This window comes from Trachurus japonicus, chromosome 2 (assembly GCF_045865225.1).
Source record: "Trachurus japonicus isolate A0001 chromosome 2, Traja_1.0".
Taxonomy (NCBI): Eukaryota; Metazoa; Chordata; class Actinopteri; order Carangiformes; family Carangidae; genus Trachurus; species Trachurus japonicus.
In genome coordinates, this window is record NC_140908.1 from 6,948,596 (window position 1) to 7,092,774 (window position 144,179).

Consider the following 144,179-nt stretch of genomic DNA (forward strand, 5'->3'; position numbering starts at 1 on the left):
GAGTGTAAGTGCAGTGTGAGAGTTATTTACTGACTGATTTGATGATTGATGATTACATTCAGAAGTTTTGGGAGTACTGGGCAGGAGCACTGCCTTGTAAATTAATGTTTATATAGAGATTGTGTTGCTGAAGAAGATACATATTAAAAAAGGCCCTGGTCAAAATCCTGCTGTGTCATGCAGAGTGATATAGCAAATCTAATCGCAGTTGGAAGCAATTATTCAAACTCACCATGTCAACTGTTCTGTGAAAATGAACTGGAAGACTTCTAACCTTGAGTATAACACAGTCCATCTCACCGTGAGCTGCAATTCCACCTCGAAATTATACTATCATAACTGAACTCTTTTACCTCCAAATACAATGTGACTCACCCAGCTGGAACCCCACTGCACTTTTTTCCCTGTTTTTTACCCCCTGCATAGTTTTAATCCTGCATGATGGTATTTCAAAACTGTACTGGACACATACTTTGCACATCTGTTGGCACATGCATACATACGTAAACGGTAAACTTAAGTGGATGCAGCATTACTATTCAAGGTGTTGCCAGAGTATTTACGCCCCTTCCTCTGGTGTGCAGTTTCAAAATTACTAAGCCAAATGGATATTTGACTCAAACAACACCCTTAGGATGTTTATTCTGCACTGCACAACACATTCAGCTTCAAATCAACCTGGAGTAATAGCAGGGTTTAAAAAAAACAAAAAAAGGTGATTTGCACTTACAAGCTCCGCCGTTAACATGCCTGATTTGGGTTTGTGATATAAAGGTGCTCTGATTGTGGGATGATTTGGTTAAAGGATGGTTGGAAAGGGATCTGCGTGGTTACATAAATCCACACCTTGGGCGATGTCTTATGTTGGCGCTGGAGAAGGGGGTGGGTGGAGGAAGCAAGAGCTTTGCAAGCTGTTGCACACAGGGACAGGGAAAAGATCCCAGGCATCTTGTTTGCATTGTCTTTCGTGGCCATTGTTTGTGAATGTCAGGCTGCAGCTTCCAGCTCTCAGTGTGCTTGGAGAGGGTTGAAGCTTAGTGCTGTGACACACACATCTGGGCGTGCACGCATGCACACACAACACACACTTGCTCACACGCACACGTAGTTTCAGCTTCTCTAAAGTGTTGCAGAGGGTTGAAGGGTAGCTTACAGCTTTTCCCTAAAGCCGCAGTCTGTAAAAGCTCCATTATAGTGTGTGTATCGCTCTCTGCTGGCCAATTGGGTGAACTGCATTCACACAGCTGACCCATATTGTTCTCTCTTATCTTTGCATACTGATTTTTTTTCTGTCAGTTGATACAATTTTCATCAGTTGTTTTTGAACCATCATGTGTATGTAGCTATACTTTTCTGCCTCATGCTTTTAGAGACCTCATGGTGTGAGAAACAGAACAGGCCTAATACAATTAGTAGGATGTTTAAGTTAGGTGGCATTAGAAGTATTAAAGGTTGATTTAAATGTAAAAAGAATGAGTTGCCTGATCATAAAATGAAAAACACATTGAGGAGAAAGAGTTTGTGCAGGAGAGGAAGATGGAGTGATAGTAGAAATCATTGATTCAGAACAGGTATCTATGTAGAGCTAATCCTGGATCAGCTGGCCTGCTGTGCACTGGAATCACAGATTCTCTACGGGTCAGTCAAGTAGTTCCAGGGGTCCTATGCCAAATGAGGTGTTTAAGGGATCAATAAGAAGTGTCAGGGATTTGTGAATTTCAGGGTCAGTTGTTTTCTTTAAAAGAAAATTGTTGGCATTTATGAACAAGGTTCAGATTTAGAAGTTGAACACAATATAATAAAAGCCCATACTGTTGGCACAGACCACACAAGCACAGTGTGACTCTGTGCTAGTAAAACTACAAGGACCAGTGAGTTTTGAGCTTATCCCTGTCACCCCTCATCTACTTCAGGCCCACCACGGTTCAATACGTACTGTGTGTAGAGAGGTATGTAATTGAATGTTACCTATACCTTTCACAGGTTCAGTTCAGAGCCAGACTGAAACTCAATCAAATACCAGGCACAAAAACAGCCTCCTCAGGTCTAAAGGCATCCATCAGTGTGAAGTAAGCAGCATCATATCAGCTGGGATTTCCTGGTTTTAGCTTTGATAACAGGCAGCATGAAATGTGAAGAGATGAAAATATATTTCCTCTTCAGAATCTTATTATAATCATTGCTCATGTAAGACACTGAAGTTTAAAACATGGACGTTTTACCTGACTGCTCTAAGGTCGCTGGCATTGTTTGTGACTGATCTGTCAATTTCGGAAAGATGTTTTTCAGACCCATTTTCTGAAGGGATTCCTGCCAGCATGCCTTGGCATTTATGCAGCAATAAAAACATTTGTTTATCACCCTCTATTTGTTGCAGGATCAGGCCTTTCTTTCTGATTTGTAATGGGTACATGAGCCATGAAAGCCCCGGATTTCTCCTCAAAGTGTATTCAAGAGAATGAGGAGTGGTGTTTAATACAATGTGTGACCTCAGGGACAACCGCACTGGGGAATTACACATTGTCATTCACTTCCCTTGCTCACCTTGCATTTGAGGTACATTTATTTAAGTCCAGTCAATTATAAGGCGAGTACTTGCAAGAGGACATATTTCACTATCAAATCAATAACTGTTACAACAAAAATGACCTCCATTTTCCACTTCCATACCAATTTGGATAAAAATATATATATATATTGTCATTATTGCACAAATGTTTGAATCAGTGGAATGACCTCTACACTCTGTGCATGGGGATATTGGAAGCTCTCCCCGGGAGCAGTTGTTGATGCAGTAGCTGTCACTGTTTGAAATCCTAATTTGCTATAAATCAGTGAACAAGCTTATCGCCAACTGAGAAAATTGCAACAACCTTTTATTTTTATGTCTTGGACATTATTTATTTTTTCTATCTTCCAACAACCATAAATGACTGCGCTGTGATGGCACGGAGAACCTGAAAGTATGAGATGGATTTGAGCCTTTGCTGTGATATGCAAATATCCATACATTGAAGTGATTTTCCTATGTGGTGCAGTGTGTGTGTGTGTGTGTGTGTGTGTGTGTGTGTGTGTGGGAGAGAGAGAGAGATAGAGAGAGAGAGTATTAAAGATTTCTCCAGACTTAATGGGACTGCATCATTAAGATTTAACTTATTGCCCAAAGCTAATATAACTGGGGGGAGGGTGGAAAGGAGCGTAAAGTGAAGAAGTACACTTAAGAATGAGGTTGGCTACTTTTCTTTTAACTAATGGAGTATACAGCTCAGTGATTCTCTGAAGAGCAAGAAAAACATTAGCACCACAGACAAATATCGTCGGTTATTTAAGCAATATCACATCAAGTGAGGTAATGCTTTTAAACAACAGAGCTTCATGCACTGTATTAGTCTGCATATTCTTTGACCCAAAGAGTTTAAAAACTGGAATGGTACTGCACACTATGTACATGTAACCTCAGTCCAGCTACTTTGTATATGGATGTATCTGTAAGAATCCACTGGCATGTGTGGTTGTGATGGGTTAACAGCTTGATCAGACAGTACCTTGCTCCTTCATTTTTTGCTCTCCAGATGATCTCTGGTAACTTTTTTGCATGCAAATAGACCAGACTCATAAATCACATTTCACATCATATAGTCTCTCTGTTTTGCATGACTACTCACTGCCATGATCTCCCTCACCTTAAGTCCTGCATCAGAGAGTTTCTGTGTATATAAGATTCGCAGAGCACCCGTAGAGTGGATTGATACTTGTAGTTAAAAGTCCCAGTGCTGTATATCAGCACTTGCAGTATGGACTGCCATGTCATCCAATCAAATTACTTGGTTGGAACTAAGTGTTGTATAAATGTCATCATATCTCTGTGAACACTAGCACTACCATTAGTGAGCTCATTTTGATGCTATTCAGTATTTCACCAAGTGTCTCAATACAAACAGCAGCCATTGTTTGTTTTTTGTGAATTTTAATAGTACATGTAATTGCTCTATTGTGTATATTTATCAGCCAGGCAGACACACTTGTTATTAGGAGGCAGACGTGACAAGAGTTTACTCTGACAGCCATGTAAACACTCACAGCCTCACAGTGGTATTGCTTCAGCTAGAAATCCAGGCCCCCTGGCAGCTACTCAACAGTCCAGCTATCTCCCAGAGTCCCTGCTCAGCATCATTCAGGAGAAGCCTCCTCAAGATGTCCCAGAAGTTGTTGGTTCAGAGTTAAAACCCCACTGCATAATGCAAACTGGTAAATGTGAGCAAGAAACTGTGTGTGTCAGCAGAGGGGAACTGAAGTGGTCTAGTCTTAATGGAGAACACAAACCACCTGCCTAACCCGGATGTCAACACAATTAGTGCCAAAAGTCCCTGGAAGAAGTTCATCAACTGTTGCCATTTGGAATTGAGCAGAGTCATTGGTGATGGATTTGGAGGAGGGCTGTTTTTGGTGGTGCTGTTAGATAAATAGCTGTCTTTGGAATTACGTATGTGTGAGTCAGTAAGATGAACTAGACAACGTATCCCCTTGGATCTGCAAACTCACACACAAACATACATGGCACACAAGGACACACACACATCAGGCAAAGCAAAATCAAAGTCTTGCTCAGCCCGGATATGAACATGATTCAAGGAGTCACCTGGGAGTGTCATTTCTAAGTATCTCCAGTGGGACTCGCCTCAGGTAATCCATAAGCAATTATTCTGGGGAGACAACAGACAGGCCTGTCATATCCATTCTCCTCTGTGCAAATGCACTCGGGCAAGAACAAACGCTTCCATGAGCATGCACGCAATACACACACACACCCATACACATGCACACTTGCACCCATTTGCACATCTATATACAAATATGCTACTTCCTCTCACCTTTCCTCCCTCCTCTCTCTCCTTCACACACAAGTACAGCTAATCTCACACAAGTTCACCGAATTCTCGTCTTCCCTTTTCTCACATTCTCATCCTAACCTTCTCTCCGTCACGGACACTCACAGAGGAATTGAATTACAGTCCTAATGAGGTCTTGTCCATTGGCCACTTTGTTTCCTTCATGAACCTAAAGGGGGATTTAGGACACAAGGCTGAATCTATTTTTCAGCAGGATTACTGCTAAGTGCTAAAATTACAATGGATCCCTGATGAGACTTGGACAAGATGCTTATTGAGTTGCATTATGGGATATCTGGGATCTATTGCTATGGAGTGAGACAAGTTAATTTAAACTCGTATTCTAACTTAAGTTTATGTATTTCCAACTGATATTAATCAGCATTATTTTGATTTTGTCAAAATAGGGTGAGATTTAGAAATGCAAATGGTACCAGGTCTGTCACTGTCTCGAAAAGTCAAGCTCAATTGAAATTGAACCAGTTTGTAATTTATTTAAACTCATTAGAAGGTAATCCATACAAGGTTAATTAGACTGTGGGTTTTAAGAGCGAACTCTGCCCTAACAAGGTAAACAAAAATGTTCTGATATGATAATGAATATTAATTTTCACCATTTGAATGTGTAATTTATCCCCACAGTCAAACAGAAAAAGAAGTGACAACTTTCGGTGCATGGCACTGGTAGACTGTTGCAAAGTTCAGGGGTTCAGGAATCAGGAATATTTTATGTCAATCCATGGATTAATTTTATTAACTAATCTTCGGTCAACCTGTTTAGTTCTGTATTATCTTTAGCTGAAGGCTCTGAGGACAACCTGTTGCACAGTTTTGCTGAAATGCTGATGTCAGCTCATTGACTCAAGCTTGTGCTGCATGCTAAAGCTCTCCTTTACTTTCTTGTTTTGCCACTTAAGTTTATCAAGATGTCCCAAGAAGCTGTGTACACCTGCTGCATGTTTAATTGAGCAACACAGTGGACCAGCAGAGCCCCCGCTCTAAGTGATCAGATATTCTAATTTGAGCCCTTTGTGCATTTCAGCCTCTGAACCAAACCTTTTATTCTAATGAGTGATTTTACAATAAGGAAATGGTGAAATGGTGAGGTTTGCATTAACTGTTTGTTAACTGAAACATAACCTTCACTTTTAAAACTCAATTTGTTTTTAACAAGTTGTGCTTTCCTTACAAAAATAAAACGCAACACTCCCTTGAATTTTAAGAACAGAGATGAATTACACCCGAGTCCTTATACAACCTGAGTTGAACGCTACTCCACCGGCATTCCTTTAGAGAAATGTCTGACTCTTAGTTTGGACTTAGTCAAGGGAAAAATGAGCAGAAGTGGCTCAAACGTTTAGCTAACACCCTGTCCGTGTCTGCTACCCTTTAATTCATGCCTTTATCGTTTCTCGTCGCTTGGTTGCTCCCCTCTCTTGTCTCCCTTATATATTTTTTTTCCAATTACTTGAGTGCACAAAGGCCCTCACCCTTTTGGAGTGCAATAAATTATCGTCTCTTAATTAGGCAGCGAGGCGGTAAAAGCGTGTCTGTCCAAGTTTGTTTCAACCTGACTGAAGATTTTATGATTGAGAGGTGCAAACTAATTGGATTCTTGACTGGCTGTCTGGATAAAATTGCAAGACTATCAAAGAGGGATTGAGTGAGTGATTGAGAAGGTAGAAGAGAATGCAAGTTGTGAGTCAGGTGGAACAAGAGAAACCCAGGAAAAGGAGAAGTGCTGAACCAGATGAGTTGTCACAAAAGAAAGAGGATGAATGAGAGTGGGAAGCAAGAAAGACAGTCAGAAAGTCAGTCACTATAATTTCTTACACTCAAAATCAGGTTCACACAGATTATATCTCTCTTATTTTTACAGATACATTTTGTAGTTTTGAGGACTCGGAGTGCAACTTTCTACTTCTGAGCAAAAGTTTTCAAAAACCCTATCCTTAGTATAATCATTGTTCCTTCCTTTAGCCTTAACTGTGCCCCGGGCTTAGTCAGATCAATGGACTAAATTGTTCATCACAAAAGCCTTTGGTGCCCTGTGTGACACCACCTATTAGAATTCAGGACTGATGAGAATATATAAAAAGTCTCTGATTAAATCCAAATGCAATAAATAAGAATGCAAAACATTTGTTTTGGCAAATACAGGTATCTTTGGAGCATTGTTATGGGGGGAGCAAAACCAAAGTGCAAGACTGACAAGATGCTTTCAGGGGATGGTTAGCTTGGCATTGACACTAAGGCCACAGTGAGTAGGGATTAAGACACAGAGTTAGTGCTGTTGCTTTTAACTCATTAGCTTCATGCTTAAAATTGAGAATAGGAATTGCATTCATTGGTACCCAGACCTAGTGGTGCTGAAGAAGACAATGGGATATACCAAATCCCCCAACAACTGGTCTGCTATTAGCACATACTGTAAAAAGACTAATTGCAGGCTAAAGTGGACCAACCTCTTTTTAGCTTTCTAACCTCAACATCTTGAGAGTGAAGCCAGGCAATGAGCACCGGGCCTTCTTGGAGGATTTTCCCGAGGTCAGCAGTGGGTATGCCTAGCCAGACAGCCCCTGCGGCTCCTCCACCTCCTCACAGGTTGGGCCCAGCTAGGAGCCAGAAACCTCACAGCATCCTCCCAGACATACTTAAGCCAAGCGAAGAGAATCATTCTAGACCCCAACCAAACCCTGAGGCACCAGTGCTAGCGCCAACAACCTGGCCTTCACGGACATCAGCCAAGTTCCTGCTGGCAGCCAACTCCACAGCTCCGGTGGTTTTCAAGAAGCTTGACCAGAAGGTGGAACAGTTTGGCAGCAGCGTACCAAAGGAGATGGTTGACTTCTCAGCAGTAAATCTCTGTGAATAGGGGCTGATATGGTCTTGTGTCAGCCATTCAGCAGTCAGAGAGACAATCAGAGCCCAACGGAGAGGTCTGCAGCTCTCCACACCCCTTTCCATCTCATTGCTAATGATTGATCTGAAACCTGTTAGCCACAATAGCTAATAGCTTTACCATAATAATGGTAATTTTACCGTCATGGTGGCAAGTATTTTTGTCACAGTGGATGTGAGTCTTCCGAAATAACAACTATTCAGTATGTAATGTTACTACTGTTACTACTACAATGGTCAAATGATCCCTTAAGGATAAACGGCACTACTCTTACTGTTGACAGTGGACATGAGGATGAGTGTGCTTACTCCTGGTTGAAGGACAGCTCACTCTTCAGATACTCACTTACAGTACATGTAGCTATAATAATGAAATGAACATGTGAGTTTGTCCACTGTAATTATGTCATCTATGACTCAAGCATATGTTTTCAGTTTGCACGTTGACATTTTTTCCCTATACTACATTTCCAAAGATCTCCAAGTTTCATACATTTTCATGTAAAATAGAAAACACTGTAGAGCTGTCATATTCTGTACAGTTTACTGTGGATTAGAGGCAGGTGTTTTGTCTACAGCCTTGTGCCATGCACAAGCAAAACCACAGGTGGTTATTAAGATTGAAACAGTCAGTTTAATTTCAGGAGGAGAAAAGGGCTGCTCTGTTTCTGTATCACTTGGAGTGTTTCTGACACTTTGACAATAAACCTATACAGGGTTCCTTCTGGCTAGACCTTATTTTTGCATATAGTCAGCACTGAGGTTAACACAGACACACTAACACACTTAGCCTGGCAAATGAAACCCGTTTATGAATAAGGAAAAAGACTGACAAGCTCTTGATTGCATATTGATCTCTTCAAAGCACTCGTGGCACATTATGTCTGCAGCCAAGTCTTACGACTTATTCTAGCACATTTTTCCTGCCTGTGCCTTAACATAGACTGAATTATGGTCTCTAAAAGTGCAGACACGTCTCCCAAATACCTTCCCAAAATGAAGACGTGAAAGACTTACTGACACTTGTGTTCAAGAACTACCTGTGTTTGTTCATGGAATGTATCGCATAATTGTACTAAATTTATATATATTTATATAAAAAAAAACGATAATGATATGTCTCTATGTTATTCCTGTTATCTTGAATCCTAACAGTGACATCTGCTGGAAATTTAAAGGATTAATTTCCCTTCGCTAGAACACAGTCCCTTTAGAACAAGGCTTTTTTGCACAGCCATCCTCAAATATGCATACACAGTTATAAACAAGTAAATGTATTCTATTTAGCATAAAATGCATTTTCTAATCTTAAAATTACTAATTGTACATTATGTCCCATTTGTCTCTCAACAGAGGTTTGGATGGTGCATCAGAGTTTTGAGAGCATGTGTGGTATTTTCAGTGAAACAAATGATTTAGACCCAGTAACACAACAGTGAGACTCAGCTGTATTTCGTCTTTGTTGTTACTGTTCTGTATCAAATTCTGTCCTATTTTCACATCTACTCCTGGGGGAGTTTCTATTATTGCTCCTCTGCTTGTGTCTCAAAATACTGCCATTGCCTGTTTGCTTGATATGGCAAATTGTCACCAGCAAGTAGCCACTGAAACATGCCTGAGCTCTCTTGCCACACACAGAGACTCACAAACACACACATCAGAATGTTTCAGGCCTATAGAGTACAGTACATCCAGGGTTCCCCCAGGAGAGCAGAGTCTGTGTCTTTTGGAGTCTTGTCTCTCTGTGTGCTGTGGGTTGGCTGTAAAAAAAAAAATCCTCTGGGGACCTGAGAGCCTGAAGACTGTCCATACAAGTGCAGCTGCAGCGGTGTGAGCACAAGCAGCAACACACTGAACCAACTCTGGCTTGATGATCTGTACAAAAGTGGGGCAGTGTTTGCCTAAAGCACAGTGAAGTGGTCCTGTGAAGGGAGGTCAGTGGTTCAAATCCCAAGGCCTGTGGGGAAGAATTGAATGAATAACAGTTTCTGATTCTTGCTAAAATATTTTCAAGGTGCCCTTGAGGCAAACAAAAAGAAAAAGAGAATAGTCAGAGCTGTTTAAGCGGCTGGACCTTCACACCAGTCCCCCAGTGTGACTATGGTGGTACATCATCATATGTGTAGAAAAACAGCACACAAGCTCAGCAAATCCTTCCCTTGACAAAGGTTAATGAAATAGTTGGTCCTCAACCTTTGCGCTACATTTCAGCCGAGCAGCAAAATCCTGAAACACATAAAGTTACTGTATTGATTGTTTGAAATGTCACACAAAGTATTGTACTGTATGAGAACACAAGAGGTTTCAGTACGCACATTTAACTGCTCAACTTAGCTGAAATTGTATTAAGCAGAGAAAAAGGTTAAAGTTTATGGCCAGTAAATTTTATTTTTCAAAAATTAAATACAGACTTTTGGGAATCTCAAAGTGTAGCTGTAGTGCAGTAAAAGTGGTCAATTATTTCATATATTGTAGAGAACGGTTATCACTATGGGATATATTATGTGCATAACAGTCTCAGAGGCAGGGTTTGAGCAGATAATTGCTCTCTGTGGACAAACACAATTCAAGAAATGACACCGTTTATGCACAGAAGCACAGATGGTCCCACATTGTGACTCATGATTTTATACATTTAAGAGGCAGTTGTGTCATTGATGTAACACTTCACTAATTATATTCTGTCAGTAACTCAGGTTGTGTAGCTTTGTTTGGCACCATTGTGTTTAACGCCATTTAGATAGGAATGCAGGGAATCTAAACGTATATTTCCATCAGCATCTTGGTGTGTGCATAAGTGTGTGTACTTTGAATATGCTTTGACTGAGTCCCCACAGATTCCTCAAGCATATATACCATATCATCACTGCGTGGCATATTTTATAGACCAGCAGTTTTAGAAAGTAGCACTAATAACTGGTATTGATGCATTTGGCAATAACACAGAGAGGTCTGCCATAACCATGGTGGGTACACAGCCGTTATTTGCTCATCATGACCTGTAAATTGACTTTTTGCCCTTTTTATTGTTTGCTCAGTGGAGCGCTGGGGATGCTCACTTTTGCCTGCTCACGCCAGTGAACCGTGTGAGTGACAAACAGAAATCAGTAGCTGATGCTACAGTTGTTGAACCCTGGCGTCAAAGAACAATTACTCCTGGAAAACCAGGAAGAGCCCCTGGTGTCCGCAGGAAGTTCACATGATAAACTTAACAACTTCCTTTTCCACAAGGACCTGGAGTTGGAGACTAAACTTAGAGTTTGACATTAGCATCTGCTTGGATGAATCATCATGAGAAAAAAAGAAAAGAATAACACAGACACTATTGAGAGCTTTGATGCAAAGTTGTACAGCATCTGTTCCTCCAGTAGTTAAAGTTCCTGATAATGTGGTTATAAAAAGGATAATCATATTATTCTCCTCTTGTGTAGTCAAGATGAATTGGGTCTGCTTTGCTGAATAAATCTAGCTAAATCCAGCCATACAAATCCAAGGATAAAGATCAAGGCCATCTGGGCATGTATAACTAAATATCATGTAAAAATGTAGTTTAGTGCAGTGACTTCATCCCTACTAAGTCATGTGCTCTAATTGAACATTTGGAAATATTAGTTTTTGCAGCTTTAAATACTTGAGAGACTGACATGAATTAGGCTTTTTACCAGAGAAAGTTTGAAAATAACATAGTCATGCTTACAGCAATAAGTGCATTACCTTCCTGTAGGGCACCAGTAACTTTACACAGACCAAAATATCATGGTCTAAACTTATTGAATTTGGGACTGCTTTGGTTCCCCCCTTTGTTTGTGCGTCACCCAGAAAGAGCGAAATGGCTCCTGGCATTTCACCCGGTCCTACTTTATGAGCTCTTGACATTCTCACACTGCAATATTACTTGACTGGAGAAAGAAAGAAAAAAATCATACTTTAATGCGAAAAGGAACGTTTATTTTTGACCTTTTCATAGACATATCTCAGACGACAGTGATGCAAGCACTCATATCCTGTTTTCCATAAAAATGTCCACAGAGATAAAACATATAACACCATGGTAAATTTCAAATGGAAGCATTAAATTAAGCACTATATATCTGTATCCGATACAATAAAACATACAGTTAAAGTTATTGCAAAGGAAGCACAGAATATAAGAATAGATTGTTGTTTGTCTCCCATATTTTAAGTGTGCTGGATGTTGAAACAACGCAACATTGATGAATACAACCAAACCATTGCACTTGCACTGAGGAGATCCATTTTGTTACATACATTTGTCACTACGTACATGATCTAGAATTGAAAATATGCTGTAATGGTTTTGACCTATGAGCATTAGTGGTTATGGATCATTAACTTATTTTTGTCCTTTTTAAATCATTTGCTTCAGCCAAAGACTGATGTAAAGAGTGACTCACTGACATAGCCATTAGGCAGAAGAAAAAGGACATCCCCATATGTTAGTGGTGTGTTATCTTAACTCGAAACGAAAAGAGTAACTGACATTTCCAATCTGCTGCATGTGGATTTGATGAAATAAGACCTCAGTGTGAAAATGACATATAAAACGGAATATTTCTAGAAGATAAAATGGGAAGACAAGCTAATTAAGGGGTGTGTTGGCACACCAGAACAAATATCTCTTACTAAACAGTTTGTTTTAGAGAAATGTGACAAAAATTACACCCAATTGTGCTTTTTACCCCTCAGCTCCAATAATAACCTGGGGCTACAACTGTAGCACAACTCACATATTACATAACACATAAAATTGAAATGGCAGGACTTTTCTGGCAGCCCAAAAAAGGGAAATTAAAACAGTAAGTCAAACAAAACACAACACTTTGCCAATATGAATGCATGTTAATTGCACCAGAAATGAATGAAACTTTGAAGCTACAAACCCATGAATAAAGTATGAACAATGTGCAAAAACAAGGTCTACATTTAAAGGAATACTTTGCTTTTAATATTAGCATATTGCTATTTCCTCTATATGTCACTTTTTTAAAAAATAATTCAGCATTTATTACGAGTAAAGTTTTATGCAAAGACAAGTGAACAGACAGCAATGGCTACTTTGGTTCCTTTTTTAATGAAGGAGGGGAAGATAAGGGGGAATGCCTATGAATTTACAAAATGTACACCTGCTCTTTCAGTAACTGTGATTGATTAAAATTAGGGTTTTGTGTCTATGTACTCCTGTCAAGTGTGTGAATGTATGCAGTATGTAAAGGATTTTCAAAGTGCTAAATCTGATAAGATGGTGTTAAAAAAAATAGACAGATTTGTGGCTTGCTTCCTAGTTGCCATTGTACAAATATGCCCACCGTAGCCCAAAGTGCCATAAAATAGGAATTTCTGGTACAACAAGGTCCATTTGTCCTGGTTTCATCTGCGCTGACTTTCAACATCTCTTTTTAAGTCAAATACACCATGAACCAGCATCATACTTTCCATTATAAATCACAATAAACAATTAAAAATCACTTATGAGAAGCTTGACAACGTAACACCTCAGGAATGTATCCATTTACATTTGCACATTAAAGCTGCATGGGGTAACTTTGCACAAATAGTAGCAGGATATAAATATTGATTGTGAGAGTTGTGCCATTGGCTTACTCACAAAAAATAGTTGGTCTGTAGTGGTTTGTACCAATGAAAACCAATGGAAAAGAAGAAATAATCAAACACTGGTGGATTCAGCTTTTTAGACAAAGTGCTTGTTGGGAGACAGTGCAACTGGGTGTGCAAATGCTCACATAAGCAGAATTTAAATTTGGGCAAATGCAGCAGATCTTAGTCAATTTAAGAGGATAGGACACTTTTCCCGATGCAAGCATGAGAATTATCACAAATCTTGCCTAGTGCAGCTTTAAGATAATGAGGCCAGTATATGCTGATTTATTTGTGTCTGTAGCTTTCAGTTGTTGGGTTCCAGTCCCTCTAGATGGTCAGGGATGGGCAGACCAGTGAGGACCGTCAGACACTTATTCCACACGTTAAACACAGGACACACGGGCTGTATGAAGGAGACGTTAAACGTGTGCAGGTGCTGGGAGCCCACGGCATCGTAGAAGGTCAGGTATCCAGCGTCGTAGTCCAACAGGATCCCCACACGTCGCAGGTGGGGCGAGGGCTCGATGGCCAGCTCCTTGCTGTTGTGGCGAACTACCCAAGAGTTGTTGCAGCGGCAGAGCACCCAGGAGGCTGAGTTCTTGCCGATCCACTCGTGCTTGGGGGCTGATTTGTAGGCTATACCCACAGCGTACCTGAGGAGGAGCAGATCGTTATCCAAAATTGAAAACTTCACACTTTGACCCTTAAAGATAATCTCTATATCATGACTCACCATGTGCTCCCTCCAATCAGAGCCTCCCAGTAGTGACGCCCACTGTCAATATAGACATTTCCCACTACACCATAGCTACTCTGACTCGAGAAGCGATCTTGGCTGTGGCCTTTCTTAGATGTAGTTTCGTCCCGCTCCACCGTTAGGTTGTCATGGGACACTTTCAACTTCTTGTGAGCAGATTTTGGGTCAAGCTTGAATGGCTGGCCTGGGAGAGGAGAAGGAGAACAAAGGAAAATATATTCTATTCCTGACAGAACAGGTCATTTATTTTCAGTTCAATTAAATTTCATATGTCCCGACAGAAGTATTTCAAGCTCAGCAAGTTAAGCAAGTGACATAAGAAACCCAATAAACAACTTATTCTTGAATGTTTACTCATGAATTTCCCCTTAAAGGTCATTTCTATATGAAGTGCTCAGTTTCACTCGTCAGTGGCTTACTGTTGGTCTTCAAAGTTCCCGGTTCACTGCTTCTGCTTCCCGCTTGGTTAATGGCCTTGACAACAAAGATATACTTGGTGCCGCTCTGCAGACCATGCACCGTGTAGTGGTTCTGCTTGATGTTGGGAACAATCATCCAGCTCTCCAATGAGTTGCAGAGACCTGGGAGGAGAGGGAAAGAAGGATGAGATAAGGAGGAAGAAGTATGGCAGAGAGGTAAAGGTACAGTGCACTGTGTACCAGTTAATTTAAGGAGATGACGTGTACATATTAATAAGTGTGCATTGTAGCAGATGATATCATAGATACTGTCCTGTCTTTTTGAAAGAAGAAATCAGTTGTAAATCTGTTTAATTTCGACAGCAGGCATGTTCAGCACAAGACAACAACATCTGAGCAGGAGAAAAACAATTTAAAGTGTCCCACAGAGTGATATACAGCTGTGTGAAAGGACAGTGCACTAAAAGGCTGGTTGTGTGCAAGCCTGTGGCAGTGGGAACAGGTGAGAGGGTGTGAAAAGCCACAAGAGGAAAGCATTCACACCTCGTTGGCTTCAGAGCTGCACTGTGCTTCTCTTCGCTGTGTGTGTGTCTTTCGTGTGTGCTTTAGTCAGAGGCAATTCAGCACTGCTGCACCACATTTTCCTTCCATGTCATGGCTTTGTTCACCTGAGGAATGTGTGCATTAATTTACAGCCATAGTGCTGCTCCTTGTTGGCCACCCAGAAGTGAAAACCAGTAAAACAATCTCCCATAATGAGCACCTTCGATTCTCTGCCAAATGTTACACTACACTATAACACTGTCCCACCATTTTCATCAAGACCTGGACCTACTGTACCAAAAATGTCCATGTGAATCAATAGAAACACCTGAATTATATCCCCAACGTTACTAAGCCACAGAGTAACAGCACAACTCTGCAGCTAAAATGTGACCACTATATCAAGTGAAAGCTGGATAGTCAGTTAGTTAACATTTGCTGGACCGAAACAAAACATACAGTACATATAGATCTTTCCTTATCTGTTATCTCTAATTAAAAATGTCAATTGAATTGGTAATTACTTTGCAGTTAGCTCAATCCAAAGATAACCAAAAGCCTAAGAAGCATCAGCATTTTTTTGGTAATAGGTTTTCGGGGTGTATCTACAATATCCTCCTGAGACCCAGGAAAAATAAAGTTTTTTGATTTAGATTTTTTTTACATAAATTAAGTGTTGGGATGGTAAAGAACAAATTGCAAAGAAAAAAATCTGAAATTTTTATTTTATTTTAATTTTATAACCTGTGCACTGTAGTGTACAACAGGACTATATTGTTCTCAAACGTGTAATATTTTGATGCTTATAATGTACATGGAAAGACTAGAATTATCATGTAAAATACAGTAATATATTATAAAAACTAATGTCAATTATAGGGTTTTCATTCTTTTTCATCAACTACACTATTTATGTTTGTGATTTCATCATTCGAGATGGTATTTCATTGACCATTCAGACGTTTTAGAGCAAAAGACAAACAGGCTGCATCTTATGCTATTATGATTAATGCCTCAACAAAAGGCTTGTTGTCCATCCATGAACAGTTTTCATTGATTAATCATTATTTAGAGTCAAGACAAAGTCAAGGTACCTGTTTTCGGGAGTATATTTCCATGGGCATTCATTTTGCACTGATTTAAAACCTCAAAACCCTATGTTTTGGTTTTGGCCCATAGAAACCAATGGTGCACCACGTCAGCTCTGTGTCTTGATCTCCTTCATCTGGCTCTTCCTCATCTGAACTTTTACACTCTCCTACAGGGTCATCATCTTACCATGGACTCTTATCCTCTGATAAATCAATTTCTGAATCCCCCTCAACTATTTAAGAATATAAGAATTTACTCAGCCTCTGTCAATGAGCTGTTCCCAAAGAAATGTGACGGAAACACAAGTACAGAGTCCCGATGTCCACTACAGTGTACATTAGTAAAATTAGCTTTTTTTCATATGAAAAGTAAACAATTCAGTTCTGAAAATTGACTTCAGTGTTGCTGAGATGTTTATTTATAATAAACAATCAACATATAGGACTCAAAATACTTAAAATTGTAAATTTCATGCTCACTTGTACTCTTTCCCATAAAATCTGCTTGTTGCGATGTCGGCCATTTTTAAAAGAAATGCACAGAAAGTTTGGAAGGTCACACCCCCCCACACAAGATATCATTGGAAAGGGCCAGTTGTCCTCTGTAGTGAACAACAGGACTTAATAAGGTGACATGTTTAGTATGAGAGAAATGGGTTTGAATATGACGTGCACTACAGTGTACAAAAATGCATTGCCGGGTCTCAGGAGGATAAAAAGTTGTCTCTCTGCCTGTCTTCATCTGCTAAATATCTATTTTTTCTCCAACTCCAACAGTGATTGAATGATCAAATGGGACTGAGAAAAATCTTTTGCCATCAAAGTAACTACTGTTCATATTCCTGTTGGTACACTCCCCGACTTGAAGTAAATACATTCATTAAAATTAAACACCTTGCAACTTTATTTGATCAAGCCTGTATTTCCAAGTGTATCAAACTGAAATGGCAGATAGGAAAGTTAGTTAGTCACTATCATCTTGACACACATTTCCCCCAGGAAATCCAAACCAGAAGGCTGCACAGAACAATTACACACAGGAGTTAAGGATGTTATTTTTGTGCTGTTATTACATTAACTCTGCAGGACCGCTTCCCTTCTTGCATAGTGATTTGCTGAATTGGGCCTGGGGGGATTTTTCTGGCACGTGATTAGACGCCAACAGCAACACCCCTGACATTATTGGATGTGAAAACAGGAGGAGAGAAAAATCACACCATCTCGATGCACGGAGGAGGAAGAGATGTAAAAGTAACAGGGGAAATACAGTGTCACATTAGTTTAATAGGCCAAGCTGTCAGTCCAAAAAAAATGCTTTAAAGTGTAAAGGAATGAAGGCAGAGGCAGAGGTGTAACCTTTAGAGGTAAGAAAGAGAAGAAAGGGGGGATCTCTCAACAAAAGAACATGCAGTAGAGTAGGAAGGATAAAAGACTTTTTGTCATGAGGTATATCTATTTGAATCCATAAAAAGAATAGATGAAAGACAGAGAAAATGCAGTTTGATTGAAAGGAAGCAGCGGAGCTCTCTTCAGATGCCCTGACCCCATTTTCCTCCTTGTAGTTGTTGCTCACTTGAGTGCGCTCATGATTTTCTGGGTCTTGTGTGTGAGTGACTTAAGTGTGCGTGGATGTCAGCATATACAGATTGTCTGTTGCTGTTAAACAAGACATTGTGTCACTATGCATGTGTCTGGGGTGCTGATTCATTCTCGACTGTCATCTCTCCTGATCCAACATCTCACTCCTTCAGTGCCACTTAAACCTAAACGTCTTGCATGTGTCGACTCTGAAATATCTCTGTACATTCACTGATGTCTCGTCTGCAGAGGGCTCTGCGCACAGTGTGGATTTTTCGCTGCACAATTGTCAAATTTTACTCCCCTTTCATTCTTCACAAGCCACAGTCATTTGATGTGTGACAACATCTGAGAGTGATAGTAGCATAAAGGCTAGAGGGTTCACTTCAGGAGATTCCGCTTCCACTTCACTGCTATCTCAGCTTTTAGAAAGGCACTTCAACTTCCTGCTGCCTGAGGCGAGCTAGAGGCCACCAGTGAAGCAGCATGATTGTATGGAGCAGATCTGAGGCCTTTAGATAGTCTGTAAATGTCTTTTTAAAAGATGTACATCCACATAACAAATGTATTGATAGTGTTTACAGGCAGGATGTGGGACAGTAGTCGGCGCCATAGCTACTGTAACTTACTGGCAATGTTAGACTGTCCGGTGAAGATGGCGTACTGGAGCTCGTAGGACACCACTGTGAATTCATCATCAGATGTCCAGTGGACTGTGATGGTGTCGTACGAAGCCGTGCACAATTCTTCCCTAATGCATGGAGCACTTGGAGCTGTGTGTGAGAGAGAAAAAATAAGTCAGTATCATCCAACAGCAGAGGCTCTAATGTTATGTTCTGTTTGAGTATAATTGCAAATCACATTGGTGAAAATGATTGCATACTCAAACGTTGTCTGTTTCTATAACAAACAGTCGCCCCAAGTAATTTAGTATGCATTCATTGGGTTGCATTTATGAGTGTAAAAGCTTCATTACACAGAGGAGTGAAGATGTTCCTTCCAGTAGAGTGGTTGGTTGAGCATTTAAAATAATGAAATAATCAGATAAAAAGCAGCTCAGATTAAAGAGTAAAGGGAGAAGAGTAAATATCCTCTTCGCAGTAACAAATGTGAGTTACATAACCAGAGATCCTGATTTGGCTCTCTTACACTCATGTACTGATTTGGGTGAACACTTTATTGTGTTATACCTGCTTTTGTTCTATCGAATAATAAATTAAACACGTTTGTATTCAAGTCATAAAGCCGCTAGTAGAAAGGATAGACTGAGGTAAAGAAACAAAGATACAAAGGCACAGCTTAAATTGATTTTAAAGCCACTTCCCCTCTCTTTCTGTGTCACTCTCCCCTTTTCCCTAGCCTTCTGTCATGAGTGGATGCACATAGTGGAGTGATTCAGACTGATTCACTTAGTGAAAAGGCCCTTGAGCGAAGCCCTCATGCATCGCAGAGAATAAATTTGAGCCAGCCATTTTCACAGACCTTCAAATCCACTCCTCATGATGCCTTGTTTTTTTGTCCCCAGCGTGCTCATTTTTCATGGGGTGACATTTTGATGGGTCCTCACAAATGGGACATCAGAAATTAATGTTGAAAACTAATTTTGGAGTTAAAAGGCCAGGGGCCTGTTCCGTCAAACCTTCAAATGCAGTGCCTAAAGACAGAAACTTCAAAAGAAGTCAAAATTAGAAAAATCATAATTTGAAGCTGGAATAAAATTGTAATTACAGGACATTTTGGGGGGTTGTATGGTCAGCAAGGGCATGGATGAAAGGCCTAGAAATAACATCCAACAAAAAGAGACATTTGAGTTGTGAATTTCACCTTGAGGAAAGTCAACATCAAGTGATGAAGGTGCACATGCATTGGGATTCCTGCTGCCTTTAACTGCACACTAGTGCAGAAGTCTGTCTGAATATAATGAGCTTGATGGAAAACACAGATATGTACCAGTGAGATAATCCAGAGTCTCCAGCAGCTTCTTCTCTCTGGTGAAGTCCAGGGCGAAGGTGTCGAAGGTGTCTGTTAGGTTTATCTCCGGGATCAGCACTTGTGTTGATGCGGTTGCCATGGAAACCCTAGATCATTACCAATCAAAATTGGACATGTTTTTCAACCTCTTCTTATGTGATTTAGATAAACAACTGATAAAAATGAATTTGCTGTTTCAGATGTGGACACTTGTCATGCAATTCCCCATGTCAGTTGTGTTGTACGTCTTGATGAATGGAGAATACAAATGTACTGGTACTGTAGCATGAGTAATTCCAGCAGAAAAGTAATCAGCAGCATAAGTGTTTGGTATTATCTCTAAAAAACAACTGACAGTGATAAATGACTGCAACATAGTGAAATATGAATATCAAGCATTTGCACCAGATCAGATTAGCTGATGGGTTATCACAGATTCTTAACATAATTAGCAAACCGCTCAACAACTGCTAAATTTAAAAAAAAAAAAAAAAAAAAAAGAAAGAAAGAAAAGAAAATCTGCTTCAGTTCTGACTGGAATAAACCCCCTAATTAGTGAAGCGCTGCAGATCAGATTCTGATTGAAACATTGTTCTTGTTTGAAGGACTGAAGGATAATGGTCGTCTTTTGTATCATTCTTTGTTTCTCCTGAGGATGCACACATTGGACACTGGGTTTTGTTCTCAGTTGCCAAATAAATTTGTTAGACATCTTAAGCATGAGTAAGACTGGGCAAAATAAAAGATATCTTCTACTTGTCTTTGCTGTTGCGGAAGTCAAGGCCAAAAAGTTCTCACATTGTTTCGCAACATCTATGTGTGCAGCATTTAACCTCCCCCTCAACTTGGATATTATGTGACCAAGCTGAAGAACTCCCAGCATGTGTGTGGGCTGTCTCTGACCTCTCGTTGATGCTCTTGGCGGTCTGCAGGAAGCGAGCATGATCGGTTTCTTTCAGAGTCTGATCGGCCTGTGTGATGAGGGCCGAGGACCTCTCAATGCACTGCTTGCAGTTGGAGATCTGTTGGGCCAGCTTCCTAAGCCTTTGTGCCTGAGAAGAACGGCAAATGAAAAGAGAGGTTTTTGAGAACGGTGTTGTTGGGATAGATCAATTAATCAAATCAAGAGTGTGTGAAAATGTCTGTATCCATGTTAAGGTGCTCTCGGATCATTAGAGATGAGAACATAATGAGATCAGACAACAGGAAATCACCCAAAAACACAGGGTTTTATGGGTACAAGGAGATGGATGTTAACATTTCAAAACTACTCATACATGAAAAGGTCAGAACCAGAGTTGACGGATGCAGACAGTCATCAATTTCTTCATGTTTTCTTAACTGGATGAGCATCACAGCAGATAAATTGTAGCAAAGGGCATGAACATATCCATCATGCGTTGCTAAAGTTATACAGGAGCTGAAAGCTGATTTGTTTTGATCTTTGTACTTGTTTTTGGGTAAAGGGACTGGAAACTTGAAGGTTAACTTTGCCTCTGTTTCATTGACCAAATAAATCAGACTATGTGTGTGAGAGAGAAAGAGATAGGGACATCCAACTACATGAGCTAAGCTTCTGCCATGTCCCACTGCAGTTGTACCAGACCAGTGTCATTGATTCTATTGCATGCGAACCGGGGATTTCATTTCCCCTTGTTTGCCCCTCAGTTTCATTCCCTCTCCCTATGAGCAGAGATTTTACGAGACAGATTGAGGTCAGTGGCTGGATTGAGGTCAAAGGACATTTCATCAGCAGTTTGGCTTATAAGTAACCTGAAACACTGTAATTTCAGCCAAAAAAGCACAGAAATGTGCAAAGTCATCATGTTAAGAAATAAAGACATGAGGTAAACTAACAAGAGAAACTCCTAAGAGCTTTAATCATGATTAGCCCTCCTCTAAAAGGCAATTTGTAGAAATCTGTTGGCCTAACAATAAATATTTGTGGATGCATCTCTGTCTCCACTGTGATACAATCCTAAAAGCTGCATTACATGGTGAGAAAAAATCTCCCTCATGTGTTCCAAGTCTCATTAGACACAGCTTTAAAAAATCATCTGGGTTTAGAAAACAAGTAAATACGCCCGCCCATATGCTCTGGGATCTACTTTTGGCCAGTTGGACTGTTATCACCGTCTGCTTCGCATGTGTTGAAGGGCTTGTGTTTCAGGCAGCTGAACAGTCTGTTGTCTGTTCATGATGTAAGGATCAGATCAAGTGTCTGCAATCCAGTATTGCATTTTGACACAAAATGAGGTCTGGTAGTAGTGTGTTTGAATAGTGATGGTGTTAACAGCCAATCAAATGGAGCCCTTTGGATTATGAACGCCCGTCAAACTAATGAGAGAAATTGATTTGTACCACAGTGGCACGGTAGATTTCATCTACTGAAGGAATAGTGGCATTAACTGGCTTTTATATTTATGCATATGAGAGAGTAATATTAGATCTGCAGGCTATATTTGTCCCTTGGTGATCATTGTACCTGTGGAATGGTTCATTGATGGAAGGAAACATCATCCTAATGAGTTGCTGTAAATCAGTAGCTACAAAAGCATCAGTATATTGGCAAATAAGGCATCAATAAAAACAAGCAGATTATACTGTTTGCAGTGGAATAGCAAAATGACAAGTGGCTCCATTGGTAGTTTTGAAATTGGCAACAAATACAAGTTTATTCACTGTTTGCTACACTAAAAATGAGGTGAGAAAAGTGAGCAGATATGAAGTGTAAGATGGAAATACATAATTAAACAGCATACTAGGATAAATCCTATCTGCTGTCACACTCCACCGCCCTCTGACTGTTCACCTTACCTTCCCCTCCTTGATCTTGCTGCCGATGATCTGCCTCCTCTGCTGAATAATGTCAATCAGGAGATCACACTCCTCGATGAGCTTCCCCTCCTGGCGGGACGCGTTCACCTGAGAACCAATTTTCACAGTGTTTTATATAAACAAAGCAAGGTGGATCTGTAGTCGATATACTGTACAGTGCTGCCTGAAGTTTGTGAACTCTCCAAAATGGACTTCCAGAAGACCTCTGGTTTGTCCATGTGATCTCTGGATGCAGAGTACCCTGTATTTCTCAAACACTTGAGGAGAATGAGGCCTATTCAGCCATTCTGCCTCCTGAGAACTGAGTGACAAGTAAAATAAGCAGGAGGCCATTTAGTAATTAGAGGTAGACATGACACTCCAGACCAAGGAGCTGTGTCCAAAATCAGCCCCTATTTACAGTGTAGTGCACTTTATTCAGATACTGAGTGTAGTATATTATGTAGTGAATTTAGTAACAAGAAGTAGCCTTTCTTCCCTCATTTGTGGCCATTCTGAAGCAAGCTGGGGATGAGACACTTGATATTGAGTGACTGATACCAGGTAACTTGCAATCCAGGTTTTAATATACATATTTAAATCCCATTTAAAAACGTATGCTTTACCGTATATATAACATATCATGGAAACAAGGTACCTGCCAACAGTGTAATTAACATTTGTTATATTGTTTAGTTGAACTCTTGCAAGCATAATTGGCATTGTGGAGCTTCAAGCTCAGAGATTATAAAGTCAAGTGTTGTCATGACTTTCTATAAAAAATATATTTATGTGGCTGTGGGTTCAAAGATCCATTTGGCTGAAAACCCACTGATGGCAATTAAAGTGGAGAAATATGATTTAATTTAGTTGGAAGGTGTTTGGGAAAGTGCAGCTGATGCTGTAGATTACATCCAGGGTCTCTCTGCCATTAGGGTCTTTAGAAGAAAAATGGCAACCAGCTCCATTCTCTGAGGCATGTGATTCAGTTTGCTGTTGGAAGCGTTGCAGTCACAGCAGGCCATAAAAGTTGTCCAATTCTAAAGCTGGAGCTTTAACATTATGTGTGATTTCTCATTGTGGTCATTTCAGCACCTTGTAAAGTGTTTTGTTGCTGCAGCAAAGTGATAGCATGGGGAGCAATGAAAGGGAAGTATGTGTTGCCAAGCCAACAAGAGATTGCAGAGTTATTCATACACACACACACACACACACACACACACACACCCTCTTAAACGCACACACACACATATGCTGACAGGTGTTTTAGTAATGACATCATGGCGAGTTATTTGCCTTTACTCAACAGAGCCAAACAAAGCTGGACAGGACTTCCTCAATATCCTCAATGTCCCTTCATAAACAGCATTATGTGATTTGGGGTTGTTGTTGTTTTTTTCTGGGATCACGTTGCCAACAGAAACAATTTGCCACCTGGATTACATCTCAGAGCTTATGTGAGCCACGCTGAGCTGAACACCTTAGCTGTGCTGTGCAGGGGAGCTGCAGCGATGCAGCACATCTGTCTTTTCAACACTGCTAATTGGTTTCTTCGACATCACTGTGACAGCTGTGGGGAAGCTTAAGGTTTCAAACTGTTTACTCTGTGAAAAGCGTGTGTACTGTATGTTATCTCTTTAGTCTATGCACCAATTAGTAGAGTTATGCAGATCTAAAAACAGTGGGCTTTTGGGTGGAGGCTTCTTTGGAATCAAAAGAAGACACACACTTAAGTTCATCTGCTCTTTTGGTCTCCAGCTGATTTTACGTTTGAATGTGCTAATGAGTCAGGAATCTTTTCCCACAACTGATAAACAACAATTTAACTCAAATTTGTTCTGAAATTGTTTCTCCCTAGCGAAGATTGATGTTAAGTTTCCAATGAAGCTCTGATTCTCTGTGGCAAGAACTCAATGTGAACAAAGAGGACATGCTCATTTGTCTGGAAAAGTCACCCACAAGGCTACATTGACTCACACATGTTGCCACATATACACTCTCCACAGTTCAAAGCAGCACAGGAAGAGCATATTATCGAAAATTAAAATGAGGAAATTCTAATAATAGTAACAGCACTGTGACCTATTACAGACCGTGACCAGAATATATCATGTGTCTTGTAAAGATGTGGAGCATCTAATGACTGTGGGCAGAGCCCTATGGAGCACATGATCAGTCTGACAGACTGCATCCTTACAGGGACATTATGTGAGTCACTTAACCGCACTCACGCACGACACGACTCAAACCTCCAGGACGTTCAAACTCAAGCCACATTAACCAAACTTTCTGCAGAGGCGGAAAATATAAACTTTACTGGCCAAACTTATTCACTGACCCTCCAACACTGTGTTTGTTGAGTGTGTGTTTTTTCTTCTCCCCCCCGTGGCTTTGTGAAGTTAGATTTTCCAAGCAAAAGCTGTAAGCCCAGCAGACCTAGCTTTTTCCGAGTGGTTTGGAATATTAAGTTGTTCATTTTCTTTTTTGTTTCATGTCAACACAATATTTGAGTTCCATTTTCTTAAAGACTCAGTGTTGCAAGATTACAAATGCTGGTAATATTGTGGTGCAGTAACATTAAATTACACAAACAGAGATGCGTTTGAACTGGATGTGATGTTTGGATAAGTTCAGCACGGTTGCCATCCTTAACATTTTAAATTAGTCAGAAACAAACTAATAACTTATTCAACTCCCCTGCAGAAATGCATCTAAGTCTTATCATCAAAGTATGTGTGTGCATGTATGTGTAGTTTCTATACAACATTGGGAGTGTGAAAGATGTCAGGGAATCTCAGCTGCTCTCTCCAGAGAAGCTTTGGAATAGATGAATCTGATGTGAAATATTCAGAAAGCTCCATTAATGGCTTCCTTCACTTTTTTGAACACTGTCACATCATCCCTCATCTGTGGATTCATTTACTGAGTTTATGCATTCATGCATTTCTTTTTCTTGATCAGTTCTTTTTTTTTGGTATTTTCCATCCCCTGCTTGTGCAAAATGAGTTTTCTCACCTGACGACCATGTCCAATCGCTTTACACTTCACAAGCTCTTTTTGCCCTTTAAAGTGTGTTGTGGAAGCCCACCACATGTATAGTTGTGACTGTAACACAGTGTGGATTAAATAGGTCAAGCATTTTAACCCTTCATGTGCACATTATTTATTCATTTCTGATTTTTTTTAAAGTGGAGTGTTTTGCTATTTTTGGTCTTTTTGTGATGGAAAGGATCATACGTTGGCATTTTTTAAAATTCCTGCATCAGCACAGTTTGCCCTCCAGCTTAGCTCACAACAACATCCTTGCGTGATTGTGACACAAAAACATACTCAGACACACAGATCTCAGCACTTCAGCAAAAAAAAAAAAAATCTTGAATCTCCATAACAAATCCCAATCCCCTTTCCTTGCAGTTTGTACTGTAAAGGTCTCCCCGGACACAGAGGACATTCTCCATTATTGCTAAACTAAGATGTCACTGTCTTTTAACCCTGTGGCATTGCTCTACTTAAAGCTGCATAGTAGGCCAACATAACATGAACCGGCAGGCTTAGCACAGATTTGCCTTCTATAGAGTTCAACACACAGACGTTCACACACTTTGTTTTTATAATATGATAAGCATATTAGACCTACCAGATGGTAAGTGATTGCAAAACCAATACGACTACACTGCTCACACCACATTACTGATAACAACACTGCACTGCAGTAGTTCAGCTTGTATATATATGTAAAGCTAGAACATACAGCACAGCATCATGCTAAATCTGTATCATCTCTCATTGATTAGGAGTAAAATGTAATTAAATCATTCTCATGTTATTCAGCTGTTCACAGTGACTTTAGCTGGTCACCTAGCTTCATGCTAAGCTACAGCATGGTCTCTGTCCTGAGTCATGATCTGGGTGTGTGGTGCCGGAGGTTGAAAACCTAAGGTGCTTCTGTGAATAAATGCATTCATCAGTCTTGTATATTTGTGTGGGATTTTACAAACACAGAAATCAGTGATGCATCATTTTGCAAAGAATAAAATTAACAAATAAATAAACATACTCGTTTGGTAACATTACAGATTTCCCAAAGCAGATTAATTGTGTTACATCCACAATGAAATCTAAACACATGGAACAATAACCAGTCAGAGACAATGTGGGTCTGTGTTGACCTCAGAGGACCACAGGGACTCACCTCCACATGTTGACAAGTCTGGATGAGTTTCCCCATTAGTGACTCCAGCTCATTGTTCCTCTTGATCAAATTAGTCAGGTTGGAGTCCAGGGCTTGCTGTAGCAAACAAAACAAAGACAAAACAGAGTCAACAAACAGAGAATACATGTCTGGGATACGGAGGCAAATAAACAGAAATGTAGGGCAGAGCTGTAAATCAAAGTTGAGATAAAAATGCAACAAATAGACCCCCTTAGGTTTGTCTGCTTACAGGAGACCAAAACTTTGCAAGACAACCTCAGGTGCTACATCAAAAAAAACAAAAAAAAAGTTGTAAAGCAAGTAAAAATAACAGCCACAGTCTAGAAAATGCAAGCAAATATTCCTCGGTGCACAGTCACTAAAGAATAGCAAAGAAAATCTGTGTTTTCCCTTCTGCTGCACAAATATCCCCAGGTCTTCTTCTCATTTTGAAGGCGTGCATTTTGAGGTCCACGTACCTCTGAGCGCGGGTGATAACCCTCATCCCTGTACTGCCTCCTCATCCTGCCCCGTCTGAGCCTCCGACAGAGGAGCCTACACTAGGAGAGGATGTGACTGGGACAGCCACTCCACTGAGCACCAAGCCATGCGCAAACCCGGCCAAGCAGCAAATTAGGCATCAAAAGCTTTCCCTATGAGAGCACGCAGCAGCGCTCTTGGCTAACGAACCGGCAAACAGGTGACAGCACGTCAGCGCTGTCCCTTAACGCTCCTCCCTGTTTTTTATTTCATCCCTCCCCCTTTTTCCCGTTTTTTTCTCGTTTTCTGTTTTTTATCCGCTCGGGCACAAGCTGTCTCTTTTCCTTCTAAGACCGTCATGTTATTGCCAAACCGAGCGTGCTTAAGCCGCTCTGATGCCACGTCTCCACTGTCCTGTTCAAAACTGTTTTCCAAATGATTTTAGGCTCAGACTTGGTGAATGCTATGATTACCTGCAGGTCTCAAAAAAGTGGTTGTGTAGGTGTGTTGGAGCAGCAAGGCCGGGACAGCTAAATGTCAAAGAAAGCGTTGCAGAGACACAGGTATCAGAATAAATTTAGCATTTGGATAAATCCTTTTTTGCTTCTTTTTAAGATGCAAATTCAAACTGTTCTGCTTCAAATTAAGACAGCCAACTAGCTAGACACGCTACATTGTTATCTAAATTCGCTTAACCTTTAACCACTTTTTGAGCGGCAGTGTAAACAAAGCTAGGTTTTGATGCTGTGTTGAGGATTAAAACGGAGTTACCCCAGAGGGGATATTGAATAAGCAACAGCGGTAAACACAGATAGAGATGGCAGGATTTGTGTGTTTGTGTGTGTGCACTGTAGTGACACTGGGGGGAGGGGGGGCAAAATGGATGGCCTTAATACGGTGATGACACACAAAAGCAAAAGCAGCATAAAGGTCTACTCAGTGTGATGTTGTCGTGGTGTTATTGTCCATAGAGATAAAAATAAACTAAACCTCTTAGAAAACGATAAGGAACACAACAATAAGTCAGCATCAGCGTCACGTGTAGGGTGTGCATGCAGCAGACGCGTACATAGATGTGTAATTACCTTCCACATCTCTCTACTTTACATCTCTGCACACACACAGATACTGTACAATCTTCAGTACATGAAATACATCCTGACATGCACATAAGGAACAACAAACAGCATTTAAAAAAATGAAACCTGCTGTCAGTTTCCATGCTTCCATGTGTATTTGTGTATTTGACTCCTTCTGTTGTGTGTGTGCTTGTGTAGAGCCAGATTTGGACATGCAGGGGTTAACCTCCATCCACAGTGTCCATGCTGCCAACTAGTATTAATCTTTAGGGAGCTGAACTGCCTGGCTGTCAGGCTGATCACCTGTCAATCCCGCTTGTTTATCCACCATATCTCTCTTTCTCTCTCTGTCTGCCTGTCTTCTTTGCTGTCAGTCTGGCCCGAATTTCCACAAAAAAAAAAGTGTCTGCATAAATTTAATCTGTGCTTGACCAACTGAGCTAAACCTTGTTGATTTGATGAGTTTTTAGATATACAGTAAGCCAATGCTTTCAGATTATATTGATTTTTGAGCTGCATGGATGCAAAATCAGTTTAACAGGAAGTGATCTCGCCCAAAATATATTTTCCCAGCTTTAGTAATGTATTCTCCCACTGAGATTGTGGCACTTATTAAACTAGTTTTACACTGGTCTGGAGAGAACTCTGAATTTCCCTGAGGAAATCATCTTTCCAATAAATAACAGGATGTTAAGATGAAGTTTGGTCTCTAGAGGAAGTCAGGATAGTTTCAGATATCTTCCATGTAAAAACAACTTTACTGTCATTATATTTGCATACAATGAAACATAATGTTGTTATTCCAAGATGCAAGGTGCAACTTCCTAAAAATACTTCAGTTATACTGCGACATACAATTAGTAAGTTGTAGCAGTTCAGCCCATATTGTTTCATGTATTGTAAACATGCTGTACAAAGTAGTTGTGCATGCAAGTTATTTTTGACTCTTAAGTATCAAATTAATATCAAGGTTAATGTTGGCAGGTATGATAGATGAAAGGATGGCAGCTGTGCTACTGTGTTGTAAATTAGGAGTAGTTTTTGCATATGTCTCTAATATATGATGCACCACCCAGTGCCATATAAAGTAGATGCAGTTGTCTGCTGAGCACGTATTAAAACCAGTATTACAACATGCATTACACAGAACAAGCAATAAATATATGTATCCTAAGATACAAGAACAAACACAACAAAGCAGAACCAATAAAACAGTCATAAAATAATTTAATAGGTTGTTCAGTGTATGAAACACAAAGTCTTAAACCTAAACACAGGAACAGCCAGCAGGCTGAACAACTGTTAAGAAGACAGCTATTTAAAAGTACAATCTGGAGTCAGACTATAAAAAGCCTTAAGAGGTAATCAATAAAATCTCCAATTATATTGTAAATTAAATGGGAAACTCGTAGTGGTGCTGAAAATGGAGGGATTTCATCATTCTTTTCCTGGTTTTAGTCAAAAGTCTGTCAGCTGATTTCGGCAAAGGTGTCAAACATAAAATGAAAACCATGTCTCACCTTCATGACAAGGTGTCTCTAATCCACAGTGAGTTACATGGCTACGTGGCAGCAGAGGCCAACGGTGTAGTCAGAGCAGCAAGCATGTAAATACACTTCTAAAAATAAGATTTGTTTTCTTAAGTGTGGTCAGCTGATGTTTTTTTTATTCAAAGGAAAGCTAGTTCCCTCCACAACATCTGCTCTTAATCAGTGCGAAGCTGTAGCACACTCAGATCCACTCGCAGCTCCTTCTTATATCAGCCAACAAGAATCCGCTCTTTGAAAACACACTTTGCATACGTTTCATCAGCTAACGTCTTCCCTCTCGGCTTAAGAATAAAAGTTGTATGGCTCCATATTTCAGGCTGTATCACTTTTTTCCCCCCTTTTGATATTTTCCTCCATTGGACTAACTCACATAAGAAGTGGTGATAAGAAGGTGCGAGGGGATCACACACAAACACACACTCCACCATAGATGGAGACAGGTAGGGAAGTGAACTTCAGAGGAGCTACATCTTTTCAAGATTTGCTGTGACACTGAGCAGGATTGTGCTCTCAGGAATCCTCACCGCACTGACAGAAATTCACTCCATTCTTTTCCTCATTGCTCATATGAGTCTGTATGTGTGTGAGCGAGAGAGAGACAGAGAGAGTGTGTTAGAGAAGGATCTGAGGAACCTTATTCACAAAGAAAGAAGAAACTTGGGGCAAGTACAGACAGCAAAGGTGGATAGTTGGAGAGCAAGATAGAAATTAAAGCAGGAGTTGTTGTTGTTTTTACTGCTGCGCCTCAGTGTGTCCACCCATCTCTCCACACACATCTACACTGTCTTATTACTAAGTCATTGTATTGGGTGTTCTGTATTTGATAGAGGGTGCCGGTGTCTTTGCTCGACACCCACTTTCCTACTCTTAAGCTCCCCTGTAAATTGGAAACCGTGTTTGTATGTGTGTGTTAGTATCAGTCTGGGAGACAATCAGATGACTCTTGCAGGAAAAAAAGCAGCACTGACTCAAAAGCAGAGCACTGCAGAGAATAAAAGAAAAGGCAGAAGGAAAGGAACATTGTATTGGGGAAAATTGGGAAAGTGAGTGTGTGTCTTTGTGTGTGTGTGTGTGTGTGTGTGTGTGTGTGTGTGTGAGAGAGAGAGAGATCGTGTTTGATTGAGAGACACGAAGAGCCTCAAGCAAAGGGAACAATCAGTGCCAAACGCAAAAAAGAAAAAAAAAAGAGTTCCCTGCACAATGCACTGTAAATCTTCAGATAATAGCTTTCATTTACTTCAACTGAGAGAGAAGCAAGCCTTTTGAGGCAGGCTGTGTTCCAGACAGCAGGAGCTGTCAGCTCTTTAAGGAAGCCTATAGAAGGTTTTTGTGCAAGGAGAAGTAATAGTCAGTAATATAACCACTCCTCTAATGTAAAGTGATTCTTTTAAGCTTTATTAAAAGAAAGGGTTAAGATCATGTCTTTGTATTGTTTTGCTGATATTCTCTGGAGTTAGCCACAGCCCACCTTGACTGGTAATACCACTCTGTACCTCAAGAGGCAGTAGAGAAGCACTCAAGTCCAGTCTGCCCTCAGACCCACATGAGGATGGGAGGAGGACATCCTCCACCACTGCCACCTCTACATCTCACCTGTCTCTCTGGGTCTCTGGGCAGACTGGGTGTGAAATCATCATCAATGCATCAATAACCAAAGAAAACAACCTGCTAGTTAATATGTAAAACATCATTCCCTGATGGATTAAAGTCCTGGCAATATGTTAACAACTCCCCTGTGATGAGGTTAGATTTATTCGGGCGTGAGGGCACAGATGTGGTTGTGATTGGCTCTTGAATGACAGCGCAGCATTGTGTGAGTACCAAGCCCTTGTTTTTTTATATTAGAGGTCGACCTCCCACTTTCTGGTAATATTCTGCCCTCTATTTGTCTGGAGACTTCTTCCATATTAATGCCCTGACTGGGTGAAAGTTTCAAGTAATCACACCCATTAGCACTGATGGATATGATGTCACAGTGTGCTGACACACCCTTAAGTACACTTCTACATCACTTCTGGAGGTCAGAAAAGCCGCTATTGCACTTTCATGATTCACTTTAAGAGTAGTTTAATGAAGCTGAGGTTGAAATATTTAATAATATTAAGGGAAGAAGTCAGGGAATAAGTGTATTCACAATATAAAATATGAATGCGACAGCTGGAGGACATGAAGGTAAATATTGAGCGTTTTTGCAAGGCCGTGAATTAAATGTAATGTTTCGTGCGTGCTTGTGTTTTATAGTGCATGTTGGCGCTTGACAACCCCAAAGTATGTTGTTGCAACACTGAAGGGACAGCTGATTAAAGCAAAAGGATTACTACATAAACACAACACACCTGTGATTTGAGACCAGCATTGGCACACACACACACACAGCAGAAGCAGCAGCACCCATCTTTTACCCTCAAGGTTCTTTCTCCTCAGACCCAGAGCCAAGGACTTTAAAAGCTATTTCCAGCTGCCTTCTTCGTCAATTTCCTGTGACGGGGGTAATTTTATCTCTGAAAAAGGATGGGTGTTCCCACAATAACCTCCATGGCTCTTATCAGACACACAACCACTGAAAAAGGAAAGTATTCCAATCATCTGATATTCTTTTTTCTTCCCTGTGCTGAGTGCAGAGATATCTCAAATTCCTGCAGATCAGAGCAAAAAGTGATATGCATGAAATGGTCTGGAAAATGTGACAGTTTCAACTTGTCAGACTCCAAAGTGAAAGAAAAACATCATCTCTAAGTGAAAGTGGGGAAAAAGAGACTGCCTGTTACATCTTAAGTAGTTCAAGTGTAACCACTGGGTTAGCTGACGCTGAGGTTTCTCTGCCTTTTTGTTTTACTCCTCTCGTTTAAGTTCATTTTCTAGACCAGAACATGGTCCAAATGCTCTAGTAAATGTAAAAGTTTATATTGTTGACATTACTTTTGTTACATAATCATAATTGAAAGTGGCTGTTGTCAAGATTCGTCAGCAGTGTGCAGTGTGTGGTTTATTGCATGCTTCTACTTAATGTGTGCCACAAAATGCTGCCACACAGATTTAAAAATTAAAAATAAAAAGGAAAATGTGTTTACTGAGATGAATTAAGGTTAAGTGAACTGACATGTACAGAACTCAGCTTCCTAGTTGGAAACAGAATTCGGCCTGAGGCAGAGATACATTTAATGCTTTGCTGTAATGGAAGATGCAGCAAAACAAGTAAATTAAAAAAGAAGCAGTAATGTGGTTAGGTATGATGTGCTTTAACTAAATTGTTGATGTATAATGTATCACATAATAAACCTTTCATCGTCAACTTGAACTCATGTTTGTAAAAGCTGCAGCTCATCCATGGTTTTAAACAAAATTATTTTTAAGGGAAGGGATGCAAAACAAATCTCTATTTACTAATCAACTAATCATTTATTCAATGAAGCTGCATGTTTTCCACAACTCAGAGTCTTACATCAGTAGAAATCATTTGATATCCCGGTTGCAAATATCAGAGAAAAAGCAAGTTGATAGATTTAGTGATCAGAGGAAAAAAAAGCTCTAGTGCACAGAGGAGAGCACCACACTGTGTAAACTCTTACAAACAGTACACAGTCTGTTTTACAGGGCTAATATCAAAAGGTGCCATATTGCCATATTGTTCACTTCCACTTAAATGCTGTGCCTTGGGCCTGTGAAGGTCATTAAGGCGAATGGGGTCTAAACCCGTGGTTTATATCAGACTCACGTCATGTGCCAGCTGGATGTCGACAGAGGTCTGAGAGTTGAACAGGTGCTCAAATCCCCTCCAACTTTTGGCAGAAATGCCACATTTGTTTTCTGCGCAGGAGGCAGGAGGTCGTATGTGGCTTTTTTCAGATCTGTGTGAGGCTGCAGGGCAGATGGCATGGGAGGGTTAGGTCCCATGTGTATGTGTGTGCTGACATGCAAGCCTCAAGTGCTTGGCTCTGTGTGTGTATAGGCCACAGCACAAAAGTCAATGAAGCAGTTACACATGCTTTGGTTACCCATCTGTTCTTAATGTCCTCACAAAACACTGCAACTTGTGTCAAACAGCAGCACATGATTTATTTATTTGACGGATTACACATAAAGTAGCAGCAGCAGCAAAGAAGTTCACACTGATAAATCCAACAAGGCAGATGACAGACTACAGAGTTTCTCACTGTCTCTATGAGCCTTTCTGAGTTTAGCGTTGTTCGTCAGAGCCAGGGAGAGTGTTATTTACAACCATTTCTAAAATGATTCATTTTGCTGTTTTACTTAGTCAAGAAACCAGGGTTGACTTTTGGAAGGAATCTGAATATTTAGCTGCTTGTGAAAGCTGTAAGCACAACAGTAAATCATGTTTTTTTTTTCAAAATTGCAGAATAACAAGCATATTTTTTGGACTTTCTCCCAAAGCTGCTAACTCCTAACTCTTTTATTTCCAAGTCATGCTTGATGTTGAGCAGCTCAGCTTGTAAAGCAGAAGGCACCAGGGATGAGCAGTGTGTGTGCTCCTCAGGCAAAGTATAGATTTGCACAAAATGTAAATCACATGCTACAGTACTTGCACCTGTGCTTCACACGGGAAGCGTCGCATGCAATCTGTAAGTCTTCCTTCATCTTGGGTGGGAAAACATACATTATAGTGTATGTGTAAACAAGGCTTCCCAGTATGGCATGTCATGCTTGTATCATATGGGCATGTTCTGTGCACGCACAGGTACTAATTAAGAACCTGTGATCATGTCAGACTAAGAAGAAAACTCCCATTGCTTTGTTTCATTTTTATGTTACATCACATAATTAGCCTATACGATAACTGCTGGGTGCACTGACCTGTGCTACGCTACGCTATCTCTGTGGATGAACGTGGGGAGAGAGTGTGTGGGGGGGCATAGTAATTAGAAACAGGAGCATGATAATTAGATGATGCACTGACCTGTAGCTTTACTGCTAATTATTCTCCTCTGTTCAGATTTGCTGAAACACGCGAGATGAGACGGAGTAAACACATGCAGCAAATCTGATGGCAAAGGACGTGGAGGCTGCTTCAACAATAAATGGTGCCAACCAGCAGAGGGCCCATAATAATAGATGAGATGGGGCATTAGCAGCTACATGCAGATCTAAGACGACTCCAGGGAAATAAGCAATGTGAGGTTATTTTTTAAATTAATTTCTTGAGGAAGGAAGAAAACAATGAGACTACATGGTTCTAATCACCTGAGTGTTAAAAGGGGGTTTTAGAACTCAGTATTACACTATTGCAGTAATATTTCAGGAACAACAGTTTCAGTGCTGTGGAATCAGTGCTTTCCATTGTAACACTGCAGCCATGCCTCTCTCTGCGGACATATTAGAAACTACTTCACACTTGAACATGTGTTTCAAACCTCTGGTAAAGGAGGGAAACCTGTTTCTCATAGGACTCGCACCATGACATTTCATTTAGTAAGGTGAAACCACTCAGAGTGAGCATGTAGTGGAGTTATTGCTGGAAATGTTCCCTGGGTAAATGAGGCCTTGGAAAAGTGCAATGTATTTCCTCGCTCATTGTTCTGTGAGAATTCTGCTCAGCTAATGTTTGAGATAATCAGCAGGCTTGAAAAAAAATGTTTTTGTTGGATGGATGGATTAATCAACAGAAAAGATTTAGTTTTGACCCAGATGGTGACGTGGCACCTCTGCAAAGATGAATCAGCTCAACAACTTGTTTGATCAATCTTTTGCTGCAGTCTCTCAGAGCACACACTGACGACAAAGCAGCCACTCCACACATTTGAGAAGCTGTAATGACAACTTTTGTTTGCCACTGTTGCTTCAGAATGATTGACAATCTTCTGCAGACTCATTTTCTTTAAAAATCATTGAAAAGACTGGATACTCCACCAATTTCATGAATTAAGGTCAATTTACTTGTCACTGGCAGCTTGAAAACAGCATTATGACGAGAAAATAACCCAATGATGTCATCAGGGTTATCAGGTTCCTCCAACTTTGTTGAAGGACAAATCTAAATCCGTCGAGTAGCCATTTAAGAAGAGTGGTATTTTATTAGAGGGCTGATTATGAGATTAGCTGCATCCGCTGGACATTTTCCTCCGAGTGTGTGCTCTGTGTAACACACACACACTGTGATGTTCCATGTGTTTTATTATGTAAAATGTTATAGCACCTCCTATGGGTCATTAAGAGGAATGCAGCTCTTTTCTCAGTGTTTTAGATGTTTGCATTTTTATTGGTTGTTCAGGTCACATGATTAACCAGGTCACATGATCAGTGGTAGGAAGTAAGAAAAAACTAGAGGGCCGCATGGGTTGAAATCTTCTCCTTTTTTACTCGGTCTCATCTGATTGTGCAGAGCTTGGAGCAGCTTTGTGTGTGAGTAGAATGATTAATCTGTGTGCATAAAAAATATTTCTGCTCATATTTTGTTGTATTTCATAAGATGTATTTACATTATTTCATTGCTATTTTTGTGTTGGTTTATTTACAGTTTCACATGATTAAAACAACTCGTCATAAAAACGCTGTACCTTCAATAAAACGGAGTTCATCTCGACAGCACGTCTTGCCTACTCATCATTGAAGATACCTAGCTACTTCAGTCGAGTTAAAGAATGTTTAGCTGTCTGGTGATGTGTGCAACGCTACGCGCTCAGGTGCCAGAACAGTGAAAACACAGCTATTCAGCGGGTTCTACACAACAACACGCTAGTGAAAAGAGAAGTACAACTCATTAGCGGCTTCAGCAGTGCTAGCCTGATCTCCCTATACGTTTTAAGATGGATGCCACGTCGCCTACAGAAGGACAGCAGGCAGGCTCATCAGCTAAAGAGGGAGCTACTGCCAAGTCAGTTTCTAGCGGATCCAGCTCAAGTTCAAAAAGTTCATCTGCTAGCTTAGCTGCTGCTAAGGCTAGGGCTAAGGTCTTAGCTGCACGTGCCTGTGCAACTTTTGTTCAGAAAGAAAATGAACTGCTGGTAGAAAAGGCTAAAATGGAGGCTGCTCTCGCTACATTAAAGCTAGACAAAAAGATTGCAGCTGCAGAAGCAGAAGCCAAAGCTCTCGAGTCTACAGCAGCAGATATAGAGAAAGGCTCCAGAGGCTCCAGAGCTTCCAACATCTTCCTCCTTCCTCCTCAATCCCCCCAAGAAAGGACCAACGATTATGTTGAGCGTCATTCACAGGAAGACTCTAAGCCTCCACTCACTGAACCACCACAGAGTCAACCTCAACTATACAATCCCGCCATCTTGAGCAGTGCCACTCCAAACCTCTTCGATGGTCCTGCGGATGTTAGACCACGTATTCCAACTACTCTCCTATTGAAGCCAGATCCTGATGCTAACCCTCATACCTTCTACCCCACGAGGCCACAACAACCATTCACACCCACTCTCAGCAACCAAGCTCCTCACACTCCCTTTGCTGACCGTACAGGCTTTGGTGATATTGCCAGATTCCTCGTCCGTCGGGAACTGCTCAGCTCCAGTCTCACCAGATTTGACGATCGTCCTGAAAGCTACTGGGCATGGAGGTCGAGCTTCCTAAACTCCATTGAAGGAACAGAACTAACCCCAAGTGAAGAGCTCGACCTGCTATCCAAGTGGCTGGGTCCACAGTCTTCAGCACATGTGAAGAGGATCAGAGCAGTACACATCAGCAACCCAGCTCAAGGTCTGAGAACGGTGTGGTCTCGTCTTAATGAGTGTTATGGATCTCCAGAGATGATAGAGAAAGCGCTCTTTGACAGACTGGAGAAATTTCCCAAGGTCACCAATAAGGATCCTCAAAAGCTCCGAGAGCTCGGCGACCTGCTACAAGAGTTAGCATCAGCACAGCGTGAGGGGAACCTACCTGGACTGGCTTGCCTGGATACTGCGAGAGGCCTGATACCCATAGTAGAGAAACTGCCATTCAATCTCCAGGAAAAATGGATCTCTCATGGGAGTAATTACAAAGCTAATTATCAGGTACATTTCCCACCATTTGCCTACTTTGTCGAGTTTGTCTGTAGAGAGGCCTACATCCGGAACGACCCAAGTTTCTCTCTGTTCTCTTCTGCAGACACAATAATGAAGCCGAACAACACAGTAAAAAAGATGAGTAGCTCTAGGAACTTCGTCTCCTCACACAAAACAGAGGTCTCTTCTATGCTTGACCCCGACGACACAGGGACGCCTAGTGCTAGGCCAGATGTTAGTAGGCAATGTCCTATTCACAAAAAGCCTCACCCCCTTAAACACTGTAGAGGCTTTAGAGCCAAAGCAATCGAGGAACGCAAGGCTTATCTCAAAGAAGCTGGCATATGTTTTAGATGTTGTTCTTCAAGCAAACATTATGCCAAAGATTGCAAAATCGCAGTACAGTGCAAAGAGTGCAGCAGCGACAAGCACGTAGCGGCTCTTCATCCTGGACCAGCTCCGTGGCTTAGCCAGACCCCTGAGTCAGAGAACGGCGGGGAGGAGAAGGGTGATCAGTCTCCTACTGTGAACTCAAAGTGCACGGAGGTTTGCGGAGAGGGTAACGCCCCACGCTCCTGCTCAAAAATTTGCCTTATCACAGTTCATCCTAAGGGTCAACCAGACAGGTCAGTGAAACTTTACACCATTCTTGATGATCAGAGCAACAGATCGCTTGCTAGATCAGAGTTCTTTGACCTCTTTGGACTGGAGGGCACAGAGTCACTCTATACTCTTAGGACATGTGCTGGTCTTACTGAGATGTCTGGGAGGAGAGCCACAAACTTCATTGCAAAAACTTTGGATGGAAGCTTCAGCATAAATCTCCCGACTCTCATAGAGTGTAACTACATCCCAGAGGATAGGTCAGAGATTCCTACTCCTGAAATCGCCAAGTATCACACTCACCTTAACTCTTTGGCTGAGCACATTCCTCCCCTTGATCCAGAGGCTCAGATCCTCCTTCTCCTTGGTCGTGATGTTCTGCAGGTCCACAAGGTGAGAGAACACCGCAACGGACCTAACAGCGCACCATACGCCCAGCGCTTGGACCTCGGTTGGGTCATCATCGGGGAAGCCTGTTTAGGCACAGCTCACAAACCCAAAGATGCTAACGTGTTCCATACTCACATTCTTGAGAATGGACGTCATTCTCACTTCACACCCTGTCCAAACCATCTCACTCTTAAGGAGAAGCCCACTGTGAACAGTCAGAAGTCTCACGGTCCTCATAGTCTCAAAGGCTCACCACTTTCTCTTTTGACAGTCCAACACACTGAAGGTGACTCTTTGGGAAGTAAGATCTTCCAGCGCACAGAGGAGGACAACGAGATTGCCCCCTCTATTGAAGACAAACAGTTCATCGAGCTAATGGACAAAGAGATGTTCATTGACGAAGGAAATAACTGGGTAGCCCCACTCCCATTCCGCCCTTCAAGAGTACGTCTACCGAACAACAGGGAGCAAGCTCTGAGTCGCTTTAAATCTCTCTGCCGCACTCTTGATAGGAAAGCAGAGATGAAGCAACAGTTTGTCACCTTCATGCAACGGATCTTCGATCAGAATCATGCAGAACTGGCTCCACCATTAGTGGAGGGAGAAGAGTCCTGGTACCTCCCTACGTTTGGAGTGTACCACCCGCGCAAGCCTGGTGACATCAGAGTCGTGTTTGACTCCAGCGCCAAACATCTCGGGGTGTCTCTAAATGATGTGCTGTTGACCGGGCCAGACCTGACCAATAGATTATTGGGGGTTCTGATGCGTTTTCGACGTGAACAGATTGCTGTCACCACAGACATCGAACAAATGTTTCATAGTTTTCTCGTGAGGGAAGATCACAGGAACTTTCTTCGGTTCATGTGGTTCAAGAACAATGACCCTACAGATGAGGTTGTCGAATACCGGATGCGGGTTCACGTATTCGGCAACAGCCCCTCTCCAGCGGTGGCGACCTATGGCCTCAGAAGAGCTGCGCTGTACGGAGAACCGGTGTTTGGCTCTGCAGCAAAGGAGTTCATACATAGAGAGTTCTATGTAGATGATGGCCTCACATCTCTGCCATCAGAAAATGAAGCTGTCAGCTTACTCAAAGCAGCACGAGGTATGCTGGGTATGTCTAACCTACGCCTCCACAAGATTGCATCCAACTGTCCCGCAGTCATGCAAGCATTTCCGGCCTCCGAGTACGCCAAGAACTTGAAGGAACTCGATCCTGATAGTGATTCTCTTCCAATGCAGTGTAGCTTAGGACTGAACTGGGACCTGTGCAAAGACACATTCACCTTCCGGGTCTCCAGCACCGAAAGGCCTTACACAAGGAGAGGTGTCCTTGCTACTGTAAACAGTTTATTCGATCCGCTCGGCCTAGTAGCACCGATCTCCATTCAAGGAAAGTTTCTGCTGAGAGAACTAACCCAAGACACCATCGACTGGGATGAGCCTCTCCCAGCAGAGCAGGAAGGAGAGTGGATCGCTTGGAGAGATTCATTACAAGCTCTTGAACACTTTGAGACTCCACGTTGTTACACTAGTGCATCTATCTCCAACGCCCAGCGTGTTGAGCTGCACATCTTCTCGGATGCGTCTGTAAAAGCCATCGCTGCAGTGGTCTACTTGAAGGTGTTGGATAGCAACGGCACAGACCATGTAGGATTTGTGATTGGGAAGGCTAAATTAGCTCCTTTGACAGTCCATACGGTCCCACGTCTTGAGCTGGGAGCTGCGGTCCTCGCTGTTGAGATTGCAGAGCTGGTGTCAAGAGAATTGGATGTCAAGATTGATGACATGAAGTTTTACACTGACAGCAAAGTCGTGCTGGGTTATATCTACAACGTTACCCGCAGATTTTACGTGTATGTCAGTAATAGGGTAGAGCGCATCAGGAAGTTCTCAAGCCCTGAACAGTGGCACTACGTACCCACCAGTCAGAATCCAGCAGATGTAGCGACTAGGTCAGTACCTGCGGAACTTCTCTCAACCACCAGCTGGCTCACCGGGCCCAAGTTCCTGCTGCTACCCATGAAAGAAGATGCACCTGTGGAGACATCTTACGACCTTGTGAACCCAGACTCGGATGCAGAAGTGCGTTCTCACCTCACGGCATGCACCGACACAAACCTGGGCTCTCAACGATTTGAAAGGTTCTCAACCTGGCAATCTCTCATCAGAGCCATAGCCACTCTGATCCACATCGCGGAGACCATGAGAGCCAAGAGTACAAGAGGAAAAACAGAATGTAAAGGTTGGCATCAATGTTCAAAAGTCCACACGTCTGACAATCTGCTCAAAGCGAGACAGGTCCTCATCAGATGTATACAGAGTGAAGCATATCAGACTGAGATGTCTTGTCTGAAGCAAGGGATGGACATCCCGAAGAGCAGCCCATTGAGGAAATTGGATCCTATGCTCGATAGTGATGGACTCTTGAGAACTGGGGGCCGACTTCGTCACTCGACTCTCAAGGCAGAAGAAATGCACCCTCTCATTGTCCCTGGTCGAAGCCATGTCGGTGGTCTACTCATCAACTACTATCACGAGAGAGTTAAGCACCAAGGCCGGATCTTTACAGAGGGAGCGATACACGCCGATGGCATTTGGATGGTTGGTGTCAGGAGATGCGTTGCGAGACATCTGTACAAGTGTGTGACGTGTAATAAGCTCAGAGGAAGGACAGCCGAGCAAAAGATGGCTGACCTCCCTTCAGATCGGTTAAGCGAAGAGCCACCATTCACCAACGTAGGCATTGATGTATTTGGGCCTTGGAGTATCTCTACTCGACGCACACGTGGAGGTGCCGCTAACAGCAAGAGGTGGGCAGTGATCTTTACCTGTCTCAGTGTGCGCGCTGTTCATATAGAGCTGATCGAGGCCATGGACACATCAAGCTTCATAAACGCCCTTCGTCGATTTTTCGCCATTCGGGGTCCTGTGAAGCTGATACGCTCCGATTGTGGCACAAATTTCAAAGGGGCATGCAGGGAGCTGAAAATACTCCTTCAGGACGACAAGGAGCCTAACGTCTTCCGGTTCCTCAGCAAAGAAGGCTGTACATGGATCTTTAATCCACCTCATTCCTCCCACATGGGCGGCGTGTGGGAGAGGATGATTGGGGTCTCCAGGAGGATTCTGGATTCCATGTTGTCCCAGATTCAGCCATCCAACCTCTCTCACGAGGTTCTGTCTACAGTCATGGCAGAGGTGTCCGCCATAATTAATGCCAGACCTCTGACGACCATCTCTACAGATGTGAGTGCTCCATCGCTCCTTACTCCAGCCATGATCCTTACCCAGAAAGTTTGCAGTCCTCCTCCTCCAGGCTGCTTCGTCGACGCAGATCTACATCGCCAGCAGTGGAGGAAAGTCCAGCACTTGGCCAACACCTTTTGGGAGAGGTGGAGACGCGAGTATCTCCCTATGCTCCAGAGTCGGTCGAAGTGGCAGAGGAGCCGCCCCAACATCAAGGAAGGAGACATAGTGCTTCTTCGTGATACCCAAGTGGAGAGGAACCAGTGGCCCATGGCGCTAGTCACAAAAACCTTCCCTTCGAGCGACGGGAAGGTCAGGAAAGTGGAGCTCAAGGTTGTCAGAGGAGAGACCTCTAAGACCTTCCTTCGGCCCATCACGGAGGTGGTGGTGCTAATGTCTCCCTAGGATGACATAGACTTTTACTTAACTCCCTAAGTGTTTGTCTTTCATAGTGGTATTGCGTTCAATACCAGGCGGGGAGTGTGATGTTCCATGTGTTTTATTATGTAAAATGTTATAGCACCTCCTATGGGTCATTAAGAGGAATGCAGCTCTTTTCTCAGTGTTTTAGATGTTTGCATTTTTATTGGTTGTTCAGGTCACATGATTAACCAGGTCACATGATCAGTGGTAGGAAGTAAGAAAAAACTAGAGGGCCGCATGGGTTGAAATCTTCTCCTTTTTTACTCGGTCTCATCTGATTGTGCAGAGCTTGGAGCAGCTTTGTGTGTGAGTAGAATGATTAATCTGTGTGCATAAAAAATATTTCTGCTCATATTTTGTTGTATTTCATAAGATGTATTTACATTATTTCATTGCTATTTTTGTGTTGGTTTATTTACAGTTTCACATGATTAAAACAACTCGTCATAAAAACGCTGTACCTTCAATAAAACGGAGTTCATCTCGACAGCACGTCTTGCCTACTCATCATTGAAGATACCTAGCTACTTCAGTCGAGTTAAAGAATGTTTAGCTGTCTGGTGATGTGTGCAACGCTACGCGCTCAGGTGCCAGAACACACACACACACACACACACATAGACACATACTTCCTCTGTGGCCATTACCAGCATACTGTAATAGCCATGCTCAATTAAGCACACCTACACCCAGCAGGCAATTGTCACTTGTTAACCTGCAACCTCATTGGAGACACCATGCCTCGTCACTAATGACATTCCTCATATTCACCGTGTGTGCATGCTTCTAAATACCCTCCTGGCACACTGGCATGGTTTAGTGATTATGCTAATTGCTTAATTATTCAGGGGAGATAATAAGTCAGCATGAGATGATGAAATCTCACTTGATAATCGAGTTAGATACCTGGGTAAGGATAAGAGGAAATTTCATACTGCAGAGCAGAATAAAATTAAAGTTTAAAATTCATTATGTGTTAGATAAGGAACAGGATGAATCTATATCCTTATCTGTCATTAAAGTGAATCTGTTCTAATGGCAGCAGGTTTTAATTAGAGTACCATTAAAAGACATTGGACATATTCTTTGCTAAATTTCAAGCGTGAAAAACCAAAAAAACTTGTGCTCACCCTGAGTTTTTCATAGCGGTCGCTCAGCGCTGCCACCTGGTGGTCCCTGTGCCTTCCCACCAGCTTGCACAGTGAGCAGATGAGCTGATCATCAGTGACACAGTACATGTTCACCTTCTCCTCGTCGTGCTCCAGACACTGGAGCCCTCTGAGGTGGCAGTCTGGCATGGGCTCAATGAGCCGGTGGCCGGTGAACGGCTTCTTGTTGGGGTGAGTGGCTCTAAGACATTCCTCGCAGTAGGACACCTCGCATGTCACACACGTCTTGACGGCGTCCTGCGGGGGGTCCTGCTCGCAGAACTGGCACTGAACCGGTTCAGGAGGCGTACCTGGGCTAGACATGGCGGCGCTGACGGGGACCAGTGCCAACCGGTTGCTCCCTTCCTCGCCGGGAGAGTTGGGCCCGCTGTGGGGCGCGGGCAGCGGCAGTGGTAGAGGGAGCCCGGCCGAAGACGAGGCTCGCTGAACTCTATCGATAATGTTCTGCAAGGTCACGTTTCTCTTAAGTCCTTCTAATCCACGCTCTGGACTCAGAGAGATGACATATCTACAGGTGGGGCACTGGAAGGCGCTGATGCTCTGAATAGATTCGTTAGTGGTGCAGTGGGAGACGAGGATGCGGTGGGCGCAGCCGAAGCACAGGCTGTGGGCGCAGGGGAGCAGAAGTGGGTCTTCAAAAAGCTCCAGGCAGATTGGGCAGGTCAGCTCTGACTCCAGAGTGTCCATCCTGCTCAGAGGAGGCCAGGCGGGACCAGGCGCAGCGTCAGCGAAATCCAGAAGAGCCGCTCAGCTGTCTGTAGGCCAGAGACAGAGAGATAGATGGAGCAGAGCAGAGAAAGAGGGAGAAAAAAGGGGGAAAGAAAGCACAGGGATTTGTGATTAAATGGTCTGAAACGGCTTACTCTTCACTGCTTTCTTGTGAGGGCTTATATCTCAATGGAGCAGACCGCTGAGTCGACTTTAAGAATGCCAGTGTTAAGTGTTGGGCTTTTTTTAATGTGCATCAAGTCTGAGAAAGTTGGGCAGCTGATATCTTCATAGCATAGACAAACAGAAACGGTTCAGTTCGCTTCATCAGCAGATGCTTAGATCTGACACATTCTGCCTGTGAAACTTCCACTTGTGTCCACAGATGCATGTGGCATTTAAAATCTCCTCAGACAAAGCTGCTGATCGCACTGAATATTAAATAACAGAGGGTGTGTGTGTGTGTGTGTGTGTGTGTGTGTGTGTGTGTGTGTGTGTGTGTGTGAGTGACTGACTGTGCTGCAGCAGACAGATTCAAACCATTGTTGTGTTGGCCTTGTTGAAATAACACAGGGAGGGAGGGAGATGAACTGTGATAACTAGTGCAGCTTTGGAGTGAACAGTTGATCTTCAGGGTCACACTTTGTACACCTCATTGTGGAATACACAAACACACACACCCTTATACACACACCTTGACTTGGCAATTACACAGATTTAATTTTCCAACTGATGATGACTCATGAGATATAAAATCCACAGAGGACCATGATTACAGTGATATTAGCACATTTCATTAAAATAGTCCCGCGCTAAACATTCTGTAACAGATTTGCAAGGTCAGTTAAAATGAATGAAAATAAAGCCAGTGGTAGTGGGGAACTTATTTTTTGAGGTTGGAGTAGGATTTCTTCTAATAACAGTATTTAACACTCAGCATAATCTGGCAGTGGTGGAGGGGTGGGGTGTTTTTGCTGCCTGGTGCAACAGTGGCAGCTGCAGCCACGCTCTGTAGTTGGTAATTAGTGCATACGTCTGATTTCCAGTCCAACCCTGCTGCTGTCTGTGTGTCTCTAGAAGGGGACAGTCACCTGTGTCTAGTATCGTGGACAGATAACATTATTACACATTGTTCATTTTGCAGTAGAAATACAAATACCAGCTTTCGAGCCACACCGTGGTGACAGCAGGATGCGTTGAAGCTGGAGGGGAGTTAGTTGTTAATATTTCTGGAGGATACTCATTTTAAGATTTGAACTGATAATCGTATTATTGAAAGTGTGCAAAGATGAAAAAGACAGATTGGAAACACACAAATCACAAGTTAAAGATGAAGCTAACTAACTTCAAGCAAGAAATTCAATGTACAAGTTGTGTTTTCTTCTGCTCTTTCTTCATATATATTCAATTTAGCCAACGGGCTGTAAATAAGGCGACTGTCAGTTTGTTTCAGCTAATGGGGATTTTGCAACTGCTGAAAAAAAACCTTGAATGTTAGATGAAATCTAAACAAACCCCTTAGAGAAACGGGATCACTCCATATGCAATTTTATATAAGATTGGCAGAAATTGACTCTATTGGATAATACAACACGGATTTTGAATAAAACATGACACTTTTCTTTTTTATATTTTGGATGTATTGATGGAAAAGCTACAAAAAAAGCAGAGGTGAAATGCATGTATCTGATGCAGGAGAGACATCCGCACTTCTCCCCACAGTGTTGTATTTTCAGCAGATGTCACTGTTTACTGAGCTTAAGGCTTGTGTGCATCTGAGGGGACGAGAATATCCCTCCTATTCATTCTCTAACCATCTTTACGCTTGGTTTCCTTTCATCTTATGAAAGAAAAAAAACAAGTGCTGCAGATAAACTATCCTCACTTCACTCTCTGCTGCAGTCCAAGCACTTTAGCTGTCCATAATATTCAAGGCCTGATAACATTCATTAGTAGTGCAGTGATGGGAGGAAAACTACTGTGCACAGAGAGCTGTTTTATAAAAATATGAGTCAACTTTGATCTCTTGCCTCTAAATAAGACAGGGGCGACATAGTGCTGAAGCCATGCGAGGATGTGCTGTTGAGGACAGATACTGATGGAGGTAATTCAGCAATCCCACACCTCGAATGAAATGAAATGTGTTTGGAGTGCCTGTAAACACAACAAATCCTCAGAGACACACACACACACACCCATATTTGCACTTCCAAGTCCCTACATGTCCATACACATCTATACACACTCACATTCCCACAGACAGTGCAGCACCACAGAGCCTCCCTCAGGTGTTTACATTTCCAGAGATATTTTGTCAGTGAAGACTGAAGCTTGTTGACAGTCCGGTGAAACTTGGAGAGGTGTTAGGAATGCACTACATCATGTTGTTGTTGGCCTGTTGGTCAGTTTGCCTTCTGTCCCTAGACTAACATGCCTCACATGGATGGAGAAACACTGTAGCTCTGCAGCTAAATGAGTTTTGCTGTCAAATGAAGAACCAAAGTTTGTGTGAGAGGGAAGACACTGAAAGTTAGGATCATACACCATGATGGTGTCTGTGTGTTCTCATTTTATCTGCAAACATTTGACTGTAATGGGGCTTTTTCACTGGCTGACATCTTTGCAGCAAAATACAGTGTCCCTGAGGCAGGAAGGTGTGATGCTAACCACAGCTGTGAAGGTTCGAGTCCAACCTGTGGCCCTTTCTACAAATAATCCCCTCTCTCTCACTCTCTATTGCAGAATGTGCATTGCAGAAGCATGTGTTGTCATACTGATGAAGATGTATGAATTTGTGGCCCATTTGCATGTGTTTTCTGTTAGTAAAGTGCACTGGGCTTCATAATGAAGTTGTTTTTAATGTTTTAGTGTCTGCACAGCACTAAACAGAGCAGCAACACAACTAGCTGCTGAACAAAGTGGAGTGCAGTTTTTCTTTTTCAGAAGATGGCAGAAGAAGGGGAGTAAATACTGGGCTTTGATTTGAGCCTAATGACACTTTGTGTGTAGAAGGGGATTTGTTTTCAACATTCTAAGTTTGGCGTTAGATAATCCAGAAAATAAGACTGTTTTGCAGATGCTTCTTCCAAAATCAACAGCAAAGTAGATATAAATATGCTGGAGACAATAACACACACCAGCAAAAGCTGTAATCATTGTCACTAAATGGGCAGCCTTATTTTGGCAGTCCGTTCCTGCAGCTGTCCTCTGAGCAACATAAACAGCAGACAGCGTTTTTACAGAAGCAGAGAAAGTAGAGAAAAAAGAAGTTCCTGACAAAGCTGGAAAAGTTGGACACTGATGGAGCTCTGACATGTCAGTACTTTACAGGGGGAACGCTGGATACACTAAGGGATAAAGAGAATAAATCCACCACAATCTGACAAACACACACAAACTGAAATTTGTGCCAGACATCCACAGTCGCACAAACCCGGAGTGGCAGGTGAGACAGGGTGAAATGCCTCTCAGCATACCATAGGTGACACTGTTGAACCGTGCACGGAGGTGACGCAGCACAGAGCAGAGGAAAGTGTGTGTCACAGAGGGAGAGCAGGAGAGAGGAGCATAGAAATAAAGGGGAAAGCTGGAGGGGAAGAATGGAGGTGGAAATAGGAACGCCAGGGAGTGAGGGGGGAGAAAAGAGGATTCAGATTGGTGGTGGAACTTGATAAAAATCAAGGCAAAGTTGTTTATTTTTCCCCCATCACTTTGTGCCTCATAACTGTCAGAGCTGCTAGTGTGTGTGAAAGGCTTATCTCCTGTGCTGACACCACGGAAACGTCAGTACCAATACTCTTCAGTGGGGGGCAATACAAAGCTGAATGACTGGAGGAAGAGACTCTGCCTGCGAGCAGTAAATGATGTTTCTTATCAATATATTTCTATACTGCAGTCATATACAACCACAGCCTGTAGTGTAAAGTATGGATGGAAAGTATTTCCTCTCTGTTCCTCCTTAACTTTTGAATAGCTGTCAGTCTGCTCTTTGCAAAGAAAAATATGTAAAGAAAAATGTGAAAAACTTTCATAAACATACTGTCTTTTATTCCAGACCCTTTTACTCTCAGCCTAAAACCAAAAACAGAGCTGTGAGGAATGAATTGCACAGTGTGTCTGTCTGCTCTGACATAAGCTGCTTGTAACATTAAAACAAGGGGAAAAACAGCAACAGTAAAGTCTGGTATTACATTTTTCATACTTATATTTTTGGTAACTAAAAAGCTGTAAACAGCTGCTCAACAACCTCTACTTGTCCACAGACAACAATATGTGAGGGACACTGTAACACAAAACAAGATGGTTGACATCCCTGTATCCTTCTCTCTTTCTATTGTTGGCAGTTTCTATTTCTCTTCCTCTGACTGTCGAAAAGCAGACAAATGCTACATTTCTTATTTCCGGGGTTACAAATGCCATTGCCCTGATGCCCCTCAAATGTCAGGTGTTTTTTTTTTGAAGGAACAGCTTCTATAAGGTCTCTGATCCATAAATGTCAGCAAATAACCTTTTGCAATTGAGCGTTATTTAGTGTTACGTCGGCATAAATCCCAGGCACAGAATATTTGAAGGATGCACACTGGCTCTATGGAAAACAAATAAGCAACGTCCATGAGAACAACTAATAAAGCCCATTAAATCCTTCAACTTTTGATCCTTCTTCCTGTTTATATTTGGGTCGACTTCCCCATTTGTCTGTGCTATTCTAAATCTTTCATTAACTTTGGGTCTAGGCGGGTTACTGCTTTCTTTTCCACTCACAGTTTAAGCTGTTAAAATTTTCATAGGAGCTCTCTCTATCCATTTTCTAAAAACTGATTCGACAAGAGCACAATGCGGACAGAAAGAAAGAAAGACGGGAAAAGAGGTGAGGGTATCTGGGAGTTTTTGAAATGGAAAATAATGTAATTTTTTTCCAGCAGTTCTGCATAATTATACAACTTTGCCATTATAATGATGTTCTGTTCATAATTGCTAATAATTATGGATCTTGCTCCAATGTTTTATCAACAAAAGCTTTTTACTTTGTTCTCTTTGAATTCTGCTTCTGGGAAATTTGATTTCACTTATCTTCAGCAAAATTAAGATTACAATTACAAACAGCATTGCCCAACAAACTGAGCTACAAAAGTATTTTTTCCTCCATGGCTTTGCCAGTTCATCCCCAGAAAAAGACACAAAATCATTCAGAAATAATGACAGTGAGCAGCTGAAAGCTTTTTAACCACCCCAAACCAACGTTTGGCTGGGGTACGGGTGAATTTGGTGAGTTGACGTGAGCCGCTGTGGCAGTCCGCGGAGTAGAAGCGAGAAGTAGGTCATCCCCATTGACCTAGCTCACATAATCACCATACACTCTGTGTGTGTGTGTGACAGTATGATTGTGCTGTTTCAGTTCTTTAACTCACAAGAGACAGAAAATAGCAGTGAAATAGTGGAACAGAGCGAAAGAGGGCAAAGCATCTGAAGCTGAGCGTAAACATGATGGTATCTGCCTGTCAGCCTTTGTGATGACACATTTTGGGAACAACAGTCAGCATATGGTGAAATTTGGAGATTGAAATTCATGTATGATCCAAAGCAGATTAAACAGGTGCAATCTAGAGTTAGTTTTTGTATCATGTGACCTACATCATCTACATATCAACAGGGACAAAGAACCAGTGTTATTATTCACTTTCTATTACTGTAAAAATGAAATACTTCGTGAATTTCTACCATAAACCCGCACTCTCCCTGTTTCTCCAACATTTAAACCTTTTTGAAACTTTTTTTTTCTGCAGTCTGTTGTAGAATTTGTAAAAATCCCTCAACTGCTTATGAGATTTGCGAATCACAAAAACCGTAATCTTCTTACAAAGCAGCCACAGCAGATAGCACACTTATGACAGATTAACCCTCGACCTCGCAGAGTCGTCGAGAACGAGTTGTCTTTTCAGGGTCATGCTTTCCATGCCAAGGTCATAGTAAATTTGCTCTGCAAATAGATTTTTCCCCTTTCTTTTCTTTCTTTATTACAGCCATGCAGAAGCAGTGTGGATATGTTCCCCTGCCATGTGAAGCAAAGGCAAAATATTATACTACAACATTATAGCATTTCCTAGTAAAATATTTGTCTTGGCCACTGCTTGTAGGAAGTAAGTGATAAATCTTGCAGTGCTTGCTCTGGAAGAAATTCATTTCATCTACTCCACACCACACTGTCTGGCAGGTGGAGGTGCTGTGAGTCCAATTAAGACAGAAAAAGTATACATGATCGTGCCCAGAGCAGGAGCTAAAGAAGTCCAAATCCTACTTTTATGCTGGTGATAAAAGACTGGGGGCCTTAGATGTCAAATTTAAAAGAGAATTAGATTTCCAAATCTCTCTCATCTCTCCACATCCCTCCTTCTCTTCTTGTCTCCTCTCCTCCTCCACCTCCTCGCCTTCCTCGTCCTCTTCCTGAACAGTATGAATCTGCATTCTCTGGGTCGTTAACACACACATATAATGTCATTATCTGATTCCAGACGCCATGTCATGTTGATCCCTAATCCGCTTCCTACCACACCAGCCGTGACCAATCACAGCCTTTCATGTTCTAAAGCGGTCAGTCACACCTAACGGGATTGGCTGGTTGTACTCTGGATGCCGGGGCTATTAGTGATTATTATAAAGGGTGACATTTGTGATTGTGTGTTGTTTGTGCGTGCCTGGATGCACGCTTGTGCATGTGTGTGTGTGTGTGTGTGTGTGTGTGTGTGTATGGTGGGGGTCTGTCTGGACTGTTGCTTGTGTGACCCAGATTGGGAACAGCGCTGCATGTGAAATTAGATGTGATGTTTTGGGGGACGGAGATTATAAGGGACAAAAACAAGTCTGGTGTCATCAAGGACATATTTCATCAGGGTGAATGATCTTCACACCCATCGCACACATGCCCACACACACTTACACACACAGTGACAAAGACGTTCGGTAAAAAACATATCCTAGGGACTGAAGAAGAATTATTGGAGTGTTGATGGAGGAGAAGCTGAGAGTAAAGAAGGCGAAAACGTGGCTGTCATTGGGGATATTAATGTTTCCTAAACCCTTGATGAGAAAAAATCATCCCAACAACATGTCAGATTAATGTGTTGGATTATTACAAGTTGATTGATTGTGCATCACAATTTAAAGATCAACATCTAAGTGGAACTTCTACTGTCTTAAAAACCTATAAAATTTTAGAGGCAGAACTGCTATCTGCAGTTTTTATGGAGCAAGTTAACTCTTTGCCTTTTCTGTATTGCAAATGAAGACTAAAAGTATAATATACGTATATATATATGTTTTATTTTATTTTTTTAATTCCCCAAAGACTCTAATGAAATATAGCAATATCCTCCTTCTTTTCCAACCTCTGCTACTACCCTTATAATTTGTGTACAGTCCCTTATTGTTTGCTGTAGCTTGAATAATGCACCACACCAGTGAATCTGTCAGTTTTTGTATCCAGATGTGAAAGCTTAGCATTTCAGACTTCACTTTTACTCCACTTCTCTCCCCTTTTTTTATTTATAGAGATATAAATCCCACTCACAGTTTCTGATTTAGCTCCTCCTTGTTTACGTTCATTTAATCTTATTCGTGCGGCAAGATGAATAGAAATGTTTGGAATATGATGTGGAATGATGGGAGATTCACAGCTGAGCCCGTGTGTGCTCTATTTCCTTTAAGGGCTCTACACATTTAGTTAATACTCCCTTCCATTATCAGTTCCTCCATAATGCATTGATGTTGCCTCAAAATATGTGCTTAGGATCCCTAGTGGAGATGAAAGTGATTAAATAGTGGTTATTCCCTGAAGTGTTGAGTTATCATTGCAACTTGGATTGGATAATGACATGTTTTCAATATGGAAACAGGCCCAGAGAGCTGAGGTAAGCTCATATATGCGTGTTTTAACACAGCATAGTGCAATGAAGCCGAAGCATGCAGCATCTGCATGGCTTATGCAGGGCAGCTGCAGGGGAGTCATGTGGCACAGTCGGATTGTCTCATTTGAAATGAACTTTCTTGGGCATTCAAGTGTTACTGGAAACACATCCTCTCATGTCCTTATCTAGTGATTTTCACTGAATCCTTGCAGATGAAATGTGGCGCTGCGGCAAGTATATTTGAACTTGTTTGGGAATTCATGACTTCATGTTCCATTTGTGAACTATTTTTCTTTCTTCTTGTTTCAACACCCTTCTGGGGAATTATGGAGGCATTTTTATTTGAAACAGGTTGAAATACAGGTGGTCTGCACCGTCTCAAGGAACCTGTCTGTGACCACAGTTTGACCCGAACATACCTAAAGTGACCCTGCTAACCTACATCATAGAGGACATACTATATCATAATGCATAACATATGGACATCTTAGGAATGTGTTTACAATAGCACACGATTGTGAGCCCTCTGCATATTTTGAGTGTGAACGATGACATTACAGAGCAAAGTGGGACCTTAGAGGAAGGAGGAATGAAAAAACATGATATTGGATTTTGAAGAGTCGACTCTTGTGGCAGGTACTCCAGAATGAGGTGACCCAGCTTTGAACATCTGCTGGTCTGTAGCAGATTATCCAAAAACCCCTCGATGCATATCAAATGGCCATGACACATTCTCAGACTCTCACACATGTGAAAGTTGTTTATCAGGCAGCGCTCCCACTGCTTATTAAGCTTCTAAAGGGGAAACTGTAGAAGGTTTCACAGGGCGGCGGCTTTACTTTTGTAACTTTTGTGCATAGTTTTATTTGCACTTTCTGCAAGCTAAGCTGATGCAACCTCTGCAGTCAGAGGAAAACATTTAGAAACATCAAATACTTGCACTGCAAAGACTTCAAGCCACCATGGAAGCATGTAGCAAAATCTGCTGTTTTACTGCCTTTATCTCTCAATTCTATTATAGGAAAAGTGGAGCAAGCTAGGATGATAATATATTTATAGTTCCAATGCTAAAAGTTTTGGGTAATACCACACTGTGGATTTGTAAAGTATCCCTATGCAGAAGCTCCTGACAACTGTAAAGTAAAAAAAAAAAAAAAAGTTTGAGGAACCACTTATCCTCTCCACAGGACTGCACAAGCTGCCAAGTCTCACTGAACCGATTCTGCTCATTGTCACAATTTCTGAAGTCTCCATGGCAACATTGCACTCTCATCTTATTCGGTTGGTGATTAAAGAACGCACTGGGGTGAATAAAATGAACTGAACTGGGGTGGAAATAAGGGGAGGATGTGAGCAGGAAAGAAAAAAAAACTATTCCAGTCTGTCTTTGTCCTTTTTTTGAAGGATGTTTAGATAGCAATTAGTAGTTTGCCCCTCAAGCGTCTGAAGTGGGCGACTGATGACGCTTTGAAGATCAAATTAACCAATTAATGACGGATAAGACTCTCATGAGTTTGTACCTCCCTATTTATTATCAAAGCCATACACTTGTGAGATAACAGCATATTTTGGAAGGGCGGTGTAGGTGGCTAATGCTATCAGTAACAGGCAACAGGCAACAAAGTTTTCCCAAGAACGTGTTTTTTTCCCCTTGCAATTAAATGCAGCACTCAGAGTAACTGCTTAAAGATCAAGAGAACACCTTTACCTCCTACTGAGTTTAAACTGACAGACGTGTCCCACGCAGGATAAGGACATGGCAGCACACCCTTCACTATATTTGTCTGCACGGTTCCCACAGTCAATCTTCAGGTTGGGTTAGGGAGGGAGGAGAGTTGGGTTGGGGGGGGTTGAAGGATCTGAGAGCTAACATGCTTTTCTCAAGCTCGCCACAGCTGACAATACCACTGAAATGTGTCAAGGGAAACAGGAAAAGAAACAGCAACAATGCTATTGTTGCTATATTGGTCGGCATCGTGACAACTACAAACCAACCTTCAGACAAAGCTTTTTTGTACTTCCTAGTCTCCATTTGTCAGAGCGAATGGAGGATATGGCAAACTACAAGTTTGTGTGCATCAAAAGTATGACAACTTAAAAGGTTTTTTTTAGAACAAATCCATAAATATAATCCTCGCCATCACTGCAGGTGAAAACTGACACTTTTATATCGACATTTGAAGCTCTCTGAAAAAAACAAGTCCAAAAATGTGGGGGTTAAGAGTAAAACTGTGGAAAAGCTGCCACAAAGGTTACACATGTTTCTGTTCAAATCAAAGCTACACTCATTCCTTTAAGTAGACCTATAATCTACAGTTACAGTAGCCAAGCCCTCCTTAAGTTCCCATTGTTTTGCACATCAAACACTGACCCTGGATTTTCTTGATCCCTGTGACCCATGGCAGGTGAGAAGGATCAGCAGTAGAGCTGAGCCTGTGGCAGCCAGCTGTCACACACACGCTCCAGCACACTCACTCACACACTCACACACATAAAGTACATGCCTCAACACACAGGAGATGCTGTGAAAATGAATAAGCTGACCTCTGGGAGGCTCATAAGAACAGACAATGACAGAGCTGCAACCAATGTGAATGGAGGGCTAACACGTACAGTGGTGTGACCTGCATGTGGATGCACAGTAATTAACATGTCACGTTAGAATTTAGGGAACAAATGCCATCCAGCTAGACGTGTCCTCTCACCTCAGCTGTTACATTTACACTCGCAAACTTCCCTCCGTCCTAAGTGCAGGAAAGACCAAACATTCAGGACCTTTTAAAGCGACTCCCCTTCACTCACACACTCGCACGCACTCCCAGCACTCAAGTACACACACACACACATTTTTAAGCATCCCTCAAGGCACTGTCCCCTGTCTTTATGTGTCTTGGGCTTCAAGCGTCCACCAAAACACACACACAGTGGCTCTATGAAATTGGGTCACACAAAACAGACTCTCACACAGCAATATAACCCCACCCACCCACGCACACACATAAACACTCACTCAAATTAATGTCCTTCTCTACTTAATATTCAAAAATGTCAGGGTCAGTACCTGTTAACCTCTCAAGTCTAATACTCTAATATAAAAAACATACCATAAAATTCCCCACCATCACCACCCTTAAAGCAAATCTGTTAATTGCAAATGTTTTTCAAAACCGAAACCCATAAATTAAACTTTTCATAAAAATGAAGTTGCTCACAGCTCAAAGCATGACACATTTAATCAACCAGGATAGAGCAATGCATTCATAATCATTTCAACTATATAGTATAAACAGACTCCTTGTTGCAAACATAAAGTTTCCCCTTGACCATCATACAGTACAGATGGCTCCACAGCACTCATTGGCTGGGTCCCGAAGCCACTGCTCTATCATTATCATTCCAGTAGTGCTGGCACTCAACTCTTCCACTCCTCGTTTCCACTGAGAATAGTGTCTGAGCTGAGATAGAGGGTGAGAGCGTGCGGGAATCCCCCAGAGACTCAAACAGATGTAAGTAAACTAAGAGGAACACAAACTGAGACAGGCCCATTTTACAATGAGTATAAGAAAAGAAAACAAGCTTCCCTGCCCAAGTCATCTTCCCCTCTTACCTTCCACATGATTAAAATCCCATCATCCACAAACAAAGTGAAAAAGAGAGGAAGAGAGAGAGGTGGGGAGAGAGAAGGGAGGCTATCTTTGGCTCCCTCTCTCCTCTGTGGGATGCAGTCACAGCAGCAGCAGCGTCGGCGGCAGGAGCAGCAGCGGGCAGCGAAGTTAGGAGTCAGCGAGGATGTGGGTACGTCTCTGTGGCTGTGTCATCACCTCTCATGACATGTTTCCTCCCCTGCCTGTGTAAGCCTTTCCATCCTGACCCGGCTCATAGAGAGAGAGAGAGAGAGAGAGAGAGCAGGGACAAACTAGTGCGCCGCCCCCCTCCACATCTCCCCGCCCCTCCGCCTCCTCCTCTTTGTCCATCCCTCCCCCTCTGTTTCCCTGTATTCAAATCTGCCAGTGGGCTGCCCTGCCTCTAAGTAGGCCAATCACTGAACCAGTGGGGGTGGAGTCTGGGCCGCCCGTGTGCAAGTGTGAGCGCAGTCAGATGTGTCACACAGACATATGTGTGTGTCTGTTTGCCTTTGCTCATGTGTTTGCTGACATGCAATCATGTATGTGGATGGATGTCCAGAAGCCAGGCTATGTTCTGAGACTTTTCACTCTCCATTAACCGTCATTATATAATTATTCCTCTTCACGCATGTACAGTCATGGTTGCACCTCTCCCCACCTCCATGAGTTGAATTTATAAGTCAAAATATTTTCTGTAAATTTTGCGATTACATCTTTATTGACTGACCTCAAAGGTCAAAGTTTACTCTCCAGCTCTGTGCTGCCAATAACAACAATAATAAACACTACAGTGCATCATCTGGTAATAGAAGTCAGCATTCCTGGTACAGTGTGTGCAAACACTGTATTTACCTTCCAACTTAAAACCTGCAAGTTCTGCACATTCAGTACTCAGTATTGTTGGGACTAGCTACTGTAATTGCCAAGTTTCAGCATCACTGCACACTGTTGCTCACAGTTTGCCATCACTTTGCTCCCTGTTATTCATTATCAACATCAGAGCAGAAGTCAAGGATGAATTTAGGAAAGTTTAGTCAAAGCTGAAGACCAAAAAAGATGAGGGGGAACACCATTCACATCCACCGGCATTACCCATACTGTAATGACTCCCATCTATACAGCAACAAAGTCTTGTTAAACTCAAAACTCTCAGTTTCTCTCTTTAAAGTTTTATCCACTAATTAAACTCCATCGTTTCTATTTTGTTGTTCTTTTGATCTCAGTGCAGCCATTTGACATTAAAACCCTTTAAAGACAGGGAGGATTAGACCCATTTAGCTGCTGAAGGCTTTTAATTTGAAACATCTGTGCCGGAAATGTTCAGCTCACTGATAATAGTATATGCCACACTGATAATATGTGGTAGTTTTGCTAATTACAGTGTTTTAACTTTTAAATAGCATTCATTTCAACATATTTATGAAAATGAGAATTTTCTGGTAGTTAACAGCAAGAAAGTTTCTGAAAACCAAACGAACATGAAGACAACAGGAAGAAGAGTTGAGTTTGCATTTAACAGCACAAGCAATTAAAAATAAATATCTAACATAGCAGAAATGTCTGTGTTATCAGGCTCTTTGTGAATTAATTGTATATTAACCTTTCATCTGTCTCCACATTTGCAACCAAGACACATCCTCAGCAGCAACTCACCCTGTGGGTTTTTTAATGTCTCCCTGTTGTCTCTTCGTCCCTCTTCACTTTGAAACTTCAGCTGTTTTTGCCGCTACTCAAAAAACAACCCCCTTTTTTTATGCGGCCCACAAGGAAAGCAGCTTAAATTAATCTCCAAGATGCAAGTCAGTCATTTACCCTCCCACACAAGGCATGCCGTCCTGCCATAACTACAATCTTTGATCAACAATCCCCAGCATTCATCAGCTGTCTCATTGGAAACTGCACCTCCCCATCATGTCTGATACGCTGTCAACAATGCTCTCAGTCCTGGCTATTGTGAATAACGAAAAGCAGAATGAAGCCAGAAAGCTGGAAAACTATCAGCTTGAACCATTGTTTAGATCTTCACAGTCTCCACCACGTGAAGGCTTTGAAAGCTGGCTACTCATACACACCAAATAATCCCTACATTTTGCCTCAGGCCAGTGAGTTAGTGTAGAAAATGTTTTCTCTCTGTCTCTCTCTCTCTCTCTGTCTGCAGAGGGTTGTGGGTTGAATGCCATGCTGTTTGTGGTTCCAGAAACTGTGTTTTCACCAAAAAAAGAAAAGAAGAAGTTTTATGCACCAAATGACTCTGCTTGTTTGGGTCTGTTAGGTTCCAAACTGAGTGCACCACTGAAAAGCCAAGTCAGACAGAGATTACAATCAGAGTGTTTTGGAATTTCTAATAGGTCACTTAAAATGTGCTTTTTACAGATCTGACTCAAAGATCTTAAATTGGAGTTGTTTAGTGGATTCGGTGAAAAGTTTCAACACCAAAACTTTTCCTGAAATGTAACACATCTACAAATTCCAGTGAGACCTGGAGATAAGTTGTGTTGTAGCTGAATTATATGGAAAAAGATTGAATGTGGTGCATGGCTATTAGCAGAAATGTTATGGGTGAATGGCATTTTCCATTAGACCTTCAATATATTATTGTGTGATATTTGGATTTGGGTATCTGTCCGTGTATGTATGTGTGTATGTGTGTGTGTCTGTGCTGTGGTGGGGGTTCTGGCAGTGTGTCTGGAGTGGTTGGAGTGGGATCAGTCGAGGTGAGGCGGCCGCTAAAGAATGTACTTCTGGAAAAGGGACGAGAAAAGAGTTTCCATCTTGGGTCAGTTCTCTGCAGCAGCAGGACCACAAACTGTGTGAGCACTCTCTACTAGTTCATGTGGATATGAAATGTTCCCTTTGTAGAGCAAGATGAAAAACAGGCACACACACAGTTAGGACAGTGATTCAACAAGCAGTAGGATATATACCTTTACAGTCCGATTGTAGATTTTCCAACTCTCCTATTTCATACACTATTGGTGTGTCATCAGAAAATAGCTGCAATGGTTCAGTGAGTCAGCTGCCTCCAAGTCATGAACTCAAGTTTTAGCTGTACCTGCTCCAAACAGTAACACTCTAAAGTGAGTTGGCAAGAAAGGGAACGAGAGAAGAAAAGATCAAATATGGATAACTTCTCACTCATTTTTCTACACAAAAAGTGACAAATAGTTATGGAAGGAACAGAGCATTAAAGAGACCCGCCAAACTTGCTCACTCATCTCTACATACCTAGAGTAGAGTAGCATGTGGCAAAGTTAGGCCGAAACAAATGCAAATAGTGACTGTCTGACTCTGATGTTTTCAGACTATAAACCAGCCCACAAACCCACATGTATGACTCAGCTGTTGTATTCATGGGAAAATCCAAAAGTGGACACAGTGCTTGTTAGCCTGTGCATATCACTACTGATTCCTGCTGCAGTTCTGCTAAGTTACAGTACTTGGACTTACTCTTAGTGTTAATGATTGTCAAGCATTTTAATCATAAATGTTGTTAATCTGGGATACTAAGTTGGTAAAGTTGTGTTTACTAATCACAAACTGATTTTCCTCACTGCAGTGAACATAAGTGGATTTCTGTATTCAGATGTGTTGTGTGCACTTTGTATTCCTAAATGCTACATATCAACTCGAGTGGTGGTTACTTCAATTGGATTTCTTTTAGTGTTTTCTGAAGTGTTGCCGTGCACCAATCTCTCAGGACCACCTCAGCAAGAGTCAGTTCAGTTTGTTTTTAATTACGTTAAGGTGTACTGCAATGTCTATTATTTTGTGTGTGATACTCTGCAGTCAATGCATCACATATTGCGATTTTTTTTTTTTTTTTTTTTGCCTTGCAGGGGTTATGCAACAGTACTTTTCAGAATTAAAAGACACACACAAGGACTCTTCTTTCATTCATGTGTGCCCACAGACACAGTAATTGCGGCTTTGTGAGGTGTCCTCTGCGACAATGCTGCAAAGTCGAGTGGCAGTTTTTCACCTTGAACTATATGTTCCCATCTTGCCCCTGGTGGTATTCCAGAGCGTCTAATGACATTGTGCAAATAGAAATGGAGGGTATTGAGTTCAGAATCATAATAGTTTAATATGCCATGCAGTCACATTGGACATGTAAGATCTACAAGAGACATATTCTGCACAAGGTACAAAGTAGACACAGAGCATCCTGAATGTAGAAAACAGTTTAAAACTCAAAGAAAGTAAATGTCAAAAGGAATTTTGAATTATAAAACAAGAAAGAAAATCTTCTGTTCTGCCTGTGCTGCAAGCATAGTGAGAAATCATTGAGATGGTAAATGCAGTTTTGTGTCACTTGTTTGATGTTTGTCAAGGCCGTGGTTTTGTGCTCTTTAGAAAGTTTCCTGTGAGGTGATATCTGTTGTTGTTACCTGGCACAATTTGTCAGCATTGTATTCTTGTCACTTGTTCAAAATCGAGCAACAGAGAAATACAAGAAATTAAAGCTCTGCTCTGGAAAGCAAAATCAACATCTTTAAACTTGTACTGTTGAAGCTTTTTTCCTTATGTTAGCTGATGTTGTTTCTGTAAAATACAAGAGGGGGAAGAAAACAACCCTTTGACTACATAGTTGCCCTCCGTCTCCAACCCTCTCATGGCAACTCTCTGACTTTCCGAAAGCTGGCCTCTACTTTGAGTTTAGAGAGGTTTTATTTTTAACAACCAAGAATGAGCGGAATGCGGTGGAGTCCGTCTCCGCTCTCGGGGTGAGACCATTATGGGGATAAAGCATGACAGGGTTATGACCAAGACCTTTTGTAGAGGGCACCGTCGCTGTGGGTAGCCTGGGGTTCTTAGGATTTATCCCCCACATATGTGACCACAAGACTTTGATATTTCCAGTCAACATCCCAGGTAAAATAAATGCAAAAGGACACTTTCTGTAGGCCATGCAACAGGGCAGGTCAGCATTTTGTCATGCAAGCACTCACACACCCATTAAAGAATCCATACACACAAGCTTCATCAGCATATTATCTTCCAGAGGCATCTTTACAACCTAGATATACTGTCTTCAAACCTCCCCAGTCACTGATGGCTGTCTCAGACTGAACATTAGATATGCATTCACAGTGCATGACTCATGGCAGGGTGGGATATATTCTGTAAAGCTGTTCATTTACTTATGCGTATGTGTGAACTTGTATTTACATGTCTCACTTGTGCCCCCTCCCTCTCTCAAAAAAAATTGTTTGTGACCTTTGAGCTCCATAGTCACAGCTTAGGCCCTTTTGGAAAATGTCAATCACGTTTCCCCTTAAACTCACCTCTGGCTTTCAAAAGAGAGTATACATGGTAGTAAAGGACTGGATTCAATTAGTGAGGAGAAGATGTACAGCTGGTATCAGCCAGGCAGAGACGCAGCAGCTGCTTTGAAGCACAGTTTGGGATTAGAGGAGAAGGAAAGTACAGAAAAAGTCGTGGTTGTATTTAGTATTTCAGAGGGTTTTGTTATGGAGATTCTGCTGTGTCGTCCGTGAGTTATCTGCCTCTGTCAAGTGACCTGGGTGGATGAACTGATCTAATCAGGGTGAAACTAATACACAGAAATGCTCTGAAAACAGATTTTAAGAGAGGGGGAGGGTGGAGAGCAAGAGAGACAGACAGATTAAGAGATGTGGAGGGAGAGTGGTGGGGAGCGGAAGAGATAAAGAAGAGGAGGTGATAAATGTTAAAATGTCGCCGCAGTACTTTTAGTATGCAGAGTTGTCGGAAATCAGGAGGGAAAAGGGAGATGAAAGCTGGTGCAGTCTGGATGGATATAGACGCAGCATGGGGGAATGTTTTTCTCTTGTAGTCTGGGTGAAATGACCCTTTAAATGTGCCCACTAAGAACGGTTAGAAACACTAAAGACGTGACTTATAATCACAGGAAATCACACATTTACCAGATGAATCAGCAAAGTTAAAGCACAGAGGCTGAAGACGTGTGTGTGTGTGTGTGTGTGTGTGTGTGTGTGTGTGTGTGTGTGTGTGTGTGTGTGTGTGTGTGTGTGTGTGTGTGTGTGTGTGTGTGTGTGTGTGTGTGTGTTTGTAGCCATGCCTTTCTGTGTTTGTGAACAAACTGACATAAACATCCCCTCATATGCTCCAGGCAAGTACAGGCCATGAGATTCAGTACAAAAACATAAAACTCAGGACAGAGAAGACAGCCTGTGATGCTTTCGCTCGCTGTGAGTCAGAGAATCAAACAGAGGTCAGGTGATGAACAGAAATATTTTGATTCACTGCTGTTTGAGGATATCTAATTAGAAGCACAAGGCAACCGAGGTCAGTGTGCGTAATAATAAACTCTGAATCAACAGCAGTTGTGAACATCTTTACCCTGCTGGCTCCTGTCGAGCATGACATCAAATCGGATGCAATAAAAACAACATCATCCAAGACAATGAAGACAGAATATGCATTCCTTGTCAGATTAGCGGCTTTAGATGAAGTTAGCATCCAGTAGTGGCTTCTATGCATTATGCATGCAAACCACACACACGCACATCCAGATCTATTGCCAGAATCTGACACATTCACTTGCAGCTACAGCTCAAGGTCATCCTCTGTCACAGTAAAGAAATTCACTGCGGCATCATCCAGGCTAATGCAAATGTGGCCATAAAAACACACACACACACACACACCCACACAAACACAACACATACATGCCCGAAAGCATACACACAAATCCCCAAGGATGGACGCACACACACATACATACACATAAATCCTGATGAAGATAAACACACAGATGTATTCGTACAGCCACATTAACACACATGCATACGGGTGTCAGACAGCATCATCATTAGCTGTCAGCAGGCCGAGTGTGTCCTCAAACTGTCACAAAGGGAGTCATATCCCTGGCTGCTCGGCATTAACCCATACCAACACCAGCTGCTTCAGCAACACATTATCCCCATGAAAACACACTCAATCAGTCTCAAAAAACAAAAACTAAACAAAAAAAGACCCACTAGCATTAGCATAAACGTCAAAGCTTGTGATGGAATTCTGTATTTTTTCTAATTGACTGTAATTTCAAGTCTGTTCCCTTCTGTTGAGATTAATACATTTCAAAGTGTTAACACATTCCTACAGTATAAATCAGATTAATTGCGCAACCTTTGAACATCTTCACAAAGGGAAGTATTTGAGATATCTCTGAAACCAAAGAAACACTAATCCAGGTATCTTAGTGCTGAGTCTTTTAACGTTCCTCTACTATCTTCTTCTTGCCAAGCAGCTTGTAAATATCCTTTTAACATAGATCAGCGCTGTTCCCAGACACAGCAGGCATCTGTTGTTAGTGAGAAATGTCTGCTGTTTGACAGTGAGAGACAGAAACATGTAAGTAATGGCCAAGAGGTAGATTAATACAGGTTGGAAGTGGCTCAGATGGCATTTTAAGTTTGGATCATTAATCAAAATGACAGCTGGTTGTGGTTTCTTAAAGGAAGGTTCTGTGTTTTGAGGATCATTTTGGTGCAGGAGCCAAAAGTGAAATATTGTATTAGTTCCAAATTGAATTTAGTTTTTTGTGTATCACATGGCATAACATTTTCAACCAGATCATAAAGAGAAAAATGACCATGGACTGTATATAACAGGTCAGTGAATACCATGCACGAGTTGGTGAGCATCAACTGGCTCTCAGGCGTTCACTGTCACACAGAGCCATGTTTTTCTTTAAGCTAATGTGCTATTTCAGGCGTCACTACATTATCTATTTAAGTCCCCCCCACAGAGGAGAGCACAGTACAGTATATCTGCCATTTAGTGTTGAGTGAAATAAGCGTGTGATGAGGCATGTTAAATTCTCCTCACTTCTCTTCCCTTGAGCTCAGGGTAAGAGCAAATCTAATTTAAAATATATATTTGGAGTTCATGTCAGGAAGGAGGATCATTATGCCGTCCTCTTTATTCTCCTGTGAACTACAACCCTGCGTTTATCATGCTGCTTTTCAAAGTGTTCAATCCTGATTATGTCCAATTTGTAACTCCTGAGTTAGTGCATCAGCATGTGGAGCTGCTCCACAATGCATTGCCTGTATTTTGCATCATACTCCTCATGAGTCAAATCTGAAGAGTCATATGTGCTGACCTGAGCCTTCACCCTTGTCACAATTTTTTATTGGATCTCACCAACCCGGCGTCAACGTTTTAATCAGCCATGTCCGAAACTGCTCCAGCTCAGACACTGATTCCTTCCGTGGGAAACGCAGTGACAACATAGTACAGCATCTTGAGTGCAGAACAAAGTGCAACTTTGTGATTTGAAGCCTTGAAGAAGGAGGTAATGGGAAATTCCACGTGGAAACATTTGAGGAGCAAGTTGTTATTTTAAAGTCACATACCGCTGCTTTAGATGAGCCTTCCCACTGTGAGAGAAATCGACTTTTTCCCAGGTGTACCAAATGACGGCGTGAAGCATGAATAAGTTATAAGTGAAAGTCAGTCTCCTCCGACCTCCCCTGTTCTTGTCCCTGCAGCTTTGTGCTCCTCGGTGTGTGTATGTATGTGTGTATGCGTATGTGGCGGTGGTTAATGTATTGCAATGGTTATGTAGTGAGAAAAATATTCTGATTTATGGGTCTGCCATCATCACCAGGGAAAGGGAGTGCACACACAAGCTGCACACACACAATAAGCAGGAAGTGGGGACATCTCACTTTGTTAACATAGAATATAGAAGCTTCTGTTTCTCCTGTGGCCATAAAAAGATGCAAGGTGGGGATGTATATATGATGACTGAATGGAGTACAGTCTGTGGAAGCTGCAGCATTAATCACAGCACATGCATTTTGTATGAAGGCGGGGAGGGGTCTCCACACAGTGTGGCTACAGCATAGGACAGAAATGAATTATAAATGGGATAAATGGTGGCCTCAGTTGGATCATTAATGTTTTGAATTATTAACAAACTCCACTGGGCCCAGGTATGTTTCATAATAACCATAAATCATTATGTTGACGGTGTCTTGAAGTCATAAATACACTTCATGGGTCTTATCATTTTTGACATTTTAATGTGGAAAAGTTACATTTTAGAACTTAGTTTATTGACAGAAATAGGGCACATACTGTAGATCATGATCATGATAGGAAGGCAGGGATCGCTGCTGCAGAGCCTGAATAAAAATGACCACGTGCATATGCAAAATTATATTATGCTACTAATTTGTTGTGTTATGTTTGGAATGAACCTTGGTTACAGCCTGGGTCATCTCCCCTGACAACATACAGTAGTTTGCTTGAGGACACACAGCAACAGGTTTGTTAGGGCTTTCATGTCCAGACTACAACCACTATGCAAAAAACAAAACATTTATTTAATTAAACATGCATTTCTTTCTAAATTAAGATGTCACATTAGATTTTCATCCACCCATCCCATCCATTATCTATCCCTGTTTTGTCTTGTGCAGGGGCTCTGGGGGCTGGAACCAGTCCCCGCTCAAACCATTGTGAGGCATTGTACACCCAGGACTGGGCTAAAAAAGGAGATTCACAATCACCATTCACAATTAACACGTTCAACTTTGAGGTGGAGAACGTGTTAACCACTGAAGCAGACAGTTGTTTAATATTTCAAAAGTCATCTGTATAATAATTCAGTCCAGCTCACAGTCAAAGGCAAATCTGAGTACTTGGGGAAGTTTCTGACTTATAAAAAATGAAAGAGGTTCTCGAGGCAGAACAAACATCTGAGTCACTTCTAATGCAGTATTTAGACAGACAGGTGGGCAAGCAGACAGACAGGTAGTTTTGCTGGCACATAAAGGTTCATCCCGGGGGACGGAGCGTCTTAAAGCGAATGGCATTTGCTTCCAACATGGCTACTTGCCCTCTCTGCGTGTCTTGATTCTCTATCAAGCTCGAGCTGTGCCCTCAGGCCCAGCCAACACCTCGTCTCTATTCTTCAAACATCAGTGCAGATAAATACTGCCAGCCGGATACACACATAGAGCCACTCTACAACACACACACACACACACACACACACACACACACACACACACACACACGTAAACACTCTGACCTCAAAAGTTCAATCAATAAACCACCCACGGCACTTTTCCAAAGCTTAGAGACACATAGTGAGATTGTTTGTGTGTGTATATGTGTGTGTACTTGTGTGTTTCAGTATTGCTCTTGAAAACAAACAAGAAAATCTATAAGACCATTAGTGATATTGCATTACTCTCCCTTGGAATGCACCTTTGAACATCTCAGCTCACATTATCTGTCTGCACAAAGGGATCCATTCTTGGAGAACACTAGAACATGCATCACCTTCTGTTTAATACACACCAAGTTGCAGGTGCAGACGCTGGTGGAGATACAAACAGGCTGGATGCATAAATCAAACTGAGCAGGTGGTTGGAGATAAGCGTAGTTTGAACCACAAGTTGACCGTCTCATTTCCATCAGTAGAGATCCTGTGACTGGTTAAACATTTGTTGGTATAAAACAAAATAAATAAAGAAAAGGTTGTGTGCTTTTTCCCTTGTCTGGCATCAAGTTTCGTTGCAGTAAACCCGCAGGAATGGCCAAACACGCTGCAGTCATTCCACTCTTAGTAACACAACCCTGACTCTGTCCTGTCAAGAATCTGATATTGCCTTAGTGCAGTTTAGCAGCAGAGAGTTGAAAGCTAGCTTTTCTCTTTGCCATTACACCTGCAGTTCCTGTAATTTACTTGAGTATGAAAACATGCCCCTTTGTAAAAGGCCGAGGCTTTGTCTTGAGAATATTGGGTTTGTTGACTGGTGATTTGCTGTAGTCAAAGTGTCCTTGTCAAAATAGCATTGATTCAGGTTCTACTGTTGCAATCAGCATCATTCAAGTGCAGGCGCATGGGAAAGTGTGAAGAGGCAGTGGAAGAAAAGTAAACAAACAAAATGCACTGTGATCTCTATGAACATAGTGCAATGTGTGTGTAGCCTTCTGTTGGTTATGTTTAGTGGGGTTTAAGGTTTATATTTCTTAGTTCAAAGGAATAATCCTAATACTTTTTTTGACAGGAAGGTGGAGAGCAGAGAGCATCGAGAGCAACGAGATGCAGCGAGACTTTCAGCACCAGTAGCACAAACTCATGAGACGGAACAGGCCCCGAATTTAAGAGAGACTTGCCACTGCAACTGTGATAAAGAGGTATGTTTTTTGGGTTCTCTTTTGTCAAGGGGCAGGGTTCAGCTCTGGGAAAGCAACCACAGACTGATTTGTATGTACAGTATATTGTCACAGTACTTCATATAAGAATCCCATGCTACAGTAAGTCCAAAGTCAAACATCGATGTATTTATCAGGTTTTACCCAGATGTGAGAGATTAAACGTGGTTTGTGATGCTCATACAGATCTGATGATTAAATAATTGAATTGTTGTTTAAGTTAGAGGGCTGAACTTTCCCCTCAGCACTGCTCTGAATGTGGATTTCCAGGACAGTCTGGTGTCTGTGATCCAATTTACTACACACATTCCTATTGTGGTTTTTTCCCTTGGGACTAATGTTAACCAAGAGTGTTCAAATCTCTCGTAAACGTCATGCTTAGTTCAGACAGCACGCAAATCCTTTTTTTTTTTAATTATTATTTTTTTATGTGATGTTAAAGGTCGACTTGTCCACTCTGTCATTTACAAGCCTCTACAATGGATTTTGTATTTGGACAATATAATCTTTTGTTGTCGTCATTATATTGGTCCTAGGAGTAACAGTGCTTTTGTACGTGATGACTAGGATTATGTTTTCTGACAAGAAAGGCTGGGTGTGCCGCAGTGTTTGGGTATTTTTGGATTTATTGGGGGCAGCACTGTGAGACGTGGCATGAAACATCTTAACTTTGTCTCCATTCATTTGCTGGCCTGCCCTCATGTTTGTTGTCTGCTGGTTATTGTACTGAGACCGGATTCTCTTTTCTCTCTCTCTCTCTCTCTGAGCTCAACATGTCAGAGCATAGCTTGAAACTTTGTCGTCACTTTGCAACATATAGTTTAATGAATGAGACATCACTGGAATGCTTTGAAGTGTCGCTTAGAAATTACATCGCTGCACATAAAAAACTTGCTCCCTATACAGTAATTAGTTGGCATCATTTCCTAGAATCACATGTGGAGGGTGGGGAGTAGGGTGATGTAACATCATGATACAGTGATAAAACTGAACTAGACTCTATCAGCTTTGGGACCTGCTGTCCCTACACTGCTTTCCCAGTTTATAAAGTCTCCATGAGGACACATCGATCTACTTCTGCTTGTAGGCCAGACACTGACTCTGAGCTTCAGCTAATCAAAGAGCCAATTAATGCAGGCGGCAGTATGCAGGCCAAGCTGCAGCGTTAATCAATGACATACTAAGCTGCACAGGCAGAAGGACTTGTAAACCAGATGAGAGAGTGTCAGCTATTATGTTTCTTTAAAAAAGATCTTGTTTAAATTAACTTCTGTCTGTGCTAATGGCTGCTTCTCTCTGTTGTGTCCTTCTGCTGACAATCACACATCAGGTTTTGTCAAACGACTAAAAAATAAAATTAAAAAAACTACTGCTAGTGAACTTATTAAAGTGTCATCACAGGTGTTGAAGATAACTTAGGGTTGCCCAAATTGAATTGATATTTACATTTGTACCTGTAGCTTCATTATTGTGCATCTAAGTTGAATGGAAGTTTTCTTTTAAGGTAACATCATGTTAGCTTTACATGTTAGCAGTTGTATGCTAATGAGTGTGAGTTCTCAAAGAGGTACAGCCATAGTAAGACTGCAGCGTTGTCCTGTAGAGGCTGGCATGAATACACAATGTATTGAAAGAAGTTGGATGACCAACATGGCCAAATCCACAGTGAAGCCAAAGCTGTGCGTGTTCAGCAAAGACTGAACAGAATGGGGCACTTGACTAGTTCACGGTCCATCTCGTCACCAAGTGTCTTTGGCTTTCTCAAGCTTTGTCATTGTGCAGATAAACATTCGAGTGCCATGTTTGGTCACCCGTAGAACAAACCAACTCATTCATAGTCCAATACCCCCAGGGTGGATGAAAGGGGGGCATTGCAAATAAATTGCCTCAACTTCCATTTAAAGTCCACCTCCTTCTTTCCAAGCTCACCCTCCTTTTCCCTCTATTCAAAATCATTTTCTTGAGCTTTGGTACAAGACAAGGAGGTGGCCAAGAGCCAGTTTTCGTCTGTTGGGGAGCTGAGACTTGAATGCCAAGCTCTTGAGTCCTTAGCAGAGAGATGGGATTTTATAGCTGGAAAGAAGTGGGGTTTTGGCTGGGCATGAGAAAGATTGGACACACTGGCTGTCGATGATGCCAAGGCCTCCAAGCTTGAGACCCTGCTGGGCTCCAAATATGGCAAAGAGGGTGTTAAAACTGAAAATAATTTGAGCATGGTGCAAATAGTTGTGACATCAAAGGAGAACAAGTGTTAACGTGTATTAAACTACGTAATGTTCATATATTTAAATCAACAAATGTTGAAATTTTCACATTTCTGGCAGAAGCATGAGCAGTTTGTGCAGAATAAAGGAGCTAAGAGTGTCCCCTCCCACTCCCCTCCCACTCAAACGTCTCTTCTTTTAGTTCACTCTCCAGCCCTTTTTTTTACTTTCTCCAGAACCTTTACTCCACACTGTGATTAGCCAGAAATTCGCATGTGTGTTCCAGGTTAGCATCAAGCATCCAAACCTTCCTCCACACACCATTTTCACTTCATTTTAGCTCAGTGCCAGTAGCTCCAGGTACAAAACTGCCACATCCTAATGCATTCGCCAGCACCTCCCTCTCAACATGTCAGTACTGATAAGGGAATCGAGTGTGTGGCATCCATAATGGGGATGGGAATGGACTAGGAATGTTATGTATGAATTGCACGGCCATAGTAGTAATGGCAGTCTTGCAGCATTTCTGTTACTTGGGTAGATGTGAATAATGAAACATTTCATCCATGTGGAGGGAAAAGGGTCAACACACTACTAACATTCCTAAAAAACCTAATCTACAAAAGATAAGCATCATTTAAAGTGCACCAGGCCTCATGAATAAAATGGAAGAATGTGTTTAAAAAGTAAGTAGTGTCCCTGCTGGAGGGAGACTTCCTTAGAAAGTTTAACATGTCACTTTTTCTTGGAGATTTGCATCAACTGAAACATAAACATAAGTCTCCAAATCAAGTCTTTGGGAAGAAATTATGTTGCATTTATAGTTGTTAGTCTATAGCATGTTTAATTTATCCTACACTTACTAAGCTCTAGACTCATGCTACTCAGTAAACAATAGATGAATCCCTCTGACTGCCACTGAATGTATTTTTACATTGGTATTCAATATTTACAACGTTGTGTGCTTGTGTGCTGGATTTAAACAAACCGAACACTCTGCAGCCAGCATCCTCACTCTGTCAGTTCACAGTGATGTTTAGATAAAGTAATCATAAATATAACCCCAAAGAAATATTGTCGATAAACGACATGTTCACCATAGAACTCTATGTTCTGCATTCATCTTAGCAAAGTTGTGTATAATTGATAACAGTATATACACTATTTGTATTATTCATTGGCTATGTCAGTTGCAATTCTCTTCAGACACATTGCTTTGCAGTGAAGCCTGGGAGGGTGTTTGACGTTGGTATTTCAGAATTTCATGCAAACCAGAAGGAACAAAAACTACTTATATAAAATCGAGGTGCGTTGTTTAATCTTTGCAGAGGAGTGAGTACATATTTACATCTAAACCCAGCAGATGGGGTTTAGAAACTGTAATGAAGATGATTCAGTTTGGAGGCGTCTGAGAGTGCACACAAAGTTAAAACTGAATAATTCCCCAGAAATCATCGATAGTGTAGAATATAATGAGAAGAAAACCTCTCTGTCAGTCAAAGTTGTGGGTCTGTGTTGAAGTTAGGACAGTGTTGGTTCATTTAAATCACTGTGTACATTGTTTCACATCAGCATGTGTTTGACAGCTCATAGCAAAAGCTAGCAGACTCATTGAGCTTGTATTTAAAGAGGTTTAATTGAGTTGAAGACTTAGATTAAAGTGTATGTAAATACTTATGTTTTATCTTGCATGGAGCATCCTCATCATGAAAGTATTCTGAAGTCTCCATGGCGACTAACAAACCCAAGAAACAAGGCCTATTATTCTGACTGACTAGCAGAGGATTGAACTTTATGATATATTCAGTTCAAATGTGGAACATTGTCTTCCTTAATGTAACCAAACAAGCAATTTGTCCATTGACTCATGTCTGTCGAGGACAAAGAACAAATTGGATGATATATTGGTATAAATAAACAGAGGTCTTCCAGGTACTTGCAGTGTAGCGCTAACGAGCCAGTCATAAAACACAAACACAACATTCAGAACAGATAGTTCTACTCCTGTTTCTTTGGTTAGACTATTTCATAAAGCTGTAAATTATTCAAACATGCAGCCTGACCAATAATTAATTACCTATGGTTGAATTAGAGATAGTTAAATTACTGTAATGTACAATCAGTGCACAAATATACATGAAGGGGTAGGTGGATGGAAATATATATTTTTTAGTTTTTTAACATAACTTTTTGTCTTTTTAAATTGTGTTTAAACACCATCAAGAAAAAGTAATAACCCACTCAACACTATTCTGTTCTATTTGGACCTGATTTGTTCAAATTGAAATAATATACTATTGGAATTCTATTGTTAATATGAAAAATAGATGGAATTGTGTTGTGCTTATACTCAAATCCAGCACACTGTTTGCAGTTAAACTAAGGATCCTGTCCTATATTTAAGCATTCTGAGTTCACCAAATACAAACAATACAGAGCCAAACAAACGTCAGCAAGCAATAGATGCAGAAATCCAAGTTGCAAACTGAAGACAAAGCAGCGCTAAAGCTACCCTGAGACAATGACAGTAGCAAACACGTGCATTTAGCTCCCACGCTTGGACCACATGGAGGAATCTTGCCCCCTAAACACCCCCACCCCATCCCAACCCACTCCTCCCCTCCGATGTATGACATCCCATTGTGCATGTGCTACGAGGAGAAAAAAAAAGACGACCCTAAACCTATTGCCTCTAAAGGAACGGTCCCAATGAAAGTGAATTAAGCAACAAAGGAGGCACTTACATTGAAGAGCCTCACATGGTCCTCCGACAGAAAAGAAGAGAAGCGTGCAGTGATTCCAGTCTGGAATAACAATAGTGAGTAACCCTAAGTGAGAGACAGGCAGAAAGAGAGAAAGTGAGGGAAAGAGAGAGAAAGGGAGAGAGAGAGAGTTACAGACATGGAAAAGAAAGGTGAGAGAGAGAGAGAGAGAGAGGGAGAGAGTTACAGAGATGGAAAAGAAAGGTGAGAGAGAGGGGGAGAGAGAGAGAGAGAGAGAGAGAGAGAGAGAGAGAGAGAGGACGCAGATTCATGCATCCACACACCCAGCGTACAAGCAAATCATAACACTTAGGATCTTTTCTTGCATCTCCCCTCCTCCTCCTCCTCCTCCTGTTCAGCCACCCCCCACCACAGTGCCTTCGGGTTTTACTTGTCATGTGTTCAGGCTCAGGAAAGCGTGAAGTGGGCTGAGGAAACCTGCAGTCCTAGTGCTTTGTCCAGCGGTTGGGAAACTCGTGCTTCTATTACGTGGAACATTGAGCTTCTTGGCTCCTTCTGTGTGTTTGATCCAGAGCAGATGGATGGAGAGGCAGGAGATGATATCCAGCACCTTGGCTCTTCTATCACACCTCACTGAGACATAATCCTAAAAATAATAGCAATTCATGGGTCCTGTGGAAAACCAAAGTCCCACTGCTACTTATCCTGTGCGTGGACACATACTCATGTTACCTCAATTCAGTGAAAAAAGTAGCTTTTTCTTAGCAGCTAATTGCTGATTACACAATATGTTATGCTGCTTATATTTTTTTCTCTTTCTCACTGAAAGGGCTGATGCAAACTGTCTCAGTTTTCATTACTGTTTGCAAACTGTCCCAGCTTTGAGTTGCTTTTAACTTTTGGTGGTTGTCACCCAAGGGAATAGAAGCACAGAGAAGTAAATGTGTTTATATTCAAAGTCGAATGCCGCAGGTTTGACGTTTAGCACTTAATGCTGCAACAAACTTTTTGAAGACTAATAGACTAATAGCTAGTACATTTTCATGCTGGAACACACTTAAGTATTTTTTATTACGATACATTAAAGGGATTGGATTCGGCATGTGGGCCACCTGTGGGAAACAAAAGTCTGTAGCATATTTCAGACCAATTTATTCACTAGTAGTATTCTCCAAACCACAAATGTCATCATCATGGTTGAGTTATTCCTGTCTGGCTGGACAGTGTTACCGTCCTTGATACTGTGAGCATTGTAATCCTAGTGTGGAATATCAGTCATGTGATAGCAGGTGCTCTGTGGGAGGGGGGTTGTGACTGACGCCTATCTCTCTTCAAAGAGTCTTCTTTGGCTTTGGATGTGAAATACACTCTTAATCTTTCTCCAGGCGTCCACTGGCTTCTTGTCAATTACTCTGACCTCTTCCCAGTCGATAATGATGCTGTGGTTTTGCCGTGGTGTTCACAGATGTTCTCTGTTGTACAGTAATCCCTGCTTTTGCCCATGGGTTGTGGTGTAGTGCACTATGCTCTATAGTTGTTGCACATGATATCATCCAGTGTAGCTGCGGGGCATTGGACTTCAGGAAGCAACCACCTTCACTGAATGTTAAAGCCACTGCAAAGTTTAAGATTATTACTGTTAGATGAATTATGAAATTACTATTCTAACCATCATACATATTTGAGGTCTAATTCTAAGCAGATCAGTTTTTCAGTTACTAGTGTCACTTCAGTAACTGCTAAGAAGTGGTGCAAGGACATGTTTGTATGATTGACAGGTGTCTCAGTTTATCACAGTCAGCTCAGAGTTGTTTACCCCCGACCGCAGCTTCAGCCAGTATTTGGATTATTTTGGTAGCCCCAGCATCTGACAACGATAGTGAGAACAGATGAACCCAAATCAAACCTTCAAAACATTTAAACCTCAAACATGTCAAAACTCCAAAACATTTCTCAGGCTGAGGCATAAACCTTTTTTTGTTTGGCACCCTCTGCCCTCCATCTGATGTCTCTGATGACAAGAGACCTTAAGGCTGGGAGTCAGGTGGCAGGTCAGTATACAGATTTACCCACACACACCGAGCTTGTGGCATGGAGGGAAACTCAACACAAATGCATGAATGAGAAGCCTTTGCTTCTGGTCAGCATCATTTTACGGTCATTACGGAGCCAGAACAGCCGTGTCTGGGGAGGAATCCACTCGGCTAAATCATCCAGATTAACCCATTTGCCCATATTCTGCTTAAGGAAAGCAATTTGGGCCCTCACCCCTGCTGACAGTGGATAGGAATTGAATGACCCAAGCTGTTCCATCAGCTCTAACAACATGATCAGCAGCTAAGTCGAGCTCCACCAGGGAGCATAAGACCTGCTGATGAGGCCAGACATGCCTAATCATCTGTTTCGCTGCGAGAGAAAACGCTTTTGAGTGAGGACTATTTCATAGTATATAAAGATTACAGAGGATGTAGAGCTGATTTTCATGTCTGTATCTTCTCTCCCTCGTGCTCATGGACACGTAGGGAGATAATCTTGAGATGTGTTGGCTTGCCAGCAAAGTGGTAGGATAATCTTACAAACCACCCAGGAGAAGGCCTTAGGTTTTCCGTGTGTATTATCCAAGTCAGATTACGCAAGTGCATCTATTTTTGTATTTCTGCTGAAAGGGTAACAAACTGAGATGGTTCTCCTGCTGCACATTGCTTTAAAAATGGCCATTATTGTGTGCTCTAAACCAGTGGTCCCCAACCACCGGTACCGGTCCGCGGATCATTTGGTACCGGGCCGCAGAAAGATGAAATGAAAATGAAAAAAAAAAAAAAATAGTTTGTTTCGTCTATTTCACACTTCCGGTCGTTTTATTTTGAAAATGTTGCCACTTCCGTTTGTGCATCGTTCCAGCGCTGCGCAATTGACAGGCAGGCACAAACGTAAAAGAGTGAAAAACACACGTCGCCGGGCCGGGAAAAACTCAATAATGAGACGACAGAAGACCCGACGCTTTCCAACAAGAAGAAAGCTGTTCTAAAAGAAAAAGCACGAGTCCTGTTTAAATTACGGGTTCATTGCAACAGGTGATTCACATGCTCCAAGCTCCGCAATGTGTGTGCGGGACCCGGCCGGCTCTCTGCCGCTTCATCACTTCACAGAAAACTGATCTCCCTGCGTTCTGGATTTAAGCAGAATATCCTGAGATCGCCACAAAAGCACGGAAAACCTGCTTCCATTACAAACATATTATGTTTGTGAAACGGAGTTTTCTGCAGCTTCAGCAGCAAAACGAGATGACAGAGTAGACTGGTAGAGACAGGAACCGAGATGACAGACGGAGCATCACCCCCAGATGACTGACATTATTATTGTGATACTATATTATGGTGAGTTGTAACAAAGAACGTAAACGTAAGAGAAAACTAGGCTATGTGAACATGTAGTCCTGTTTATACAGTAGGCCTACATGTAATGTAAACAGGAGAACGTACGCTACCCCCTAGCCCCCCCCCGAAGAGAACGACCCCCCCCCCCCGGTCCGCGGTAAAATTTTCCACCGGTGACCGGTCCGCGGAGATAAAAAGGTTGGGGACCGCTGCTCTAAACAATCATACACAAACATGAGTGATCATTGGCTGAAGAATAGACAATGTACAGTGTATCTCCCATGACACATTTCAAATCTGTATTGCTTTTGTGTTTGTGCCGCTTGGAGCTGTCTCAATATCTCCCTAGAGCTCAAAGATCAGTCCTAATACGTTCCACACAAACCTCTGGCACCTTGCTTTAAACCTCTCTTTGCTGCACTGGAACATATTGTGAAAGAGCTGTTGTGTTTTATATAACTTCAACACAGAAGAGAGTGGGACATGTTGTGTACCAGCTGTGGCAAGCTTGTTGTCTGTCCAGTTCTGGGTGTACAGTAGATGGAAATGGATACCATGGATGGATAACTGTTTGATCCTCCAGAGAAGTCAGTAGTAAGGCTTTAGTAATAGGAAGTGTACATGGGACCAGATTAGCTCCAAATCATTCATTTGAACCAAAAGTGGCTCCATCTGATGTCCTTCCAAAAGTCATTCAGCTATTTGAATACAAAACAAAACTGTGGACCTCATGCTGGAGCTGGAGGGAAAAGTCATTATAATTCATCAAGCTAAATGTATCATTTTTCAAATAAAAATGATTGGGTCCACTCTGAGGTGAAGCCCCACCACATTCACTGCCACCAGCTCCTAATTAGAAACGTGGATGGAGAATAAAGGGACAGCAGTTTAATTACCTGTTAAGTAAAGTGACTTCTGGGTAGTGAAGTTTTAGAGTTCACTACTTTGCTGCCTAAAGCTTCAAACCTGCACTCATACAGAGCAAGTTTGGTTTATAACCAACATCAAAGAGGGTAATTAATGGGATCAATGTGTTTCGAATTGAGAGGTAAGTTTATTTCGGTGTCGGCACACACTGTGCACAGAGATCCCAGCTGTGTATACATTCTGACAGTGAAACAAACAGGTCAAGACTAGTTTCAAAGGAGCTTCAGCAGCCTTTTCTCTGCTGAATCTACACCGGCAGGAGGTCAGCTCTGCACCAGGAGGGAATCACTGACATACATGCACCGTCTGTTGACCCATTTAGCCCATCTGTACAGCACGAAAAGGCAAAAAAAGTACATCACCATACTGGTATTTGGGGGTGATATAACAGGTCAACGGGTCACAGTTATCAACATGACAGTGTCCTAGTTCCTGTTTCCTCTCCTGAGTGAGATTGACTCATTAAAAACCTTGTTCAGACTAAATCTTGAGTCACATACCTACAGTACTGTATTATAGGAAGAAGAGATCATTGAAGTGTTGAACCTTTTGATGTGTGATGGTTTTCCAGCCTGACAGTGTTCCTGTTACTTAAATCTGAATTTTAAAGACAATGTGCTAAATAAGACAAAACCATTCTGCAAATAGAACAAAATTATACTTGAAATACTAATGAACAGAAAATATACTTTTTTTTTCATAGACTGAACACAATAGATGCCACACTGTTATTGTTACATGGTGTACAATTACAGTAAAATATGGCCTTGCCACTGAATCATTATGTGAATATTTCACATAGTGTATCAGCTCAACCAATAACAACAAATATTCTTTTCCATTTGAAGAGCCAGAACATGGTTGACTAGAGAGCCATCGAAGCATCATGGCCAGAGGGAAGCTCAGCTCAACAACAAAGGGAGTCTAAGTGGAAATTAAAATTTGCAAATACATAAGAATTATGGGCACACAATAGTGTTGCGTAATATGTTCTAACAAGCTAGATGGACCCTGGTCAACAAATCAAACAAGCAACCTCCCTGTATCCTCATCAGCTCTCCTCATATGTCAAAGAAATCAGCATTAGTTAAAGGGTATGATAGCTCAGGGATGACACAAAGCACAGAAGTCGCTGTATCCTCAGGGATTAATCTTAGTAAGTATATTGTCATAGATAAATGAGTGGAATTTGAAGATATTTAAGTGACTGTGTTGCCTTTGGCCCAGATAATGACGCATGGGTGACCTACTTGCTCTTGGTAGTGCAATAAGTCTAAATTCATTTAGTTTTACTGAAGGTTGTTTCATTCAATGGCATGTTTTTACACTCTTTTTTTTGACCTATAATTGCCCAATCAGACTCCACTACCTAAACAGAAGGGCAGCCTCGCTAAGAATAAGTCAAATAATGCAAAAATACATACGCAGTTAGAAGATCAAAAAGGTTTTAAACACACTCCAAGGTTAGCATGTCTGAGAACAGTTGTATTAGGCTGAATCTTGTGAGCCTTGTTTTGTGTATTGTCTAGTGGTAGGCAGCGGCTGCTATCTGGAGATACCGTTCACAATGAGTTGCAGCATATTTCCATGTACAGTAAAACTAAATATTTAGTAAAATGTAGATTAATTCCACTAGAATCCACACTTGTGGCCGTAACTGATGAAGGAGATCACGCTAGCTCCAAGTGTGCGAGTACTGGATGATTGGGATGTGCATGTCCCATCTTTCTGTTGTTGAAATTCAGCCTGATATTTGCAGTGGTTAGTGCTTTCACCTCACAGCAGGAAGGCTCTGGGTTGTAGTGTTTATATCTGCCCTGCATGGCAACATCCCTAAAATGACCTAGTGATCTCAAAGACTGTGTGTTTGAATGTGATGTGTGGCTGCACAGAATGAGTCTGTAATGGCCAGTGGCAGAGTTTTAGAGGCTTTTTAAATGCCATCACAGAGCAGGTTGTGTGCACCTCTAACAGAGGTTGTGCTGTTATGTTCTGACCTCTCCTAGATGTATTGGCACTGTTGCTTTCTCCTCATGTTCTGGTCCATTTTCCCTCCACACCACTGCAACGCAACACCACAACAGGAACTGGCATTTACACTCTGGCTCTCCATGCCCAGTCGTCTCAGCTTTTCCACTTGCCATATACTGTATTACTCAGTATGCATCTGCCCCTTCACGAAGCCCTTGTAACCCCGGGCATTGCCTCCGGGCTTTGGAACATGTGTAGGAGGAAGGGCAAGCATGTCATGACCACTTACTCTTCGTGCCAGCCTCTCCTGCTCAACTCCCTCGACCCTTGGACCGCTTTTAATTATCCTATATGTGCTGTGCTAACAGTAGGCAGCAAGACTCAGCTGTGAGAAGTAAACACATGAGCTGACCTGGAAAAAGCATGCCTTTACTCCAAGGGGCCTAGAGGGTTTTAAGGGCACTATATAGGAGAGTGGCTGGCAGGACTGAAAGCATTGGCAATATCGCTCCCATCATCCCCGGCTGTGTTTGTTCACCATGCACTGCTGTTTTGAAACCGCGAGCAGAAAATCGGATGCCATCACATATGAGGCAGTTGCTGTGCTGTAGTTTTGCTGTTTTCCAAAGACGTTGCTTTTCTCTTCAGTAAATCCAGATATTACAGTACTAAGTGAAGGACTCAGAGGACGCTTAAAGACCTTTGAGCATCCCCATGGCTCTCATTCTCATTAGAGAAGGGATTGAACGTTCACAAGGCTCTGCTTTACAGGGTTATTTCCTACTGCTTCCTCCTCGGAGCGTGCATGGTAATTTAATTAAGTCCACTGACTTTTCTAAAGGGCAACTGCTAGAACCAACACAATTAATAAAATGGGTGACTCCTCTGCTCTTTGTTGGTCTTTGTTCTCCTTTCCTCATTTGAGTGGCTCAGCACAATCCCCCTCACAGCCCCTGACTTGATTTGCATTAAGAAAAGTCAAATCTGGCCTTTCTCTTGTAATTATTCATAAACTTGAAATACAAAGTAAATAGCATATGAGGAATTCAGCAAGTGGACCTCTGGCAAGGCCTTTCTTTTAGGATTTTCTACAGGTGCAAGTGTAGTCTCCATTTGAAAGGCAGAACACAACAGATCATCATAGTTGTTATATTTTTGACTAAATACACTTAAAGAATCTATTTTATGTAATTTTTCCTGTGAATATTCAGTTCTATATCTGAAATATTTGGCTCATTCACAAATTATGGTGTAAATGATGTGTGTGTCAGATTGGGGCTTTAGGACAAGTACAGTCCTCAGGGAGTCTGCTTGTCCTTCTCAAATGTCAGTGTTAAACAGATGATGTTACTTCCAAAATGGTTGCTTCTCTTTGGGATTTCTCTCTAAAACTGAGTGTTATTATCAGACTGGCTGTGGCTCATAGATGGCTCAGAGGTCCCATAGGACAGTTCAAAGTGTAACGAGGTTAATTAGCAAGAATCACGACCTAGACTAAAGAAAAAAATGTATATTTTATATTATGAGCAGTTGTGGGCAATTTATAATTGAAGACTTTAGACAAAGGACCATATATAAGTCGAGCAATCTAGTTTAATCAATCCAGGTTTGATTGGAAATATTGATAGAGATTGTTTTTTATCATTAGTACAGAAAATAAGCAATTCATCTCTGTGTTCTCCCTCAGATTAGATTAAAATGACTGCAGACATTTCTTCAATCCCCACACTGCACAGAGAGAAAATCACACTGCGATGTACCAGACCACACTATAGCTATAAGCTGCCATTCTGCTAATGTTGAACAACTGTACAGCTTGCCTGTCACACCAAAATACATAATTCATATGTAGATTTGGAGTGTAACCTGCAAAGAGAACAAAAAGGTGAAAATCATGGAAATGTCATAAATACTCAACGTGTATGGAAATATTAAAGAAAAAAAAGATTCATAGAAATGCTGCAGACAGTCAGACAAATAAATCAGCGCAACAAAAATCTACCCTGCTCATTTGTTCAACATAATCCAGCCAGAAATCCCCACATAACATGCCATACACACACACACACACACACACACACAGTTGAGTCCATCAGGGTGGTTTAAGGATACACTGGTCATGTGGCCACAGGCAGAAGGTCAGTGTGTAGGACAGGTCCCCACGGCAGTAAAGAGAAAACATAAAAACAAGCTCCCACACAGAGAGGGAAGAAACATGTAGTGTGTGTGTGTGTGTCTATGTGTATGTGTGTGTGGCTGTGTGGTTGTGATCAGTTATTAACACAAATTCAACTAATTTCATCTGCGGTCTTGTGGCTTTGTCAGCGTGCTCTCCTGCCTTACTTTATGCTCTGCACATGTGTGACACCGTTGACACATGCGAGACATGTTGAGAGGATTATTGGTCTCTCAGCCTCACAGTATACCAACATCTGTTTTCCATTGCACGCCTTCAATTATGCATCTCCTTACCTGTTTTTAGCATACAGTGAAAATGCACTGCTTCACACACACACACGCAGTACATATGGTGCTTGTGTGTGTTTCTGTGCGTCAGTGTTGTAGTGCAAGGGGAGGTCACTTGTGTAGTCTTGAATTTTTAATTCCAATTCATTATTAAAAATTACAGCCATCACTAGTCAGTGTGTATGAAATTTATTCTAAAGCTGCAAGGTTCATTTCTGAATTCCAATTTGTAAATGAGTGAGTATTTGACTCATTATTCATTTCATAATTACATAATTGTATTTTTTTGGACAGCAGCCCTTCTACGTCTTCAGCTGCACTGAATAGTTGACCAGTTGTATCTGTATTAGGTCAAAAAACCCAAGGTTGCATAAAAAAGGATTTCTATATTTGTTTTAACACTCTCCTTTAAATTCCCAATTGAGATCATGTTGAGAGCTTTTCAAATAAAAAGGAAACCACAGGATCCACTTCCCTGCATGTATATTTAATGCTCTCTGATTCTTGTACTGTATTTCTACATCTGTATATAAGTCTATATTTTTACTTTTACCAAGTAGGTCCACAGAACAATGCAGCCTTTGGCTCTTAGGAAGCATTAAGGTCTGTCACATGAATCGGAAAAATCACGCTTGCAGAGGGAATGAAAGGCTCTCAGAAGCCACATGAAATCTTAAACACTTCTTCAGCGCTTTTCTCTCTCTCTTTTATTTGGCGAGTGGTGCTTGCGCTGCACAAACTTAAAGGTTTCTCTCAGTGGGTGTTTTGCTGGTGTTTTCTGATTGGGTGTTGACTGTCAACAAGAAGGAACCCAGATGTGTGAACAGAATTTATAAAGTGAGGATATGTCTTTTTTTTGTTTATCTTGAATGGAGTTTGGTCTCCTTTTTATGACTGAAAGAGTGTGAAATTACTAAGTTCTTAGTTTCATGAATAAAACAGATATTATAATACACTCAGTCACAATGTCTTTAATAAATTCAATATGAAGTTTTTTCTCCCTTTAAAAGGAACTTCTAGTAGAGTGACAAATCTTGCACTTGCATGATTTGTCTTAGTCGTGGTTTTCCCTGCCTATCTAAGGGACTGTCGGTCGCCTGGGTGATTTTGGCTCCCGCCTTGGTTGGATGCCCCCATGTGTGGGGGCATAGGGGGGCCGTTCAAACGTAGCGTCTTTTGCCCGCATAAATCCTTTACTTTCAGTGTAGATATATTGTAAATATATATAAGGAGGACATATCTGTTCTGATGTTACAACACTCAAAGATATGAGAGCGCCCTTTCTGGGAGGGGGGACAGCCCTGTCCGACGGTATCTCACAATACAGCTATTGAGATATGCCCCCCTTGCTGTACTGGCCTTGTCACCTTGTTCTCAAAAACCCCAGGGAAAACCCTGTTAGTAAACGCTGATCAGATGTTTAATGGATGATTCTGTCATTCTGCAGTCCGTGTTTAGTTTGAGTTCAAAAACCAAAATGAGCTGAAAGAGCTAACAGAAGAGAGGAACTATGAAGATAGAGGGCAGCTTTACAGCTTTAGCTTGATGTTTCTTCTTCCAACACAGTTAACCTCTTACACCTCAATATCTGTTTTCATCTGCAAAATCAGTGATGCTGTTGCAAACATGCATTTCTTAAACTCTAATTTCACACCATCAGCTTTTAACAGCTGGCTTTTAAATCTTTCAAAAACACCTAAAAATATCATTAAAACATGGCTGACGGGTCATTCGAAGGGCAATTTATGCAAACCTGTTCTTAAATTAGTTCCACTACAAAGTTTTCTGAAAATCCTCTTGCAAGTGTTGATTTAATGAGCTTATATCCTGCACTGTTGCCCTCGATATGGAAATGTTGGTAAGATTGTGCACCCTGAACACATTGCATTTTCTCCAAGGCATAAAAGTTGTGTGCAGCAGTAGGATATGCTCTTTGCACCGCTCGCAAATAAGACACAAAGGCATGTTTGCATGTGTACATGCCACAGGACAGACACAGGGAGATGCGGCCTCTTTGAAGTAAAATGCACAACTGAAGTAAATGTGGATTTGATGTTGAGATGTTTGTAAAGAGGCAAGACATCTGTTTGTTACACTTACCAGCAGAATAGCTTGGTCCTCTGCTCCTCTGAAACATGTGGACCCACAGCACAGAGGATGGCCTGCAATTTCTTTTCTAAAACACTTGTGTGGAAACAAGTATGGGAGCAACATTGCGCCTTCTTTGTGCGATCACATCAGACTTGTGTGCTTGTGATGACTTAATCCGTACTTTATGAGTGATTTTAATGTAGGAGTAAGGTCTTTGGTTCTTTAGGCAAGATTTGTACACACACACACACACACACACACACACACACACACACACACACACACACACACACCACCTTCGTCACTTTTTCCACTGTATCTCCAGGAGCCTGTGGCTATCTTAAGCAATGTCAAGAACCAAACAATCTTCATGTGCTCCAACTTTCCAGTGCTTGTCTTCTGTGTGCTTGTGAAAAGTCTCAAAACTGAGAATATCACTAAGTTTCAGATCTTGGTTTTTGACATCAGATGTCACATGTTTTCTGTCTTAATCAAAATCCAGAAGAAGCCTGGCAGTTTGTTCTTTCCGCTGAGCATCATAATGACATCTGCATTAAGTGAATTTTACATTAGCACATTAGCTCGGCTGCTCGGTTGCTCTGTGGCCACCTTGTATGTGACAGAGTAAGGGGCATGCTTCAAACACTGGCAAAATACTGTAATGCATACAATACTGGCAGTAAACTCTATTCTAATTTGTTGTATTAGAATTCAACAAAATCTGTCGTCTGTACTCAGCTTCATGAAGCATGATAAGGGAAAACTTTCACTGTAATTTTATCTGCGGCGTTTCTTTCAGCATGTATAATTTTGTTAAGTAAAAGCTTGAACTATCACACAAAACTAAAAATTTGCTCAAAATTGCAGCCTCTGCGGGAGTCCACAAAGACAGTTTCTCATTCTTTGTTACTACTCTAATTTGATACAGAATGACACAGCAAACTGAGGCCTTGGGAAAAAAGCACATTGGACTCAAATTGATGGCAGATGGGATTTGAATTGGGTTTACCCTCTAGGACTCTGACCATAATGATCACTCTGGATTTCCATCATCAATTGACAGACCGAATGTTTGACATATTCAAAGCTACAGCATCATATGATGGCGGTCACGGTGAAAACAATAAGACGCTTGCTCTCTGTCAGGGAGATGGAACAGACAGGATGCTGATGCAGTGGTTTCTGACTCGGTGAAAGACCACAGATGTGGACCGACACACCCTGCTCAAACCACACACTGGATATTTCCACTCACTGCAGACATAAAGAATTTTAACTGGACTACTTCAAGCAAAATAGAGAAAGAGGAGAGTATGATTTTTATTCAACACCGATCTTACAAATTTTGCTCTGATGCATATGAGGAATAAATAATGCAGCGATGTTTGAGTAATGCTCTTAAAGTATTACTTGCTGGGTTTTTCTGGAAGCAACTTGGTCCAAAGAGAAGAATTTGCCTTAAGCAAACAGCTCTGCTACAGCAGGACAACATATTAAAATAAGCTCTGCTTTCCTGCCATTCATCATCCAAGGATGAAATGAAATGTTGTCTTCAGAAATGGCAAATAACTGTTTCAAATTACTGTTAAAGGGACAACGAGGAGTTTTGGAAAAGCGAAGCGTTTTCACCATAGACTGTAAAAAGAATGGACGTAGCGTCCGTGACGTCACCCATTGGTTTTGGGGAGTCGTTTTTGTGACTCAAATATGGCGGCCTGAACAGCGCCATATTGGATTGGCCGGCCGAGATCCCGCCCACTGGCCTCGAAGCAGCTGTCCACGGAGCTGCTCGGACCTGTCACTCAACGTTTCCGCGCCCTAATTGGCCAGAATTTTAACCTAATAACAGTAAAACTGTAGAGTTAAAAAAAAATCCACCCCCCTCAGAGTGTGTGCGGGGGTAGAAACTATCGGTTGAGACAAAAAAACGTTCTGACACCAGGCTTTTAACATGTTTACTGAGGATGTAAAGTCGGCGATTTTAACATGGGGGTCTATGGGGAATGCTCCCTTCTGACACCAGCCCCCAGAGGAATTCGAGGGGATTGCAGTTTTTTGAACGCGGAAGTGAGCTTCACTTCTCAGACCGACAACTGCCCCCTTGGTTTTCACACTACATTTATGAGCCTCCACACGCACCGTAAAATTCTTTGACCGGTGCAAGACGGACTCATGTTTTCATTCATCAATAATTAAAGTCAGAGGTTCAAAGAGGTTCACATACCGTCGTAGTTCTGACCATAAACAGCGATTAGGCTGCGTAATTCTCATGACTCGCCATGAAGGAAACGCTGGTCGGCTCGACCAGCATTTCCGCCACCACTAATAATAACAAAATAACGATAGAGACAGAACGATATATTTATCGAAAATGGGCCCATTAACAAGTGTGGGTAGCGGAGATTCATCCACATTAACGTGAGACTTTTTTATAACCGAATAGAAACTCCTCATTGTCCCTTTAATACGTTGACTATGTCAACCTCCATCGGCCTTGAACGCACCTAATGAGGCCTTGTACACACCTTTTAAGTCCTTTTTGGTGCATCACTTCGATCAGTCGTTTTTTGTTGTTTGTAGGAAAGAAGGATTTGGGTTTGGTTTGTCTTTAAATGAAGGTTAGGTGTAGCCATAGGTTTTATTTGGTAATTACTTTAATTCCCTTTAACCTGAGTGCCTCTGTGCTGATGAAATATACAAAGTCATCTGGCCTAAGTGATAAAGAGAGAGTCCAATAAATTTTGATTTTAATGGCACTGTGGTAGCATTTAAATGTCAAGACGTTACAATGTTTTTCATTAAAATAAAAATGATATTAAGACATTTATAAAAGTGCTATAAAAATAACAACCTTGCTTAGGAAATCAGCAACGATCAGTCCTCTAGTTTAAACTGTCTGGTTCATTCATGCATGAAAGATGATTGCTATTTCATACTAGAGATGAAAAACAACTTCAACCAGAAGGTGACCTCAGAGAAAAGTGCGCGTTTCACCCTGAATCAGATGAAGGTTTATTCTTTGTAAAGAGGACAATTTAGAACAACTCTGATTCAGATCAGCATTGTCAGTCTTCACTCACCTTTGTCAACCTCAGCCTTTATTGTCAGACTGTGACAGGAGTCTGCTTTGTTTTACATTGCTGGCTCCTCCACTGGCACCAAATGTTGTTGGATGGCAATTCTGCAGATTCACCTTATAACTGTGACCTGTAGTTGTCACGAGAGTATCAAAGAGTTTAATGTTAATTCTCTTGTAAAGTAAACAGCAGGGCACTGTGTTGAAAAGTGGGGTAAAGTGGTGTCAGTGTTTTAGATCCAATTACTGTATAGTATTTCAGCAGGGACCAAAGTGATGGACTGACAGACTGACCAATCTGCTGTGTCTACAGACACACCTCTATCGTAACCAAAAATAACACAGTAAAGGATCATGTAGGAATCATATCCCAGAGGGAGAAACCCTATATAAAGTCAGACGTGCCATAACCACAAAGCTCCACAGTAGAATACAAGCTTCTGTGGCCTGCATTAACTAATTCATGAGGGATCCTTTTCTTATTTCCAGTGAAAAAGTGAAGGGAGACAAAAAAGAAAAATTTGTATGAAAAGCGAGGTTGGAAAAAACGGAGATGGAAAAAGTAGAGAACAGACGACACAGAGCTCAGAACCGTAACATTGATCTGCCCACTGCTTATGGCACATATAGGCATCTGTGCACTTTCTGTCAGACTCATTTCCTGTTGTAAAAAGTGAAACTATGCTTATACAACACTGTGTGTATGAATGAGTGAAAAACACTCTCACAAAAAACCCTACATTTTACTGCAGCCATGTTCATTTTTGCAAGATTTCCTCAGGCTTCATAAACACAGGGCCGTCTGGCTGCAGGACAATGAAAATGTCAGTAAGTTTCCCCTCCAAAGAAAAAGCAAAAGCAGACACTTCCCCCCCTGGAAACCAGCAGTGAATTCAGCAGTCGTGTGCTGGAATGTGAAATGTTTTGTGGCGCTTGATTTTTCTGATATGCCGGGCACAGAGAGTGGGAGGAATTGGCAGAAGTGGATGTGGATGCTAAGGAAGAGGACAGTGCTGAGCAGAAATAGAAGACACACAGTGAAGATAATAGTCTACTTGCCAGCCCATAGGGCCCCATTGTGAACCCGGAAATGTTGAGTACCCCAAAGTTTTATGTTAGAAATATATAGTATGGGTCTCCAGTATTCAGAAACTGCCGGATGCTAATTTATATATATTGGGCAATTAGCACAATTGACATAATTAGCATAAATTAGCATAGTTTCCTATATGGGCAATATTTCAGCAAAATTGACTTGGCTGATCTGGGCAATATTGGAGTGGTTTTAGGGGTTATTGATGATGCTGAATCCATTTCTGACATTTTCAAAATTCAAAATGGCTGTCTAAACCGGTAGTGACCAGATTTAAACCGCCAGTGGGCCGATTTTGATGGATTTCAATCTGGTCCCTTCCGGTTTAGACAGCCATTTTGAATTTTGAAAATGTCAGAAATGGATTCAGCATCATCAATAACCCCTAAAACCACTCCAATATTGCCCAGATCAGCCAAGTCAATTTTGATGAAATATTGCCCATATAGGAAACTATGCTAATTTATGCTAATTATGTCAATTGTGCTAATTGCCCAATATATATAAGTTAGCATCCGGCAGTTTCTGAATACTGGGGACCCATACTATATATTTCTAACATAAAACTTTGGGGTACTCAACATTTCCGGGTACTCATTTTTGGCAAGTAGACTATAAGCACAAGCCATACAGTATTATTTGATGGGTGCAGCTAACTTGGCTTTGATATCAGCGACTCTTCATGCTTGTTAGCATCATGAAAGAAACAATTTCTGAACATCTTTCAGTCTGATAAAGCTGAATATATTAAAATGTTGATTATTATAGATGAAGAGAATTAAGAGGAAGGAGCAGGAGCTGGAGAAACAGAAGAAAGGAGCATTGCAGGAACAAATCCAACATGTGCCTGGAGAAATAACTGCAAATTAAGAAAACAAATGTCTTTTGGGGCTGTAGAGAGCCAGACCATGGTTTTTAAAATCATCCAAAAAGAGGGAAAGAAGCTCAGGAGGAGTGAGGAGGTGCAGCTATAGCAGTAGTGCCATGCCTAAGGAGGAGCAGAAATGTCAGCCAGGTTCTCAAATCCTATAATAACAGCTCTGTTCACCTCCTGCCCTGTCATACCTCCTTCTTAACCCCCAGCCTCTCACTTCCTCTCCACAGTCGCCTCCCACCCCCCGACCTCCCTCACATGTTTTCTCTCCCCATCCCTCCTCTCTTGCCCATGTCAACTGTCATTCCCATACCGCTCGTCCATTTGCCTCGCCATACTCCTCCTGGAAAGATCTGGGCCACTTGACGTTTTGTGCTCATGCATGGGAAAGACCTGCGTGTTAGCTCAGCCAGCAGGGTGAGTCCATCTCCAGGCTGCAAGAGGACTGTTGTTTTGTCACACACAACTGCTGTAGCCAGGCAAATATCGCAAGAAATTCAGGATGAACTCACAGCTTGCTTTGGCAATAGCTTTGCAGTTTAAAGGTGCTATGTGTCACATTTCAAGGCTTCACTGGTCGTTTTATTATAGCCAATTAGGATATTTAGTGATCTTCCATTATCAGCGACATGGGCACGGCCAGTTTCCATTGCAAATGACAGGTTTTCTTTTGTTACCAGTTGTTACCAGAGGTTGTAGAAAAAAATTTGTTTAGAGTGGTGTGGACACGGAGAGTCGTTGTAACCATAGTAACTTATACACTTGAATAGTGTAGTGAACTTAAAGTGGTCATGGAGGAAAATTAATATTCTGAGTGTCAAATTCTGCTATTTGCATTAGACACTGTGTATGCTGCTCATGTTATGAGGAGTTTTAAAAAATACTAGTGAGATTAAACAATCTATATTGAAGAAGACAAAGCATAGAAATGTAAAATCATGTTTTTGCCCACTTATTATGTACAATCAGCTCCCCCACAGATTTCCCCCCATGTGCTGAAGTGTATCCTCATATCTGGCCCCTCATTCAGAGCCTGCTAATATGAAGCTTCTCTGCCAAGTTCTGCAAACTACTCTTGAAATAAAGGATCCCCTTGTGACTCGGCTGTTTCTCCACAATGATAACCAATCTGATGCAGCAGTCTAGGCCACCTCCTTAGAGTCCTCCACTGTGTGCAATGTGAGACAGAAAACAAACTGATAAAACTTTGATAAAGTAATAAATCCATTGCCAGTGAGCCTTGAGCACTGGGTATCTTTTTATGTAAAATTATAAGGTATTAGGTCCATTTACTGGCTGGTTCTGGAGCTTTCCATCATATTACATTATCTTCATAAACAGATGGAGTTTCTGTCTGTTTGCATGTTTTTCAGCTATTTCCATTGCTTCCATGCTTTTGAGCCATAAATCAGTTCCACTAAATCTGACAAAGTTTAAATGCAGCACGTACCGATGGAGGCTGGATGTCAAGTTTCATCTATAACACTTAACGTGTCGAGAACAATGTCGCAGCCCATTTGGATTATGTCTGGTTTTGAAGTGTTGAGCAACCTTTGGTCAAACATGAGGTTGAAATCAGACTTGAAGCTCAGTCACTGAGCTTCTTTCATGTTTTGCCGGGATCCGCAGTAAACCCAAGGAAACCAGGGAAAACCAAGGAAAACCTGCTCTCACATTGTAAGGAGTCAGGCTGCATCCACACAACAACTTTTAAGTGGTGAATCAATATTTTACAAAGTCTCTTGTGCTGTGCCCAGGGCTGCAGAGGGCCTTCACCAAACAATAGGATCCTGACCTGCATTATTCATCCCTCACTCATTCACTCGTCTCTGACTCAGACACTGAACACACAGGGGATTCAACTTTCCCAAACTAAACTTCAGATGAGAAATCCTTTCAAAACATCTGCCTCTCCATCCCTGAATCTCTGTGGTATTTGGAGTCGTTTCGTACCATCTCTAATAACGTTAACCACGTTGAATAATGCATCGCTGATTTATATCTCACCACTGGGCCATGCCAGGAGTCCTTCAGTTTGGCTGAATGTCAATGAGGAAAGCAAACAAAAAAATATTGGGATTTTTTACAGTTTAGAGTAATTTTCTTTCCAGATGATGAAAAAGCCCAACACCTCACGAACCCATGTGTAACACAAATTAAAAATGTGTTAAAACCCTCCATCTAATATCAGTGGTTGAGACAGATCTATGTGTAGAATTACTCAACTTCTGGTACCCAGCAAGTGAGGCTCAGTTATTACAAAATGGCTCAAATACTGGCTGCTTTTTAATGAAGTTGACATTTATTGCTTCATGGCTTTTAGTAGGTTTCCCTTAATGTCTTTTCATAACGTGTAATTAGGCATGGACTTTAAATAATGTGTGCGTGCAAAGGTTTCTAACAGAGGAGATGAGGATCACTCAGCCTCAATCAGTGTATTATCTCTGCACCAGACCATTACTGAAGCTGACTACTTAATAATCTCTGAATTAGATGTGGATCTGATTGCACATTGACTAGGAGAATGAATGAGGGCAGTGGATGTCAATCGCAACATTCAAAGTCACTCTAAAAAGCAGAGAGAAAGGCACAGAGAAGATTTTGTAAATATCGGAGGTGTCAGGATGAATTTGATGATTTACGCCTGGAATTAAACTAAAGTGCAGTGAGGTTCTTCTCATTGGAAAACTATGCTCCAATACAGACAGGAAGAAGAAGATAAACAGTAATGGCCGCAAACACTAGCTCCAGCTCTGTAGAGGTGAAAGTTAGTTTACCTAACCATCCATTTATTTTCATTCTGCAAGAGCAACACCAGAAAAAATCATTACAGCTGGTGAATATTGCCTTGGGCCGTGAAGAAGTAGCGTTCAAGAGAAATCAAACTCCTCCGGTGCCAAGCAACCAAAGGGAAAACCATGATACGGTTACGCCAACATGGCACCACTCTTTGCTTCCTCCCTGTGAGACTGACTGTGTCCAGCTTTGAAAGCCAGCCGGAGAAAGAGAAGCGAACCGACTTCAGCGGGGCTTTTTCTGGATGGCCGTATCGCAGAGGAGCCAAATGGTCAGCTATGATGACGTGCCAGAGACTGACTACACACAGGATCTCCTCACTATCACCGCTATGCACACACCACAGCACTGGGGGAAGGTCCTGCAGAAATCTTACATTCAAAGCACACTTGGATGTTAAATTCATCGAGATTTCCTAAAGGTCCTGTCCCGAAAATATTCCTGACAAATAAACATTTTCACCAAAATGACCAAAAGAGACTCCGTGAAATTGAGGAGTAGATGAGATCACATGTACACACCTCGCATCATTTATGTGTCCATACTATAAATAGCATCACTGCAAGGAGCGTCACTCTTGCTAACATCAACCTACAGCAGCATAATGTTGTATCTTGTAGCCTACAAGGGCCCACTACCCTTAAATTGTGTTCAGTGGGATTTTAAGCTGCTGTTTGCAGAAATTAAAACATGCACTCAGCAGCTGGAGCTATAATTCCTTAAAAGTAAAATTTTTAGCCTTTTAAATGATGATGAAGCTTTCATTTACACTACTACACATGTTGAGATTGCTGATTTAGCTGACTAATTGAACAGTCCCAAGTCTGAACTCTTCATTTGCAATTTATGATTCAAATGTTTTATTCAACCACAATAATTAATTCAAATAAAGTTGTGAATGGCTAACAAAGATCCCTCATTTCTCTCTCCCACACACACACACGCATACCTACAGTATGAATCACCAGGAGCACAGATTTACAGGATATGGGGTGAAATTACAGTTTTCAAGGACAGCAGAGTTTCAGTATGATGTCCTCCACATCTGGTCCCTGCATATGCTCTGTGTAGAGGTAGTAACACTGGTCAGAAAACCTGATAATTCCTGCTAACAAAAGGTTAATAGCCATTTATTGCCTTTGTAGGCTTTGTAGGGTTCTGCAAAAACATCACATGTAGCCTAGCACAGATTGCTCAATCTGAGTTTTTGTTATTATCATTTTTCATTTAATCTAATCATGCTCTGACCTATCTTTGTTGCTTTTTCAGTTCTTGAGTCTCCTTCGGTCCTGGAATATGTAAAACAGGTTTCCACATGTGTTTCCAACTCAGTTCTAGTCACATAGGGCGTTTTCTGATGTGACTACTCTCTCAACGAGCTCGGCCACTGCTTGCCTGCTCAGAAAACAATGGTGCATGACTGTTAGCAATCCATTTGAATGGAAATAACTGTGACAATTTATCTGTCAGGGCTCCCTTATAGAACTGGGCCACACGGTCAATGAATTGAACCATTACTTCTGATGAGCGTAAGCTGCTGAGAAGGGCTGTGTGTCGATGTGTGTGTGAACATGTGTACAGCATGCCTATGTGTTTCCGCTCCTGAAGGCAGATCAGTATATGTCATGGTTGGTTGGACAGCGCCCCACAGTCACAGGGCTGCAGCAGTCACACTCATGAATGGCTATCAGCTAAGGCTTCCTCTGGCTCAGTTACAGTTAGACTTTTATTTCTATTCCTTTTTCTTATTAAGAGTCTGTTTTTGTTTTCCCATTAGTTTCCAAGTTGTGACATTTTGTGTGGCATTCATCATCCCAGGCATCTTGAGTCACCTACACTTTGGTAAAACATGATGTTTTCATTATTAAATTATAGTTTTGTGGCTTTTTGAATCTGTTCCATCTGCTGCAGCACTCTGCAGTTCATGGACACGTGGAGTTCATCCAGAAACTTTTTATTTATGGCAGAATATTAGGACAGTAATTGTAATTCTAAGGTCATCCTGCGTCCAAACAAGAGATAGAATGAGTGAAATCTTTCAGTGACACAAATTATATTAATCAGTGAAGATAAGGGTCTATTTAAGATTGAGGGGCATTTCAAAAACCACATTGGATTACAGATTTCCATGAAATTAGGTTGAAAGTTAGGCTGCAGGCCAAGAACAGAGGGATCCCTTTTTGTGCAGACCCAGGGATTTAAATGTTCTGAAGGGATTCTTCTAGGCTGGCACCATTTTATGTTTTCTCCTTATCAACAAATGCCACGAAAATCCCACAACCAACAGCGAATTAGTCCAAGTTTGGTGCATAACATAAACATCACCTTTTGCAGTTGCGGTGGAGGTATAAAAATAGAAAAAAAGCCTAAACTTTGACATCAATCTATGCAAGAGAGAGAAGGTGCTATAGTTCAGTGTAGTGGTTGGACATATGATGATGTTTGTGTTTTATTTCCTCAGACAGTGATGTGATTTATTCAACAATGAATTGCAGATGGGTTAATTCAGGTCTGAACCTCTCTGTGTTTCTTAACATTTGTATCTTCAGGCCAGTTCTTGTGCTGTTAGAGTCAACACATGAGAATGAACTGACTGTGCTTGCTAATGAGGACCTTGTGGGTACAAATTCCTTTCAAAATGTGTGTGTGTTTGTGAGTGTGCATGTGTGTGTAAGAGAGAGAGAGAGGGAGAGAGAGACCATGTGTTTCTGCATGTGTAGGCAAAAAGAAAAATATTGTGCATACACTGCTCAAAATGTTATGCTCATAAAACATGCACTACCTCACATGCCTCCTCCCAAATGTGATAAAACAAACTGAAATCCACATTTTGTTTACTGCCATGCATGAATTCTTAACTCCCTCCAGGAGCGCGGCCGAACTCTTGTACCGGCAATTACAAGTGTCTCTGTGTGGATGAGTTCATGCATACCTATTTGTGCATGTGTATTTTTCTGGCAAATTGTCTTTTAGCTTGGCCAACTGGATAACATTTCTCTGGGCCAAGTCATTAGCCACTGAAATAAAGCAGCTTTGTTTTGTTGTCATGGTCCACAAAATTCTATTTAAAATCAGGCTCCCTTCCAGTAACCAACAAAAAGACAAAAGAAACTAGAAGAGACACACTCAGTGTACAGTATCTGAAACAAACTGCCTCTGTCCCCTCACTGATCACAATTAATCAGGACTTCCTTGAGCAGAACATGACATAGTCATTTCAAACATCACCGGCACACAGTGCATGGCAAAAGCTTTAATTGGGACGGATGCTGGGGTAGTGTGCATCAAGGAGACTGCATCTCCTTGGATGAATAGTAGGAAAGTTCCATGGAGAGGGAGGCAGCTGATAAAAGCAGGCTGAAGATGCCACCAATAAGAAAAAAAAACTCCTCAGGTCGTTCTCACTGATTCAAATGATCTGTTCATCTGATTGTGTGAGAGAGAGAATAGATTTTAACTTTCCAAAGTTTCTGGAGTTGTTAAGAACTCTCAATTAACTTCTAGCAAGAGAAAGATGCAATTGACTTTATGCTCATTATCCCCCCAAGTCCATTATGAAGAGTCCGAGCTGCAGATTGTGTCTGTTTCAATTATTACTTCCCTCCCATTGTCAGTCAGTTACGCTGTCTCCTCTCTGTCCCCTCACACACCCAAATGTTCATGCATTACCTTTTTTCAATATGTCTAATAGGCTGCTAGCAGTTAATTTCATTTCTCTGGAGGTCTGTAGGTGATTTAATATGCCATCAGGCAGGGCTGAGGAGAACTGAAACCAAAATCTAGGAAATCTTTTTAATCTCTTTTTTCCCCATTTCCTTTTGCGCTTGCTCTCCATCGCAAAACAATTAAACAATTAGTCTCAGTTATTCCTTTTATTTTTTAGACTTCCTTCCTTCTAAGGTCGACCTATCTGCAGATGCTGCCTTCAAAAACTAATTTTGTTCATCATCATCAGTTGCAGTTTGGGAGATATACAGTGCAGAAAGAGAAGAATTTGTTCCTTTGGCTTGGAGAGATGCAGTGTCTCAATCTTGTGTAAGTGCCTCAAAAATGTATTCAAGGCTCTTCACTGACCTCTAGAGGCGTAGACCTGACATAACATCACAGACAACACCCACATTTTTGTTCTGTTAATATTCTAGATAATTTTTTTCCAGCATCACAGACAAATTAAATTAAGAACGGCTGCTCAAGGGATGGAAATATACTCCATTAAGGTTCCCACAAACAAGAAAGCACAAACATCAATTGAGTTAATAGCATATTGGGCAATCATGGACCACCCAAACAATTACAGGAGGCCTTGGATTGTTGTTTTCTCTCTTCCCCTGTAGGACTGACATCATTTGTCCATAATAAGCTTTGTTGTGCAGTGTTTTTGTGACAGTCATGGAAAATGCTACCTCAGGCACGTGTAGGTAATTTCCTGTGGATGCCGAGCTGATTTCAGATCGGCTGACTCATTTGTGTCAGATCCTCATATTTCAGATAATTCAGTGATCCAGTGAATAGTGTTTCCATACCGGAATAACTCATTAGCATGCTCCTCGCCACTCCAGGGGTTAACAGAACATTTAGACATCTTCTCCATGGGAAATAACCTCCCAGACTCATTGACTCACGTTGGCTAGAGCCCTGCATATACTTTTCTGCCTTTTCGAGAGATGACTCATCTGACCATCTGACATTTTTCCACTGCTCACTAGATCACTGCCTCTATTCGTTGCACCACTGCACTCACAGCAATGTATTTTTTTTCCAGGTGTAATAAGGGGCTTTATGCACAATAGCCCAACTACCATATCTCGCTCCGTCAAGTTTTTGAAATTGCCTGCTCATGGCTCACTTTGACATTTACAGTCAAGTGGCTCACAGTTGCTTCTTTTTTCCTTGTCCTCGCATCTAAAGCTAGAATCACTGCCGTCAGGGTTAAAGGGTGTGAGGAAGACATCTTTGTGGCTCACGTCACTTTAGTCCCTTTTCTGCAGACTGGTTAAGGAGCCGTCGTTTCTGATTCTTAACCCTCTGTCTCCTACCTCGAAAACTTTCAGCAGTCCCTGTGTGTTGCTTTGTTCTCACCTTGAAGCCAAGTATTGCCAAAATAATGGAGGCAAGACACAGACAGAGACTCTGTGTCCTCAAGAGTAGCTCACATTGTCAGCCCTTTGAATAGTTCCTTGAAATATACAGGTTTGTGTTTCTCCTCAGTGTGAAATGGAAAATGGAATTTGCCTGCAAAAAGCTTTTAATTTTTCAAAGTGAAGAATGGTTCCTCACTGCACAATGAGAGAGACCATGAAAAGTAATGTTCAATTTATCCTTTATAGAAGCAAAACCTGATTAGTTGGTGTGTGAGTCGGAGGTAAAGGGAGAAGGCTGTATGAATCCTAGGGTGGAACACTAAAGGGGAAAAATTACATTGCAGTAACCACACACCACACAAACAATACTGGTGAGCCACCCACTTGCAAAAAATGTCTCAGCTCTCCCAAAAAGCTAGTTTGCAGGAGCGTTGCACTGCAGGCAGACACACCCAGGATTTGTGGTAATTTGGGTCTCTTTGGAGATTTAAAAAAAAAGTACCTAACATGTGACCTATGGCCTTAAAAGCAATAGTGTTCTGTGGTCTTGTGTGTTTACATAATGTGTTTTTACACTAAAGTTTGGAGTAAGCAGGGCTCTTCCTGGAGCTGCAGCCCAGCCAAGCTAAGCACTTGGGACAAAAGGGCGTTGGCGCTCCTGAGATCATGTGTGCGAGTGGGAAAATGGCTGTGAGTTATAGTTTTATCAAACATGACATTTGTTTTCTTTGACATTCTTATGCTGTGAAACACTGCTGTCACCATAAAGCACTTGACTCCAACCACATGTGTAGACTTTATCATATTTAATTCCATAGTAGTATATTGATGACACGCAGTACAAAAGCAATTACCAGATATTCATTTACAACTTGGACCCAGTAAACCCCACCAAAATATCAACGACAAAAAAACACCATATCACTAAGTTTCTCTTGGTTGACGTCGGTCAGACAAACAGGATCCTGGTTTGGGGAGACATAACTAGGACCATTAGGGTTATTTGCTCCTTTTTTCTCTTTTCTTCTTTGTCTTGAATAAAAATTGTTATATTGAATTTATATATTACAACACTCAACAGAAAAAAAGTCATACAAAAAAAATTCACAATATGAATGTTGAGTAATGCATGGAGACCTATGGCACGTTTAATACCTCACACTGATTTTTTACATTTTCACAAAAGGTGCTTATAATCACAAGCTTTGATTCTAAATTGAGTGCAGCTGGATGCTAGAGACACTGAACTGTGGGAAGCAGCAGCATGCCAAACAATGCACATGATCTGACGATAGATGGCGCCATTACTCTACCAATGGTCCACGTGCTATACTTGCATTGAGACTCTTCTATTGTCCACTGAGCTTAACTTTCAAGGGCCAAGCAAATACAGGACGAGAAAAGATGGCAAATTAAATACAGTGTGTTTCCAGATTTAACAATGAAGTAGCTTCAAATGAGCAAATATTACACCATAACTTAAGAAAATGTGAAATATTTGCCAGCAAATACCCACCAAACTGAGACATGTGAGAGGATTTGGACAGGTTGGTTGTGGGTGTATTCAGGGAAAATATATATTTATTTCTTCCTGGTTTTGCACAATGAGAATTTTTTTTAGCACCTCAGTTGGACCACTGCTGTAACTTTTTTTTTTTTTCATAAATTTTTATGATTCATCAATCCTTTAAGACGGGTAATGAGTCTAAACCCGGTTGGGATATTCAGTCTAGTATGAGAGGTACAGTATAATAAAATTGAATCAGTCATGTCATTCACATAAATATACTGGAAAAACGATCCCCACACTAACCCCATGATAAAATCTTTGCGTGTGTGTGTAAAAAAACATGCCTCCTTTCTCCCACACTGCTACGCTGAAATTCGCGACAATGCCACAATGTCTTGAGTCTCCTTAGAAATGAACAACTGGGTGAAATGACCAAAACTGCACGATAAATATCCTGAAAAAACAAAAACCAAAAAAAAACAGACTTTGGCACATTGATCCTGCAGTGCAGCAGGCAGGAGCACATAGAAGCGGACCTCCAGCCAAGCGCTTTATAATTAGCTCTAAGCATCTTGCCATAAGTGAAGCATTTTACATTCAATATTAACGACAGAACAGCAGTCTGACAAACACCAACATTTAGACTGCCTGTTAAGGGCTGACTTACTTTTAGGTAGATTGGCAATTTATATATTTTACATGTCAATTTACATATATATATTGTATAAGTATGTTTGTCAACAGGTTGTATATATACAATCAAACAAAATCTGACAAATTTCTTTGATCTTTTTAGACAGATGTGGCTGAATTACATTAAGAGTACACACATAACAAGTCTACATTTAGCAGCAATTCATAATGCGTACATCTTAGTGTCTCATGGTCGAAATATAAAATTAAAAAAATGAAATAAAAAAATAACAACCTAAAGAAATGGTGATTTCCTATTGTTCACAATTGAGATATAAAGACTCAACTCTGAATAGAAAATGTGTTTTTTGAGGTATTTCTGGTGGGCATTGTTTTTTTAATGCTCCCAAATCATTAGTTATTATGGATAAAACATATGGGCTCGCAACAGAAGCAACTTTTGATACATCCATACAAAATAAGAAATACTAGTGGCTCTTGGATGTAGAAGTCTGTATAAGGCAGCAGCTGCACAGGTAAACAACAAGGGCACGGTGCTAAGACGCAGGAGAAGCATAGAAGGTTCATGGAAAGGATGAAATCCATGGATGAATGGACGAAAGGCAGGGCGAGAGAAAAAAAGAGGGTAAGGATGAGGGGTGATTGTCAATAGGAGGAGCTTGATTGGGCCACGGTTGGCTAGAGTTCAAACGTCTGACATCACACCAGCGTTTCAGGCAGTGTGTCAGCATTGTCCGAGGACAGCAGTTGCCAGATCTGCCACCGGTCTCTCTGCCAGTCCTGCCACTCGGGGCTCTGTGGCACCATTTGGGCCTCTGTTGTGGAGGCTGGGTTACTCTGTGTGGCACTGGGCCTCCCATGCTGCAGAGGGGGGCGCACGGCCCCCGCAAGCTGGGGCGAACTTTGAGAACTGGCCAGTCGGTGGTGGGCGTTGTAAGGGGGTGGAAAGCGGCTGTCATTAAGCGTAGCAGGGCCGCCGTCAGCAGTGTTCACCCCGCCTTGAGGTCTGGAGGTGGGGTTAATCCTGTGTCCACCTGCTCGCTGGAGGCTGTGTGTGCTGTTGTGGTGTGACGTCACGGAGGGGTTGATGTTCAGCTGCAGCCGCGGTCGTCCCGTCCCTAGGTGCGGGCTGGTGCACACTCTGCTGACCGGGGGGTGGGGTCTGCACTCGGTGACGCCCGGCGCTGTCTGAGTCCGTTGTTGCGTTGCCTGATGCCTGCCATCGCCGTGGAGCCCGTCGAGACCTTCCTGTGAGCTGCGGGAGCTTCCCTCTGACATGTTGCCATGGGAACCTTGAAACAGAACATCAACTTGATCAGCGGCATTAATTAGAGTTTAATGAATAACAAGAGACACGCACAACACGAGAAAGTGCTTTGCATAAGAATGCACAGGGAGATGCTCCAACACTTGAGGTCAGTCTCATACAACAACAAGAGGTCTTAGCTGTGGGTTTTCCAGCAGGAATGGTTTTCTGTCTCACAGTGAGGGAGGCGGCACAGGTGTAACTCAGCAGCTAATGTTAAGTGACTACTAATGAATAAAACCAGCAGGACTCTGGTCTGTAATGAGCAGAAATGCAAATCACAACAGAAACTGTGATTTCAAAGGCCTTGGTGTTTCATTTTCTTCCTGTCTGATGGTTAATAACCAGCACCATGTGTCAGGCACATACTGTAGTGCTCTGGCTCATTAACTGCAAGGACCCACGGGGCAATTGTTTACCTGTGTATGGTTGGTCCTTGAGTGCTGGTTTCAGAGTGCTGTGCCACGTCCCCCATATGTTAGCATGCTCCTCTGATATAGTGTCTGAAGGAAAAAGAGGTCAAATTCCTCTTTATATTCAGTCACACAGGAAACATAAGCACATGGAGAACATACGAAACGACCCAGAACTACTAAAGACATCACTGCTGAGGGGGCAGCAACTGTAAAATAAGTCACCTTTGGACCCCCAAGTGTCCGCTGCTCCATGCTCTCTACTCCAACCAGCCTGCCCCACCAGAGTGTACTGCTCTGGGACACGGAAGAGCTGCTCCCCTGGACTCCCTGGTTCTCCTCTTCGCTCACTCAGCACTGGGGAGTTGTTGTCATAAGGGGACACCTCGCCACTGGACACCTTGTTGGAGTCGCTGGAGGAGCGCCGCTCGCTCAGAGTGAAGGGCTCCTCCGATGGCAACAGGTCAGGACTCCTGGGGGCCAAAACAAGTGTGGATGAAGAGGAAAAAGGAAGATGCAAGCCCACATGCTCCACATGGATGCTTGTATCGTAACTCACTGCGAAGCTTTTCTCCTCAGAAGATAGTCCACTACATCTGGATCAGTCTCCAACAGACTCATCAGTACTTCATTCTGCAGATCAGCAGGCACCTACAACAACAACAACAATAACTTAATGGATCCCAGTCTGTGTTTCTTCATCATTCATCATGACTTTATACCAGGATCTCTCTTTCTCCTCTGAAATGCAATGAGAAGTTTCCTGCTTGTTCAAGGGTCAACATGTCAGGGCAACAGGAACAAATGACCGTGTCTGAATCTCTCTTAACCTTCCTGTCGTGTCCATCTGATCATCAGGTAATTAGCTGAATTTTATGCTTATCAAACATGTGGATTATAATGAAGAACGCTGTCCAAGCTGCTCTAGAATGAGTGCTTTGAAAGTAAAAGTTGCCAGATCTTTAACAACCTCAGACGTAAGCAGGTTATGAAACAACTTTCAGGTGTCATATAGAGAACCTGAGCCGCCTACAAATCTGTTTTTACTCACCGACACTGAGCAGCTCAGTCCCAATTCACTATACACGCTTAATAGCTCTTCATTGGCTTACAGCAGGAATGTAAGCCTGAGGGGAACCGAGGTGGCAGATTACAAAACATTACGGTTTAAGATTTTGGACCTGAAATGACCTGAAGTGCCTGTCTGCACTGTTTTTGAGAGTCTGTGGAACAGAGAGGAACAAAAAGCAAGTGATGAGGCAGTAATGTGTGACCTCTTCTGACACCACACTCAGGATTTCAAGCATGAATTTTCCGCTTTTATTTTGGAAAGAAAAGGTTCAAGTATCTGGATGAAAGGTTTTTGATGTAACTGTCAGCTAAATGACAAGATTGTACTCTCTTTACTTCCTATACTACCAAGATTTCAGGCAAGGTTTTCAAAAAGCCTCCTCATCCATCTGTTATCTTTCACTCACTTTGTTTTCTTTCTCCTTTCTTTCTTTTGTTTGTTTTTGTCTCTTCTTTCTCTCTCTTCACTAAAGCAGGCAGAACTCTGTTTTTATTAACCAAGACACAGCTATTGTGTGTTAAGCCAGGAGGGATTGTCTTACTTTAAGTCGACACAGGAATGTGAGAGAGCAAGTGAGCAAGTGAATGTGAGACAGCGAGTGTGTGTGTGTTTCCTTGAGGGGTAAAAGAATCAAACGAGGAAGTGAGGTGAGGTGAGGTGAGGTGAAAGTTAGAACCATGCAAGCTCAGTGACTGACCATGAAGAGGGTTTGGTAGCTGGCAATCAGCCTCTGCAGCACTGCGATGACAGCCGTGCTCTCCTCGGCCCTGGCCGAGCTCTGGACGCTGAACTCTTTGTCTGAGCTCTTCTGCTTGTGGAGCAGGTTCGGCCCAAATATGGTGGCCAGGTTTAAAGATGTCATCTTGTTGCCTGTGACCTGCAGTTGAAGAGACAAACATGCACACCATGTTAATGCTATAGATCAGTTGCTCAACTGAGTCCTCCACGGGTGAGGGAGCTTGAGAAATTAAAGAATGCAAATAGATTTGCAATGGCATGTAAGGATTACATCATCATGATGTGTGCTGTTGTAATTCATAACTCATTTTACTCTGGAAAAATAGTGAAATAAGATTGGTGAGAACAGAGCAATGCTGACCAGATGATGGTGCTAGATGTGTGTGCAGTGTGCATGTGCTGTGTTAACATGTTAAGATTAACAGAGGTTTCCACTAGGGTCTGTTTCCACTAGGGTTGGGTAGTGATGAGCATCCTGTGACATATTTAGCATCTAAAGTTAAAAGCCATTCAAAGCTCTTTTTGGTGATAAATGTATTTCTGCTCTTCTTTCCGACCTTCCTCCCTCCCCACTCCCAGTCCCTAAGGAGAGACAGCAGCCACAAGCGGCCAAAAGTATTGATGTGTAGTTCCAGGCTCAGTGTGAAACGCTCTGACTTCCTGTCACAATCTCAGATACAGAAACTGGAGCAGAAACACACACACATCAGTGTTTGAGCCCCCCTTCTCATGTATACACATAGAGATGAACAAATGTCCATCTGCACACACACACCCCTCTTTCACACGTACAGTATGCGCACACTCCCTTGCACATAGTGGTGAGGTTCATACCCACACACACACAGTTTTCCTCCAGAACACATGCACACATGTCCACAGTTTGGGAATTGATGAAGACTAAAGGGCCCGTGAGAGTGAGAGAGAGGAAAACCATGGACATGTCTTGATTACAGACCATGATGTCACTTCCTGTATCCCAATCACAACTCCCCTCCCTGCAGCTATGACAGGATCAAAATCCACAGTTTCTACTTCATGCCGTGCTGGTTTCACCATTCATTCAGACATTTTGATTTCTTCAGCAGACAACAGAGCACACATTTTTTCCACTCTGTTGCTGTCCCTCAGATTTACACTACATTGCTGAAAATATGTAGACACTGGTAGACAGTGTGTCGACACAATTTTTTACGGCCTCATGTGATTTGTTGAAGACATGGCTCCAAAATCCATGAGCATCGCTGTGCTGTTATAAGTACGTCCACACTTCTAGGAAGGCTTTTTATTCAAACTGGGAGCCTGGCTGCAGGTATTTGCTCCCATTCAGCCAGGAGAACATCAGTGAGGTCGAACACTCATTCTGGAGCAAAACGACCTGGCTCGCAGTCAACGCTCTAGTTCATCCAAAAGGTGTTGGATGCGGTTGAGATCAGGACTCAACCCAGAAAAGCTTTTTTTTCTTTTATGAAACTCACTTTTTGCATTCATTGTGCTGCAAAAAACATTCTTGACCAAAAGAATGTGGATGTTTTATCCATGTGGTGTATCTTGCACAGGGGAAGTCCTGACCCTCTTCATGGAGACCACAGTCTTGGGGAATCCTTTGTAACGTCCACCGTATTATATCTCAGTCTTGAACCACAGATTAATTGTGATTATATACTTTCAAATTTTGTTTGAGATTGAAATCATTCTGATCAGCACTTGAGAATATTCTGAAGTGAAATCCCCGTCATGCAAGCTTCTCCTGTTACTCGAGGACGGTAGAGAAACATTTACTTTGACTGGACTTTCCCAAATTGAGGTTGAGATGATTTTCCCCCTATGCATTTTACAACCAGTAGCAGTAGAAACAACAAGTGTCACCCCAACGCTACCAGAGTGCAGTGTGGAGTAAATGCAGCTGCTGACATCAAGATGGGTGTGATAATCAAAGCAAGGCTGTTTAGCAATCTTCCATCAACGCTGGTGCTGTTTCAGGCAAAGAGAAAAATATGTGCACATACTAACCACAGAGACTGATTCCTATCTCTTCTGTGGCAATTTCCTCCCAATGAGGTGGAAAGAAAAGGTTGCCCATGAGCACATGTTGCACACGACTGAAGGGCTGGATGTTTTGGACTTTCTCTGTTTTTATTTTCTGCTACTTAATGTCTGGATTTGATGAAGCGCTCACCTCCTGCCCTTCTTTGTCCTGCCGGTCGTGTGCATGATCAGTCACAGTAGACAGAAACTCCAGAAGGCGATGGAGCGTGTCACTGTTGCATGCTGGGAGCAGGTATACCAGCAGCTGGGCGACATTCTGCTGCTCATCTGGGTCCAACACTGCGACACAGAATAGGATGGACTGTGTGAGAAAGAAAGGGAGAAAAATGCAGGGAAAAAAGAAGAGGAGGAGCAAGGAGGGTGAAGCTCACATGTGGTGTTGATAAAGGCTGTGTAGAGCTCCTTGGTTAGGAGAGGGTCGGGCATGTCCCTCAGGAACTCCTTGAGCAGAGCCGCCACGTCATGAACACTGTGCTCCTCATCCAGCTGGACGTCGACGCCACGGTCGAACTCTTCACGCAGCTGAAGGAGGGACAAAAAGAAAAGAGAGGGCAGAGGAGAAAGAGAGGAAGAAGGGGGATTCAGAAACATCCTCTGCACATAACAATGGACATTATATTCTAGGTAGCGCACACACCCACACACGCTCGCTTCCTGTTGGTCCTCCAAGAGACCTGGTAGACTCTCAGTTCAAACTAGTTCTACCAGTAAGGATCCTAATCTCCTCTGACCTTTGGCTGCCTTCCAGAATAATAGAGAGTCTATTGTCGACCACGATGAGGGATACACATGGGTCATCTGGGTGCAGCGTATACCGCCGTTACTGAAGCTAATAAACTGTTATTAGTCACAATAAGCTGACAATGGTGTCAAATGCATAAATGTTGACACTGGATTGTATCAACACAGAGCAGCAGAGAATGCATTACATTTGTCTCATGTAATATACAGATGTGTGAATCCAAACTGTTTCAGTTAACAAGTTTATAATAAAGAAGAGGTGTTATAAACACATGCAGAGGTAGTCGGGTCCATCCAACAGTAAAAACATGGAAAAGAGAAGTTGACTTTCAATATGTTATTTACACATATACTCTTAATTACACAAGAGCAAAGACACATATGAATGGGAAACCACAACAAGAGCATGTGGGTGAAGGAGAACACACTGTTTTTATAACCAGAATAGCTTATCATGGATACTCCTTCCGCTGCAGCTGTTGGGTTGAACTTTAAAATGTAAAAAGTGAAGACATGTGGGGGAAAACAACACAGGAAGTTCTGACAAGACTTTCTCCAGCAGCATGTATAAACTGAACTCGTACACATAAACCACTTCTCTCTCCTGGTAATATTCATTAGCAATTATCAGAAAAGATAAAGCAATCTTATTTATGCTTTATGAGCTTTTAAAGAGGAGCCAGATTCTCAAGGAAACTGATTTAAGCTCCTTAATGCTTTCAATATATATTATGTATTGTATTATAAGAAAGTATGGACATAGCCTTGAAGGTAAAACCATTGTGCTTGTGCCTGCAGGTGAATGGATATCTAATAAACTGTAAGAGCTCCAAGTGGAAGTCAGTGTTATGAAAACATGCCAGAGAAAAGATTATGTAAAAGTGGACACTGCCCACACTGATTGACACCCAAAGCTTAACCCTGACCAGTGTGTTTATCTTCTTTTATTCCACTGGAGCCATAGTTACAGGTCAGGAGGTGTAGGAGTACTTAACATAACTTATTATGATATTGTGTATTGAGCAGGTAAGAATATATTTGCTTGACTAACACACAGTCAGCTGTGTTGGTTAGCTCTGTGTTCTGTATCAGGCTGGTGGTTTTAGACCTGTTTACATGGGAAAGATGCAACAGATGAAGCTTCAGGAGCATGAACGGCACATTTCAGTGCAATGTGTTGATTATCACACAATTTGTTCTTAGAGAGGAGGTTTTGTTTGTTGTTGGAAAATGTGTGAAGAGCAAAAACTGTCCTTTGGGTTTCTGTTAGGAGGCTGAACGGTGCTATGTGGCTTTTCTGTGGGTACAAGGGATACATAAAAACCTAACGCTCACTGAATGGGGCTCAGTGAATAGAAGACTCACCTGTCGGACTCTTTTCTTGGAGCTGCCCACTCTAAAGATCCCCACAGTCTGCAAACCTGGGTGAAAAGGAAAAGGAAAAAAAATAAGTGTCTAGCACCTGTTGTTGTTGTAGTGACAGATAGAGGCCTGGGTATTCATACTGTCTGTATAATGGCTTCAGCAGCACCTACTCACCGTATTTTTCAATGTGCTGACAGCAGCTGTCGACCACCCGGGGCACCTGACGGTAGATGGGATTGAGGCTCAGCCTTTTGTCCCGGTGCTTCTCCTTCTTACTGGGAGTTTCTGAAGGCAGGGAGAGCTGCAGGGCCTCCAGCAGACGTGACTGGTTGTCATCCAGGTCAGTGATGGAGTCCACCGACATGCCACCCTGAAGGAAGATTTGTGCTTTTAAATCAAACACAAAAAAACAGATTCTTGTGGTTCAGACTGTAATCAGTTTTATGATCTCCTCTCACCCTCCTGCGGGTTCGTGGTGCAGCTTCAGGGGTGTTGGGCGATGTGGACTCGTTGGCTGTCTCTGATGTCGAGCTCAGTGAGGAGTTACTGCTGGATAACTCCTTATTGGACGGTCGCTTGGTGGCAAACTGCAGGACGCATGATCCAGGAGTTACATTTGTTTTTCTCATATGGAACAAATGGGATAATTTGCCAAAGACAGGGAAGAGGAAAAGGATAAACTTGAAGCTTGAAGCTGAATCTACAGACCTGTAAAATGGATGAGACGAGGTCAGAGGAGTCCTTGTGCTCCTCACGCTGCGGGGGGTCCTGACGATAGCTGTCCTGACGCTGCCTGTGTGCCCTGTCATTAGCTATGACCTGGGAGAGCGGTATACTGAAGGCCTGGGGCATGCATTCTGCAGGGACAGAAAGACAGAGGAGGCAGGAGAAAGAGAGAAAGAGATGAGAGAATAGAGAGAAAGAGGAGATGAAACAGTTGAATGGCATTATTCCTGAACAAAAGCACACAGGTGGCTGCAGGAAGAAGAGAAATAAAAACAAATAAAGCTGTTAGAAACTTCCAAATATAGCTGTAAACAAGAGCTTCAAAGACATTTCGTAAAGTCTTTATTACTTCTGTTGGAGCTTTACTTTTACATGCGATTAAAGCATCAACACATGTTTACGAAGTCAGTTAAAACTCTTATAGCGCTCCTACAGTACTCCAGCTGTTTTCCAAAATAAGACATCACAGGGAGAAAGCTGGAAAAAGAAATCGGTCCACAATAAACAGACCACTTTTAACCCAAATGACACAACTTTGATTACCCACAAACAGTGCCGTGCTGTCTCTGTGGGTCATTTTTAGAAGCTGCTCAGCACTGACACATGTTAATTACAGCTAGAATAGCATGATATCCAGCTTAGGCCTTTGTTCCATTTTCCCTAATTTTAAAGTATGACGAGAGGCAGAGCGGAGTTTGTTTTGGCGTAAAGTTGTAAGAGACGTAGCGTTTATACAATGATAAAGTGAAGCTTAACCATAGCAATTAACTTGGGACTTGTGTCTGTTGCCAATTTGTGTTGAACTGCTGAAATGCAAGCACTTGAAGATATGCACAGGGCTCACTGCAGAGAGAAATGATGTCATGCAAGGGCCATCACAGGCTATATATTCCATTATACTGAATCCCAAAGCCTGAGCCAACAGCTGGGAAAAACCAGTCCAGCTGTTCAGTGTGTGTGTGTAGAGAGAGAGGGAGTAGAAAAGAAGCAAAGGAAAACAGAGGGAGAAAGCAAAATGCATTCCACAACCACAAGTGGAAGGCTGTGGTTCATGAACAACATGACCACTAACGCAGTGACACAACGAATTTGCTCTGCAGCCTCACAGACTTAACAGAGCTTATGTAACCGGCACAGACACACACATGCACACAAACACAATCTGGATCGCATAACGTGCAGGTCTCTGCCAACGTAATGCACAGCACTTCACAGCGTGTCTGCAGCCAGACCTCATTCATCAAGACATGTCAGATTTTCATAAATCTACATTTTCCAGGCCCGCAGCATCTCAGGAACAACTAGGTCTGGGTTTTCAGCACTCTTCTTTCCTCGCTATTACTTATTCATGTCGGTGTAGTGTGTTTGTATTAGCTGGGTGTGTTTCTCAGAACCTCAGGAAAGTCATAAATAACATGAAACTTTGGCTTTAATGTGCACAGATGGGTGCAGTTTACCAGTTTAACACACTGACAATGCCAAAAGAGTTTTTAAAAGACTAATTAGTGAAGATTGGGTCTGTTGTGAAGCTATCTGAGGTAAAAATGCATCCTTAAAACAGCTATTCAACCTTATTTTCAAATCTGGTTTGACCGAGGTCTGGTCCTAGCACATGCAGGACACATTACTGTGGCTGCATGAGAGGAGACAGTATTTTCCTTTTCTCCCTCTCTCTTTAGAGTGAAATGCAGGGCTGGTGTTCAGGGTACTGTGGGGAAAATTAAACTTGGAATCCATCTGGAGGGTTAGACCACAGGTACATGTGAGATAGTTGGGCTCTGGAGGGGTGCAGCCAGGTGTGTGGTGTACCTCCGCTCACTTTGTGTTCATATGTAAACTTAGATAACATACAGTATATAACTCATTGTATTCATGTCTTCAGATTGAAGTCTCAACTGGAGGTCATTGGCAACCTGCCAAAGTATTGTCATTGCTGTCGCCAAGAATGCTAGGTTGATTGGCCAAAGCATGCACCATATTTTCAGACCACACAGCTGTGGCATGGCATCACCACTCTAACATAAAACCCAATGGCCTGGCAGCTGTTTCCTCCACTTGTTTGAGCAATGAATTACAGACTCACATAACTCTGGTTTGAATGGTATGAATAAACAATACTGCTAAAGTCCTGTCATCTATGATGTGCTGATAATTTGGATGTTTTTTCAACATGGCACAGACAGGATGATGTGATGTTGCGCTGTGTTTCTGTGGATTAATTTTCATGCTGCTGATTAAGATGGCAGCACATTGATTGCTGTGGTTTTACTGTATGGATAATGAGTTGAACCTTGAACCTCAGGTTATTTTAGATTAGCTCAATTATTAAGGTCTACAGGATCAAGTGGCAGCTCTCCAAAGACTAATCCTACAAAATCATCTCATATAACAGTTTCTATGATATTTTATGTATTCTATTAGTTATTGTAGTTGTTGGTCAGAGGATTCAGGTTAAGCTGTGTAAAAATGGTTTAAGCAGCCTATTAGAAACATGTGTATGTGCGTTTGTTTGTGTGTATAAATGAAACTTTGGATCTGTTCCCACACTCTCAGAAATCTCACAACAGGAGCCTATTTTATTTTATCTTGTGCCCTTTTCTCCATCTGCACTTCTTTGATGAAAATCCTTTTCACTTTCTGCCAAATATGCTTTCCTTAGTGCAGCAGAGTGGCTGCTTCTCAGCGCCCAGTCCCCTTACAAGGAGTCCCTCCACTTAAGCTAAATATAAACTGTCGAAGCCCAGTAAACAAAAACTGTGTTTTTATAACCCTGCTGTTCACCTGCCTGCAGGGTGGAGGCCACAGACTGCTCCTCTGTCTCGCTGGCAGGACCAGTTAGAGTCGGGACAAAGAGAGAGTGAAACAGAGGAGACGGAGTGTGAACATGTCAAAGATAGTGGCGTACCTTTGTCTTTACTTTTCTCTTTTGCAAGAGAGTCCAACTTCCTCCTCAGTGACTTTTTCCTCTTCTGTCCATCTGAAAGAAAACAAGAAAATAAATCATCTGCACAGTCCCCATAACAGCTGTATCTTATCTCGCTTATTATATCTAATAAGCTTATGTCAGGAATGCAGACATAAATTAGCCACGGGTGGAAAGTTGTCTATGGACCTAAATCCATTAAACTGAAACATCAGACAGGTTTGTCCAGGGTAGTCAACAGAAAAAAAACGATCTAAACATATTTTTACAGTGAAATCCTCACTTTGGATGCTGGGAAATGCCATGCTATGCCATAAACAGGCATCCATAGACTTTTTTAGCAAGGTTTCCCTTGAAATATATATAGCCTATAATGCAGCAAGTATGAAAGTAATTGTATACCACAATGCTGAGACTGATCTTTGTTCTGAGGGTTATTAGTGCACTTTGCATACTTCAAACAGACATATCTGATGTGCTACGTTTGCCAAAACCTCAAGAGCAAACTGCCACTGCAAACAAAGATATGAGCTGCTCTGAAAAATATGTTTATATGTGCCTTAGTGAGAGCTTTACATCCAGGTTTTGGACCGGAGCTTTCTGGAAGGGGGAAGCCACTTTGTCAGCTGTCAACATGATGAATGAGTCCCGAATTTGCTGATTAATGATCAGGAAACTCTGGAAATTGTGGCACACGCAACTTTAAAGCCTTGGAATCCTCGTCTCAGGCCAGGATGTCAGTTCATGGAAGCATCAGCAACTTTTAATGCTATCGTTCAGTCACTCTGCTGTTTGCTTTCTGGGATCCACAACTCTTTGACACATCAGATCAGTTTGGACTTGCCCAGAGAGTCTTTGTCTTAGCAACCTCAGTTTGAACCCCAGATGTTCCCTTCATCTGTATCGAATGAGTGATTTGTGAAGCTCAGGAACCACAACACGCTCGATGGCGTCAGCCTCTTACGTGAGGAAATAGGTTCAGTTTCCCCGAGTGTCTGACCATGTTTGATAAATCTGAACAAGTTGCTGTTCTTTGATAATCCATTTACTGCCACTGTGGTGATACATGAGAAACATGCATGAGCTGAGCTTTGAGCCTGTGAGCTGCAGCTTGAAGAGAGGACTAGAAGTGAAATCATGGTGTGGATGAGAGAGAAATAGGTGAGGAAACAGTGAGGAGGGGGTGTGAGATAGAAGGAGAGAGAAAGCAGATGTTGTGATGGAGAGTGAGGGCAGGGAGGGAGGGAGAGAGGGTGGGAGAGAGAGAGAGAGAGAGAGAGGGAGAAGCAGAGATAGGAAATGGTTTGGATTTTTGACAGATGACTTCCAAAGCTGTACGGAAATCCCCAGAACCTCCAAACCTCCCCAGTTCAACTTCCAAGTTCCAACCAGTTGTGAAACCACCTGATGAACTTTTACTGCTTTTCTGTCTCATCGTACCCTCGTCCCCTCGCGTCCCGTCCCATCCAATTCCTCACGGTCTCTCTTTCTTTAATCTACTTCCCATTCTTGAAGAAAACACTAGAAACTTGAACCCTGGTACTTGGATAAATATGAAGAACCGTGAGGATAAAAAGCCCACATTAGCAGTGCTGAAATAGCACTCGCACACACACTCTTGCACACACGTTGAAATATTTCCCTCGTTAGCACATGGCGGCCGTCAGGGGTTCTGGAATTCATAAGCAACACAGACAAGTACGTATTAAATCATGGTGGGGAGAGGTTTAACCTTCAGCTGGAATGCAAGGCCCTGGATAATCCACTGGCTGCTCTACACTGCTGCTATGGCAGCCACTGCACTGCTATACACTGCACTCACATGTGTGTATTTGTGTGAGCATGCACTTATGCAGAAAGTTATCGAGATTTCTTACAACTTGGGTCAGTTGTTGCTGATCGCTGAGGTCTGAAAATGCAGCAGTAGCACGAGGTGGTTTTCAATCCAAAAAAACAACAACAACAACAAAAAACAGTCCGTGTGGCAGGAGGGATCTGGATTTATTTCACTGGCCTCTAAATATTCTAAATAAATAAACACAGGGAAACAGACTTCTTAGCTAAATAGATGAAGCCTGTGAGAAGAGGCTGCAAAAGGCAGATCATCTCTGAGATTAGCACTTTGTTCAGTAGCAAAACCTGTCGCTCATATTTCTTATTGTCTTTTTTTCCAGATATTAGCTTTCATCCTGTATAATGTTTAAATACAGTCTGACATATTCCAGTATCACAATCTGTGTGCTGTAGTGGACTTAACTATGGTCTGCCCACTTCTTTGCCTTAAACTGAGTGGGTTTGTGTGTACATATATATAGATATATATCCTGTTGCTAAACTGTGATGCACGTAGGCCTTTTTTAGTATGGGCGGGCCCAGTGGGAAACAAACCACCAACTCTGGCAGTTCTGGAGCACACTGCTCATTTCTGCTAAATCTGGCTTAATTTGTCTATTTTTCTCCAAACACTAATTCACTTTATAGTTTGGTTTACAAGGCCAAAACACAGTTGCACACAGATACAGCCTGCTTTTGTGACATTTAGGACTTTTTAAGTGAGTGTTCAGTGTGGTGACTGCATTGAGCCTCAGCAGCAGGGGAAAGGGAGTCGCGTGTCGTGGTGAGGGGGAGGGCGGTCAAACAGGAAGCCCCCGATCCTGATGTGAAGCGCGGTTTACATCTAAATTCATGTGTTGTCACAACTTTCCCAAACATAGGCCATACATGACTTCCTTTAAATCCACTTAAAGGATGACAGGAGGATGTGGTCAGAGGCTCGAGTGTTGGCTTTTTCTTTATGGGACACTTGAACGTATCTGCACAAGCTTCCGCAAAAAACATGGGTTAAGAATGAGAAGTGTTTGTGATAGAGAGCAGCGCTTGAGTCAGAAACAGAGGCCACCGTTAACAGTCTTATAAAACATAAATGTCAGGTTTTTGACGAGCTGATGCTATCTGAGTTATGTTGAAGCAGTAAATTCCATCCATCAGGAGAATGTGCATAAAAATTCCACAACACTGTTAAAGTCAGGTCTGCAGACACACACACTGAGGCTCCCACCTTTTGGCATGGTGATCTGACATCCCAGGTCATAGTCCTGATGTAAACGGGTGTAGGCCACTTCCTGCAGCCTGGCCCTCTCCAGCTCCGACAGGCTCTGGATGGCAACCGGGGTCAGACGCACGCTCCGCCCCGACAGGCTGCTCCAGGTGAAATCACCCTGGGGAAGAGCAGACAGATGGTGTTATGACTTCTCATGTCATGTACATTACTGTTTCACTGCTGTTTGTCTTAGAAATGGTAAAGTGGCTTCAGCAATACATAGAATCTGAAAGTTGAAGGTTAGAAAAGCAAAAAATAGATATTCTCTTTCCCGACCCGACTGAAAACTATTGAAAAAGTCATGATGTGAAAGATACAATTGGCAGTAGATTATGTTCAGTAAAATCTAAACATAAAAAATAACATTAAGCAAACTCTGATGTTACTTTTACAACAGGAGGATAAAAGAGAAACTAAATGTATAACATTGATGTAGCCTGGACGGCAAGATAAACAGTAAGACCTGGGGAAGAAGAATCTCTCTAAGGAGCAAGTGAGGACATCTTCCAGCAGTGAAGTGCCCTTCCACTGATGGATTTGCAATATGCTCTTCACTCACATAAACTAACATTACGAATGCAAAGCATATGTGGAAGAAGAGATGTGGTTTGTGGAAGACCAAAGCATATAGAAAACAGTCTGAGTCATCACACAACGTCTTCTTCCTGCATCAGACAGGGTTCATTTTGCAGCTTTGGCTTAATCCGTGATCAAGGTGGAATTAAACTGAAATGAATGGTAATGAATTTGCTGGAAAGCTGGAGACCGCTTTGGCTTTGATGAACATTTGAGGCATCTGAATCTCTGGTCATGCATTCCTCTGTGTCTACTAAGGGAAGAGGTCAGGGAGAGGTAGAGGTTAAGGAAGAAGGGAAAAGGAAAGAGAGGAGACATACCTCCAATTTATCTAATGCTTTATCCAGACAGAGGGGTTATAAGTGGACTCTAATGTGTCTGTTGCTACTCCTGCAAAACATTTACATCACCTTTTTTATCTTATAAACAGAAAGGTTCTTCACATCTTCTAGAAAAATGTGTTTCTCTGAACCTTAATGTCAAAAATATGACTTTGCTTTTTCATACCTCTGACCTCTCCCAACAATATTTTGAGGTCTTGCCTCCCGCTGTCACCTCTTGTTATTTGACCCCACTCAGTGCAGTGAAGCAACAGAGCCATCATTCAGCCAGGGGAGCAAAACAAGATGTGAACATAGGCAGCCTGGAGAGCCACCTGAGTGTGTGTGTGTGTGTGTGTGTGGATCTGTATGTGTGCAAATGAGCCTGTCATGAGTACACCAGAAACCAAGTTGCATGTTGGCCCTTTTTAATAGAGCGTTTTATCCAGCACAGTTGTGTGTGTTTTTGTGTGTGTATGTCATTCCTTATCGCTGGAGGAAGAAGCCCTTTTCCCTCCCGCTTGACCTCACACACAGCTTGAGGGGCAGTCACACACACACTTACACACACGCACACACACAGTGTAAAAGAGAAGACAAACAGTTGGAAAAGTTAAAATAAGAGGCCTCTCTCCGTGCGCTCGAGCTGGTTCTGCCCAGCAGGATTTCTGAAGGGGATGGATGAGCTTCAGTTCTGAAGTGTCAGCCTGTGAAGCCTGTGGAATGCTGACAGGAGAGGGAAGGGGGCAGACTAAATCCTGGTATCAAGCTGGAAACAGTGAGTTGAAAGCCTGTGTGACCGGCAGGGGCAACTATTTAAATTTACAGGCCGTGACTCTTATACAGATTTTTAACTTGTGTTATATGATTAGTTGGTGATACAAGAAGACACCATCTGCAACAACCGTCCATCATTTTAATCTTATTTATGTGATATGCAGTCATGTTATGTTTTCAGAGCATCACATTTAGTCTTATTACCTCTGACTAAGAATGCAGTTGCATTTTCTGCAAACCAAACATGTGACGTCTGTCGTTAAAGACGGGGGGATTCAACGGACTTGCAGAACGTGTGGAAAGTTAGAAATGTAAGCTGTGAACAAGCCTTTTTTCCACATTAACGCTGCACTTAATGAGGCAAAGAACACTGATTTAGGATGCAGTTTGGCCTCCGAGCCGTTACGAGCTGTCGGCCAAGTTTACCTAGTCAGACGTCCAAGCCTTTAGTAGACGCAAACACTAAAGCTGATCGCTACATTGAAGTCATGAAGAGTTCATGATTAATGATATTATTTTTTATTTTGTTTCGCTCCCTCAGTGAGAAATCAGCAGACATCCACTCATCAATTCTCAATCTTATTTTTCACCCCTGACGTAACTGCCTGTCACTATGACATAGTGCTGTTAATAAGCTACAAAGCACACACGCATGATTAGATCATGAATGACCCCTTAATGAGATAGACAACACCACAGAGGCTTATTTGATTACATGTTAGTAGACCACCAATAGATGCATTTATCCACTCCCTGCTCATATATGCTTAATGTGAAGCCTTTTGAACGCACAAGCTATGTTATGATATTCTCTGACTCAGTATGACGTGAATGCCTACTGAGATGCAACACTGTTTAAATAGCCTGAGAGCTACTGTCACAATCCTCTAACTGCTATTGTTTGTCTCCAAAATATAGTTGGTTGCTAAGCCTTCACACAGCTGCTATCATCTGTTTTCTTCCTGTATTTATTAGAGCTATTGAACGCCCCGCCACACACACACACACACACACACACACACACATACTGTACAGTACACAAACACACACAGAGTTGATGTTTGCTGGAATGGCTGCACAGATCGAATCAATAATCCCAAGTTTAACTAAATGGCATTTTCTGCCAGTTTGCTCCACTGTAAACCGATTTAGCATGAGAAGGAATGAATGAGTGTAAATCATGAATATGCTCTGCAGGAGAGAAGGATGGGACAGTGCCAGATACATGGGCCAAAAGAATATAAAGTTACTCATGTGAGTAGTTCATCAAAGCCAAGTGACTGCTTGATGAGACATGTATGTTATATAAAAGGTTATGTAAAGCTGTGTAGTGGGATTCAGGACTTATGTTGTCATTGTTATGGTTGCTTTGTGTTCCTATATGCGGCAGATGTTCCTCTGGAAAGAGTAATGACTGTGCTGACTGGACTGGCACCATGCAGTTAGATGACTAATGCTCACTCGGCATCCAGCGCACCGCAGCATGTGCTTTCTGCTCTGTCTCAGACAAAAGGGACAAATGGCAATATAGCCACACACACACAGGCAAAAAAATAAATATGTCAGTTTCCGTGGCAACGCATACACAGAAAAACCAAAGGGCCAGGAAGTTAGATAAATATTACTATGGTAACGCACCTGGAAGACGCACACAGAGGCAGCAGGACACTTGTTGCTGTGATGCTTGGAATAAATCTCTCCCAATTCAAGGTGAATAACATGAGGCTTTTACGTCAAGCTGACCTGGTGACGACCACATGTTGAACATGTGACACACAAACTGCATCCTAATAGTATCTATTAATACACCGTAGGTACAAAAGAGAGCTGAGAGCCATTGACCCTGCTCATCGACTGCACCACGCATATAAATGTAGCCAATAATAACTCAGCTCAATATTCCTTTTACCATGAGACTTGAGTCTAAGTGATCATTATTGGTCTGCAGTGCCATGGCAACGCATTGACAAAACTTGCTGCTCCCCATCTGGTCACACACATGTGACTGAAAGAGGAAACATGTTCATACACATGCTGCTTTCAAGTGCTGTAGGAAATATACTTAGTACATGGAGACAATGAAGCAAATCCTCTTTGCAGAGAAAAAAATCTGCTAGAAAGCTTTAAATCCGCTGGTTTGTGCAATGAACTGCGTGAAAATTTTGCAGGACTCCAGTGAGTTTTGAACCTATAATAAAGCCCATAAATCATAGAATTAAGTATTGCATGGAGAGCTATGGTTTTTTTATTGTGATATCATGTAATAGCTTCTTAAATAAAGCTATCAAACGCTGGAATATTATAACTGAGGGATTTTTTCTGCCCCAACAGTCATTTAGATACCCACTCCCACTCATAACTGAACATTTCTAAACATTTTGACAGCAGCTAATGACAGAGTGATTCATTGTTTCCAAACCATGAATCCTAATGTGTTTTGTGAGCCTCCAGTTTTTACTCGAGCACCAGCAGTTTATCATTTATCATCCAAAAGACAAAATTTTAAATTCTCGCATACTCAATTTACGATCAAATAGTTTCACAATCTTGTTTACAAAAAAAATAAAAACATGGTTGCATAACAAATGATACATTATTCAGTTTTTCTTTATAAGATGTGCACGTCTCTGTAATCACTGCAACATGTTACATCCACTGCATCAATACAGTGACAACAAGTTATGTAATAACAATTATAGATGTGCCAGTGGGTGAAAAGCCACTCAGAGAGACACATGCTACATGCAAACATCGCTACAACACAACATCTGCACAATACTTACAGTCACTAAAGGAGCAGTCCAACATTTTCCACATTGTACTTTAGTTTGTTGTTTTTTTCTTTTCTGTTGAAGCTGGCGTTTAAATGACCCTTGAGCAGAGTTTATGTACCACAACACTGACCCAGAGGAATTTTTTTTTCTTGTCTTTTACAGGTTGGCTTCATGCATGCATGTAATAGATTGCTTTCGCTGACCTGGAACCTCCTCATGGTTCACATCTGCTTGTAATTACTGACCACCCTCACTTGTCAGCCAGTGCTGTTGGTGTGCATTTATATGTGTGTGCACGCGTGTGTCTGCATGTTTGTACATGTACCTGTCACACACACAACAATTAATAGGCTTCTCCAGCTGTTTTGGGCCGTCCCTGATGCTGCCTTGAGGGGCACAAGCATCAGATTATAGATCCCTGTTATCTACTGCAGGTTATATAACCCAATGTGAAAGTAATTCAGTGATACCAGGCTTATCTTTGGTTGTAAAATGTGAGGTTATCAGCCTCCAGTACGGCATGTCGTTCAGATGGAGAATTATGTGAGGCAAACAACCTGTTACAGCTGTAAATGTGATTACCATACCATCCATTCCAACACAAAAAAACAGCAGCAGGAATTTACACATACCTGCTGCTGCTATAACAGAAATCATTTACAGCACATTAATCAGAACTGAAATCAATTGAAAGCTAAACAATATTTTTGCAATCATTAACTTAAAGTAAAAATGTCAAAGGTTTATTGTTCCTGGCTTCTTGAATGTGGCGATGTACTACTGTTGATCTGCTTTTCATCATCAATGTTTGAAATGAAATGATATCTGAGGGAATGGAATAGGTTTGGATTGGTGATCGTCATTTTCCACTGTTTTCTGATTCTAAATCACATCATGAATGACTGGAGCCTATCAGAACAGGCAAATTGTTAGATTTAAGTGCTTAAGTGTTGACTTTAACTGTTATTGTGGAGGAGCTGTTGATACTATGACGTTTCATTTGTCCCTGCTATTGTTAACGATTCATGGTACAAACTTAATGAAAGCTAAATTTGCATTATGGTTGCGGAACTCACCACTGATCTGGCCATAAGTAGGAATGAGTCATAAAATCAACCTCCATTAAATCAGAGGAGAATAAAACTCACTGTCACTCACAAATTTAGCAAAGTTACACAACTCTAAGCCAGTTTGTCCTTTCCAGTGTGTCAGCATGCATCAACGTGTTCCTTAGAGGATCACATTCTGACGTCAGAAGTGATATTTCGGTATGTTATAGTGGTGATTGATTTGTTTGATTGTTTTTGTTTGTTTTTTCAAATATAAAACTTGGCTCCAGTGCAGTTACATCTCCTGTTTGTATTTCAGGAATCATAATTCACTGTTAGTTCACAACAGCAGTTATTAAACTACCAGATTGTTACTTTATTGACATGCTAACAGTGCAGATCAATGGAGCTGGCTGGCTGTGGAAGGCTACCCCTCAAAAAGAGGAAAGGAAGCCACGAGGCTGGGGATGCCAGCATTACTATGTGGGTATCAGCTTTCCCTCCAGATTGTTTTTTTTTCTGCCTTTGCATTTAATGAGTGCTCCCTGGCTCAGTCACAAGAATGAGCAACTTGGAGTGTGTGCTCGAGCCCCCCCCCCCCCCAAAAAAAAAAAAAAAAAAAAAAATCATTGGCAGGCACTTCTAAAGCCTCGGGCAAACTTCAAACATTTTAAAGACAGATTAATATGGAGGGCCCGCAGCAATAATGAGGCCCGACCTTGAAGACTTAGGATCTTGCATAATGGTTACGTAAGCCACAAAAGCAATGAAAATCAGGTATTGTATCAACACTACAGTTGATAGTGGAAGGAGAAGTTAAAGTTATGTGCGGGTTGTGTGTGTGGTTTGTGTGTGTGTGTGTGGTATTGGCTCGAAGCAAACTGTGGATGGCAGAGCAACCAATGATTACATCCAAAAATATGTCAGAGTATTTCTCTATCAGCTGTCACTGGATTTATGTCAGAGACACAACACTCCTGTTAAAACACTGAACTTTACGCATAGGCTGAGCGTGTGTGTGTGTGCGCATATTTGTGCTAAAAAGAAACTTGAGACATCTGAAGTCTGTACACAGACTTCCAACCTTTTCCCCATTTCTGGCCAAGAATACATCTGCCATGTTTTTTGGGGGTTTTTTTCTCAGACGTTGTCACAACTGTTTAGGCATAAATGTAACACTTATGTCACAGCATCTCTTCTCTGTTTCTGTGTCGTGATGCAACACACTTCTTTATCTATATATAAGTGAGTTGTGGGAGGTGAAACATCACAGCATGAAGTGTGAAGCTCCACATTTAAATTTTGGTGATTATTTAACTCCTGCGTCCTGTTATGAGCCACCGTTCCTCAGTCAGGAATGTTTTAAATGTTACTGTGCATGTGATAGCGCTGCAGACAGGGAGTGACGTGTCTATTGAGGGAAACCAGGGCGAGGTAGAGAGAGAGTGCAGCTGTGGGAGAGGACAGCAACTTTGCCTTGCAAAACCAATGATTTGCTTGCAAGGCGTGCTGGGAAACCCTGAAATTGCTTGAGAGGGTCCTGGAGCCAGACTATAAACACTGGATAAGTTCACTGTTTTATTCCTCTCTGCATCCTGCTTTATCTCCCTCTCTGCGCCCTCTTCCCCCATCTCCAATTTCCACAGAGGGATTTTCAAAATCCTGCTTTGTTCCTCCCAGTTTTACAGCTTCAGTCCAATGTCTCTAAACAGTGTCCTCGTTCTGCACACAGATTTTGCCTTTAAGGACTTAATAGTCGGTTCTCACAGGAAACAGCTCTGTGACACCAATCAACATTGTGTGTTTAGTTTTTTATATAAGCTGGAAACTCAACATATTAACACAAATATACATTGCAACTCGGATGCACTGCTAGTAATTTATTGTGTGTAGACTGAGGAATCTTTTCAGACACTCTGAAAAACCCACTTGACATCATCTACATGTTTTTCATGGATAATGAAAACAGTGTTTTTCTCTTTGCACTAAAGACAGTATCTCAGCGTCACTAATTTAATTAGACTGTGCTATGACAAAACATGCAGACAAATGAAGAACATGCACAACATCTCAATTTTTCCTCTGCACCCTTGTCTGTATCTATGACTTTACTGTGAATATCTTGTCTCCCAGCATTCAACACACACACACACACACACCAACCAAGCCCTATCCAAGGAATGCGTTTAATTTCAATGCGTGTAATCTTAACTACATACAAGACAGTTAATTCTCCTCCTGTCCCTCTGACAAGACTGTCTGGCTGAACTAATGAAGTTGGTTAATGATTACTAATCCTGCATGGGACACTTGAGGAGATTGGTGTATGTGTGTGTAGGGACGGAGGGTGCTGATCATGTTCATTTTTGCATAAAGAAGTGGAAAAATGCGGCGCTGGCTCCACCTGAACTGAGACTAAACTGATTGTGGCCTGATGACATCGTCAGTGGCTGAGATTGAGCAATCAGCATTCAGAGTGTGTCTTGTGTGGCTTACGTGAGCTCCTCCATGTATCACAGAGCTGCAGCAGACAAATATTTACATCACTGCTGTATCTGCTGATGTTGTCTCCACTAGTTGATTCATTATTTGGTCAAATATTCATCCTTTTATTTCTTAGGGGAGTATTAGTCAGAGTAGACTCTGTTTTACATTTCAAGTGTTAAAATCTAGCTTGCTTATTCTTAGTTCTTCTTACATGTTTATTATTGAAAGCCTCTATTGATTGGCTGGTTTGTATGGAAAATACACGATCAATAGATCACGACTAATGCTTCTTTTTTCCGATCACCAGAAAACTGATCACTTGTGGTTCATACTGACTGACAGAAGAGTGGTGTAGTCACAATGCCACAGGCCTCAGATGGATGTAACATAAACCCTCTGCAAACATTGATCGGCATCAGCTGTAGATTGATCAATCAAATTCATAGGTATCCGTATCTGCTGCAAAATAGACTTAATAAGGTCACCCCTGATATTTATGACCTTGCTGATTGTCCTAAATCCATGGATATAAATATACAATTGCTAGGTGCATGTGTGTTTGCGCGTGTGTGTGCAGTTTATCTGTTGATCAGTAAAAATGGCTGTGTGAGTAGCCCCATGGGTATTACGTTCCCATCGAACCCTTTGCAGTCTGAGCGATCCACTGTCAGCACCGTGAGAACGGGTTCTCTCTCACACACACACACACACACTCACATAGTATTCAGAGAAACCACTCCCAGAGAAATAATGTGCCACTCCATCAATCCTGGAATGTTGTAAAAAATAGACTCAGAGATTAGAACTGGCATCGGTGCCAAAAAGCTGAAACACGTCGGGCCTCAGATGTAAAGCTGTAACTCGGCTGTTTCCTCACATACACATTCACACACATTCACTCACACACACACACACACTAACTCCCTCCTTCTGAAGTGTGAATTCAACACATCCAAACAACCAAAACCTGAAATGCTCCCTCATGTCCAAAAGCAGATAATGAATTCCAGAATGTCTGGCAATTAGTTTCTAATTCCAAACAACTAGCATCATCAATCTGTCAGTTGTTTAACAGCAGCTGTCTTCATTTTTTTTTCTAGTCAAGAGCCTGACATTGTTCTCAGCTTGTTGAATTTCAGCACAAAGAGTCTGGTAGACGTTACAGTTGGAGGCTGGTTTTGCAACGTCCGTGTACATATACTGGTCCACATGTAGGATGTGCATGTATCTTTTGAGGAAACTGGGTTACAAGTGGGGTTTAAGATAAGTCTGACATCTGACTGAAGTATTTCTGAAGCACATTCTTGTGCATGATAAATGCAACTGTTGCATCTGAACTCTTTGTTCTGCATTGTGGAAGCCTGAACACCTTCCACTCTAACAGATCAGAGTGTGCTTGCATTGACTTAACACCTCCGTCTTTACTTGTCATGGTGGTAAGTGTGTGCAAGATTACATGTTGATCCTATTAGAGAATAGTAAGTTTGTTTTTCATGCCAGTAGCAAGAACTTGATCCCACAATAGCAAAGCACATTGCCTTGGTTTTCCCTCTGTGCTTCTTCCACCGTATCTATTTAACACAGCAGGATCACAGCAAAGTCTCTTTAAGACTCTTTATTTTCCACATGGGTGCCAACCTCCCCCTGCCTCTTAGTTAATCCTGTGAGGTAGTTAAAGAGCAGGGATTATAACATGCTGGTCTGCTCCTCACAATCCGGATGATGTTGATGATGAAGATGACAGAGCAGTGGTCACTTTACGAGGCACATGGCAGAGTTTACATGCGGCTTAAATGCAACGTGTGCGCACATGCCTCACATATGTCCCAACGATTTGCAGACATATGCTCCACGTGGGGGAAAGAAAGTGAAGCAAGAAAATACACAATGTATGTGCAGGGGAAGTTGTTGCATGCACAGATGCAAGAGCTGCTCGGAAGATGTGCAAAAAAACGATGTTTTGGTCAGTCTGCAGTCGTGTAAAAGGCGTCAGGAAATAGATCTCTCTTGTGAGTCTGACGACACCAAGTCTGGCCAAAGAAAAGCAGTCTCCTCGTTGCTGTTGTTTTTAAGTCTGTTTTTTGTACTTTTTATCGCTCACAACAACATGACACTTGTTTTTTAACCCACAAAGGGCTGCTTTTTTATCCCCAAGGCTCTCTCTTCCTGTAGGAGGGGGTGGGGTGGGACTGACTTTGCAGCTTCTGATGGAGACTGAGAGCCATCCATGACTGGACTGGAATGTATGACCGGGCTGAGACATGGAAGCTGTCAGCCCCCTGAGGGCTACTGATGGTTGAAACCTGAAGACCATTTCCTTTATGCTCCATGCTTGTGACTGCACATCATGGGTTTGACTCTGGCCAAAGACCTTTTCAGCATATCTTACACTGGTTCCCCAGTTTGTTTGTTTCTCCATATGGAAATTTACAGTGCAGAAGAAGATATATCATGCAGACAAGAGCTGACCAGTAAGAATTATGACGTAAACCAGTGAAAAACAACAAAGAAATACCTCAAAAGTAATTGAATCAACGTTGAAAACCATCAGCCTCGTTTCACCCCAGGAAGCCTTAGCCAAGTGTAACTTCCTGGAGACCCACGCCACACCCGTCACTGCCCAGCGATGCTTTGTTCTGCCTGGACAGTGGATGTGACAGTGTGTTTGTGTGCGTACGAGTGCATGCTGTGTGCACGTGTAACACAGGTCACAGCTGGGTCAGCTGGTCTATTATTGATTTCCTAGCGGAAAGAGAAAGAAGACTGCGCTCCAGTGCCGCTGTCCTGTCCTGCCCAGCATACCAACCAACCTTCAACTGACCCACATGTGCGGATGATTGTGTGCTGTAAAGTGTTAACAATAACTAGGTGTAGAACACTTTAAACAGATGCTGATAAGTGCTAATGGGCTGTTTAATGAACACGATAAACTACTTATCACCTCCCCACTGGCGCTGCTCCGCATGAGCCATCAAAACTCCAGCCAAGTGTGTTTCTCACTGGGTCTGTTTAGTGTAGGTTTGGTTCGTGGTTAGAGTTGAGGAACTACATCAACAAAGCTTCTACCACAAAGTTTAAACAGGATCCAACAATGAAACTTGATGACAACAAAATTTACTCAACAGCCTCTTAGTCAAATTTTGAAATACAAAGAGAGAAAAGGAGAGAGTAGGGATGGAAAGGAGGCAGTTTGATCATCCACACCCTCCTCACTCAAACTTCATGTTCTAAATTTGTGTCCATGGAACAAAAATCATTAGACAATCCAAATTGCTAATTTACCACCACGCCCTTTGGAAAGTGTTCAATTCCTAACTGTCAAGAGCCAAAGAAAAGACATGATGATGGTCAACAGGATTAAGGTGCACAGAAAGCATCTTATTCAGTCTCTTTGGAGAAGAATCTCAGACAAGTAAAAACTAAAAAGCTTTGGTTGTTCTCCTGAAACAATCAGTCTAACCACTTGCAAAATATTTTGATCAAATCAGGTGAAATGTTTGGCCAGAGGCCAAGCAATTTGTGTTTCACATGGATCCAGATCCAGGTGCAGATGCAAGAACATTTTGAAAGGGTTTCTTTTTCAAGAAAAAAACAATCGGCTCAGACGAGAGTGAAATTTACACAAAACATCTCAACACTTTCCAGGAATGACTTTTACTGTTCTCACTGTTTTAATACGAGCTGCAGAGTGGGTCTGATACACATCTGGTACCCTGTGCTTCTGAAAACACTTTTTAAACAATAAAAGCCCATTAGTAAAACAAAAAAAGTGTTACTTTGGACAATGGTAGTTATAGATGCCAAAATACACTCAACACAACATGTGAGTTAACAGAGAACTGAAGAGAACCATGTAGGATCAGATTTCACAGCGTATAGTTCACTTTAGTGGCAGAGGAACAATTTGTAACCTGACTGGCAAACGTATGATTACACCAAAATGTGCAGAAATAACATACCAGAGATGCACTGATGCACTAATTGCATGAGGATGCACCAAGGCAAAGGTGAAACACAGCAAACAGCACCTAAGCCTTGATGGATGGAGTTATTCATCCACTCATCCATCAATCCTCACGTGGACATCCTCACTCAGCTATCGACTGTCAGTACGCACAGAAATACACACACAGGGACTTTTCCTGTTTACATACTCTCATCGTCTTTTATAAACAAGTGTCACCAGGGTGATAACGCACCCTGAGGATTTTCCATCAATTTAGCTTCTTCGTTCACTCTTCATTTGTCAGCTTATGTCTAGTTTGGTTCAATTGTTAGGAGAGAATTAAGAAAATTAAACACTTTTACCAAAATTAATTGAGAATAAGATTAACTGATGTGTTTTTTGAGGTGTCTGTGGCAACTTGAAACAAAACAGCAGTAAACCTGTGTTTGTGTCTGTGATGTAAATGATAAAAATAGCTTTACAGTATTTCCTCCTGTAACTGGTGCTTGTTTCATGAAATCTAATTTGCTGTACTCCCAGTGAGAAAAGATAGAGAAGGAGGGGAGAAGAGGGGCGGAGGAATATTAATAGACTCTAATAGACTGGAAGGTAAATAGTGAGTGTGCCACGATGTAATGGGCATGTGTGCTTGTGTGCACCACCACATTCCTTTGGCAGCTGATCCAGCCTTAGTCAAAGGTGCCTTGAACTCCAGGGTCACACTTCTTACCAGTCCTTGCACAAACACAAGTTACAAGTTAAATGCATGGGCACACACATTACATACCAGGCATATGAATGCACACACCCACTGCAGTGCTAAACGGTGCGTGTTATCTCAGCTGTGTTATTCCTGTCACAAAAATCTGAGTTATTCCTCATCTGAGTCCTTTTCATCAAGTCTCGATGATGTCGCCAAACTGGAAAGAAACTCCTGCCTTCCTGCCTCTCAGCTCATCTGTCTCTATCTGTCTGGCTTTGGTTCTATCAGTCCATCTGTCTCCATCTATCTGCCTATCTCTCTGAGGTTGTTTACGCTCGCCTTGCTTTGCAAACACAATCACTAATAATCAGTGGACAGAGCACCTTCAGGTAGACGTGACTACAAGATCATCATCACTCAGACTGAGAACGAGGAAACTTATTTCAAGTTACTTGTTTGCAAAAAGAAAAAAAAATACCTCAGTGCAGTTTCAGAAACGCTGAGGCAGCTTTCTATTCTGATGTTGAGGTTACCTGAATCTACATTTGCTGCACTGCTGCACATGCTATAATCCCTCATCATACAAACTGCAAACACAAATTGCTCCAAAACAGTGGAGCCAGTTATGTACACAACACTGGCAAATTGTCTGCTTCTGTGGTTGTTTGTACCTCAAATTAGGATGCATAAATAAATCCCTGGATAATACGCTCATATAGATGTTTGAGTAGCCACCCATTACTAGAGACCACTGTGGGTTAAACTCGACAAGTTTGATAAACTGCAGCCGTCACTGCACGTGGAGACATGGCAGGAAGAACCACAAAGAGATGTCTGTGTTTTGGGACATCAGTTGTCACGATGTTAGAAGAGCAGAGTAGTGGACAGTAGCTTCATGTCAGTAACTGTGCTCCTGCACTGGATTTCTTTCACGTGAATGATGTAAATCAACTCCTCCTCCATCAGTGCTCTGAATGTCTATGTCATGGATGATTCTGTTATCTGATACAAAGACATTCCCTGTGAGGTTGTACAGTATGTGACACAGGTTGGTACAAAACACATGCACATTGTTAGAGAAAAAAACACTCACAGAAACACTTGGAAGCCTGCCCTTTGACCTTTGGAGACACACCGACGCAGTAAAACAGATGGCTTGATGCTTGATGTCGGCCCTACGCTTTTGACTTGTTGACCTTTCATGGAAGTTTCTAACCTCTCGTATGTTTTGCGGACTGGAGCCACATGTTTAGTGTTAATATTCTCATTCTGTTCTTCTTCAGGGTACTTTGAGATGCATATGCACTGTGCTGGGAGAAAACACAAGGCAGTGAAATGTGAGATTTAACAGTTTTGGCTAGTTTTGGCATAGCTGCGTTGCTAAGGTCGCCCAGAAACCAGCAGCTGTCTGAGGTGTTGAAAATCTAAGCAGGGATTTCTCCAGTGGACAGCACAGTCTGTTCTTCTAATTTAGCGTTGAGTTCTGCTTTGTGTGTATGACTCATGTGCATGTGTGCGTCCATGTGTGGCAGTGCGGGTAGAGTGCAAACCCCAGTGCGCGATTCCGAGCTCTTAAAACCCGGGATGGTCGCTTTGATTAGTTCTGTCTTAGTGCCAGTTCGTTAGCCTGTTTTCCAGTGCAGGCAACTCAAGGAGAACATGTTGTTATGGTTGTTTAAAACAGCCAAACCGTGATGTAATCCTTCTGCACTTTACACAGCAATGCGGTGATTGACATTGCGCCCTCATAGCTGTTACACAAACAGCCAGGAAACATGTGTAACCTTTTCTTGAACCTGCTGAAACTCCCGTAACTTTTCCTCACAAAGACAGAAACTCCTCCGGATGAAGTCATGAAGAAACCAGGGCACGAGCTTCAGCTGTAAATCAAACTTCTTTGAAACATCTAGAGCGCATATTTTGCTCAGGCCCAGAGAAAGACTCCTGCCTCTGGAAGCACATCTCCCACAGCAAACAGTGGATCAGATCTTGCCAGAACTTTCTCCTCTGTGTTTCCTCTGCTTTTGTTTTCCCCTCAAGCCTTCGTCCATTTCCATAAAAAGACAAGTCTTGAGGAGGGCGGACTTCTCTTTCGCTGTTGATAATAAAAGCGCCTTTCCCTGACAGGGTCTCGAAAGAAAAACGAGGGACGGACAGTGTTGTCATGACAAGCCAGAGGTGACGGCTGTGGAACGTGAAGAGGCAGCCTTCCACTGTGTGGTTTCCTTTTTCCTGCCACGCTGGAATGGTCTTACACTTATGACCTCAGAGCAAGAAGAATCATTTTAAGTGTCAGGATAATGGATGCAGAGGAACGTGTCTTGAGTGTCAATCAACACATGATCTTACATGACAAGTGGTCAACAAGCCTTCCATTCATGTGAGGGAGTTACAAAGACGGCTGACCTGAAAGTCAGACTTTGTAAAAAATATCAAATATTTTCACCCATAATTGGACTGACAGGCTTTTGTATTGAAACCAAAACTGTATTTTTCAATATCTGTGTGCATTCCTACCAACTGCACACCTGCGAACAAAACATCCATTCCTGCTAAGTTCTCTCTTGGTGCTTGGTTAGCGTGTGCTTAGGAAAACTTTTCATCAGTGTAAATAAAAATGTGGTGATGCTGTCTGCCCACGCACACTAACACACATGCTGTTCAGGACAGTCGTTTGCAATTCAAGGATGGGCGTCTATTGAATAACACTTAAAATCAATAAAGATGCATTCATTCTTTCATTCTGTAAGAGTTCATTTGAATTTTCCACAAGACTGGAGGCTTTGTGGCTTGTCCTGCCAGAGCTGTTTGTACTGGGAGTGGCAGGGGAGTAAAACAAACACTCCTTCTGTAATAGAACAAGGTCACACATCAGCAGGTAAGGAGAGGACAGCATGTTATAAAATGGTCCTATCATGGCTCTGGAGGTAGAGAGAGACGAGGAGAAGGAGGGTGAAAAAGGAGGAACTGAAAGTTTCTGAAAATAACTGAGCACAGCGAAGTCAAATGTCAAGAGAGACGGTAAAGAGGAGACAAAGGGAGGGAATGTGGTGCTTGTCTAAACGGGCAGCAGCTCTCAGGAGGACAAGGGTCTGCATGGCTTGAGGAAGACAGAGCATTTTCTATTTGGTCAATGATGAGAGATGGAGTCAAACAGCACAAAGAAATAAAAGATATGATAGTGGAGGGTAATCAATCATTTCATCAATACTTTCTTTTAGTGTCACTTGTCACTCAGTCAACCAGCTGCAATGCACCTCTCTCAATCCAGTGTAGTTTAGGCTGATTAAAAAAATCTATTGAACATCTTTACTTTCTAGTCGCTTACAGCTCATCCACTCTGACTCTCAGTCTGCTTTGAAGCATACTGGTTCAAACAGTTGGCCAACATTTACAATATAAGGTTTCAGGACAAAGATAATCATTATTTGAGCAGTGGCAAAAGCCTCTGGGCTGGTTGGCTCCTCTCCAGGATTAGCTCACTCACATCCAACCCCTATTCTTAAAACTTCCTTCTTCTTTCATTCCTCTGTTGTCATTATGTGACACCCAGACGGCATAATCCTTCACGCTGCACATGGTCTATGACCCAACTTCAGTCAGGAGCACTAATCAGATAGTGGAAACCATTGTTGTGCAGTATTTGAAGAGTATCTTCATGAAACATTGAATATTCAATGTTACAAGACAAACCCTGGATAACTGCTTAAATAATCAAACCCGATTGGGTCAACTGGCAATTTTCCCAATGTGGTGCACATGATTTGCATCGAATGAAATCATTCATAATTTGTTTAGTCAATTTAAAGTAGTGGATGTCTCATCTGCTGAAGCTAAATCAACCCATTGTGCTGAACAAACAGTAGAGTTGTTCAAATGATACAGACAAGATTGATTCATTCCTTTGGTTCATGACCTAAAACCTGCAAAGCTAATGGTCTTTTAATCAGTTTTACTTTGTGATTAGTGCTCATTATTACATCATAGAGCAGCTGGCATGGCTGTAGACTCTTACTCTTTTACACCAATCTCTCTCTCTGTATCTGCAGATGCTGTCTGGCCAGGATAGTAAGTTAGCAGTGGTGTCTGGTGGATTTGCTGGAAAAAAAAGTCTCTCACTGACTTTAAAAGCCAACAAACATGAATGTGAAGCCAGCTCAGCTTGGTATTATTGCTGCTAACCATTGCATTAGGAGTGATTTGTTCCCTTTGGCGTTGTCATTGCCTTTGCAGGTGATGAATCTTCCCTGTGTGGACTAAAAAGGTTTTATTCTTCTAACCCTCGTAATACCATGTAAACCTTTAATCTGCAATCCTGGAAAACAAATTCATTCCAAGACGAGAGCGGAGCAATCAATCCAAACCATTATATATTATCTCTGACGGTATTCCATTAGCACAATGCCTTGACGCCTTAGCAGAATACATCACACGTCACTGCAAGTGGAAGAAATGCGCAGCTGCCTCGTTTGCGCACTGGCAACCGCGAGGTGCTGTTACACGTCTATCTCGTTCACTTTCTGGCTCTCTTTCCAACTCTTCCTCCATCCCTGTCTGGTAACCTAGAATCTGAAATATTTATCTGCCCTGGCAGGAATGATGACAGCCTACAATTGTTTATCATCGGCTGCCGAAGGGCGGCTTGAAGGGGCATAATCCCCCATTAACACAAATGCAGTCTTATTTGGAACTGCCTCTTTGTCATATTTTAGCTGCATTCTTGTACCAAGTTCAACGGAGCGTTGGGGATTTATGAGACAGCCATGAGCAGGCTGCCCATGAAAAAATGCACAGGACATAACCCATTTGTTTACCTGCTTCACTTTGCAATATAGTGGTAGTTTAAGGTTTCCTGTGTAAAGATGTAATGTTTACTATCAATTGATGCTGTCTGAATGAATGTCTGACCTTATAAAGCCTGTGTGAAGCAGGTTACTGTGCTAGACACATTTCCTATGCAAACTATATTCATTTTTACAGCTTGGCACAGTTGTAGCTCAACACTCCAGACTTACTTTGTTAGATCACTTTGCTAGATATTTATTGCTTGAATCAACACTATAGCAGACATATTCATAAAACATGTACTCGTAGTGAGTCCCCGTGCACAGGCTGGACAAGTCACAATCAGATAAATCAAAGAGCCATGCCGCTGTATTCAAAACAAAGAAAAGGCATGATGTTTCATCAGATATCAAATCAAACAGTTTTCCTTCATGTGTCTGTTTGGAGTTCCCTCAGTGGCCAGTACTGGCATTCTTCTAACAGGACATCTCCACCTGCTTTTTGAGCTGCAGCCTTTTGACATATTGGCTTAAATTTATACAACTTGTCTCAGATGCATATTTTCCTGGAAGAACTTGTAGTCTAGTGGTTTTTTGATTGAGAGCAGTTCAGGTTCCCACACAGGCACTCTGAGCTGTCTAACTGCCCTGCAGAGGGGTGGTTAACCACTGCACTGACTGAGATAACTCATATTGCACTGAGATCATTAGTCAATTGATCAGTTAGTCTGATGACAAAAAAAATAATAAACATCAAACTGGGTAATTGATTAATTGTTCTTTGGTGTATCTGACACATCTTTTGTTACAGAACAAATAAAGATTATAAATTGTACTGTCAATTTTCTGCAACTTATTGCAGTTAAGTCCTAATTGGATACAGGATAAGCAAAGCGGCCCTGATTCCCATTTACATAGCCATTTCCTCTATTCCCAAACCAAAAAGAATATATAATCACTCCTGTGGATTATGGGTCTAGCTTGAGGACTTCTCTCTACTAGCCCTAACTGGAATACCTCCATGGGGTGGCATTCAGTAGGAGCCACAGCCAATTAGAGGACATTACCTCCTCTAGCTCTACTTCGTCTGTCTGTCTGAGCTCTTCACCCTGAGGCTGAGACTAGACAACCAGAAAAGGAAACTCATATTGGAAGCCTGAATCTCTGCTCTCATTCTTTCAGCTCATGACCACAGGTGAAAATCATGTAAATCTAGAGCTATTTGTCTCATTTTTATTCACAATACAACTTCAGTAGAAATTTCCGCCATGTATTGACGGAGTTCACAAAAGGAGGCCAGAATTTGAATACACAAGTGAGAGTCCAGATATATCAGATTTCATTGCTCTACAAAGATGACATGCAAGTATGATTTGGTCAGTGCACTCAAGTCTCATCAGCCTGTATTGGCTGAATTTTAGACCCACCGCTGTGGGCCATGTGGCCACGGCTTTCACACCACACAGTCCTGCCACAAAGCACTAATCCAGACCACAGCGTGCTGCCAGTCCATCCCCCAAAAAATTGTATTGTTTTCCAATCAATGCTTGTAGGTTTATGAGGGCTTCCAGCCACAGAAACATTGCTCATAAAGAGGAGACAGACCGCTGGAGCAGTGAGCAAAGGATTCCTCACCGCACGAGAGGAGAAGAAGGGGGAGAGATGGAAAGAGAAGGAGGGGACACAGGAGAGAGGGTGAATGATAAAATATGAGCATCTGTGCATATTTAAGCCTGTCAACCTACTAACCAACTCCATTCCCACATTTGAATGAACCTGTTCTGCAAGCAACCTGTTGCTTGCTCCAGACTTTGACAGCTAATCTTTGCCAGATAATCAAATATGAGCTACCAGAATGCTGAGGGCCTCATTCTGAGAGCGTAGTTCTCATCAGAGCCCTAGGCAGTCCTCATGGCCTTGACCCATATCTGTGTGTTTTGCCCTCATCTGGCCACCTGGCTTTGAGGTGTAGAGTGTCAAACACAACACCAGAGCTGCAGTCTGCGGTAACTCTCTGTGTCTCTACTGAGCTGCTTTCAGAGCTGACGTCTATTCTTCAAACCAGGAAACATGTGTGGTCTTGTGTGCCAGCATGTGTATGTGCTCTATACACCACGAGTCACTTAAAATGTTCCATCACAGGAAGTTTTTGCATATTGAGGCTCCTTTGAGGTGCTCAGTTTCGAATTGTTGTTTCAGTCACATTTATTAATTATTTTTCAAAATCATGTAAGATCAGAGGGACAATGAGGTTCTAACTGCCTGATGGTGAAAGGTTTACTAAAAACAACTTCACTAAAATAATAGTCTTCTTTTTCTTAATGCATATTATCCTCAGAGACATAGAGGCATTATACGCTTATATTGTATATGCAAATGTGCTTTAAAGTCAGAGTCATGCAGGAAATAAACATCTTTTCCGCTTTGTTCTTCAAGCAAGCACTCACTGCACGTGCATGCGCGTGCACAGTCTCAAACGCGGAACATGTAACATCTCAGCTCTTATCAGTGCATGTCGAGTCATTATAATTAATTTATGGCCAATAAACTAAGTACTTACAAGATATGAATTTTGCCTGTCGAGGAACACGGAGTCTCCCATGGTCCCGAATAAGTATCCACATATAGTAAAACCCCCCAAAAAGCGCAGCTGCTGTAAATGATATCCCGTTAGAAAAGAAAAATAAGTCCGAGGGAAAGAGTTTGCGCGTCGGGACAGATCGTCAAAAAGTCTCCACGAGTGACTTGTGTCTTCTCCTGCCTCTGCATAAAAGACAAACACAGACCTTTGTTATATCTAAACTGTAGGAGCCTCCGTTTAAGAGCTGATGTCTGTGCGCCGGTCAGAAGCGCGTGTCAGAGAAGCATCAGTGCCAGAAAGGACACCATAGTGCGTAATGCGTAACGGATCCATACTGCGCGCCCCGCGGACTCTGGCGAAGACAGATGCTGAACCAAGTGAGGGCAGGCTGAAAGACTTAGGTCAAACTAGCGACTGCGCCACATCTCACTTCCGGTGTGGGTTTTCAAAATATAACCAGTAGGATAAGGTCTGCATTTTTACAAATATCAGAAAGAACCATGAAAACTGCCCTTTCGGGGGGAAATGCACATTGAGGCGTATACATGTTTAGCAGTTGGAAAATGATGTTCAATAAAAACTACTCCTGGACAATACTGACCCTGATGTGATGTAGTAAATAAATATAGCTGTTTCTTCAGTTCAAATAAAAATAATAATAATTGAAGTCACTTTATATATTTCTACACACCTAGTCATGTGAATCATAATAATGTTACTTCCCTATAGAATTAACCTTGAAATGAGCTACCTGCCTATTTCAGAACTAAGAGATCTGTCCTATTTGTTCTATTCAGCCCCAAATTTACTATTTCGACTTAATACAAAGACAAACTGTATAACTGAGTCTTATTAAGTCAGTAAATAACTTTCTTTAACACGGTTTTCTATTTGGAAAGCATGCTTTTATTTTGAAGGCAGCGTCATCTATGTCCGGTCTCCCTCTAGGTTTCTGTGGGTGATTGACGCTGAGAAAACGGAGGCAAAGAAGGAGAGGCGGGGCACTGTAGGAGGAGGATTGGCAGTAGAAGAAGCATTTGATTATCAACAGCAGGGCTGCTCAAATGTTTTCATGTCAGTGACCCACAAATGGAGCTCCACAGTTGATAAGATTTGGCTGAGGAAAGACCATATAGGGAGGTTTTAGTTGTTGGATAGTTTACAGTGCAGTAGTGTAACTGTGTCCAGGTAGCATAATCATAATGTTACTCTGCCAGTCACAACTTCACCGTCTAAATAATTTTTCCTTTCATGATTCATGTGGCTCTTAAATATATCAAGACAAAAATGAGCTACAATCTGACGTTGCCACATGAATTATGGGGATTTTGAGTTATTCCTGCCATCTTTACTGGAAATATATTAAAAAAATAAAAAATAAAAAAAGGACAAAAACAAATCTATTTATCTTAGCCCCTGGACAGTTGAAACTCTGGACATGTGAGCAGTGGCTGCTAATAGTTGGATCTAAGCCTAATTACTGCAGTGGATAAATCACAGAGAGAATTTACAAACTGCAGAACCAAGACTGTGATTGATTACACCATTTGAAAAATCAGGAGTATCAATTTTAATTTATGAGCCCGTTCAAATGTGCTCTTAAGAACAACCATGAAAGGCCAGTCCACTACTGGAAGAATCTGTACAGGGGCTACAGGGGTGGAGGGTGGGTGGGTGGGTGGGGGGGGTTGGTTTGTGAAATACTTGATGTGGAACCAGTGTTGAGCAATCTGTGTCAAAAGACTCTGTTTGCGTCTAACCACATAAAAACAGAAGTATGCAAAACAAATGGAGCACAACTCAGTTTTATCAAGGACACAGTGGCCGAAGAATATGAGCTGGCCTCATGCACACACACACACACTAACGCGTACACACACACGCAGTCAGAGTTAATGAAAAACATTTGCTTTGCTCTGCAGGAGTGGGTTTATTGAGAAAGACACAAACTAACCACATTCTTTTCTCTTATTTTATATACGTATGAGTGGATGAGTGAGTGAGGACGTGAGTGAGAGGAGGACTTATCTGCATTTAAATCTCCAGACTTACATGAGTTTGGAATGAGGAAGCATGAACCATGACTAAAGGAGAAATGTGCAAACGCTGCAACAGTGAGTCATTTTTTAAGTCAAAGTAAAACTGAGGAACATACAAACATTTATCCTAAGTTTTGGTCACATTTTTTGGTTATGTAATCAGCTGCATGCAAGTCATTTGGGATGGAAATTACCCCTGATGAATGACTAATAAGAACCTCTGCCAAATACATCTGCAGAGTTCACAGTTTCTGCAAAGTCCTGTGACTTTTTGGTGACACTGAGTAAAACACTGGACTACAAGAAAAGATTTTAAGTACTTTCAACAAAAAATAGCACTTTAATCCAGTTACAATATCATCCCAAAATGACCATAATTTAATGTCCTTTTCTGGCTTTTCTCTTGTGCCAACAACCTTGTGACAAGGTCCTCATCAGTGGATGGAGTTTGCTTGGTTGTCATGGAGACAGAGCTGTTGACATGACAGCTGAGAAGCTGTTATGTTTTTTCACACTTTTCTTGCTGCCTGAGATTTTGTTGTAGACATGGAAAGCACCAGAAAAGGCTAGTTAGTGGAGGTTTGTTTTGTCAAATACCATTTCTGTTGCTGTGCATGAACTTGTTTGATTTGCATGGGAACAATTGCCACAGCTTTTTGGTAACTAGACGTTCATGTGACAAGACAGGAATACCGAAAAAAAAAAACGGTCTCATTATTGGGGATGATGTGGAGAGTGAGGGGAGGAGAAAGGCGTACAGTACAGGACTGATGTAAGCATTGTTTTCCCCTAAAAACACTGAGTGAAGTTGAGTGGAGCTGTGTTTTATGGTCCTGTAGGAGGAGCCCATTGTCTCCTAAAATGGTGTTTAAACGGTCCCACTGTGACCATCGCACACGAACACACTCACATACACAATACACAATCCACAGAGCCTGTAGGAGAGGGAGGAAAGGCTGGAGAAGAGAAGGAGAGAGGAAAACAGCAGACCATAACATATGGATAGTACAGTTGTTCACCCACTACTGCATGTTAGAACATGATGAAGCTGTTGTTGAGGTGGTCCCTGCAAAGTGAGGCCTGACTTCGTTTCCCCTTCATCTGGCCATCACTTCTCATATCATCTTGAAATTGTTAAAACGACGCTGAAATGAGGCCGTCCATGATCATATATCAATTTCAAAGCATGCTCAGGATTTTCCACTGTTGAATTTGGCACGGCCTCTTTGTGTTGATATATCAAATCCTGGCTATTAAGGGTCGATTTAGAGAAGAAACAGCTTGGAGTTTGAGCGAGAGAAGTGACAAGGAGGAGTATTTATGGTGATTTAAATCTGCATTATGATTATTTTTCTAATTGGCCTCTGATACACCAGTTTTAAAAAAAAAACAATAACATCAAAATATATATCCTATGGGCTCAGGCTACTTATGTCACCCCCTAAAAATGCACACCTTAAGATTTCTAATATTTTACAGGGAATATATGAGGTCACTTTTGTAAGTTAAATGTGAGCTGCAAAATGTTAATGTTTACATCATTCAGCAGGAGGTGCAGTGCTGTCCATCTAAAGGCTGAATGCCTGAGTTGTGAAATCACTGCATGGAGTGGAAAGTATTCTGTTAAAGCGCTTTAAGACGGTCCAGTAAATGACAGAGAAGAATCTCGTAAGGTCTTCGATCTGTTTCATAAACACTTGCAAAATGGAAGTTGCGAGACTTGAGATCCAAGTATTTTCATGCATGTTGCATCACAATCACTAACTCACTCTTTGAGGATGCTGGATGAAAACTGTGGGCAAATGGTCAAGAATCACATAATAAATCACAATGACAGTTTGAGAGGTTATTCTGATTATGTAATCTAATATGTAATCTGTTACATGTCTCAATATAGCTGCTGAAAAAATGAATTGGCATTTTAATGCATGAAATGTCTCCTGTTCATAGATGGATAACCTAATTGATTACAGTAATGCTTCGATGAAGGGACAGGTTAAAAATAAAGAGCTATTGCAGTGTTAGCTTATTCCTTGTTGGTCAACTTTTAGTAGTGGTCCTATAGTAACTGAGTGTTTAGCCCTGCAGACACCACACAGCCTAGGAATATACAAATATTTCACTAAAAAGCCTTTAGTCTTGTTTCCACAATCTTCTTCAGGTCATGTTTTAAAAAAAAAACAGATGCTAGTCTCTGTCTGTTGTTAAATCAAACACAGCTGATCAAGTATGACACAAAAAAGAAAAAGATAAACAAGTTATGACAACGATACAGCAGATAAAGAACAAAAAAGACTTGTTCGCAATGGCCACCAAGTGTGCCTGCTTACTAGCCTGCGGTCTTTATCTCTTCTCTTTTTCAGCCGTTAAACTTTGACCTTGATTTCACAAGACAGACCAAAGAACAAGTGGCAGAGAGAGAGAAGGAGAGAAAGGGGAACGGGTAGTGGTGGTGGTCGGGGGTGGGATGCTAAAAAACTGGGCACACATAAACGAATTTACAGCAGGAGCAGCACAAAGCAGCTCTGGGGGATGACCTCAGAACTGGGGAATGTGTGTGTATGTGTGTGTGTGTGTGTGTGTGTGTGTGTGTGTGTGTGTGTGTGTGTGTGTGTGTGTGTGTGTGTGTGTGTGTGTGTGTGTGTGTGTGTAGAGGAGAGAGAGGGAGAGGGAGAGACAGTGCCAATGTGGGTTCACTGCTTTACTTGGGAGGTAAATAGAGAAATCACATAGATCCAAACTAACTTCATTTTGTCAAGGGTTTCAGACCACGGTCTCCCTCCAGCAATGGCCCCGAAAAGATGTTGTTGTTTTTTTCTTGAGAGGAACAAACAGACACAAACTCTTTCTCTCACACACACAATGTGACGACAGCGTGGGTCTGGATTCAATCTAGATGCTTCTATCAGCAGGCTCAACCCACTTGTCCTAAATCTCTACAGTCTGTCCTGAGGGCAAATAGACATGGAGGGAGGAAGGGAGCGAGGGGGCAGGTGAGGATGTAAGTAAAGAATTTTGGTGACTAGCCCAGTGTGGCTCTGTGGCGTCCATCTCCATAGCACCTCCAGTAGACCATGCTGAAAGCAACTGACAGGGCAGAACAGTGGAAATGCTGCAACCTAGGCTGCAGGCTAAAGGAGTTTCAAGGACTTCAAGCTTTAATGCAATATAGAAACACCCACCAGCTGTATTCTTAATGTGGAATATTTGGTTATATTATCCTAATGCTGCTCTTTGGTCTCTAACAAAGATCTCTGTGTTGAAGAACCTTGAATCCAGCAGGTTGTTCCTCAGTTCTCCGTCATATGAAGCTGAAACGTGCAGATTTGCACCAGACAAACTGTTGTGTTGGTGCTAGAAATATTGTACGTTGCTTTGTCTAATATGTTCCTTGGTTCCTCAGCCGTAATAACTGTGCATCAAAGGTGAATGTGTGATTGGTTCTCAAGCAGCCTACCATATAGGGCTTTGCATAATGAGGCACCACACAAATCTCAACTCAACATACTTGAATGACATGTCTCAACACAACAAATTCACAAACGCATGTAGAAATTGCCACATTGAAGGAACCAAATGAAGACATATGAAGCTTGCATGGAACGTCAAGGACAATAAAAGTACTTGGAACATTTAGTCAGATATTCATTATGACTAATCTCACATCATTATTTAGCAAGCTCTGCGTGCTTTCTTGATGTAGTTTGACTGTTGTCTGCCCATAGTCCATTTTGTTTCACTGAGCTCTCCAAACATGAGGAACCACTTGCCATCCCATCAGCATCATTGTCTCATACAAATGCTTTTGTTTCTTTTTTGGCGGTCGTTTCCTGGAGTTGGTTTGGCATTTGTTTGCCTGACCAGTGAAGAGAACTAAAGGGAAGTGCGAACCACATTTTCAAAAATGGATTTGAATATGTTACCACAAATACACCACATGAGGAAGCACTTTCACAATAACAGTCCTTTTATTAGAGTACAGATGAAGCATTTATTGATATATTCAGTCAATTTTCCGAGCATTGACCCTTTTACAGTTACATCATGCCTCTTTATAACAGCATTGATGACTCTGTCACCTGAAAATGGGGTGACCACTCACTCTAGATTAAAGTTGCAAACGTAAATATGTCCATGCATGTCTCCAGTAGAAATGGTCATGCACCTTCAGTCCCACAGAAAGACAGCCATATCTTAATATCAATATAATCTGACTGTGGACAGGTCTGCGTGCTGACATTGTCTGCCCACAAGATAAATGGAATCCAGTACCAGCATGTGTTTCTCAGACTTTCAGTGTGTGTGTGTGTGTGTGTGTGTGTGTGTGTGTGCGCACATGTGCAGGTGTTATTCATGTCAGCGCATACCTCACTAAGCCTGTGTGTTTTCATCACCCGACTTTTAGTGACGTCACCTCCACCCGAGGAAGAAAAGAGATCAGGTCTTTGTTAGTGAAGTCAGTCTTTCCACTCATCTGTGTGTATGTTTATCTGTGTCTGTCTCTGTGCTCATGTAAATATCTGCTGATCTGACCTTCCACCCCTCTGCCCATCTATCCATCTTTCTGCCTGCTGCTCTGTCAGCTTGTTTGTCTGACTGCTCGGCTGGCAGCTTTGGTCCCTCTGTCAATCCCTGGCTGATGCTGGGTTGGTATTTCATTAGGGCCCAAAAGGCGTGCAATACGGTGTCTGTTGTTTTGGTGCTTGATCTGAAATGGTCCGTTGTTTGTGTGTGTGTGTGTGTGTGTAGCATTAGGTTTGACATAATGATAAGAGTGATTTTGATAATCAGAAAGGTGGTGTGGTACTTTGCTGACGTCTCTCTTTTTCTGTTATTGTTGCATTTCTATGACAATTGCCATAAAAACAACAGGGATCTCCGTAGCAATAATAAACAAAACAAACTAAATAAATGTAGCAATTTCCAAAGATTTAGTCATTCAACTTGTGTTTTTCAAATAGGGCCACTGACCCTCATGCAGCTAAATATTTAATTCCTAAATTGTAATAAACAGACAGACCTAGAGACACACTGACGCCACTGTCTCTTATTGAAAAAACTGAGAAAAGTGTGATTTGAATGTTTTAGCTGACTGATGCTCCATTTAAAACCAGAGTCCAAGCTGCAAATGAAGACTATGACAGAGTAAAACTGGAGGGAAGTCAAGAATATACAGTAGAATTGTATTCAAAATAGTATAATTTGTCTTTAGTTGTGGGTATTTGATCCTACTGTGTGTGTGTTTGTGTGTCACCATTACTATAGACGTAATGAGCAATGTCATTGTTCATATAGAGCTCACGTGCATGGCAGTCTGTTACCTACGTGGGACTGAGCGGTCTTGTTGCCTCTATAATAAAATCTGTTTTTCACATACAGATACCTTGTCCTCTCAGCTCTGGCTCCTCAACATTAATGCGTGCACATGCACACACACACACACACACACACACACACACACACACACACACTGTCCTCCACCTCCCACGCCTCCTTAGTGTTTTCTGCCACAACAGTTGCCATGGTGTCTCAGCTTGCCAGCTGTGCTGGACAGCACAATAACAAGGAAGTGTGTATTTCTCTGATAGTGTGTGTATGCAGGTGTTTGCACGTGACAGATTATATTAAGCGCCAATGTGGTCTTATGGTTGATTTTAAACCGAGCAATGATCCTATAAAAAAACATCATTCTGCCTGTTAGTGTTTCGAATAAAAGCCACTGCCATTCTGAATTATTTTCACCTCAATCTAAACTGTTGAGAAAACACTACAAAATAATGTGGGATGAAAATGTCTCTGTTTTTTTAATGCTGTGTGATGCATTTGCTGGAAGCAGGAAAGAAGCAAATAGTCCTTACTTGTTGCCATAGCACCACAGTAAAAGAGTCTAAAGGGAGAGTGATGTGAAATCAATGTTCTCATAAGCTTCCATTCGGGACACAAAGTCACAGGAGTGTTCTTCGATATATTAAAACAATTAAAATTAAAAATAACCCCCCACTTGAGTTATTAAGTCTAGACATGAGACTGCTCATGTTCTCATCAAACAACAGAACAAAAATAAACTCTGCAGCAAAATGTGCTTTAAAGAAAAAAAAGAGTGCAAACTTAATTTAGTGTCTGATCCACATAACACAGTGAAACATGCCGTAGCTCACACTGATTTTCTCTTTCATGCAAACCCAACAAAACACTGAGGCATTCCTGCAGATTCACAGTCCTCTTTAATGGGAGGTGACAGCACTTAAAACCCCATCTCCACGGCTGCTATAATACGTCAAGTGATCCAGACTCTGAAAAACAACAACAACACACCCCTCTCCACTTTGTCTCCTCTCTTTTGTCGCTGACACAGTTCTGCCTGACATGGAAGACTAGAGCTGCTCTTGAGTAAACTAAAGGAGCAGCCGTAGAGGAGTCTCTGCCGTGAGCAAATCTCCAGAGACGCCTGAGTGAAGGGTTTGGAATAGCTTGAATAATAGAATAAAATGTCCACTGAGTGATGTGACGTGAGTGTGTTGGCTCGGCTTGGTTCAGCTGTAGAAAAGCATCTCTCTCTGCACATTTATCCAAACACTTTGAGTGCCTTTTGTGTGTGTGAATGAGATATTAATGACCATTCCAGGACATTTTGAAGACTCTTTTAATGATTAGTGTTTGACTCTGAGACTCTCAGAGTTTTCCAAGTCAACAATGTTGACCCACACTTGATTAACAACTGGGCAATGAGGGTTAAATGTCCCTCAGGGGCCCCACAAGCTTTAGCTTCATGCGTGTCAATTGCTTTTTGATAATTTAGTTAACTAAAGTACATATCAAGTCAGATAAGGTTACATTTTATCACCTCTATGATTTTAGTTTGTATGACGGACTATTATTTCTTTGTTGGAAGTCCTCACTGGTCGCTTGGCAACTAGCCAGAGCTGAATAATAGTCCGGCACCTAACCCTTTGTAAAACAAACTTTTCTTTTTACTTTGGCTTTCAGGTGTTTTGCTGTGTACCTTCCACAGTTACCAGCTGTTTCCCCTTATTCCCATGCTTTGTGCTAAGCTAAGCTAACCGTGTGCTGCCTGTAGCCTGTAGCCATTTACAGTAATTCAGCCATGATCTGAACCCCTAGAGAGTTGAGTATACAACAAACAAGGGTATGTTATCTTGAATGACGGATGGCCCCTCTCAGTATTTCTGGACTGGTTTACCTTGGCCTGGGCTGAGCTGAGTTTGCTTTTTAAATTGGTGGCATGGTTACTGGAGTGGAACTGTTTCCCACTACTGTTAACATAGTAAGAGGTCATTTATTTTTATTTCCTCTCCATTGATTTATTCATTTATTTTTATATAGTATTTCTGTTGGAGCGGCTCTAATCCCATTGGGGGCCTCCTGCCACAGACAGTCACTCATCTATTATGGACACAGACTGCACGTACACACAGGGTGATGGGTGAGTGTGTCCAGTCACCTGCTTGCATGTTAATGAGTTTACTGAGTGTTGTCGGCGCTTTGCTCTAATTGCATGTTTGTTTATGCAAATGCAGTTTAAATAAATCCATAAAAAGCACCATGTACAGAGGCGGTAATGTGGAAAATATGGAAGCGGGAGGCAGAGTGTAACATACATGGCTTGAATTGCCCTTGTTTTTTATGATAATCAGCTCATCCTGGCAACACTTTCACTTGTTTTCAATGCAAATCAACTCGTCTCATGAATTTTCAGTTGTCAGGTGTTTCCCAGACAAGTGCAGGACACAGATCTCTCAACTTACAATAATGGAGCTGTGAGAAAGTGCCTTTAAAAATAAGGAATTATTCACAAGTGCAAGATCTGAGGGTTTGGTTGGATGGACATGTTTCCCTCAACTGCCGCCTCTCTTCTTCTTCCTTCTCCCTGGAGTCATATCTCTTTCTCTGCCCCACCTTTTCTTTTCTCTCTTTGTATTTTAACTCATCTCTCTTTCTTCTGTGTCTTCAGTGGTTGTGTTTTTTGGTACAGTCTGTCCCGGCTTTCACCCCACTTCACCCCATCTCTTGTGTCAATTGCTCTTTTTCACTTGCAGGAGGGGAACACAATATATTTTAACATTTGAGAACAGGAGTTTTTAAGGAATACTGTTCATGTAAATACATTATTTAGGAAAATCCACAATCTTCACTCATTCTCTGTCTGTTGTTGGGAACTCACTTGAACCCTCACACACATACAAAACAAGCACAGTGACAGTGCTTGGACATCCCCTTCATCTGTGTTTATGAGTGTGTGCATGTATTTGGATTCCCTGGGTGTTTTTACAATATTCATTTTTTCCTAGCGCTCATGTATGTACTCAGTATGTGCATGTAAAGAACTGTACACTGCAGTATGTTTAAATAGCTGTATACACAGTCTGTGTGTGCAGTTTCTACAGTATGTCAGTCACCTGGCCCAGAGCATATCAAACCTTTATCAAAGTCAAGCTGAGCAGCCTCAATTCTTCTCAGCTCATGGTCTAAATATTTAGTCTGCAGTATAAACACACCGGCCTTCGAGGAATGCTCTGTTCACAAATGGCACCAATGCTTTTATCCTTGTGTGGCTATAAGTCTGGCTGATTTGTTGATTAAATTGGTAGAATCCATATGAAAAATAGACCGGGAGCTGCTTTTCTGCTTCTACAGCAGCGGTGGACTCTCTACAGGTGGCTGTCGCTGCACATTGCACAAACCTAAAGAGGATAAGATCTGTCTGGTTTTGGCTTCACAGAAAATACTTGACAATTGGATCAATCCATCTTTGGTTCTGGTCCTCTTCATGAGATTCGTTGACAGTAACAAAAATCTTCCTCCATCAAGTTGACCTACCAGCCATCCTCCCCCAAGAAAAAAAAACATCCACAATCCCACTGTTCTTTTATAGTATCAAGGTTTTCTCCACATTATTCTTGCAATGCTTTGGTATGCCCCACTTGTAAATTGTTCAGCTGCTTCAACAATTTGTCCTAACAGAACTCTTCCAGTAGAACTTGTCCACAGTTAGTTTAAACATTTACTTTTTCTGATTTGGACTTGACCACTGAAACATCTAAATTTGGAGAAGCAGGATAAACTTAAGAATTTTGCGAGCATACACACACACAGAGACACTTAAGCACACAAAGGTTTTCTGTTTGAGGAGGGTTTTAATTTCTCAGACAGTATTGTGTGGTTTAACCTGAGCTTCACCAGGCAAACTGTGTTCGTGTGTGTCCCTCTGTGTGCGTTGCAGGCGGAGGTGTAGAATTAGAAGAAGAGAGTGAAAGAAAGACATGAGGTGGGGGTTGTGAGATCCATCCCATCCCTCTTTCTTTCCCTGGAATGCAGCTGGAATCCAAGCTTGACTCCCCTCTAGGCCCCGCCCACACTCCCACCACCTCATATCATGCTACACACTACTTCATGTGTGTGTGTGTGTGTGTATATATATGTATATACACATATGTGTGTGAGTATGAGTATATTCAAAGTAGAACAACTCTCACAAACTAGGCCTGTAGGTGAAAACTATTTTTTCTAAATAGAATTACAAATGACCGAAGCTGTGTCAGGCTCCAGATGCTTTTTTTCCATTCCTTTAATATGCGGGTTAGTTGCTGATAGATTGTGCAAAGTCCCGTAGCTGATATTGATCTGAATCTGATTCTCTGTAACCGTTTCATCCTGCAGCATATTTACACATGAGCTGTTTAGATTCGGCTGTGCTTGGAATACATTTCATCAATCTTCCAGTGAACCCATGATATGCATTTGGACAGTGTGGAAATTCCTCACTACAT

General features: G+C 41.8%; 2 protein-coding genes across 6 annotated transcripts in view; both read right to left on the reverse strand.

Moving 5' to 3' along the window:
- Positions 1 to 11,716: 11,716 nt before the first annotated feature.
- On the reverse strand, positions 11,717 to 72,214 carry LOC146990689 (E3 ubiquitin-protein ligase Midline-1-like). Of its 2 annotated transcripts, none has more exons than XM_085797322.1 (10): positions 72,028 to 72,214; positions 43,625 to 44,418; positions 26,778 to 26,873; positions 22,586 to 22,693; positions 20,672 to 20,820; positions 19,748 to 19,875; positions 18,427 to 18,570; positions 14,586 to 14,747; positions 14,143 to 14,350; positions 11,717 to 14,062 (listed from the first exon to the last, which is right to left on the reverse strand). In XM_085797322.1, the coding sequence occupies exons 2-10, from the start codon at positions 44,348 to 44,350 to the stop codon at positions 13,714 to 13,716; spliced, it is 2,070 nt and encodes a 689-aa protein (XP_085653448.1). In that variant the 5' UTR covers positions 44,351 to 44,418; positions 72,028 to 72,214; the 3' UTR covers positions 11,717 to 13,713. The 2 variants fall into 2 exon arrangements, with proteins under 2 accessions (XP_085653448.1, XP_085653439.1); XM_085797313.1 differs by lacking the exon at positions 72,028 to 72,214 and adding an exon at positions 55,880 to 56,132.
- Positions 72,215 to 96,549: 24,335 nt separating this feature from the next.
- The window catches only part of LOC146990690 (rho GTPase-activating protein 6-like), a 64,101-nt gene continuing 16,471 nt past the window's right edge, over positions 96,550 to 144,179 (reverse strand). Inside the window, exons 1-14 of one of the 4 annotated variants that reach the window (XM_085797289.1) lie at positions 132,332 to 132,715; positions 112,314 to 112,473; positions 109,238 to 109,309; positions 106,315 to 106,463; positions 106,065 to 106,193; positions 105,781 to 105,976; positions 105,607 to 105,662; positions 103,872 to 104,022; positions 103,631 to 103,779; positions 101,411 to 101,590; positions 100,201 to 100,292; positions 99,867 to 100,114; positions 99,648 to 99,731; positions 96,550 to 99,214 (exon numbers count right to left, since the gene is read on the reverse strand). In XM_085797289.1, the coding sequence (XP_085653415.1) occupies positions 98,622 to 99,214; positions 99,648 to 99,731; positions 99,867 to 100,114; positions 100,201 to 100,292; positions 101,411 to 101,590; positions 103,631 to 103,779; positions 103,872 to 104,022; positions 105,607 to 105,662; positions 105,781 to 105,976; positions 106,065 to 106,193; positions 106,315 to 106,463; positions 109,238 to 109,309; positions 112,314 to 112,473; positions 132,332 to 132,373 (2,301 nt within the window). In that variant the 5' untranslated portion in view covers positions 132,374 to 132,715 and the 3' untranslated portion in view covers positions 96,550 to 98,621. Of the gene's footprint in view, positions 99,215 to 99,647; positions 99,732 to 99,866; positions 100,115 to 100,200; positions 100,293 to 101,410; positions 101,591 to 103,630; positions 103,780 to 103,871; positions 104,023 to 105,606; positions 105,663 to 105,780; positions 105,977 to 106,064; positions 106,194 to 106,314; positions 106,464 to 109,237; positions 109,310 to 112,313; positions 112,474 to 132,331; positions 132,716 to 144,179 lie in introns of those variants that run through there. The other 3 variants (XM_085797272.1, XM_085797299.1, XM_085797280.1) reach the window with 3 other exon arrangements.

What these genes read in the sequence shown, in the direction of transcription:
- LOC146990689 (XM_085797322.1), bottom strand. Translation starts at nt 44,350, where the DNA reads ATGGACACTCTGGAGTCAGAGCTGACCTGCCCAATCTGCCTGGAGCTT. An exon ending in ACCGCTATGAAAAACTCAGG is followed by an intron (nt 26,874 to 43,624) that starts GTGAGCACAAGT and finishes TGTTTGCTACAG; the next exon opens with CAAGCCCTGGACTCCAACCT. An exon ending in GACTCTGGATTATCTCACTG is followed by an intron (nt 18,571 to 19,747) that starts GTACATATCTGT and finishes TCTCACACACAG; the next exon opens with CTCCAAGTGCTCCATGCATT.